Below are 144179 nucleotides of genomic sequence, written 5' to 3'. Positions count from 1 at the left end.
TCAGTTTGTCTCTGTGAATGGTTTGTCCTCTGACAAATCAACTGTACATTTCGGTGTTCCTCAAGGTTCTGTTTTAGGACCACTATTGTTTTCACTATATATTTTACCTCTTGGGGATGTTATTCGAAAACATAATGTAAACTTTCACTGCTATGCGGATGACACACAGCTGTACATTTCAATGAAACATGGTGAAGCCCCAAAATTGCCCTCGCTAGAAGCATGTGTTTCAGACATAAGGAAGTGGATGGCTGCAAACTTTCTACTATTAAACTCGGACAAAACAGAGATGCTTGTTCTAGGTCCCAAGAAACAAAGAGATCTTCTGTTGAATCTGACAATTAATCTTAATGGTTGTACAGTCGTCTCAAATAAAACTGTGAAGGACCTCGGCGTTACTCTGGACCCTGATCTCTCTTTTGAAGAACATATCAAGACCATTTCGAGGACAGCTTTTTTCCATCTACGTAACATTGCAAAAATCAGAAACTTTCTGTCCAAAAATGATGCAGAAAAATTAATCCATGCTTTTGTCACTTCTAGGTTAGACTACTGCAATGCTCTATTTTCCGGCTACCCGGATAAAGCACTAAATAAACTTCAGTTAGTGCTAAATACGGCTGCTAGAATCCTGACTAGAACCAAAAAATTTGATCATATTACTCCAGTGCTAGCCTCTCTACACTGGCTTCCTGTCAAAGAAAGGGCTGATTTCAAGGTTTTACTGCTAACCTACAAAGCATTCCATGGGCTTGCTCCTACCTACCTCTCTGATTTGGTCCTGCCGTACATACCTACACGTACGCTACGGTCACAAGACGCAGGCCTCCTAATTGTCCCTAGAATTTCTAAGCAAACAGCTGGAGGCAGGGCTTTCTCCTATAGAGCTCCATTTTTATGGAACGGTCTGCCTACCCATGTCAGAGACGCAAACTCTGTCTCAACCTTTAAGTCTTTACTGAAGACTCATCTCTTCAGTGGGTCATATGATTGAGTGTAGTCTGGCCCAGGAGTGGGAAGGTGAACGGAAAGGCTCTGGAGCAACGAACCGCCCTTGCTGTCTCTGCCTGGCCGGTTCCCCTCTTTTCACTGGGATTCTTTGCCTCTAACCCTGTTACGGGGCTGAGTCACTGGCTTGCTGGGGCTCTCTCGTGCCGTCCCTGGGGGGTGCGTCACCTGGGTGGGTTGATTCACTGTTGTGGTCGGCCTGTCTGGGTCCCCCCTTGGGTTGTACCGTGTCGGAGATCTTTGTGGGCTATACTCGGCCTTGTCTCAGGATGGTAAGTTGGTGGTTGAAGATTTCCCTCTAGTGGTGTGGGGGCTGTGCTTTGGCAAAGTGGGTGGGGTTATATCCTTCCTGTTTGGCCCTGTCCGGGGTGTCCTCGGATGGGGCCACAGTGTCTCCTGACCCCTCCTGTCTCAGCCTCCAGTATTTATGCTGCAGTAGTTTATGTGTCGGGGGGCTAGGGTCAGTTTGTTTATCTGGAGTACTTCTCCTGTCCTATTCAGGTGTCCTGTGTGAATCTAAGTGTGCGTTCTCTAATTCTCTCCTTCTCTCTTTCTCTCTCTCGGAGGACCTGAGCCCTAGGACCATGCCCCAGGACTACCTGACATGATGACTCCTTGCTGTCCCCAGTCCACCTGGCCATGCTGCTGCATCCATTTTAACTGGCCTGGGCCCTAGGACCATGTCCCAGGACTACCTGACATGAGGACTCCTTGCTGTCCCCAGTCCACCTGGCCATGCTCCTGCTCCAGTTTCAACTGACCTGAGCCCTAGGACCGTGCCCCAGGACTACCTGACATGATGGCTCCTTGCTGTCCCCAGTCCATCTGACTGTGCTGCTGCTCCAGTTTCAACTGTTCTGCCTTATTATTATTTGACCATGCTGGTCATTTATGAACATTCGAACATCTTGGTCATGTTCTGTTATAATCTCTACCCGGCACAGCCAGAAGAGGACTGGCCACCCCACATAGCCCGGTTCCTCTCTAGGTTTCTTCCTAGGTTTTGGCCTTTCTAGGGAGTTTTTCCTAGCCACCGTGCTTTTACACCTGCATTGTTTGCTGTTTGGGGTTTTAGGCTGGGTTTCTGTACAGCACTTTGAGATATCAGCTGATGTACGAAGGGCTATATAAATAAATTTGATTTGATTTGATTTGATTTGATAGTTTGACTATGATTGGTGTGAAAACAATTCTAATTCAATTATTAAATGAAATCATACTCTACCTTAACCACAATGTATTTAAAAATGCATTGGTTTGTTATGAAAAAGAATGCTATTAAAAATTTGCATTTAAAGTACAACTTTTTAATGTATATAAACAAAGTGTATATAAATCTAACAATTCAAAATGAATACAATCTGACTAACGTAATAATAGCATATTGCACCATATCAAATAAAAATAAATAACAATGTGCAAAACTGCAGCATCCCACTTAAAACATTAAACTGGTCCCTCTTTTCTTTCTCTTCTTTATTGTCATATTATAACCAGCAGCACACAGCAATGCTGACCATATCTTGCTTTTATGAGAGATTTGCATTCAGAAATGCAAGCGGCCTCACTTTCGAAGGGCTGATGCGGTTTCTTCTCTTAGTAATTATTTGTCCCGTTTTCGAGAAGACCCTTTCAGAGGGATCGGATGAGGCCACTATGTAGTCTCCCTGTTATGGCGTTAGTAATCTGTGGGTAGACAGAGGCCTTGTTCTTCCACCAGCTCAGAGGATCTGCAGAGGGGTTCCTCCAAATAGGATCGGACCTCCATTATGAAATCTGCTGAGGGATTCCTTCGTGCTGCATCCCCAGTTGCTCTCTCGTCAAACAGAATCCAAACAGCAGACGTTTGTGGCACAACTGCTGGTGCTTCTGCTCAATCTGCTCCTTCTTCTTTCTGTTGCCCTCGTGCCTGAGCTAGCTGACTGCTGGGGCTGTCCCTCCCTGCTGCTGAGGTTATTCTTTGAAGAGCCTCATCAATCGCTCAAACATCACTGAAGGCTAACTTCTTAAACCTGGGGTCAAGTGCGGCGGTTTCTGAGAGCACGTGATTATATTCCATTCTGTGGAACGTTCTGTCCATTGATGAACATAGGGTGTCCATCAAGTCTGTCACATGTCCTGTGGTTACATTGGCTTCTCTCTGGAGTCTGTCTGTGATTCGCTGCAGACCCTTACACAGGAGTATCATTTTTGAGGCTGTCACATAGCTGAAAAGAGAGAACAGTAACTTATTAGTTCAGGTTCATGTTTTGTCCACTGATACTACATTCTCAACTACTGCTTATATGCATATATAATACTGGATGAAATAATGATGTAGTAATAACTGCTTACTGTACCTCTCCCCACTGATTGCCACAGTAACCTGTTCAAAGGGTTCCAGGACTCTGCACACTTCCTCCACCACCTCCCATTCCTCTTGGGTCAGATGTGCATCAACAGGTGCATTTACAATGGCCAGGGTAGAGATGATGACATCATTTGACTCAAGAAACCGCAGGCATCCCCATGTGACGTTGTGTAGACTTTAATTTTATAGCACCTACTGTGCTCCTGTGGAAGTATTCCACAGCTGCTTTCACTTTGTCCACAGTGGCTTCATCAACTTCAGAGCATATCTTACAATCAAGTTGATTGTGTGGGCAAGAAATGGATGATGGGTCAATTTTAACATTTTCATGGCTTTGGTTATGTTAGCTGCATTGTCGCAACAGACCACTTCTCCATCTACTTGCCATTCTCTGGCCACTCTCAACAGTTCCTTTGCCAAGTTCTCTGAGGTGTGTCTGTCACTGAACTCAAAGCAGTCCAGAAGACAGCTAGACATGGAAAAATCTTCAGTGAAGTGACATGTAACCGACATGTAAGAAGTGGTTTCCCTTGATGTTCAGCAGTCAGTGGTAAGGCAAACTGCAGTAGCTTTTTAGACTCTTTCCCGCACTGAAGCCTGTGTGCTCTCCTACAGTTGTGGAACAAGTGATTTTGAAAGGGTTTTCCTGCTTGGAATTGTGTACATTGGATTTATACTATTGCTAGGATTTCTAAAACCTCTGTCCTCCACGATCGAAAATGGCTGGAAATCGGTGTCAATCATTTTAGCAAATTCAATATCAATTTGGCCTTGTTTTGCTACAGACATAGACTTTGGCATAAACTGGTACATAGAAGCCTCCGTTGCTGTGGGTCGCGGAGTAGGCCTACTTGACTGAGTGGCTACATCTCCACGTGTGGAGGTGCTGGCTCCACCACTATCACTAGCAGGCCCGCAAGTTTCTCGAAGCTCCGCTACAGCTAGCTTCACAGTTGGGTGCACAATTTGCATATGCCGTGTAGGTTGTGCGTAGGACCCGGCCTTATATGCGATTTTGTTTTGGCAAATTCTACACTGTGTTCTAACATTATCTACATTATTCAAATGCATCCAAATGCTACTGTGCTTCTGACTCATTTTCTAGCTGTTGTTTTCACAGCTGTCCTTCTATCTCCTTTGCTGCTAAGTGTGTGACTGTGAGTGAGTTGGCTCGGTCCTCCCTCACGCATCTTTGGTTCATTGATTGACACTGCATGTCTGATTGACAGGAACAACAGGTGAGGCTGTTAGTCTGAGCAGACAGTCAGAACAAATGTGTGTGCGCTTGAGGATTTAGGCCTATATTATTTTATTTCTCTTTTCGTTCTTTGAATTAGTTAATTCTATTAATTTAAATCTTTTGATGATTCATATCTAGATTTTTTTAATATTTAAGATTTGGCTCTTTTGATATGCGAGCCGGCTCCCAATGTTCACCTACAAGAGCCGGCACTTAGAGCGGACTCGTTCGCGAAACGACCCATCACTACTGTTTTGCACTGTAGTCATTGCTAGTTTGGAAGCCTTTGAACAAGGCCTCTAAAAATATGATATGATATTCATAAATATTTTATTTACACCACCGTTCAAAAGTTTGGGGTCACTTAGAAATGTCCTTGTTTTTGAAAGAAAAGCAAATTTGTTGTCCATTAAAATAACATCAAATTGTACAGAAATATAGTGTAGACATTGTTAATGTTGTAAATGACTATTGTAGCTGGAAACAGATTGTAAAGGTTTTCCTCTCTTCGTCTGAAGAGGAGGTGTAGCAAGGATCGGACCAAGATGCGGCGGGGTAAGTGTCCATGGTTGTTTATTTAAAAACATAAACTGAACACTCAATGAATACAAAACAATAAACGTGAACAAAACCGAAACAGGACAGTGTGGTAAACAAACACAGACACGGAAACAATCATCCACAAAACAACAGTGAAACCCAGGCTACCTAAGTATGATTCTCAATCAGAGACTACTAACGACACATGCCTCTGATTGATAACCATACTAGGCCGAACACAGAAAACCAACCTAGAAACACAAAACATAGAATGCCCACCCAACTCACATCCTGACCAACTAAAACAAACAAATAACACGAGAACTAGGGTCAGAACATGACAGTACCTGGCTGACGGCTCTGGCAGCTTCTGGCTGGCTGACGGCTCTGGCAGCTCCTGGCTGGTTGACGGTACTGAGAGCTCCTGGCTGGTTGACGACTCTGGCAGCTCCTGGCAGCTCCTGGCTGACTGGCGGCTCCTGGCTGACTGGCGGCTCTGGCGGCTCCAAGCTGATTGGCGGCTCTGGTGGCTCCATGCTGACTTGCGGCTCTGGCGGCTCCATGCTGACTGGCGGCTCTGGTGGCTCCATGCTGACTGGTGTCTCTGGCGGCTCATGACAGACTGGCGGCTCTGGCGGCTCAGGACAGACTGGCGGCTCTGGGGGCTCAGGACTGATAGGAGACCCTGGCTTGCTCAGGACAGACTGGTGGCTCTGGTGGCTCAGGACAGACGGGAGACTCTGGCAGCTCTGGACAGGCGGGAGACTCTAGCAGCTCTGGACAGGTGGGAGACTCTAGCAGGTCTGGACAGGCGGGAGACTCTAGCAGCTCTGGAGAGACGGGAGACTCTAGCAGCTCTGACAGACGCGAGACTCTAGCAGCTCTGTTAGGGTTAGGGTTAGGGTTTAGGGTTAGGGTTAGGGTTAGACAGGGTTGGGGTTAGACAGACAGGAGACTCTAGCAGCTCTGGACAGGCGGGAACCATACTAGGCCGAACACAGAAAACCAACCTAGAAACACAAAACATAGAATGCCCATCCAACTCACGTCCTGACCAACTAAAACAAACAAATATCACAAGAACTAGGGTCAGAACGTGACACAGATGATTTTCTATGGAATATCTACATAGACGTATGTAAATTCCTGAAGTTTGCTAAACAGCACTGGCACTTGGAATGGAACCTGTGCTATGGTCAGATGACATGCAAATAGAGCTCTTTGGCCATGAACACCAGTGGTAGGTTTGGCGTTGAAAGAAAGACGTTAAGGTCAACAACATCATGAACTTTACCAAGTACTATCACATTTTAGCTAAAACCTGGTTGCCTCTGCCAGGAGGCTGACACTTGGATCTTCCAGCAAGACAATAACCCCAAACACACATCAAATGCTACAAAGAAATGGTTAATTGACCACAAAATCAACATTTTGCAATGGCCATCTCAGTCTGCAGACTTGAACCCCATTGAAAACCTGTTGTTTGAATTGACGAGGGCATTCCATAAGAGCAGACGAAGGATATCAAGGATCTGGAAAGGTTCTGTATGGAGGAATGGTCTAAAGATATTTGTATTACTTGTTATACAAAATCTGTCTCTCTGAGCAATTGTATTGGTATAGTAAAACGTTTTTTTTTGCATTCAATAAAATGGAGTATTTGTATTATTTCTTTTATACAGCCTTTTTTGCTAATCTTTATCAAGGGATCCAAGAATTCCGTATATACTGTTCATTAGGAAAGTATTCAGACCCCTTGACTTTTTCCACATTTTGTTACGTTACAGCCTTATTCTAAAATGGATTAAGAAAAAAAAATCCTCATCAATCTACACACAATACCGCATAATGACAAAGCCCAAACAGGTTTTTATAAACATTTGCTAATTTATACAAAATGAAAACAGAAATACCTTATTTACACAAGTATTCAGAATATTTGCTATGACACACAAAACTGAGGTCAGGTGCATCCTGTTTCCATTGATCATCCTTGCGATGTTTCTACAACTTTACTGGAGTCCACCTGTAGTAAATTCAATGTATTGAATATGATTTGGAAAGGCACACATCTGTTTATATAAGGTCCCACAGTTGACAGTCCATGTCAAAGCGAAAACCAAGCCATGGAATTGTCTGTAGAGCTCCAAGACAGGATTGTGTCGAGGCACAGATCTGGGGAAGGGTATCAAAACAGCAATGAAGGTCCCCAAGAACACAGTGGCCTCCATCATTCTTAAATGGAAGAAGTTTGGAACCATCAAGACTCTTCCTAGAGCTGGCCTCCCTGCCAAACTGAGCAATTGGGGGAGAAGGGCCTTGAACCTGATGGTCACTCTGACAGAGCTCCAGAGTTCCACTGTGGAGATGGGAGAACCTTCCAGAAGGACAACCATCTCTGCAGCACTCTACAAATCAGGCCTTTATTGTAGAGTGGCCAGACGGAAGCCACTCCTCAGTAAAAATGCACATGACAGCCCACTTGGAGTTTGCCAAAAGGTACCTAAAGGACTCTCAGACCATGAGAAACAAGATTCTCTGGTCTGATGAAACCAATATTGAAATCTTTGGCCTTAAATGCCAAGCGTCACGTCTGGAGGAAACCTGGCACCATCCCTACAGTGAAGCAGGATGGTGACAGCATCATGCTGTGGGGATGTTTTTCAGCAGCAGGGACTCAGAGTCTAGTCATGATCGAGGGAAAAATGAACTGAGCAAAGTACAGAGAGATCCTTGATGAAAACCTGCTCCAGAGCACTCAGGACCTCGGACTAGAGCGTAGGTTCACCTTCCAACAGGACAACGACCCTAAGCACACAGCCAAGACAATACAGGAGTGGCTTCGGGACAAATCTCTGAATCTCCTTGAGTGGCCCAGCCAGAGCCAGGACTTGAACCCAATCTCTGGACAAACATGAAAATAGATGTGCAGTGTTGTTCCCCACACAACCTGACAGAGCTTGAAAGGATCTGCAGAGAAGAATGGGAGAAACTCCCCAAATACAGGTGTGTCAAGCTTGTAGCATTATACCCTACTTGAGGCAGTAATCACTGCCAAAGGTGTTTCAACAAAGTACTGAGTAAAGGGTCTGAATACTTATGTAAATGTGATATTATACATTTTTCTAATTTTGCACACAAAAATAAAAAACTATTTTTGCTTTGTCATTATGGGATTTTGTCTTTAAATTGATGAGGCGAAAAAACTATTTGATCAATTTTAGAATACGGCTGTAATCTAACAAAATGTGGAAAATGTCAAGGGGTCTGAATACTTTCCGAAGGCACTATATAGTATATACACTGAGTGCACAAAACATTAGGAACACCTGCTCTTTCCATGACATGGACTGACCAGGGGAATCCATGAAAGCTGTGATCCATTATTGATGTCACTTGTTAAATCCACTTCAATCAGTGTAGATGAACAGGGGGAAGACAGGTTAGAGAAGCTTTGCGACAATTGAGACATGGATTGTGTATGTGTGCCATTCAGATGGTGAATGGGCAAGGCTAAATATTTAACTGTCTTTGAACGGGGTATGGTAGTAGGTGCCAGGCACACCAGTTTGAGTGTTTCAAGAACTGAGATGCTGCTGGGTTTTTCACACTCAACAGTTTCCCGTGTGTATCAAGAATGGTCCGCCAGCCATTGGAATAAGAGCTCTGACGAAGGCCTTGAGGCCAAAATGTAAAGCTTAACAAAGAGCAGTGATACTAACAAGAGCAGTGTGCGGATTTCTTTTTTTAAAGCATTGGAGTTAACATGGGCCAGCATGGGCCAGGGGTGCAACTCAATATTAAGAAGGTGTTCCTAATGTTTTGTACAGTCAGTGTATAAGATAGTACTTTATTAATCCCCCAGAGGGGAAATTTGATTGCACCAGCTAATACATACAGGACATCAACAATGAACACACAATTAAAACACAAGGACACACAGACACTAAAAGCAGCACATCATCAATGAATATAAAAATGAAGTGTTCATGTTAAAAAGTCTCATAGTATGAGGTAAAAAAAGGAGCTGCGGAAATGATCTAGAGTATTTTGGACCTAGGTAAAATTAATCTGTCTGATATCGCACCTGCGATGCCCCAAGCAGATACTGTGGGGTGGGTGGCCAGTGTTGACCTCCATACTCAAATCAAATCAAATGTTATTTCTTATGTGCGCCGAATACAACAGGTGTAGAGCTATATACAGTGGGTACCGGTACAGAGTCAATGTGCAGGGGCACCGGTTAGTTGAGGTAATTGAGGTAATATATACATGTGGGTAGAGTAATTCATTAAGGTGACTTATGCATAGATAATAACAGAAAGTAGCAGCAGCGTAAAGGACAATGCAAATAGTCTGGGTGGCCATTTGATTAGATGTTCAGTAGTCTTATGGCTTTGGGGGTAGAAGCTGTTTAGAAGTCTCTTGGACCTAGACTTGGCGCTCCGGTACCGCTTGCCATGTGGTAGCAGAGAGAACAGTCTATGACTAGGGTGGCTGGAGTCTTTGACAATTTTTAGGGCCTTCCTCTGACACTGCCTGGTTTAGAGGTCCTGGATGGCAGGAAAATTGACCCCAGTGATGTACTGGGCCGTACGCACTACCCTCTGTAGTGCCTTGTGGTCAGAGGCCGAGCAGTTGCCATACCTGGCAGTGATGCAACCAGGCAGTGATGCAATGCTCTCAATGGTGCAGCTGTAGAACAATTTGAGGATCTGAGGACCCAAATCTTTTCAGTCTCTTGAGGGGGAATAGGTTTGGTCGTGCACTCTTCATGACAGTCTTAATACCTGACACCCTAGACCCACTCCAATTTGCTTACCGCCCAAATAGGTCCACAGACGATGCAATCTCAACCACACTGCACACTGCCCCAACCTCTCTCATCATCACCCAGTGCCTGGGCTCACCTCCGCTGTACCCGCACCCCACCATACCCCTGTCTGCGCATTATGCCCTGAATATATTCTACCATGCCCAGAAACCTGCTCCTCTTATCCTCTGCCCCCAACGCTCTAGGCAACCAGTTTTGATAGCCTTTAGCCGCACCCTCATACTACTCCTTCTCTGTTCCGCGGGTGATGTGGAGGTAAACCCAGGCCCCGCATGTCCCCAGGTACCCTCATTTGTTGACTTCTGTGATCGAAAAAGTCTTGGTTTTATGCATGTCAACATCAGAAGCCTCCTGGAGGTAAACCCAGGCCCCGCATGTCCCCAGGTACCCTCATTTGTTGACTTCTGTGATCGAAAAAGTCTTGGTTTTATGCATGTCAACATCAGAAGCCTCCTCCCTAAGTTTGTTTTACTCACTGCTTTAGCACACTCTGCTAACCCTGATGTCCTTGCCGTGTCTGAATCCTGGCTCAGGAAGGCCACCAAAAATTCAGAGATTTCCATACCCAACTATAACATCTTCCGTCAAGATAGAACTGCCAAAGGGGGCGGAGTCGCAGTCTACTGCAGAGATAGCCTGCAAAGTAATGTCATACTTTCCAGGTCCATACCCAAACAGTTTGAACTACTAATTTTGAAAATTACTCTCTCCAGAAACAAGTCTCTCACTGTTGCCGCCTGCTACCGACCCCCCTCAGCTCCCAGCTGTGCCCTGGACACCATTTGTGAATTGATCGCCCCCCATCTAGCTTCAGAGTTCGTTCTGTTAGGTGACCTAAACGGGGATATGCTTAACACCCCGGCAGTCCTACAATCTAAGCTAGATGCCCTCAATCTCACTCAAATCATCAAGGAACCCACCAGGTACAACCCTAACTCTGTAAACAAGGGCACCCTCATAGACGTCATCCTGACCAACTGGCCCTCCAAATATACCTCTGCTGTCTTCAACCAGGATCTCAGCGATCACTGCCTCATCGCCTGTATCCGCCACGGAGCCGCAGTCAAACGACCACCCCTCATCACTGTCAAACGCTCCCTAAAACACTTCTGTGAGCAGGCCTTTCTAATCGACCTGGCCTGGGTATCCTGGAAGGACATTGACCTCATCCCGTCAGTTGAGGATGCATGGTCATTCTTTAAAAGTAACTTCCTCACCATTTTAGATAAGCATGCTCCGTTCAAAAAATGCAGAACCAAGAACAGATACAGCCCTTTGTTCACTCCAGACCTGACTGCCCTCGACCAGCACAAAAACATCCTGTGGCGGACTACAATAGCATCGAATAGCCCCCGTGATATGCAACTGTTCTGGGAAGTCAGGAACCAATACACGCAGTCAGTCAGGAAAGCTAAGGCCAGCTTCTTCAGGCAGAAGTTTGCATCCTGTAGCTCCAACTCCAAAAAGTTCTGGGACACTGTGAAGTCCATGGAGAACAAGAGCACCTCCTCCCAGCTGCCCACTGCACTGAGGCTAGGAAACACGGTCTCCACCGATAAATCCATGATTATCGAAAACTTCAATAAGCACTTCTCAACGGCTGGCCATGCCTTCCGCCTGGCTACTCCAACCTCGGCCAACAGCTCCGCCCCCCCCGTAGCTCCTCACCCAAGCCTCTCCAGGTTCTCCTTTACCCAAATCTAGATAGCAGATGTTCTGAAAGAGCTGCAAAACCTGGACCCGTACAAATCATCTGGGCTTGACAATCTGGACCCGCTATTTCTGAAACTATCTGCCGCCATTGTCGCAACCGCTATTACCAGCCTGTTCAACCTCTCTTTCATATCGTCTGAGATCCCCAAGGATTGGAAAGCTGCCGCAGTCATCCCCCTCTTCAAAGGGGAGACACCCTGGACCCAAACTGTTACAGACCTATATACATCCTGCCCTGCCTATCTAAGGTCTTCGAAAGCCAAGTCAACAAACAGGTCACTGACCATCTCGAATCCCACCGTACCTTCTCCGCTGTGCAATCTGGTTTCCGAGCCGGTCACGGGTGCACCTCAGCCACACTCAAGGTACTAAACGATATCATAACCGCCATCGATAAAAGACAGTACTGTGCAGCCGTCTTCATCGACCTCGCCAAGGCTTTCGACTCTGTCAATCACAATATTCTTATCGGCAGACTCAACAGCCTCGGTTTTTCGGATGACTGCCTTGCCTGGTTCACCAATTACTTTGCAGACAGAGTTCAGTGTGTCAAATTGGAGGGCATGCTGTCCGGTCCTCTGGCAGTCTCTATGGGGGTGCCACAGGGTTCAATTCTCGGGCCGACTCTTTTCTCTGTATATATCAATGATGTTGCTCTTGCTGCGGGCGATTCCCTGATCCACCTCTACGCAGACGACACCATTCTATATACTTTCGGCCCGTCATTGGACACTGTGCTATCTAACCTCCAAACGAGCTTCAATGCCATACAGCACTCCTTCCGTGGCCTCCAACTGCTCTTAAACGCGAGTAAAACCAAATGCATGCTTTTCAACCGATCGCTGCCTGCACCCGCATGCCCGACTAGCATCACCACCCTGGATGGTTCCGACCTTGAATATGTGGACATCTATAAGTACCTAGGTGTCTGGCTAGACTGCAAACTCTCCTTCCAGACCCACATCAAACATCTCCAATCGAAAATCAAATCAAGAGTCGGCTTTCTATTCCGCAACAAAGCCTCCTTCACTCACGCTGCCAAGCTTACCCTAGTAAAACTGACTATCCTACCGATCCTCGACTTCGGCGATGTCATCTACAAAATGGCTTCCAACACTCTACTCAGCAAACTGGATGCAGTCTATCACAGTGCCATCCGTTTTGTCACTAAAGCACCTTATACCACCCACCACTGCGACTTGTATGCTCTAGTCAGCTGGCCCTCACTACATATTCGTCGCCAGACCCACTGGCTCCAGGTCATCTACAAGTCCATGCTAGGTAAAGCTCCGCCTTATCTCAGTTCACTGGTCACGATGGCAACACCTATCCGTAGCACGCGCTCCAGCAGGTGTATCTCACTGATCATCCCTAAAGCCAACACATCATTTGGCCGCCTTTCGTTCCAGTACTCTGCTGCCTGTGACTGGAACGAATTGCAAAAATCGCTGAAGTTGGAGACTTTTATCTCCCTCACCAACTTCAAACATCAGCTATCCGAGCAGCTAACCGATCGCTGCAGCTGTACATAGTCTATAGGAAAATAGCCCACCCATTTTCACCTACCTCATTCCCATACTGTTTTTATACTGTTTTTATTTATTTATTTATTTTTCTGCTCTTTTGCACACCAATATCTCTACCTGTACATGACCATCTGATCATTTATCACTCCAGTGTTAATCTGCAAAACTGTATTATTCGCCTACCTCCTCATGCCTTTTGCACACATTGTATATAGACTGCCCATTTTTTCTACTGTGTTATTGACTTGTTAATTGTTTATTCCATGTGTAACTCTGTGTTGTCTGTTCACACTGCTATGCTTTATCTTGGCCAGGTCGCAGTTGCAAATGAGAACTTGTTCTCAACTAGCCTACCTGATTAAATAAAGGTGAAATAAAAAAAATAAAAAACCCACCTGGACAAGAGGAATACCTATGTGAGAATGCTGTTCATCGACTACAGCTCGGCATTCAACACCATAGTACCCTCAAAGCTCGTCATCAAGCTCGAGACCCTGGGTCTCGACCCCACCCTGTGCAACTGGGTACTGGACTTCCTGACGGGCCGCCCCCAGGTGGTGAGGGTAGGCAACAACATCTCCTCCCTGCTGATCCTCAACACGGGGGCCCCACAAGGGTGCGTTCTGAGCCCTCTCCTGTACTCCCTGTTCACCCACGACTGCGTGGCCACGCACGCCTCCAACTCAATCATCAAGTTTGCGGACGACACAACAGTGGTAGGCTTGATTACCAACAACGACGAGACGGCCTACAGGGAGGAGGTGAGGGCCCTCGGAGTGTGGTGTCAGGAAAATAACCTCACACTCAACGTCAACAAAACTAAGGAGATGATTGTGGACTTCAGGAAACAGCAGAGGGAACACCCCCCTATCCACATCGATGGAACAGTAGTGGAGAGGGTAGCTAGTTAGTCTTGTCACCAAAAGCACTCACAAACTTCTACAGATGCACAATCGAGAGCATCCTGGCGGGCTGTATCACCGCCTGGTACGGCAACTGCTCCGCCCTCAACCGTAAGGCTCTCCAGAGGGTAGTGAGGACTGCACAACGCATCACCGGGGGCAAACTAACTACCTGCCCTCCAGGACACCTACACCACCCGTTGTTACAGGAAGGCCATAAAGATCATCAAGGACATCAACCACCCGAACCACTGCCTGTTCACCCCGCTATCATCCAGAAGGCGAGGTCAGTACAGGTGCATCAAAGCTGGGACCGAGAGACTGAAAAACAGCTTCTATCTCAAGGCCATCAGACTGTTAAACAGCCACCACTAACATTGAGTGGCTGCTGCCAACACACTGTCATTGACACTGACCCAACTCCAGCCATTTTAATAATGGGAATTGATGGGAAATGATGTAAATATATCACTAGCCACTTTAAACAATGCTACCTTATATAATGTTACTTACCCTACATTATTCATCTCATATGCATATGTATATACTGTACTCTACATCATCGACTGCATCCTTATGTAACACATGTATCACTAGCCACTTTAACTATGCCACTTTGTTTACTTTGTCTACACACTCATCTCATATGTATATACTGTACTCAATACCATCTACTGTATGCTGCTCTGTACCATCACTCATTCATATATCCTTATGTACATGTTCCTTATCCCCTTACACTGTGTATAAGACAGTAGTTTTGGAATTGTTAGTTAGATTACTTGTTGGTTATCACTGCATTGTCGGAACTAGAAGCACAAGCATTTCGCTACACTCGCATTTAACATCTGCTAACCATGTGTATGTGACAAATAAAATTTGATTTGATTTGATTTGATTTGAATGTGCTTTGACCTTGTTAGTTTGTTGGTGATATGGACACCAAGGAACTTGAAACACTCGACCTGCTCCAATACAGCCCCGTCGATGAGAATGGGGGCAGGCTCTATCCTCTTTTCCTGTAGTCTACAATCATCTCCTTATTCTTGATCAAGTTGAGGGAGAGGTTGTCTGACCTACGTGTCTGACCTCCTCCCTATATGCTATCTTGTCGTTGTTGGTGATCAGGCCTACCACTGTGTCATCAGCAAACTTAATGATGGTGTTGGAATCATGCCTGGCTGTGCAGTCATGAGTGAACAGGGAGTACAGGAGCATACAGGAGCATGCACCCCTGAGGGGCCCCCGTGTTGAGGATCAGCGTGGCGGATGTGTTGTTACCTACCCTTACCACATGGCAGATGCCCATCAGGAAGTCCAGGATCCAGTTGCAGAGGGAGGTGTTTAGTTCTAGGGTGCTTAGCTTAGTGATGAGCTTTGAGGGCACTATGATGTTGAACGCCGAGCTGTAGTCAATGAATTGCATTCTCACATAGGTGTTCCTTTTGTCTGGGTGTGAAAGGGCAGTGTGGAGTGCAATAAAGATTGCATCATCTGTGGATCTGTTGGAGTGGGTCTAGGGTTTCTGGTCTAATGGTGTTGATGTGACCAGCCTTTCAAAGCACTTCATAGCTACAGACGTGAGTGCTACGACTATGGTGGTCTGCTTGAAACATGTTGGTATTACAGACTCAGACTGGGAGAGGTTGAAAATGTCAGTGAAGACACTTGCCAGTTGGTCAGCGCATGCTCATAGAACTCGTCCTGGTAATCCGTCTGGCCCTGAGGCCTTGTGAATGTTGACCTGTTTAAAGGTCTTACTCACATCAGCTGCGGGGAGTGTGATCACACAGTTGTCCGGAACAACTGATGCTCTTATGCATGTTTCAGTGTTTCTTGCCTCGAAGCGAGCATAGAGGTAGTTTAGCTCTTCTGGTAGGCTCGTGTCACTGGGCAGCTCTCGGCTGTGCTTCCCTTTGTAGTCTGTAATAGTTTGCAAGCCCTGCCACATCCGATCTTAGTCCTTTATTGACGCTTTGCCTGAGCTTCTTGAGGATCCAATTATCCAGGATGGGCTCTAGATTTTCCTAGTGAATGGTGATGATAGATTCAGCCTTCTTGATGATTTTGTTCAGCCTGTTGGCATCATCACTTGGGATGTTGTGTCATTTTAGTGCACCTTTTAATGAATTGCGTTGTCTGAAATCGTTGAAAATACACTGAAAACATAATTAATCTACAATGCCAAGTAAAAACAAGGTTGAGGTTAAAGAAAGAATGCTTCCTCGATTTACAAACTGTTACTTCAGACAATTTTTTTTAAAGGCATCAATATTCTTCTCATGTTTTTTGTATAAAAAATCTTAAATTATAGCTCATTTTGAACAATTTCTGAATTTGCAATTAATCGCAGTTAATCACAGCAAATCCTGAGATTCACTTGATTACATGGTTTTATCATTTGCCAGCCCTAATTGTCACATTCGTCATAACGAGTAGACCAAGGCGCAGTGTGTGTAGAGTTCCACATATTTTAATAAATCGAAACTCACCAAACAAAACAATAAAGCACAAACGAAACGTGAAGCTACTGGTGTGCACACGGGCAACTAACTGTAGACAAGATCCCACAAAGCACAATAAGGAAATGGCCACCTAAATATGATCCCCAATCAGAGACAACGATAACCAGCTGACACTGATTGGGAACCATACCAGGCCAACATAAACCATTACTCACCTAGATGACCCACCCTAGTCACTATCATGCCCCAAACAACATAGAGAATAAGAATCTCTCTATGGTCAGGGCATGACACTAATATATATTTGTATGCTGTAATATGAAAACACATTAGCTAGCAGCCAACCTGCTTGCACCAATCCAAGTAATTACAGTAAAATAATGTAAAAAACAAGCATGACCTCCCCTCAATGAATTTAATTAATTCATCTATTCATTAATTTACAATTAATGTAGAATTTACATTTTTTACAGTATAATACAGTACATTGTACTGTATCTTTCTGGCACTTAAAGTAAAACAACGGTACCAAAGATTACCATAAGAGTATTAGTTACCGTAAAGCGACTACAATAGAATTATTGGTGCTGTAAATCAATTACAGAAATAGTAGGGATAGTGTAAAATATGTTATGGTAACATACAGTACCTTTTACGGTAACTTACAGGCTGGCTGCCAGTAAGTTACCGTAAAAAGAACAGGACATTTTTGTACAGTGCAGGTTGCAAAGGGAGGAAATATAACTTTCTTAACCTGACTTAGTCAACACTCTTATGTGTTCTTTTGCAAACAAAAGAGATATTGTTTTGTTTGTCATTATACTACAAGATTACAGTCACAGTGATATCCACTATTATTGTGGTGGTAATGCAAGGTCTTGCACAAACAGCATTTAAAACCCCCTTTGTCATCTTCACATTTCATATATACATTTGGGTTGTGAAGCTGTTGTTGACAAAGGGTTATTAAGTTTCTAGATTGAAATAGCAATGTAATAACATGTTTTCCTCCATAATCGTGCATGCCAATTGAAAAACACAGTGCTTGTCATTTGGCATAGCAATCACAATAAATATATTAAAAACGATATACAACCATAACATTAGTGTACTAAATGCTTATTCCTCCTGGACTGCAGCTATTGGGTTACTGTCTGAAGTAAGACATCACAGCCAATTAAATACAACATGAAAGGGAATTCTGGATATCTAAAGTAGTAGTTCCTCTAGGATAAACCTCTGTAGGATACCAGGTTTGAGTCCCAAATTGCACCCTATTGCCTATTTAGTGCACTGCTTTTGACCAGGACCCATAGGGCTCTGGTCAGAAGTAGTGCACTATATAGTGAATAGGGTGCCATTTGGGACACAAGCCAGCTAGGGATTGGATTCAGTCATTCATTCTCACTTCCTGAAATATTCAGGAGATATCTCTTCCCTCACATTCCATCACACAACTTTGCTACACTCCTACCTGTGTGAGTGTGGTGTGAAGGCATCCCTCTAGTGCACATTTTTGACAGCCACCCCCCACCCTTTTCGCTCTCTCTCTTGCTCTCTCCCTCTTCTCTCTCTCACAAACTCATCCTGAAGTGCACACACTCTGCTCCTGTCTCCTCTCACATCCGTTCACCTGTCATCCATACTCTCTTCAGTGCCTCTCACAGAGGCTTTTAACTCTCATCTCCTAACACACACACACACACACACACACACACACACACACACACACACACACACACACACACACACACACACACACACACACACACACACACACACACACACACACACACACACACACACACACACACACACACACACACACACACACACACACACACACACACACACACACACACACACACACACACACACACACACACACACACACACACAGAGAGACTCCATCCTCCATCCCGGCCATAACATTTCCCCTTGGTAGGCTTGGGGATGTCAGTGAACACATGTATCTATGGGGGCATGTAGAGGAGATGCACTCACTTTCAGGAGTGAGGAGTGAAAGGCCCTAGAGGTATGTCTGCAGAGAGAGTGATGTTATTCTGCTATAAGGAGCCTGTTAGAAGTTGGAGTTGAGTACTAGTTTCTGCCCTCCATCTTTAACTGAATTTCCTAGTAGATGTAAATAGCTCGATTTCTCTATAAGGTCTACTTCAAGTGGTAAGTATTTCTAGTGGCTCCATAGGAGTATACTTTTATATACTTTATGTTTCTCTATATATTCAACTACACGGCTGGCAAAAAGCGGCACTTCATTAAACTGCCCCCTCAGGTAGCTCCAGTGAGAGTCCCAAAAACTCACGTTAAAACATTTCCTCGCTTATTTCTCTCTGACTCAAGCAGAGGCAGACAGGGGGAGCTACAGAAAAAGAGAATTCCAATTGAATGTGTTATTTTGTTGCCCTAGTTTTCCCCTGCATCATTTCCCGCCCACTGACATGTAAAACTCTTGCCCTTTTACCGTTCCTCTCCCTCACTCATTCATCCCCAACCTACTGTAAAACACAGACCTACGTATCCACATGTAAATACTGTACTCTCTCTTTTGTTTATCCATCCAGGTCTTAAATATTGAATATCCTTGCTTTTTCAGCCCCCTGTTCTTATGGGATTATGTCGGTGGTCATGAATGAATGTGGGGGATATTTAAATCTCTCCGGGTTTTTTTTCTTCTTCAGTAGAATAACCCATTGACTTTCATCTCCAGCGACATCAGCCCTCGCTCGTTCCCGAAAAGAGAAGAGAGACTGTGCTTTTTTTTTCTCCGCCGAGCTTGAGACTGCTTTGTTCTCCACAAACAATGGTGATGGGGATGGGAATGTGCTTAAGCATCTCCTTTCCATGTGGGCCAGCGATTAGGAAGACACCATAATAACCATATTGCGCACGTTTTGCCGGGACATCATTCAACGACCATGTGCAAGCTTCAGAGTCACATGGAGAGCACGGTGGCCGTTCTGACACGCAGGTTGTCCACGTTAAGTCAGCACATCTTTTTTTTTTGATGTGAACATGTGCTAGCTTTATAGTCACTTCGGCTGCACATGTGTTGTCCATCTCGGGACATGATCATTCCGTTATTCCTCTGTTCAAATAGAACACCACACTCATCCCCTCATTCCTCTCCTCTTTTATCTCTCAAACCAAACCATAAGTCTTCATCTTCACACTGGCCATTAATCATTTGCTGATCAAAGTGTAAGGAAAAAGAGCCAGAGGGGACACTTGGACTTTGTCAAAGTTCCTTTCACTTGGTTAACTTGTTATAACGCAATATAGACTATATACTAATTAAGGGCCCTAATGTTCAAAACTATTCTGACCCTCGTTCTTTTGAGACTTTGCATAAAAAAATGTAAAGTCCTTTCAATATGTTTTATTACTTATTTTTCCATGTTATGTAAGTTCCATTACCGGTCAAGGAGTTGAACTTAACATTTTCACATGTTTGCCAGAGGGTTTCAGACACATACACCATTGAGAGATGAGGAAAGTAATGAAATCCCATTTGCCATTTAGACAGGATGGAAATCAACTGCAGTGTTATGTAAGCTAAGTACATTTTGAGTAACTGCCTTGTGACAAACCCTAAGGATGTGACATATCAACAAACAGGGTCTTTGAGTACAGCATGTCCATTGTCATGAACCAAGAGTTCATAGGGAAACATAAAAGGTTATACAGGTTTATAGAGGGTTCATAGAGGATGGTACAGGGTCATAGAGGTGAGCATTGCTGGATGAACAATAACTGAGACTTTCTCCTTCATAAATCAAATCAAATGAAATCAAATCAATTTATATAGCCCTTCGTACATCAGCTGATATCTCAAAGTGCTGTACAGAAACCCAGCCTAAAACCCCAAACAGCAAGCAATGCAGGTGTAGAAGCACGGTGGCTAGGAAAAACTCCCTAGAAAGGCCAAAGCCTAGGAAGAAACCTAGAGAGGAACCAGGCTATGTGGGGTGGCAAGTCCTCTTCTGGCTGTGCCGGGTGGAGATTATAACAGAACATGGCCAAGATGTTAAAATGTTCGTAAATGACCAGCATGGTCGAATAATAATAAGGCAGAACAGTTGAAACTGGAGCAGCAGCACGGCCAGGTGGACTGGGGACAGCAAGGAGTCCTCATTTCAGGTAGTCCTGGGGCATGGTCCTAGGGCTCAGGACCTCTGAGAGAGAGAAAGAAAGAGAGAATTAGAGAGAGCATATGTGGGGTGGCCAGTCCTCTTCTGGCTGTGCCGGGTGGAGATTATAACAGAACATGGCCAAGATGTTAAAATGTTCATAAATGACCAGCATGGTCGAATAATAATAAGGCAGGAGTCATCATGTCAGGTAGTCCTGGGGCATGGTCCTAGGGCTCAGGTCCTCCGAGAGAGGGAAAGAAAGAGAGAAGGAGAGAATTAGAGAACGCACACTTAGATTCACACAGGACACCGAATAGGACAGGAGAAGTACTCCAGATATAACAAACTGACCCTAGCCCCCCGACACAAACTACTGCAGCATAAATACTGGAGGCTGAGACAGGACATAATTGCATGATATAAGACAGCCATTTGATGAAGCTGTTTCGACGGGGGACAGAAGAATGCTATAATTATATTCCGAAACACTTTTACGAGTTTTAACATAATAAACAAGCTGTAACAACTAAAGTCTGAGAGAAGAATATGATCTATGGCCAGTTCTCTGTCGAATTCCCCACAACAGCTCAACAGATTATAGAGAGGAGAGGGAGAGAGGGACACACACACACACACTTAATGGCCTCTGTCTGTGGAGGCTCAGTCAGACTGAATCCAAACCCTGGCTGTCTCTCTCTGGAGCGCGGCTTAACACAAAGAGAAGAACAACCACTTTTATGTGGAGTTACTGTCTGCCTTGACAGCAACGGTAGGTTACATATGCAAGAAAAGGTGAGGAAAGACTGTTGAAGTGAGGAAGGACAAAGACTCTCACGGCTTTCTGATGAAGCCAGATCTTGCCCATGCACTTCAGAGCATACTATGGCATAACAGGGATCCACGTGCGGAAACAAACAATTCACGAAAGAGGTCACACTCATGTTTATTTATTTCATTTCTTATTTAACATTTATTTAACTAGGCAAGTCAGGTAAGAACAAATTCTAATTTTACCATGACGGCCTACCACGGCCAAACCCTTCCCTAGCCCGGAAGACGCTGGGCCAATTGTGTGCCACCGTATGGGACTCCCGATCACAGCCGGTTATGATACAGCCCGGGATCGAACCAGGGTCTGTTGAACATCACAGTAGGCTCTGGTGGTAATCACTCTGATTAATATTCTCATCTATAATTCTGTTGAAAGCTAGAAGAATCAGAGTTCAGACACAGGGTAACCCGCTGCTGGTGTATTTATCGTTTCTCTGTTGATCCTCTCTGAGAAGCAGCAGTTGTGAGGAGTTTGGTTTGCCAGGGAGACGGAGTGGCATCGTTTGAGTCAGAGAGAGAGAGACAGACAGACTGAGAGTGAGAGAGAGAAAGAGAGAGAGAGAGAGAGAGAGAGAGAGAGAGAGAGAGAGAGAGAGAGAGAGAGAGGGAGAGGGAGAGGGAGAGGGAGGGGAGAGACAGATAGAGATCGAGAGAGAGACAGAGACAGAGAGAGAGCATGAGACAGCCAGAGAGAGGGACAGAGAGACAGCCAGAGAGAGAGAGAGAGAGAGAGACAGGGCCTCATTTGCATGCTATCCGGAGCTATAAAAATGTCTCATTATAATTTGAATTATTGGCGTAGCAGAGACAGAGATGGGAATGGAGACGGAGACGATCCTTCACAGAGGCTTCAGTTAGGTGGTAGTTAGTGGTGAAGGCTGCAAATCCTCTTTTCAGAGGCAGCGATTAAAGACATGCGAGAAGGGAGAGCGAGAAAAACAAGCTAAAAAGTGTGACTGAAGAATCAGTGATGAAGTCCATGTGATTTCCAAGTCAATGTGTACTCTGCTCTGTTGTGACAGTTTTGTCTTGTGATGTATCAGATGTACAATTGCACGTGCTTTACAGACCCAACAAGTATCTTAGCATGAGTTCTATTGTCAGATGTATCGTCTAAGCCGCAGGGGTGTCAAAACTCAATTGAAGGAAGGCTGTGTGTATGCTGGTTTTTATTATTTGCAGTGCTTTGCAAAAGTATTCATCTCCCTTGGTATTTTTCCTAGTTTGTTGCATTGCAACCTGCAATTGAAATAGATTTTATTTGGATTTCATGTTATGGACATACACAAAATAGCCCAAATTGGTGAAGTGAAATGAAAAAAATACTGGTTTCAAAAAATGCAAATAAAATAAAAAAAGAAAAGTGGTGTGTGCGTATGTATTCACCCCCTTTGCTATGAAGCTCCTCAATAAGATCTGGTGCAACCAATTCTCCACCGGTATGCAATCCAAGTGCCACATGATCTCAGTTTTTATACACCTGTTCTGAAAGGCCCCAGAGTCTGCAACACCACTAAGCAAGGGGCACCACCAAGCAATCGGCACAATGAAGACCAAGGAGATCTCCAAACAGGTCAGGGACAAAGTTGTGGAGAAGTACATATCAGGGTTGGGTTCTAAAAAAATATCAGAAACTTTCAACATCCCACGGAGCACCATTAAATCCATTCGTAAAAAAATTGAAAGAATATGGCACCACAACAAACCTGCCAAGAGAGGGCCGCCCAACAAAACCCACGGACCAGGAAAGGATGGCATTAATCTGAGAGGCAACAAAGAGACCAAAGATAACCCTGAAGGAGCTGCAAAGCTCCACAGCGGAGATGGGAATATCTGCCCATAGGACCACTTTAAGCCGTACACTCCACAGAGCTGGGTTTTATGGAAAAGTGGCCAGAAAAAAAGCCATTGTTTAAATAAAAATAAGCAAACACGTTTGGTCTTCGCCAAAAGGCATGTGGGAGACTCCCCACGCATACGGAAGCAGGTACTCTGGTCAGATGAGACTAAAATGTAGCTTTTTGGCCATCAAGGAAAATGCTATGTCTGGCGCACACCCAACACCTCTCATCACCCCAAGAACACGATCCCCAAAGTGAAGCCCCAAAGTGAAGCATGGTGGTGGCAGCATCATTCTGTGGGTATGTTGTTCATCGGGACTGGGAAACTGGTCAGAATTGAAGGAATGATGGATGGCGCTAAATACAGGGAAATTATTGAGGGAAACCTGTTTCAGTCTTCCAGAGATTTGAAGATTTGAGGTTCACCTTCCAGCAGGGCAATGACCCTAAACATACTGCTAAAGTAGCACTCGAGTGGTTTAAGGGGAAACATTTCAATGTCTTGGAATGGCCTAGTCAAAGCCCAGATGTTCATCCAATTGAGAATCTGTGGTATGACTTAAAAATTGCTGTACACCAGCAGAACCCATCCAACTTGAAGGAGCTGGAACACTTATGCCTTGAAGAATGGGCAAAAATCCCAGTGGCTAGATGTGCTAACCTTATAGATACATACCCCAAGAGACTTTCAGCTGTAATTGCTGCAAAAGGTGGCTCTACAAAGTATTGACTTTGGGGGTTGAATAGTTATGCACGCTCAGGTTTTATTTTTTATTTTTGTCTTATTTCTTGTTTGTTTCACAAGAAAAATGATTTTGCATATTCAAAGTGGTAGGCATGTTGTGTAAATCAATTGATACAACCCCCCCCAAAAAATATATTTTAATTCCAGGTTGTAAGGCAACAAAAAAGGAAAAATGCCAAGGGGGGTGAATACTTTCACAAGCCCCTGTACTTTCAATTTGGGTCCAACTAAGACCTACACAACCAGGTGAGGGGAGTTCCTAATTAGTCAATGACCTTAAATGATCAGTCAAATACAAGGGAGGAGCGAAAACCCACAGACACACAGCCCTTGGGGACTGGAGTTTGACATGTGGTCTAGGCCAATGTCATCTGGTTGAAACGTGCTGATACCACACGTTGGTTACCTTAATTGTTTTGTAGTATGGCCCCGTTAGCTCTATGTGACTGGTGCAGGTTAGAGGTTTTAGTTCTGCAGGATCTGCCGTTTACAGAAAAAGGAAACAAGAGAGACCTCGTTTGAGTACCAAATGACACCCTATTCCCTATATAGTGCGACCATGCCCCATTGGGCTCTGGACAAAAGTGGTGCACTATATAGGGAATAGGGTGCCGGGAATCGGGTGCCATTTGGGACTCAGTCCTCCTCTTCAGCTGTTATTCTCTGACATCTAGGTATTCGCTGGTTAGTGCCAGTTCAGGTTATCATTTTCCCATGTTGCCACTACATTTATACAGTATCAGCAGCACCAAGGTCTAATAGCATAAGGCTACATTCATGAATCTGACTCAAACTGATGCCAGGCTGCCTCAAGACACTAATTTTGTGCATACTGTACATGTTGTATCGTGATATGCATAGCACTTTCTGATCTTTCAAATTCACCCATCAATCTTGCTGCATATGGGAGTGAATGCAGTACGAGTCCTAAGGAGAGAGGAGTGTCTCATAACTCTCCTTCACAAGATGCCATCAATCTTACTCACAACACATGCATTACTAAGTCATTTCAGGCCCCATTCTGTAAAGGCCAGGATGAGTTAAATAAGGTATTTCACCTTTTACCTTCCCCCACAAGAGCCCTGTCACGTCATGAGTGTATGATTGATCAGATGATTGTTTGGGATTGGGTAGATTTTTCTCAAACCTCCTAGTTTGTTTTATGCTTGATGAGTTACAGAAGACAGTAGTAGTGTATCATAATTGCTTTTGTGTACAAGATATATGGTTCAAATGGTCTCCAATATCTGTCTAGGTCAGCAGTTGGGTGAGCGTATTGTAAATGGAATGGGCCAGAGGAAAGCTTTCTCTCAGAACGTCTCCGGACATGAAAGTTCATATCCTAGATCCATGCCATTAGAATGCAGCTGAACTTGCAAAAGCCTTCTGCCCATTATGACAGAACACAGTGGCAAGTGACTCAGAATGAAGCTCTCTTTTTCTCCTCTTACAGATATCACGTTTAGAGGCAGGTGGATCAGACTTTGCAAGGAGAGCAGGAAGGCGTCAGTACAATGCCCCCTCTCTGTCTCAGTGCTCCCAGTATTAACTAGTCATTTGGCAGGAATGTGAGATGTGAGCGCAGAGCAGAGCTACCCCCTTGGCTCCCTGTCAACAGTAGGATAGACCAATCCCACCACACACACACACACACACACACACACACACACACACACACACACACACACACACACACACACACACACACACACACACACACACACACACACACACACACACACACACACACACACACACACACACACACACACACACACACACACACACACACACACACACACACACACACACACACACTCCAGGTGGAGCCTGATGAAAGCACTGGCTGTTCTGTAACCTCCAAAAGAGGAGGTTTTGGAGGTTACTGCATGGGTAAAAGAGATACTCAGAATCCTACAGTGGTTTACTGGGCTTTGCACTTCATCAAAGGGGTATACTACAAAGCAGGATCAATGAGGAATAATCAGGAATAACTATAGATTTTCTGGTTCATTAAGAAAGGTACATGTAGATATGTTTTTTTTTATGGGGGGGGGTTGTTGAGTCAATTAGACCATGCCCATTTCAAGCTTATCTTTCTAAAAAATAAAGTTATTTCAGAATATTTAGTTAGCTGGCTCATTCATTGATCCTGCTTTGGTGTATACCCCACCAGTTGTTTCACTCTATCCACCGCAGACATTTTGCAGTATTGCAAGGATCTGACCCTTGAGGTAGTTATCCCTCAGGTGTTTAAGCGTTCAACTCTTCCTAGTTTAGACAATACAGTGTTTTGAGCTGTTTTGGTTCTGCACATACTAAGGAATGTTAATCATGATTCATTTTTTATTTTTTATTTATTTTTTAATATATTTTTTTACATAATAATAGAGTAGTTCGTTCCTCTAGGTTTAGGTCAGCTGTTGGGTGAGTGCATTGTAAATGGAATGGGACGGAGGAAAGCTTGCTCTCAGAACGTCCCCGGACATGAAAGTTCATATCCTAGACCTAGATCCATGCCACCATAAAGCTCTCTACTGTCACAAGTGTAGTCAGGAGTAGGCAAGAGGCAGTTGGTTTAGAACTACTGAGTTTATTAAAGCACTATATATATATATATATATATATATATATATATATATATATTATATATAAGTGGGACGAAACCCAAAGTGCAAAATAATAAAGTACTCAGGAAATAGTAGGAGAGATTCCTCTCGGGAAAACAAGCAACTGTAACGTCTACGTCCAACAAGCAACTCCCAAACACTTAGATCCCCGGAACGCAGCCCAATTTCCAGCTCACTCTCCAGATCTCAATCACCGGAATTCTAATCACCTGTTCACACACCTGCATGTCATCATCCCACATTATTTAGTTCAGTTCCTTGTACTGTCATGTTTTGTCATTTATTATCTTGTCTTGTCCCTGTGCTTCCCATTCTATTCGTTTCCCTCTGCTGGTCTTATTAGGTTCTTTCCCTCTTTCTATCCCTCTCTCTCCCCCTCCCTCTCTCACTCTCTCGCTCTCTCTTCTCTCTATCGTTCCGTTCCTGCTCCCAGCTGTTCCTATTCCCCTAATCAATCATTTAGTCTTCCCACACCTGTTCCCGATCCTTTCCCCTGATTAGAGTCCCTATTTCTTCCTTTGTGTTCCGTTCCTGTCCTGTCGGTTCCTTGTCTAGAATTCACCGTGCTGTGTTTGTGTATCGCCCTGTCGTGTCGTGTTTTCCTCAGATACTGCGTGGTGAGCAGGTGTCTGAGTCTGTCTGGTTCAAGTGCCTTCCCGAGGCAACCTGCTGTTCACCTGCTGTTCAAGATCGAGTCTCCAGTTTGTCCTCGTCATTTCGAGTGAAAGTTGTGTTTTTTGTTTGTATTTACTTTACTGGATTAAAGACTCTGTTTTCGCCAAGTCGCTTTTGGGTCCTCTTTCACCTGCATGACATGTACCCCATCACTGTAAGGTATTGTTTGTTTTGAGACACACTTTTTCAGAGCTCTGTTTTTTTACCCATCCTTCTCTCCTCCCATGTATGATAGTTTTTGCCTGCCTCACTCACGACGCCCTTTGCCTATTCCCTGCCTGTACTTTTGCCATTTTTGGACCTACCGTGTATGACCTTCTGCCTGCCCCTGGACCCAGCTACCTGCCTCCTCCCATGGTCCCTTTCATTAATTAAACACCTGCTGCGCACTGTGCTAGAAACCAGCTCTCTGTCTCCCTCGTGTTGATTACAGCAACATTTACAATGACCGACAAATGACAGAGGGAGTGTATAAATAGAGTGGGGATTGGAACGAGGTGTGTGTGTAATGATGACGAGACAAGTCCGGGGTTGATGAGTGAAGGGTGCGGCAGCAGCTATAAGGCCGACGACGCCGAACGCCTGAGCTGGACAGGCTGGGGAGCCAAAGCGAAGGCTGGTGTGACATCTACCTTCGTGACCGAACACGGGGGCAAGTGACTCAGAATTATTAACCTCTCTTTTCTCTTCTTACAGATATCATGTTTAGAGGCAGGAGGATCAGACTTTGCAAGGAGAGGAGGAAGGTGTCAATACAATTCCCCCTCTCAGTCTCAGCATTAACTCGTCATTTGGCAGGAATGTGAGATGTGAGCGCAGAGCAGAGCTACCCCCTTGGCTCCCTGTCAACAGCAGGGATGATTGTTGAGCTTAAGTCAATCTTTTTAAATATACAGTGCCTTGCGAAAGTACGCCCAATTCTTCAGTTTTTGATTTGTTAAAAAAGTTTGAAATATCCAATAAATGTTGTTCCACTTCATGATTGTGTCTCACTTGTTGTTGATTCTTCACAAAGAAATACAGTTTTATATCTTTATGTTTGAAGCCTGAAATGTGGCAAAAGGTCACAAAGTTCAAGGGGGCCGAATACTTTCGCAAGGCACTGTATATTATTTTACATAATGAGAGCAGTTCGTTCCTCAATCAAGAGTTGCACCCCCTTTTGCCCTCTGATCAACCTGAATCCGTGGGGGCATGGGACTTCACAAAGTGTCAAAAGCATTCCACAGGGATGCTGGCCCATGTTGACCGCATTGCTTCCCACAGTTGTTCCAAGTTGACTGGATGTCCTTTGGGTGGTGGACAAGTCATGAAACACACTGGGAAACTGTTGAGCATGAAAAACCCAGTAGCGTTGCAGTTGTTGACACACTCAAACTGGTGCACCTACCACCATACCCGGTTCAAAGGAACTTTGTCTTGCCCATCCACTGCTTGGACAGTGACACAATTTGCATCATTTTGGCTCTGTGCGCTACCACAATGGATTTGAAAGGAAACAATCAAGATGTGCTTGAAAGTGTAGACTTTCATCTTTAATTTAAAAATTATTGTATGAACCCTGTAGGAATTACACCCATTGTTATACACAAGTCCCCCAATTTTTAAGGGCTCAAAAGTAATTGGACAAACTAACAATCATAAAATTGTGAGTTTTAATATTTGGTTGGAAATCCTTGACTGCCTGATGTATGGAACCCATAGACATCACCAGATTCTGTGTTCTTCCCTGGTGATGCTCTGCCAGGCCTTTACTGCAGCTGTCTTCAGTTCCTGCATGTTGTTGGGGCATTTTGCATTCAGTTTTGCCTTCAGCAAGTGAAATGAAATGCTCAATTGGATTCAGGTCAGGTGAATGACTTGGCCATTGCAGAACATTCCACTCATTTGCCTTAAAAAAATATTGGGTTACTTTCGCAGTATGCTTTGGGTCATTGTCCACCTGCACTGTGAAGCGCCATTCAAATCTGAGCAGATAATATAGCCGTTAACACTTCAGAATTCATCCTGCTGCTCTTGTCAGCAGTCACAGCATCAATAGATCCAAAGGAACCAGTTCCATCGGCAGCAGATGAATTCTGTTGTGACAATGACCCGAAGCATACTGCGAAAGTAACCCAATACTTTTTTACATGACCACGCCATAACCCTACCTCCACCATGTTTCACAGAGGAGGTGGTGTGCTTCGGATCATGAGCAGTTCCTCCCCTTCTCCATACTCATCTGTCCATAGGATGTTGTTCCAGAACTGTACAAGCTTTTTTAAAGATGTTTTTTTGGCTAACTCTAATCTGAACTTCCTGTTTTTGAGGCTTACCAATGGCTTACATCTTGTGGTAAACCCTCTGTATTTACTCTGGTGAAGTCTTCTCTTGCTTTGCTTTATCTTGGCCAGGTCGCAGTTGTAAATGAGAACTTGTTCTCAACTAGCCTATCTGGTTAATTAAATAAAGGTGAAATAAAAAAATGTTGTCTTTGATACAGATATGCCTACCTCCTGGGTGTTCTTGATCTGGACAACTGTTGTAAAGGTTTTTTTTTTCCTTTCATCATTCACCTCAGTTGTTTTCCGTGGTCTCACGGGCTTTTTGGTGTTCCTGGGTTCACCAGCGCGTTCTTTCTTTATAAGAATGTACCCAAATGTAATGTTTTTGCTATCTCTCTGATGAGTTTGTTTTGAGTTTAATGACGGCTTGCGTCACTGGCAGCGACAGCTCTTTGGACTTCATATTGAGGGTTAACAGCAACAGATTCCAAATGCAAATGCCACACTTGAAGCCAACTCTAGACCTTTAATCTGCTTACTTGTAAATGAACTAATGAGGGAATAACACACACCTGGCCATGGAACAGCTGAGCAGCCAATTGGCCAATTCATTTTGGTCCCTTAAAAAGGGGGGGGGTGGGCACATATACAAAGTGCTGTAATTTCTACACCATTCACCCAATTTGGATGCAAATACCCTCAAAGGAACGCTGAAAGTCTGCACTTTCTCATGGCCTAATTTCAATATGTTGTCCTTGCAAATGCTGTGGTAGACAGCTAAAATAATAATAACTTGGTCAATGTCCAAATATTTATGGACCTGATTGTATGCTATACTGTAGATGCATCTCTATCCTCCTCTCTCACATGAAAGGGAGAAAAGAAATCCATCAACAGGAAGAGCTTAAAGATGTGTTTATGACCACTGCTGCGTAGGTGGTAGTCTGTTTCTCTCCCTCTATCGCTTCCTGTCTTTGTCAATTATTTCTGATGTGACACTAAAGGAAGGCCAGGGATGAATAATGAGGAGCTTTGCATGCAGACGTATGCGGAACGGAAATCCGATTTGCAGGGATGGAATGTAATAGTCGCTCAAAAAAGGGCAGCCGTTCATAAGACGACACAGAAACATGAGAAATGTGGAAGTCGGGAGGGAGGCCCGTGATCCTTTTACATCATTGAAATCGAAGACAAGTGGATTGGAAGAGAATACACACACACACACACACACACACACACACACACACACACACACACACACACACACACACACACACACACACACACACACACACACACACACACACACACACACACACACACACACACACACACACACACACACACACACACACACACACACACACACACAGCAGTAGAAGGTCCCTGAGGGTGCAGCACGCCCACCTCTCTGCAGGAACATGCCGAGCCGTAAGTAAATGTAAACGGGGGATCTACAGCGTCAGATAAACAACAGCTGCTGGGCTTTGCTGCCCAAAGGTAAATTCAATTACAGGTATTCGGAAGGCAGAGCGCTGCAGGATAATGAGAGAGACTGGCATCCCTTCAGAAAATGAATGAGCCCCCTGGGTTAGACTACACACACACACGCACAGGCACGCACAGGCACACACAAACACACCCCTGTTTGCCGCCACCAAATGCCTTTACGTAGGCAGAGAGGAGTCTGGGATATGCTTCCCCTGCACACCAACACAGTGGGAATGATACTATTACAGCAACCAGCTCTGAGGGCTGAGGTAAGGGAACCGGGAAGGGGGTGTAACCACAGCAACCACCATAAACTCACCATATGCAGAGAGGTGTGATCCAATAATAACGGATTGACTGCAGATCCAGAGTGTATATGTTTGCATACGGGTGCAATGTGGTCTTCGGGTAGTAGGCCTATAAGCTTTTTTTTATAATCCTCAATGTTCTGTCTGTCTTTTCTGTTGGTCCCCTTCATCCTAATGCTGATCATTCCATTGAGTGACGTGAAACAAGTGAGCACACGGGAGCTTCTATTTATTCACCCTTTCCAATCTACATAGATTCAATGCTTCCTTTATTTCACGGTGGTTGTCATTTAACAGATGGTGTCTTAGGTACTTTTAATATCACTCTCGCCATTATTGCTTGTGGATTTTCATTCCCAGACAAGATGTTAAGGTATGTGTAAAATTCCATGTCTGGCATGCAATCACAACAACACAATGCCCTAAAAATTTCTTTGGCCAATTCCCTTTTCTGTCTGAAGGGCACAATTGTGTAAAAAAAAAAAACTGAGAGATAACAGAGCTATGTTAAGTAAACAAAGCAAAGTACCGTATCTTGAATGTAGTCGACTAGCGTCTGACATCAGGGCTGAGCTTTATGTAAATGAAAGACTTGAACGTGTTATCGTCTGTTATCGTGATGCCAACATTTTCGCTAAAGCTTCCCTCTCAGCGGCTTATTAACGACACCATGTTGCTGTGGAGGGGTGAAAGCATGTCATTTACATCCTACAAGCCTGAAGCCTCAACACTGCTGAATTTCCCCAGATGAAATTGTACAGCAGAGGACAGTAATTCAGAGGGCAGTGTGTCTAGATCTGGGTGCACTCACACTCAACACGAGTCCCAGAGGGGTTGGAGAGAGGCTTTGAGAGAGAGATGAAATAGTGACTGACTCTAGTAGTGTGAGACGAGACAGTACCCCATACCCCCGTGAACTATTATCATTAAGCATTACCTCTCTGGATGGATGGAGCACTGCACAATGAAGAATGGGGATGGTGGTTCGTGTTCCACAATCACAGAAGTGTTTATCAAAACCAACTAACCAACCAGCCAAGTAGCTTTCAGTGCTGCCCTGTCTTGACCATGTCTGATGCGGCTGAGCCTTAAAGCCTCCATCCAAAGCCCCTTTAATATGTGTAAACAGAAAGTTTGGGCTGTAACTCTGAGATGATGGAGAGTTGGAGTGCATTCATTAGGCATCAAAACCGACTGAAACGGTGAGGTACTATGTGAACTTGTTCAATAAGAAACGCTTGTTTTCGTTTTCAACGTGCCCTAATGAACATGACCCTGGATAGCTACTGTACCTACTGCAGCTGGAGCCACTCAGACCCTGCAGGCCAGCCCTACCCACAGCTCACAGGACCAGGCTGTGCAAACACCTGCAGTCCTACATCAAACAGCAACACTCATGGGACGGCCCATGAGAAGGACCTGAGAACTGGGAAAGCCTGAGGGCAAAGTCTGGACTAGATCACTCTGATCCTATAGGTCTAATGGGCTTTGCTACTGGTCCCCCCTGTTATTCACTTCACCCTCTGATCATGTAGCTTCCAGACTTTCCCAAGGTGAGATGTTACTTCTCGAGACCAAATGCTTGGGTTGGGCAGGTAGAACAAGAGCCGTAGCTCAGAGTAGAACTACAGTATGTAGCAGTATGATAGGCACTCCTTCGGTACACAAAAAGTATCCGCAAGAACTGTTGACGACTTTGCACATTCCAAACATGTTCCACGAACAGATTGTCAATGTGACATTTGGTATAAATACTGTATATCAAATGTGGTCTCACATGGAACCAACACTGTATGTACACCTATAGCAGCTAGGTTCTACCAGATACTCTGGACTGCCAGGTTTATGGAGTTTCTTTGTAGTTTTGATCTGTTCATAGTATATTAAATCTTCAAAGAAATATCCATGCCAATATCCCCAATGCCCATGCAGGCTTTCTTCTTATTTTTACATCATAAACTCTGAACTCTTTGAATAAATCTAGAAAAAAGCCTGTGATTAAGAAATATTTACCACTCGCTCTCCTTCTCTGTCTTGTCTGATCAGGGTCTTTAAAGCACTGGTACTGGTATCCATCCTCTCTCTCGCTCTCTCTCGCTCTTTCTCTTCTCTTCTCTTCTCTTCTCTTCTCTTCTCTATCTCAGACTGTGTAAGCGGTCTCTTGCCTGCATGTCAGATTACACTGTGTACAGTGCACATCCTCAGGGCACTTCAGTTATTATTTAACATGCTTATACACTGGCTGGCTGCTGCCATTAAGCTATTCTCCTCTGAGCTAAATTAATTACAAATGGTCCCTGGCAGTGACCGTTTTGCCTCTTGCTACTTTCTCTCACTTTACAGTATCTTCATTCCCTTTCTGACTCAATAAATCAGCCTTGTTTGCAGCCTTGAATCCTAGACTTCATAACTGAGAATATGAGGGACAGTTTGAGAGAAAGGGCAAGAGAGAGCGAGTAGTTGAGTACTGCGCAAAGACTCTGCGATTGTAAATGCCACGACTGAAGCCTCTGTTTTGCCTCACTGTTTGCACGCTTTGAAAAAAAAGTTAATTCTAACAGCCTTCGCCTCAGCTGAAGATTTATAAGTTAGATTTGAGTGAGGGCGGGGAAGGGAATGCTCTCTAGCTAGCCAAATGCAAGAGCTTTAATTAGTAAGTAATGCAGATCTGAGGTGCCTTCAGTTTGATTGAATGTTTGCTACATTGCGTAACAATTTGTACTGAATGACACGGTTCCCCAAAACACTCATGCACTTTCTTGAACAGACTTTGAGGTACATTTGCTCCATTTGGTGGGTGAGGCGGGTGTGGCTTGAAACAATGAGTGATGTATTTAACGGGCAGCAGTGAATTTTGAACCCCCTACCCAGCCCAACCCAACCCAACACAACACCTCCCAGTTTTTCAACTGGTCATTCAGTACAACACTGTTTCATTTTATTTGAACGTTCCACTAAGTGTTTGCGTACTGAACGCAGCCCAGATCTGTGTCTTGTTGGATTTGCAGCTGTTTCACCCTGGGAGAGAAGCTAAGACCATGCATACATAAATATGTGGTGGAATGGGAAGCAGATGGGATTTGGAAGGAGTGATGGGCTAATGGAAGGAGGAAACAACTATGCCAGGGTGATAGATTGTAACGTTTCAGTGACACTGGCCCATAGGGGCATGCCTACAATACAGGGACCTTGTTACGCTATGCCATACACTTGAACAACACTGCCAGCCTGAGAGAAACTGTATATATAGTTTTTCAGTTAGAAAAGTAGATGTTTGAACTGGGGTTGAGAGAGACACAACGGACACAGTGGGCGAGACACAACATGAGCAGTCGACTACTAATCTCAATATGCCCATGTGTGCTAGGCTAATCCCAGTATGCCTATGTGTGCTAGGCTAATCCCAGTATGCCCATGTATGCTAGGCTAATCCCAGTATGCCCATGTATGCTAGGCTAATCCCAGTATGCCTATGTGTGCTAGGCTAATCCCAGTCATCACAGAGGAGAGAAGCCTTCCGCAGCCTTACAGCACCATACATTAGCAGCACTGTGATGAGCGCTCCAGGAGGCACTCTGCCCATGATCATTCCCCAGCAGGGGGCCAGCAGGGAGCCAGTTGCAGTCTGGGGCTCATGCATAAACATTAAGCCTAGTCCCACTGGGCATCCATGGTGGTGGCCCACCACCACTTCTCACTCAGCACCCAAAAGTGTCTGCCCTGTCCTTCACCACTTAACATTGATTTAAGGGCTATTTTGATGTAAGTCTCCCCTTCATTTAAATCATGTTTCCCCTTCATTTCAATTACGGAGTTTGGCTGAGTAGTAACACCACTGGGTTAAATTCCCCAGTCTGGATTCCTGAGAGGTTTTGCTTCTTAAGTGAGGGAAAGAAATGAAGGAAAGAGGTTTTTCAAGTCAAATTCAGAGTCGTGTTCTCCACTCAACCCCTCGGTGAAGTCAGACTGAATTGGAAACAAAGCTGAGAACGTAAATCCGTCTGACTGTGCTCTCGTCGTCGTCGGAGCATTATGTAACTGTGCTCTGCAGTCCTGATCCTATCTTCAAAGTTGACTGTTGAAACAGCATGTAAGACACCACATTGGACACAGCAGCACGGCTGAAATCGCTCAGATCTCCTAGCTGAGTAACCGAAAACAGAAACGAGTCTGTACTGTATGTACACTGATGTTGTTTTAGGTAGGGTACACCCAGTATCAGATTAAAGGAATAATATCAATGTGAACCCCTTAGGGGAAAAAAGGAATAGAACATTGATGTGGTACCTAGCTTACCATAACATTTTTCTCTCTCCCTATTCACACAAATAACCTAGAAGAAGCTCATTTTCAGCTGACATGCTAATTGTATGTATGGTTTGGGGCTTATCTATAGCAACACCTGGTACACGAAGTCACGAACTCGATGGGGTCACTTTAACAAATGAATAGATTCATTCATTAAAACTTTTTTTTTGTGTCTTGTCATACAGAATTGTTAGACACAATTTTCTTGTGAAAGTGCTCTCAGTGCATTCCTCATTCTCAGTCCCCTGGGACAGACCTGTCCTACAGAGCAGCAGAGAAGAGAGGGACCTGGCAACGGAACAACAGCCCACAGACAGGAAGCACAGTCTAGGTCAGCCTGTCTGACTGGGAGACAATGTGCTGCTGAAGAGACACAGAGAGAGAGAGAGAGAGAGAGAGAGAGAGAGAGAGAGAGAGAGAGACACAGAGAGAGAGAGAGAGAGAGAGAGAGAGAGAGAGAGAGAGAGAGAGAGAGAGAGAGAGAGAGAGAGAGAGAGAGAGAGAGAGAGAGAGAGAGAGACATCGAGAACAAGGTGACCTGCCAACACCCAAAAACGATGTCTATCAGTTTTCTTCTGGGAGTGTGGAATTTAGTGCACATGGGCAGAACACATTTAACCTTAACCATGTATCTGTAACAGTATAGCTTCCATCCCTCTCCTCGAACCAGGGACCCTCTGCACACATCAACAACTGCCACCCTCGAAGCACCGTTACCCACCGCGTTACGAGGGGAACAACTACTTCAACGTCACAGATTGAAATGCTATTAGCTCGCACCACCGCTGACTAGCTAGCCATTTGACATCAGTTACATATCTGTGAAATCAAAACAACACTCCACAAACAACGTCACGATATTGGAAATGATTTATTCTACTTATTTTACTGCTCATCACATTATGATTTGGCACGGTCTCAGAAAGAAAATTGCTCAAAGGGCAATTGTTGTATATTATAAATGTAAGCTTTCTATATCAATCAATGTGCTCTCCTAACAAGTGATTGGCAATGATTTTGTTGAGAGGATTTAGGTAGGTAAGGTTATAGTGCCACCCTCTGGTTAGAAGTGCAGTTTCATTCTATTTGGTCAAAGTTATACAAACAAAATGACATTTAATAGGTTATTTTTCCATTTAGGGCACGATACGATACCAAGATGTTGTCATTCATCGAAATGTATTAATCCTTTATCGGCACTGTATCGGTTAGTGTTGATTGAATTAAGAGTGCAGTTGTTACACAACATTAACATTGGGAGGTGGAGTCAAGTTACAGTAGGCTATGCACCCCAAATGTACTCTCTCCTCTGACTATAGTATTGATTTAAAATCAGTAATTATCAACTGGTTTAGAGGACTGTTGTAGATCAACTACTAGGTGAAGAGTTCTACAAAACGTCAGGAACGCAGCTGAATTTGCTTTCGTTAAGGAAGCGCGTGAGGTCACTGGATGATTATTGAGTTGTTGCAGAAACAGTCAACACTGGACTTTAATGCGCAAATGAAAGGAAAATGAGTGAGAATAAAGAAACCGAATGCTTGTGTTTCTATGTCAACGGTAAAAAGGTAAATAATTGACTGTATTATTGTGTTGTGCATTAGCTGTACGTTGGTTTAAGTTGTAGCACTTTGCCTAACTTTAGCCTACTACCTACCGTTCCTCTACAAAACTGTCTGCTAATGTTATTGTTGACCAATGATTACTTCCCGTCGTCTGTGTTTGTACCAAATATACTGGATGTAGGCCTCAGGCCTGCTCTCTAAGAATGACCGAAAAACTGAAAACAATGCAGACCCAGAGAGGAGAGGGGTGTATGCTTTCCTTGCTGACAAAAATATAGATCAGACGTGAGGCACATAAATTAAATGAACTATTTACATTGATATTAATGATATAGTGTACCATTTATTTGAGTAATTATGATTATATTCTGATGAATATTTATCCTAAAGAAAAACAGATAGATGTTGTGTAGCCTATAGCCAACTGAATGTGCAGTCAGTAGCTTATAGAAATCCACACTTTATGGTTAGCCTAGAGTGAAGCTCTGATTTTGTAAGTGTTTTTTGTCCTCCCTCCCCCAAGCAGGTCCAGAGTTTGAGGTGTGACAATAATGTTATGGCCTATCAGAGAGTTCCATGGCATGTCACTGTGAGTGTGCACTTTCCTTTGATTAGGATTGGCTGCATAATAAATCCGTTAAAATCATTGGTTTGTGGAAAAATGGATACTGATAGATTGTCTAGCCTAAGCAGAGTGTCTCCTCAGTTGGTAACGTTGTAGGTTTAATTTCTGCATTGATCACATACTGAAAATGTATCCATCGATCACTCGCTGTACTTTAAATCACATTGGATAAAAAAAAATGTCTGCTAAGTGGCATATACTATTATATTCCTTGACGGTGCCTGACCCAGTAGGTCGGCCTATCATGCACCGCGCAGCCTTCTGCCAGGCTACTGGAGAGGCTGTTTACCGTGATGACATCCCCAAGACGGACAAAGAGCTCCACCTGGTCCTGGTCACCAGCACCAGACCACACTCTAACATCCTGTAAGTCCTGGGGAACATTGTAAAGGATTCATGGATAGGTTTCCTCACAAACAACTGTTTTAGTTGGTAACATACTGTTCTCTATTTTAACAAACCTAAAGAAATGGTAGATCTAAGCACTAGCGCTATAGGTTGGAGGGTGTCAGAAATATTAGTGCTATTTTCACAGCCGGAATTGTGAGCGCAATAGCTAGTGGTGGCACGATGAATAAACAAGTTGTAGGTGTGAAGAGGGCTTGGCCACTCACTGGCCAATCAAGGCATTCTATGGCTTAATACTGCATTTTATTGTCAAGTTCTGTAGGTTATGGCGGTCTGTGCGTTATCATCAACTCTAATTCGACTGGGGGAAATGTTATATTCTCGTCCTAGTCCCCCTTTATTAAAAACTAAAAACATTTGGAACTCATTCTGGTTCAAAACTTACTGTTTAGGGTTAGAACAATAGAATACACAAAGTGCAATTTAGAAATTGGGTTATGCATAAGCAGTCACACAATTTGTCCAATTAGGCCTAGTGTTAACTGTTGAGAAGGCTATTGAGAAACAGTCCTTCTTTCTGCCCCAGTGTATGACTTGATCTAATGATATATTACATATTTAACCCAAATGCAATGGTACTGTGTGAATCCAAACCATCATTGACGTGTTTGTTTGAATCCCGGCCTGTTCTGATCTCTCGACCCAGGACTGGTCGGGCCGTGCGTTGTGTTCGGGAGAGAGGAGAGGAAATACTGATCACTGGGGCCCGCCAACCTGTCCTGGGCAAACACCAGGTGCTCCCCCTCTTATGGCTTTGTGATGTGACTGACTGTCAGAGCATTTGAGGGATCTCTAAGTGGTACTGTAGATTTGACTGATAATGTGTTAATGTCTCCAGGTGGGCTTTATGAACGATGGGAGGCTAATGGCTGCTGACCTACAATATTATGCCAACTCTGGAAACACTGCAGATGAGTCTTTGTTGGTGAGTCACTCTTCCTCTGCCTTTCACCATTCAATTCTTAACCCCAAGTCCCAAGTCATCCTTGAAATCTATTTCCAGACGCTGTCTCTATGCTTGTCATAGGCAGTGTCTGAGCTCTTTGCCCCCTCCCTTTCTCCATGTAATAGAGAAGATTCTCCTTCACTTGGACTATGCGTACAACATGCCCAACCTTCGCGGTCGCTCGGTGGTGTGTAAAACCAACCTGCCCCCCAACACGGTGTTCCGAGCCTTCAGCGTGCTCCATAGCATGCTGGTCACTGAGAACATGATCAATGACACGGCAGGTAGTCTAGTGGTTAGAGCGTTGGACCAGTAACAGAAAGGTTGCAAGATCGAATCCCCCAGCTGACAAGGTAAAAATATGTCATTCTGCCCCTGAACATGGCAGTTAACCCACTGTTCCTAGGCCGTCATTGAAAATAAGAATTTGTTCTTAACTGACTTGACTAGTTAAATAAAGGTAAAAAAACAAACATTACGTGGCCATGAAGTTGGGCTGCAATGCTGAAGAGGTTAGGGGTCAGGGAGGATAATGGGGACAGGGAGGAAAGCCATATGAATAGGATCTAGTTAATTATATTTATATGATAATAGAATGGGTGGTACCAGTGCCTTATATTGAGGAATCTAATTGATATTAACAAAAATCTCTCAAAGTGGGTAGTCTCATGACAGACATACTTAAATTAAGCCTATTCAAAAACGGATGATGTCGGAGATTATTAAGATGGATGAATAGCTGAATATGCTATAAAATCAATGTGCTATAAATACCTTACAGATTTCATAAAGTACTGTATACACTTTATTACACACTTTATAACACAGTTCTCCTTAAATATTTTCTCCTTCTTGAGCAGATCCGTGAGATTTCGTAAAGTACTGTATACACTTTATTACACACTTTATAACACAGTTCTCCTTAAATATTTTCTCCTTCTTGAGCAGATCCATGAGATTTCATAAAGTACTGTATACACTTTATTACACACTTTATAACACAGTTCTCCTTAAATATTTTCTCCTTCTTGAGCAGATCCGTGAGATTTCGTAAAGTACTGTATACACTTTATTACACACTTTATAACACAGTTCTCCTTAAATATTTTCTCCTTCTTGAGCAGATCCATGAGATTTCATAAAGTACTGTATACACTTTATTACACACTTTATAACACAGTTCTCCTTAAATATTTTCTCCTTCTTGAGCAGATCCGTGAGATTTCATAAAGTACTGTATACACTTTATTACACACTTTATAACACAGTTCTCCTTAAATATTTTCTCCTTCTTGAGCAGATTCGTGAGATAAACATGTACAAGGAGGTGTCCCTGACACATTACAAGTTTGAGTTTGATCCTAAGAACCTCCTGCGTTGCTGGGGACGAATGTAGGGACAAGTCTGACTACTGCAGCAGACGGAAATCCATCGCCAGGTTTAACCAGCAGAACCGCTGGAAGAAGAGAGGCATGGCCACGATACCCATTAAGTATGGCATCGCATTCTCATTAAGTATGGCATCGCTAACCAGGTTAGCTTTGCCTTTGCACTGTCAAATCAGTAAAAATGCCCTGTCTTAGGTCAGTTAGGATCACCACTTTATTAAAATAATTTGAAATGTCAAAATAATAGCAGAGAGAATGATTTATTTCAGCTTTTATTTCTTTCATCACATTCCCAGTGGGTCAGAAGTTTACATACGCTCATTTAGTATTTGGTAGCATGGCCTTTAAATTGTTTAACTTAGGTCAAATGTTTTGGGTATCCTTCCACAAGCTTCCCACAATAAGTTGGGTGAATTTTGGCCCATTCCTCCTGGCAGAGCTGGTGTAACTGAGTCGGGTTTGTAGGCCTTCTTGCTCGCACACGCTTTTTCAGTTCTGCCCACACATTTTCTATAGGATTGAGGTCAGGGCTTTGTGATGGCCACTCTAATACCTTGACTTGGTTGTCCTTAAGCCATTTTGACACAACTTTGGAAGTATGCTTGGTGTCATTGTCCATTTGGAAGACCCATTTGTGACCAAGCTTGAACTTTCTGACTGATGTCTTGAGATGTTATATCGACATGATGCCATCTATTTTGTGAAGTGCACCAGTCCCTCCTGCAGCAAAGCACCCTCACAACATGAATGCTGCCACCCCCGTGCTTCACAGTTGGGATGGTGTTCATAGGCTTACAAGCCTCCCCCTTTTTCCTCCAAACATAACAATGGTCATCATGGCCAAACAGTTCTATCAGAGGACATTTTGGACGTTTCTTCCGATCAGAGGACATTTTTCCAAAAAGTACGATCTTTGTCCCCATGTGCAGTTGCAAACCGTAGTCTGGCTTTTTTATGCTGGTTTTGGAGCAGTGGCTTTTTCCTTGCTGAGTGGCCTTTCAGGTTATGTCAACTTAGTGTATGTAAACTTCTGACCCACTGGAAATGTGATACAGTGAAATAATCTGTCTTAACAATTGTTGGAAAAATGACTTGTGTCATGCACAAAGTAGATGTCCTAACCGACTTGCCAAAACTATAGTTTGTTAACAAGAAATGTGTGTGTGTGGTTGAAAAACGAGTTTTAATGACTCCAATCTAAGTGTATGTAAACTTTCGACTTCAACTGTACATAATTAATCAATAAAATAAAGGTTTTATATTTTCTGTGTGTCTGTGAGACAGGCTGCATCTCTGGTACACATCTACAAGGATGGTTCTGTTGTAGTCAGTCATGGTGGAACAGAGATGGGCCAGGGAATACACCCTAAAATGCAACAGGAAGGTACAATGCTTGACTAGTTGCAGTGAAATAATGATTGTAGTACACATTCTGTACTAACTATGTAACTATTCCATAAACGTGTATCGCTTCTACTTGGCTGTAGGTACTTTTTACATTCAATTAATTCATCAATACCTCCAGGTGGCGAGTACAGAGCTGCACATCCCCGCCTCTCTCATCCACATCACAGAGACCAACACCAGTGCTGTGCCCAACACCTGCCCCTCCGCCGCCTCCTTTGGCAAGGATGCCAATGGCATGGCCTGTGAAGGTACAGTATTGCCTGGGATCTCCCCAGCTAGCCTGATCCCAGATCAGTTGGTGCTGATGTGGATATTTTCCTGTTGGCCTGTTAGTATGGATATTCAACCAATCATTCAGTCATATTCAACCGGTATGTTTTTTTTTTTTCATTTTTCGTTTCGTCCCTAAGGATGCCTGTGAGACCTTGTTCCAAAGACTGGAACCTGTCAGGAAACTGAACCCAGAAGGCACATGGCAGACCTGGGTATTTCCTATTGATGTCCACTTCCCATGACAAAATGTATTTAAGTAGAACAGAGGGATATAAATCAGTTCATGAATATCGACATGGTCCTAAATGACCTGTTTGTGTTCTGAAAAATAGGTGAACTAAGCATTCATCCAAAAGATCAGTCTGTCAGCTACTGGATACCTCAGAGATTTCCATGCAGACATTACACATATGAGTTTATAGAAGCCTTACATACTGTCTTTTATTTCACTATTGCAGATACAAAACCATTGACTTTTAGGACTGTAGGGCCTATGTGTAACATATGGCTACTATTACCGAATGTGGAAGATACACAAATCTTTAATGTATATATTTACAGTAGATAGCATTGTGTGTATTTCTAACAACATAAACTGCTGATGTTAATGTTGGACTGGGAGAAGCAGGAGGGTCAGCCGTGTGCCTACTACACCTACGGTGCCCGCTGCAGTGAGGTGGAGGTCGACTGTCTCACTGGAGACTACTGGGTAACCTCACTTACACAACCAGTATCTCTTGCATGTATTTACTATTGTTACACACTTTACCTTTTATCTTCAGTACTAGTCAGATGGACATACAGTATTTACCATTTCATACTATTAAATATGCATAATTTGACGTTTTCTTCTGCCCATTTCTAGACTGTGAAGACAGACATTGTTATGGATATTGGAAGGAGCATCAACCCATCTGTAGACATTGGCCAGATTGAGGGCATGCAGGGTTTGGGTCTGTACACCATGGAGGAGCTGAAGTTCTCTCCCTCGGGGGTGTTGTATACACGTGGCCCGTCCCAGTACAAGATCCCCGCTGTCTGTGACATACCACTGCAGTTCAACGTCTACCTGCTTTCAGGCTCTGACAACCCACATGCCATCTACTCATCTAAGGTGAGAGGTGTGTGTGTGTGTGGGACCAGGAAAAACTATAGTCAAACTAGTTATAGCCTTTAACCAAGTCTAACCAAGACCTTTGGTGTCTACAGTAGTCCGTAAAGATTGTTCTGTCGAGTTCAATTGGCGGTAAAGTAAATCTTCTTCTCTACAGGGCATCGGAAAGCCAGTGCAGTTCCTGGGTAGAACTGTGATCTTCGCCATTAAAGAGGCGGTGGCAGCAGCCCGGGTAGAGGCTGGTATAGTGGGGCCCTTTACCCTGGACAGCCCTGCTACCCCAGAGAGGACCTGTCTGGCCTGTAACACCCCCTTTACTCAGAAGGTAAGGCGATACCACCAGCCGGTCTCAATTCGCTCCCTACCCCAACCCATAATACTTGACCCTAACCCATCAATATTTGCCAATTTGAATAAGGAGTTTTCATACTGCTTCCATAAAAGAGTTAGAGACAAGGAGAAGGGGTAGGGAGGGAAATGGAACCGGGAGGTCACCAGTTCAATGTACTGTATCTTATTTCACATGGGAGCCTTGACTGTTTGAAATCCAACTTACTACTGTAAGTAATGTCAACTATTGTTCTTTTCCAGATTCCAGCCAGCAAACCAGGATCATTCCAACCATAGCTTTTGAATATTCCCTGAATTAAAATAACATTATCATTTGTCAATCAATGAGGTATTGATCACTGCCATAAGGAATAATACCTAATCATAAAATGTTACTAAAATAGTAATTCTATATTTAGCTGAATAAGGATAAATAACACTGACTGCACTACTTTAAATATCAAATTACAGAATAAGCCTACACTTTTGCTGTCAACCTATACTTTGCTTAAAAAAAAACAAGTTTGTCTCAAATAAAATTGGATGTAAAAGGTAGGGTTGTCCAATTGTGTGTCCACCCTGTGAATCCGTCCAATGTCATGTATGCCTTATTTCACTTTCAATAAATTGCATGTGTCTCAACTTGAATATACGAAAATACATGCTTCAAAAATGCATCCTTTATTAGTCAGTTAGACATCAGAAGGCTTTAGGGCACAGAATTAAACCAACGCTCAAAGTTCAGTTCTCATTTTTAGGTTCATCTGAGTTCTGTATGTCGACTGCACTTGGCTGTAGGTCACAGATGCAGGTTGTTCAAGTTTTAACAAACAGCCCAAAACATACACGACCCAACACCAGATGGTGTATTTATCTTACCCTCGGACAAAAGTGAAATTTCAAGCGACAGCGTCAAGCACATACTCTAGACACATTTCCAAGTCATCCAGAAAGCACACAATCTGCAAAAGCAACCCACCAACACCGAGCAATACATTACGATGAGGTGAATGATTAATAGTTGGAGCCAAGTCCAGGTCTGACGAGGCCGCCAAGTCATATTCAGTTGGCTCATATGTTGATACTCCATGGTTTGAATGTTCCTTTCTTTGGAGATGGAGCCTTGAGGAAAAAATATGTATAATGACGTTAAACGAATGTTGTTGGAGAAAGGGTATTGGTGAGACCAAAACGGTAGACATGGGCCAGTTAGTGGACTCAGAATAAGCCTAGTCCTGAACTAAAAAAGCACTTTCAATGGAGCATTTTCATCAAACAACTTTTTAGTCTGGAACTAGGCTTGATCTGTGTCCTCTGGAAAAACAGTCCTTTTGATATGAAGAAATATTACCATCTCAGTGAACTGGTCCTCACAGGCCATGCGTATCCTCTCCGCAGTAGCAGGGGAACTAAGAGGGAAGCTGTCCCCTAGACCCCTCTCTCTACGGGCTGCAGCAACTGCCTCCTTTATAGCAAAGAAGATGGTGCTGGCCAAGAACACTGGAGGCTCACCTATACCCTGTAACAACATGGCCGACCATCAATTACCACTTAGGAAGTGAATCCTCAGGAACCTTGAGTGAAAGCATTTTATCATGTTTGATACGACAAATAAACTTGGAACTTGACAATTTGGCATGGTGCAAATTGTTCAGTCCAAAAAAATGCTCTGTATTTAGGCCTAATTGATGCCTTTATGGATGTGTCGCGTGATGTCATGTCGTTTGACTCGCCTTGGACCTGTAGATGGCATGTGGGTTCTGTGCGTTGGCCAGCAGGTGGACATTAAACTGAGGAGGGACGTCACAGAGGGCAGGAATCTTGTACTGGGACGGACCCCTGGTCATCAGAACCCCCTCGAGAGAGAACTGCAGCTCCTCTATGGTGTACAGACCTATGCCCTGGACGAAGCCGCCCTCGATCTGGAATATATAGCACCATGTTAACTTTGTCTCAAGTCATATTGGAATGTATGCTACCGACGGTGTCCTATATTGATCCATAATACTGTAGAAATATAGAGCCACTGGACCTGTGGGTGTTAGACAGTACTGTACCTGTCCTATATCTAGAGCTGGGTTGAGGCTCCTCCCGACATCCATCACAATATCTGTTCTGAGATTCTGCAACGAACACACAGCTAATTGTATAAAGCCAATGACGCCCTTAAGGCATAACATATAAAACAGAGGCTCATACACGCTCATTGCAAGTTCTAGGGGATGTGCCTGCAGGTACCGTATGAAGTAGTGTTAATGAACATTTCCCTGATTTAGACCAAGGGTAATACTACTGTACTTTGTGATCTCCAGTGAGACAGTCAATCTCCACTTCTGAGCAGCAGGCCCCAAAGGTGAAGTAATAGTAGGCTGGACCCTCGCTGTTCTCCCAGTCCATATCCGTGTGAGGTCCCCTGGAAATACCCATACGGTGACCGCATTAGGATAGCCTACTTGTGACCGAGACGTTCCCAATATGGGCGCCGTAAATCGCGCCATTGCAGTTATCACGGTCTTATAAACAGTCGGTGAGTGAGACGCCGCGTCGCTTCATTACACGCTACAGTCTACAGTATTGACAGGGTACGTACATGAAGAAGCCAGTTGCAGATAAGCTGACCTTCTGGCAATAAGCCTCAAAAATCTGTGGGAAAGAACACAAGTCGTTGCATGCTGTACCATTATGGAGATAGACACAATAACATCATTATGTTGGCTTTATTATAGCCTGGTGGATGTTGGTTGATTACCCATTGTTGCCATGTATATTTGGGATGATTTTCCATGAATGGCTTCAAGCGCCGCATCAGTTTCTCACAAGCATCCTAAAATCATACACAGTAACATTTGGTAACAGTACAATAAACACATCTATACCATATGTCTTTATAAGCCTATGAGAAGCCTGTGATAACAGAACATTGGAGCTAGCCTGGTCCCAGATCTGTTTGTGTAGTCTTGCCAACTCCTATGGTCATTGTCCAGGGCAGTTGGCGTGACAACACAAACAGATCGGAGGCCAGGCTTCGTTGAAATACCTTAACTGCCATGCCCACTGCGTCCGTGCCAAAGGAGGCTGCTGAGGGTGCAGCATTGGGAACGTTGCCCGTACAGGTCTCCTTGATGTGGATTGAGGACATGGGCACCTTCAGGATACGACTGGCAATCTGGAGGGCTTTTGTGTTGATTCCCTGGCCCATCTCTGTGCCTCCGTGTGCCACCAACACCGAGCCATCTTTGTAGATGTTCACCAGAGCTGCACCCTTGAGCAGAGTTGGAACCAGATAATGAACAACTGTTATATTGTGTCTCGATGGGGATGAACACAGTTTATACTGTGTGCTCCTGAGTGGCGCAGTGGTCGAAGGTATTGCATCTCAGTGCTAGAGGCGTCACTACAGACACCCTGGTTCGAATCCAGGCTGTATCACAACCGGCCGTCATTGGGAGTCCCATAGGGCAGCGCACAATTGGCCGTCATCGTAAATAAGAATTGGTACTTAACTGACTTGCCTAGTTTAAGTAAAGGTTACATTTAAATGTAAAAATATATTTCTCCACAGTAACTTACAAGTGCTTACAGCTATGCAAATAAGTATCTGAACACCCGAACCAGACACAAGTTACAGTGTTAAAATAGCTAACCTTTCAGTCAACAATGTCCTTTGTCACAGCATCTTCCTAGCACAGTGGAAAAATGAACATGGGGCATTCTAAATTGAACACGTGTTTAAAGGGAGTTCTTCATCCTCACCTGGTTGAAGAAGCCTTTGGAGAAGCCGACGCCAAACTTCATAGGCACAGCAGAGATGCCCCTCTTCTTCCAGCGGTTGGAGGTGTTGAACTGCTGGATGGCCTGGAGGCGATCGTGGTACCCAGCCTTGTCTAGACACTCGTCCCAGCAACGGAGCATGTCGCGGGGGGAGAAGAGCTGCTTGTGGTGGGTATAGCACTCCTCCTCCCGGTACATGTTGATCTCCCTCACCTGCAGAGACACACCAGGCCACATTCATCATCAGTAGGAAGATTGAATGGATGGATAAAAGGTGGGTAATTAACTAACTAAACATGACCCTGAATCCTCCAGAACCTCTCATTAACCTTCTGTGGAGGGAGGCCACATTTGACAGCCACCTCGTGCAGCACGCTCTCCATCACCATGAGTCCCTGGGGTCCTCCGAAGCCTCGGAACGCTGTGTAGGAGGGCAGGTAGGTCTTACACACCAAGCCACGCCCACGCAGGTTAGGGATCTTGTAGCCATTGTCCATGTGAAGCAGGGCTTTCTCCATGATCTGAATCACAGCACAGTACAGGGAAATGATAATGTGTCTTATGCTAGGGTGTTTCTGCTGTCCATTTTTAAACGTGGTGAGAATCCTCAGTCCCTGTTGTCGAGGACTTTTCAACTGATATCAGGCAATATATTGGACAATCGCAGATAACCATTGAGTCATACACAGTATTGAATTCAAAGTTCTTAACAAGCTTACAGCTAATGATTCATTCAGGGTGCACCCCCCGTTACTGTAGTAGGTGATGTCCGCTGCCATGATGGTTCCATCGTTGTTGTATCCCACCTGAGAAAAAAAAACGGGTCGTTAGAAATGCTGAGGTAAAAATTCCCCTGATCACACAGTTGTTGTTGATGATGCTCATCTGAGAGGGCTACTCTACAATACCTTGTATTTTCCTAGGAAGGGGTGTCTGCCACTGGTGATCAGCATGTCATCTCCACGTTCCAGGACACAGCGTACTGGTCGCCCTGTCCTACAATGAAAACATAGGCATATTTACTCTAAGTATTCAAGTTATTATATGTATTCAAGGTATTATATGTATTACATGTATTCAAGGTATTACATGTATTCAATGTATTACATGTATTCAAGGTATTACATGTATTCAAGGTATTACATGTATTCAAGGTATTACATGTATTCAAGGTATTATATGTATTACATGTATTCCAGGTATTAGATGTATTCAAGGTATTACATGTATTCAATGTATTACATGTATTCAATGTATTACATGTATTCAAGGTATTATATGTATTACATGTATTCAAGGTATTACATGTATTCAAGGTATTACATGTATTCAAGGTATTACATGTATTCAAGGTATTACATGTATTCAAGGTATTATATGTATTACATGTATTCAAGGTATTATATGTATTCAAGGTATTACATGTATTCAAGTTATTACATGTATTCAAGGTATTACATGTATTCAAGGTATTATACTGTATGTACTCAATGTACTATATGTATTCAAGGTATTACATGTATTCAAGGTATTACATGTATTCAAGGTATTACATGTATTCAAGGTATTATTCAATGTATTATATGTATTCAAGGTATTATACTGTATGTATTCAATGTACTATATCTATTCAAGGTATTATATGTATTCAAGGTATTATTAAATGTATTATATTCCACTAATGTGTGTTATCAACACTCTGTTGAAAGCTCTTACTTGACTGCAGCTGTGGCAGTGATAGCAGAGAGGGAGGCAATCTTCATGACTTTGCCACCGAACGCTCCCCCCAACCTCCTCACGTGACATGTGATCTTGTTGGAGTCGATGCCCAGAGTGATTCCTACCACTTCCTGGGGTTGCAGGGACAAAACAAAAGGACATTCAAGTAACAAATTGGAATAACCTTTCGATTGGAATACTTTTTTTCTGATCATATCAATCAACCAGCATTGGGGGACTGATGGTTGTCGTGTGTCAAAAATCAAAGATTCTGATTGGCGGGAAAGGGTTAACAATAGTCCAATATATAATGTATGTAGCAACATAACAGAGGAGAAAACTAAAACATAGATAGACACAAATAAACTAACCTGAGTGTATGCTGAATGCTGGCTGGCCACAAACAGTTCCAGTTCTCCATTCTCTCCTTTGGGCACTGCAATAAGGCCCTGAGTCTCCATGTAGAAATGCTCCTGACCTCCCAAGTAGATCTCATCTGCTCACAACACAATCACATATCATCAAGACATTTGATGACATGAACTTGCATTAGAAGAAGGAGATGCACAGATGTAAACCATTGCGTTTTACCCTCCAGAATCTGATCCACTGTCTCAAAGGCTTTGTCCACGTCTCCTCTCTCCAGCTTCCTCTTTGGGTCAAAGAAGGACTGATGCTGGATGGCCTCTTCTATTGTGAAGAAGACAGGAAGTAGATCCTGGTAGGTGACCTTTACCATTTGAGCTGCTCTCCTGGCCTGCTCTCTGCTCTCTGCTACCACAGCCCCAATGATCTGCCCCACACAAGACACCTGCACAGGAACAACCAATCAACAAACCAATCATTCAATCAATCAAAAACCACCATGGTAAGCCAATATACAATATAATAGACTTCTCATAATTAGAAATGCCATTCGAACAGTGGTTCTCTATTCTCCTCAATTATCATCCTCGGTCATTGCCATGGTCATACTTTCTGTCTATGGTACGGTGCAACAGACTGGGAATGGTAGTGTGAGGGGACAGTACGGTAGCCTACCTCCTCCTCAGCAAAGAGTTCCTCTGGGTTATTGAACAACATCCGTCGGTTCTGACCAGGGACGTCCCCAGCTGATAGGAACGTGACTAGCCCAGTCATGCCAAGTGCTTCAGATGGGTCAATGTTGCTGGTTTTGAAGTGGAATAAAGACACATGATCAGAAGACCTACATGCGGCCTCTTGAGTGGCACAGCGGTCTAAGGCACTGCATCACAGTGCTTGAGGCATCACTACAGACCCAGATTCGATCCCGGGCTGTGTCGCAGCTGGCCGCGACCGGGCGATCCATGAGGCGGCACACAATTGTCGCAGCGTCGTCCAGGTTAGGGGAGAGTTTGGTCGGACGGGATGTCCTTGTCCTATCGCGCTCTAGCAACTCCTGTGGAGGGCTGGGCTCATGCACGTTGACACGGTTCCCAGTTGTAAGGTGTTTTCTCCAACACATTGGTGCGGCTGGCTTCCTGGTTAAGTGTGTTTCGGAGGACGCATGGCTCTCGACCTAAGCCTCTCCTGAGTCCATACGGGAGATTCAGCGATGGGACAAGACTGTAACTACCAATTGGATATCACGAATTTGGGGAGAAAAAAAATATTAGAAGAAGAAAACCTACATGCAATTTCAAAAAGACGAGTCTGGATTTAGGTGATTGTCTTATCATACAGATCCAACTGAAGAAGTTTGTATGGCCAATCCAAAAACAGTCAAATAATGACTCACTAACATAGACTCACATGATCTTGGCGTGCGCTCTGGTGCTGGTCACCATGTAGACAAAGAGTTCCCCCTGGACCGCTGGTATGTCATCGTAATACTGGGCCTCTCCTGTAGCCTGATGGAAGGCTGCTTGATGCATCATGGGATGGCCCACAGGGTCCTGGGAGGACTGGGCATTGGACACAAGCTGCAGAGGAAAGAGACAGACACTATGGGGATACAACCATCATCCATCGGAGTAAGTTGTAACCTTTTACATATAAGCCATTGTTGATCGCAAACCTGGAAAGAGTGATGTCCCTGGGGCACTTCGTTTTTGAAAGGCTTGAGAGCACTGAGGTACTCAAGGGGTAGAAGACACACGTTCACATCCTGCACAATTGGGTAGAAATCAAGAAACATGAAGCATAATAAAAATGATTGTAAAACACCTTTTAGAGAGCCAATGTAATATTGCTACACACAAATATTGTCACATCCCTCAGATTCAGCAAAACAAGTGGCAGATTTGATGTTTCGCTGAAAAATAATTCAGGATTGTGCCTGTCCTGTATATGTACCCTCTCTCTGAGCTCCTGGAGGACCTGCATGTAGAATTTGAAGAAGAAGCTGGTGGTAAGGGTCTTGCGATACTCCACCTTCCCTCCGTGGGCAGAGTCAGATAGCTCCACCTCCTCCTCCAAAAGCCTGCAGGCATCAGCCAGAAGATCCTCCCCCCAGGACCTGAGCCAATCAACCAACACTTCAATTGCAATGCACAAGTTCACCAGATCACCGGTTAAGTTCACCAGTTCAGTTCAGTTTGGTTCATTTAATTCTGTTTGATGTGATGTGTGTGTGATGATAGGAAAGGAGAGATCACTATTACCGAATATGTTGTATGAATAGAACACTAGTGTGACGGAAGAGTTTGTGAAGAATGAATATCTCAACTCCTGTATTATAAAGAAACAACCAGAATTATAAAGGAGTAATATTGTGAGGAAGTGTTTGTAGAGTAAAATAAACAATTGCAATTGTAGAGTTATAAAAAAAGCACCAGCATTGGGGTTACCAAACCTACAATTACCTTTAAAATTGTTCAAAAGTAGATCTGTCTCCATTTAGTGCATATTCATCTTAGAATAGTAGACAATGACTATGAAGCAAGTCATGAATATCCAACAGAGATTGGTAATAGGATATTACCAGTAAACATTGTGGTGGATTAAAACACAAATGATTAAAGAGTGGAGGGAGGACAGTGGCCAGAAGTTATCATGTTTTGTTTTGCCTGTAATTAAAACCTTTTTGTTGCTAATTTAAGATTTGGCAGAGTGAAAACTAACTAAATGTTTATTTTCTCTTTTAGGAGAGGATGGGGTGTCCCTATCTCATCATTTGAAATGTTTCCGGAGGCCGGGTTGCCTTGGGAGAGCAGTTAGTGAAATTCTGCTGTTCTATTAAGTATAAAAGGTACCCAGCTCCCAATTAAGTAAGGCATGGCAAAAACACAACCCACCTGTTAACCCACATATTTGTTAGTGGTGTTAATACTGTGTCTGATTCATTGTGTGGGGTCTTTTTATTTGGGTTTTATGGGTTCTTCACGGGTTGGAAAGGATGCACCTTAAAGGGCACACAAATACAACTTTCTGAAGCATCTATTGTTCAAATTTTGGTTGCACAGGTGTAAGTTCACCTGATGAGAAATTTACTGAAAAACTCAATGTAAACCTGGTACACAGAATGTTAGAAATGTCTTTAAATAATGAGTCTGAAGTACAGGGAAAGCAAAGGGAAAAGAACACTCACTTCATGACCTCTGTCCTGACTTTCTGGTGAGACCTAATCGCCCTCGCTAGAAAGGCTAGAGACATTGGGTGGGATTTAAGTGTAGTATGTAAATGCTGGTAAATATGAGGAAGTGTTGTTGTTTTGTATGTTTTGTTTTTGTCTTGTATCAAAACAAATCTCACCAAATTGGGTCTGCTCTATGGTCAGGATTTCTCCCTAAGCATTAGCCCTCTAACTCCCTGACATTGTAACTCTTGGTGAGGTCTTTCTTTCTCTCTCTCGGAGGACCTGAGCCCTACGACCATGCCCCGGGACTCCCTGGCCTGATGACTCCTTGCTGTCCCCAGTCCATCTGGTCGTGCTGCTGCTTCAGTTTCAACTGTTCTGCCTGCGGCTATGGAACCCTGACCTGTTCACCGGACGTGCTACCTGTCCCAGACCTGCTGTTTTCAACTCTCTAGAGACAGCAGGAGTGGTAGAGATACTCTGAATGATCGGCTATGAAAAGCCAACTGACATTTACTCCTGAGGTGCTGACCGGTTGCACCCTGTACAACCACTGTGATTATTATTATTTGACCCTGCTGGTCATCTATGAACATTTGAACATCTTGGCCATGTTCTGTTATAATCTCCACCCGGCACAGCCAGAAGAGGACTGGCCACCCCTCATAGCCTGGTTCCTCTCTAGGTTTCATCCTAGGTTTTGGCCTTTCAAGGGAGTTTTTCCTAGCCACCGTGCTTCTACACCTGCATTGCTTGCTGTTTGGGGTTTTAGGCTAGGTTTCTGTACAGCACTTTGTGACAACAGCTGATGTAAGAAGGGATTTATAAATAAATTGGATTGATTGATTGATTGATTGATGATAAAGGAGTATAAGCCAATTTGAAAAATGGTTTCAACAGTGTGTTTTTATTCTCTTTGACATTTGTCTTATTAAGAATATTAAGAATATTGGGAATATTGGGAATGTAATAATTTGTCATACAGTGAACATGCCCTTTTGTTCTGGTCTATCCTCTTTCAAGCTTATGGTGAAGGGGACCACAGATGGTATCTAGATGCATGGAAGGGATAATTAGACCGAGAACAGTGTGAGCCCCTTCCCCTCTAACTGGCTGAAGTAATGGCAACAATGGCGTTCACTATGACCTTTTCTCTCAGGAGTACATCATGAGTCCGGAGACCGTCCATGTGGAGTGAGCATGGAGAGAGATCACGTCTAAACTTCTCTCATTCTGCTGGTGTACTAGTTTGAAAATGGACAAGACAGAATTGACCGTAAAGGATGGTGGTGCCAACTCAAGTAAGACATTCGTCTGTTTGGGAAAATCAGATTATTCCACATATATTGAAATCGGGACATTATCAAGGGCCATTCACCTCGACATGCATGAGTTACATGTGTGCCATTGGGAGGATGAACTGTAAAGCTATCTGAAGAAGCAAATGAGGAAACACCAGAAGAATGAGTGCAGAGTGATAGGAGCAACGCAAAGCATTATGGACTGTCATTCTAAATTCGTTTTGGACAATTTACCAATAGTTCTACTCAACCAGCTTCATGAGGAATGCTTTTCCAACAGTCTTGAAGGAGTTCCCACATACGCTGAGAACTTGTTGGCTGCATTTCTTTAACTCTGTGGTACAACTCATCCCAAACCATCTCAATTGGGTTGAGGTCGGATGATTGTGGATGACAGGTCATCTGATGCAGCACTCCATCCCTCTCCTTGGTCAAATGGCCCTTACACAGACTGGAGGTGTGTTAAAGGTCATTATCCGTTTGAAAAACAAATGATAGTCCCACTAAGCGCAAACCATATGGGATGATGTATCGCTGCAGAATGCTATAGTAGCCATGCTGGTTAAGTGTGCCTTTAATTCTAAATAAATTACCAACAGTGTCACCAGCAAAGCACCATCACACCTCCTCCTCCATGCTTCACGATGGGAACCACACATGCGGAGACCATTTGTTCCTACCTACTCTGCATCTCACAAAGACAGCGGTTGGAACCAAAAATCAAAATTTGGACTCATTTTCACCTGTCTAATATCCATTTCTCTTGTTTCTTGGCTCAAGCTAGTCTCTTCTTATTATAGATGACCTTTAGTAGTGGTTTCTTCGCAGCAATTTGGCGATGAAGGCCTGATTCATGCAGTCTCATCTGAGCAGTTGATGTTGAGATGTGCCTGTTACTTGAACTCTGTGAAGCATTTATTTGGGCTGCAATTTCTGAGGTGCAGTTAACTCTAATGAACGTATCCTCTGCAGCAGATGTAACTCTGGGTCTTCCTTTCCTGTGGCGGTCCTCATGAGAGCCAGTTCCATCAAATCGCTTGATGGTTTTTGCGACTGCAGTTGAGTTCTTGAAATGTAACATTTGTAGAATTTTGTAGATTTGATGTAGATGGTGGTGGGGTGGCTGGAATGACGCGGGGAGCTGGGAAGGTGCTGGTGTAGCCTGCAGTTGGTGTACGGCCCGGAGCACCTCGTCCAATGCAGTCCCAAGACGCTCCAGGCACGAGTAGTGGTGGCGGAGCTTCGCTGTTTTCTTGGGTTTGTCATTCTGTCACTGGTGTATAAAGGAGTAGGCAGGAGGCAGTCGCAGGTTTACAACTACTGAATTTATTTAAGCACCATAGATCAAAGCGAGACGTAACCCAAACGCTGTTGTGCTCTTCATAAACAAAATGGCACAGGGCGAACCCAAAGTGCAAAATATAAAGTACTCAAGAAAATGTCAGAGAGATTCCTCTCAGGAAAACAAAAAACAAAGACAAATGGCAAAGTGAGTATATATACAGTGATAAAGTGGGGATTGGAACCAGGTGTGTGTAATGATGTCGACACAAGTCCGGGGTTGATGATTGAAGGGTGTTTCCCAACAGTAGGTTTGGCAGCAGTTGGAAGGCTGGCGACGCCGAATGCCTGAGCTGGACAAGAGGAGCCAAAGCGAAGGCTGGTGTGACAACTGATTGGCTCAAACGCATTAAAAGGAAAGAAATTCCACAAATGAACTTTTAACAAGGCACACCTGTTAATTGAAAGCGATTCCAAGTGACTACCTCATGAAGCCAGGTTGAGAGAATGCCAAGGGTGTGCAAAGCTGTCATCAAGGCAAAGGGTGGCTACTTTTAAGAATCTCAAATATATTTAGACTTGTTTAACACTTTTATGGTTACTACATGATTCTATATGTGCTATTTCATTTTCGTTTTAATGTATTCAATATTATTCTACAATGTAGAAAAGTACAAATAAATAAAAAACCTTGAATGAGTAGGTGTGTCCAAACTTGACTGGTACTGTAAGTATTCAGACTCTTTACTTAATACTTTGTTGAACCACATTTGGCAGCGATTACAGCCTCAAGTCTTCTTGCGTATGACGCTACAAGCTTGGCACACCTGTATATAGGGAGTTTCTCCCATTCTTCTCTGCAGATCCTCTTAAGCTCTGTCAGGTTGGATGGGGAGCATCGCTGCACAGTTATTTTCAGGTCTCTCGAGATGTTTGATCGGTTTAAAGTCCAGGCTGTGACTGAGCCACTCAAAGACATTCAGAGACTTGTCCCGAAGCCACTCCTGCACTGTCTTGACTGTGTGCTTAGGTTCATTGTCCTGTCATAAGGTGAACTATCTCCCCAGTCTGAGGTCCTGAGTGCTCTGGAGTAGGTTTTCATCAAGGATATCTCTGTACTTTGCTCCGTTCTGCCACCACCATGCTTCATCGTAGGTGTCACGCTGGTATGAAGAGATTCGGGAGACAGACGCAGGAATGCGTAATAGTTTTTTTATTAAGACCAAATTACGGAGTGCCGTGAAAATGCACGGGGACGAAGACCAAACAAACGCGTAACAAAAACACAGGGTTGAATCCCAAACAAAAGCACGAGGAGTACCTTGACTAAATAACCCGTAATCAGACCCGTAATCATCTGCGAAATCCCCAAGGGTACGAAAGCATAAAACACACAGCACAGGTAATCACACACACCAACAGACATTGTAACAATAATCGACAGCCCGATTGAAATCAAAGGGCACACTTATACAAGTACCAATCAGTGGGAAATAGGGGTTAGGTGTGCGTAATGAATGTTCCGAAGGGATCCGTGACTGTAGGGGTAGTGCCTGGTTTCCTCCAGAAGTGACGCTTGTTATTCAGGCCAAGAGTTCAATCTTGATTTCATCAGACCAGAGAATCTCCATTCTCATGGTCTGAGAGTCCTTAGGTGCTTTTTGGCAAACTCCAAGCAGGCTGTCATGTGCCTGTTACTGAGTGGGAAATAGGGGTTAGGTGTGCGTAATGAATGTTCCGAAGGGATCCGTGACTGTAGGGATAGTGCCTGGTTTCCTCCAGAAGTGACGCTTGTTATTCAGGCCAAGAGTTCAATCTTGATTTCATTAGACCAGAGAATCTCCATTCTCATGGTCTGAGAGTCCTTAGGTGCTTTTTGGCAAACTCCAAGCAGGCTGTCATGTGCCTGTTACTGAGTAGTGGCTTCCGTCTGGCCACTCTACCATAAAGGCCTGATTGGTGGTTGTCCTTCCGGAAGGTTCTCCCATCTCCAAAGAGGAAATCTAGAGCTCTGTCAGAGTGACCTCCCTGACAAAGGCCATTCTCCCCTGATTGCTCAGCTTGGCCGGGCTGCCAGCTCTAGGACGATTCTTGGTGGTTCCAAACTTTTTCCATTTAAGAATGATGGAGGACACTTTGTTCTTGGGACCTTCAATGCTGTAGACATGTTTTGGTACCCATCCCCAGATCTGTACCCCAACACAATCCTGTCTTAGCGCTATAAGCACAATTCCTTCAACATCATGGCTTGGGTTTTGCTCTGACATGCAATATCAACTGTGGGACCTTATATGGACAGGTGTGTGCCTTTCCAAATAATTTCCAATCCATTGAATTTACCACAGGTAGATTCCAATCAAGTTGTAGAAACATCGTAAGGATGATCAATGAGATGCACCTGAGCTCAATTTCGAGTCTCATAGCAAAGGGTCTGAATACTTATGTTAATAAAGTATTTCTGTTTTTTGCAAGCATTTATAAAAAATTGTTTTTGTTTTGCCCTTATAGGGTATTGTGTGTAGTTTTATGAGGAAAAACATATATTTAATCCATTTTACAATAAGGCTGTAACGGAACAAAAGTTGGAAAAAGTCCAGGGGTCTGATTACTTTCCAAATGCACTGTAAGTGACCTAGCAGTAGTGTTTAGCATGTTATGGGTTAGATGGAATGATATTTGTGCAATTATATTTGTCGCAGGAAACAAAGTACAAAGGGGTCCAGCCTGAATTTAGTTGACTGCGGTAGGCTGCATGACTGTACACTTCCTAATCCCAAGGCTCTTCCTGACTGATAAAAAGACTGGGAGTACTGAACTTGGGCTGGGAAGATAACAACACCTGCATAGCCACAGAGATTCATTGTAGATCCTAGACTCAGGAGGGAGGGCTTGTTTGGTAGAACAATAATTATACTAGTTGACCGCCATAGCATGCAAAAAAAGGGCGAAGTGAGCGTGATATGGTGTCGGAATACCGCTTGTAAAACATGCTGCCTAACTGGTATTCTTGGGTAAAAAAGCATGAGTTGATGTTTTTTTACAGACTCCATTTTGTTTGGACCCCAGCAGTACAGTATTCCTGAAGGTATAGAGTCAGGCTAAGGGAGAGTGGGAATCATCATGTCATCATCATCAAACTTCGTTTCCTGCCATATATGATTATGCAGGGCATAATGCATTACTAATACTTGTCATATTTTGTGATTTCTTTTGCTTTTCAAGTCTTTTGCTATCACTCTCTTAGGAACCCGGAGGGAGAGAATTGCAAAAACTCTCACTGAAATGTCATTATCAGAAACCGCTAGAAGCTACTCTGACAATAAAGATAATAAGTTGGAGGTGACAGCTTGGCTGCCAAATATGTTTGAATCATAGTCTGTGAACTTTGCAAAATGGGCCATGTTGGGAGTATGTCCTTGTATGTGATAACACTGATTTCATGTTGTAAGGCTCTGTGCTCTTCTTTTGTCTCACAGGTCTCAGCAACTATTTTGATCAATTCTGCAACTGCAGGAGAGACTGTTAGTTTGATTGGGCTATAATAAATGCCGTTTTCTGATGAGAATGATGAAGATAATGTGGACTATAAGGAACTCACTGAAGGTCATGAAGAGTATAACCATGTTCACCCCTCTGCTCAATAGTGTTTCCATAAATTAAATTGTGTAATAAAGCATGTGTGTATGAAATGAAGGTATTAATAAACCATTCTACTGCAATGATTTTACAAGTGTAAGGGCTATGGAATACCTATGTAAGAATGCTGTTCACTGACTATAGCTCAGCATTCAACACCATAGTACCCTCCAAGCTCATCATTAAGCTTGAGGCCCTGGGTCTCAACCCCGCCCTGGGCAATTGGGTCCAGGACTTCCTAATGGGCTGCCCCCAGGTGGTGAAGGTAGGAAACAACATCTCCACTTCGCTGATCCTCAACACTGGGGCCCCAGAAGGGTGCGTGATCAGCCCTCTCCTGTACTCCCTGTTCACCTATGACTGCGTGGCCATGCATGCCTCCAGCTCAGTCATCAGGGTTGCAGACAACACAACACTAGTAGGCCTGATTACCAACAGGGAGGAGGTGAGGGCACTCGGAGTGTGGTGTCAGGAAAACAACCTTTCACTCAACGTTACCAAAACAAAGGAGATGATTGTAGACTACAGGAAACAGCAGAGGGAGCACCCCTTATCCACATCAACGGGAAAGCAATGGGGAAGATGGAACATTTTAAGTTCCTCTGTGTACACATCACTGACAAACTGAAATGGTCCACCCACACAGACAGTGTGGTGAAGAAGGCGCAACAGCACCTCTTCAACCTCAGGAGGCTGAAGAAATTTGGCTTGTAAACCAAAACCCTCACAAACTTTTACAGATGCACAATTGAGAGCAGGGCTCTCCAGTGGGTGGTGCGGTCTGCACAATGCATTACAGGAGGCAAACTACCTGCCCTCCAGGACATCTACAGCACACAATGTCACAGAAAGACCAAAAAGATCATCAAGGACAAAAACCACCCGAGCCACTGCCTGTTCAACCTGCTACCATCCGGAAGGTGAGGACAGTACACGTGCATCAAAGCTGGGACCGGGAGACTGAAAAACAGCCTCTATCACAAGGAAATCAGACTGTTAAACAGCCATCACTAGCACAGAGATGCTGCTGCCTACATACAGACTTGAAATCATTGGCCACTTTAATAAATGGAACACTAGTCACTTTAATAATGTTTGCATTTCTTGCATTACTCATCTATTGCATCTTAGCCTATGTGCTCCGTCATTGCTCATCCATATATATTCTTATTCGATTCCTATACCAAGAGATTAGTATGTATTAGGTATTTGTTGTGGAATTGTTAGATATTACTTGTTAGATATTGCTGCACTTTCGCTACACTCACAGAAACATCTGCTAACCATGTGTATGTAACCAATACAATTTGATTTGATTTATGGAATAAGGATCAGTTACTAGTTAGATTGTACAACCCAGAGTGAAGGGTTTGAAAGTGTCTGGTTTTACTTTTTATGGAAGTGTTTTGATATAACCTTTGATATTGTAAGCCATAATCTAATGCTTACTGTAAAATGTAGCAATAATTATCACAGAGTAATAAAAGGAGGGAGTGTGATAGAAATTTGCTCTGTGTATCAGATCGTATGTTTAGCGTAATGCTGCTTTTCTAATAACCTGTCTTGGTTCATGAGAGTGACTGATTGATTGTACATGGGAGGGATTTCTTCTATCACTGATAAATCTTCTTAGGGCTGAGATCCCGCTAATGGGTTCGATATGACAACAGCCAGTGAAAGTGCAGGGTGCCAAATTCAAAACAACAGAAATTGCATAATTAAAATTCCTCAAACATAGAAGTATATCACACCATTTTAAAGATACACTTCTTGTTAATCCCACCACAGTGTCCGATTTCAAATAGGCTTTACGGAGAAAGCACCACAAATAATTATGTTAGGTCAGAGCCAAGTCACAGAAAAACACAGCCATTTTTCCAGCCAAAGAGAGGAGTCACAAAAATCAGAAATAGAGATAAAATGAATCACTAACCTTTGATGATCTTCATCAGATGACACTCATAGGACTTCATGTTACACAATACACATTTTTTGTTCCATAAAGTTCATATTTATATAAAAAAATCTCAGTATACATTGGTGCGTTATGTTCAGTAGTTCCAAAAACATCCGGTGATTTTGCAGAGAGCCACATCAATTTACAGAAATACTCATTATAAATGGTGATGAAAATGCAAGTGTTATGCATGGAACTTTAGATACTCTTCTCCTTGATGCAACCGCTGTGTCAGATTCCAAAAAAGCTTTACGGAAAAAGCTAACCATGCTATAATCTGAGTACGGCGCTCAGAGACCAAACAAGCCAAAAAGATATCCACCATATTGTGCAGTCAACATCAGTAAGAAATAGCATTATAAATATTCACTTACCTTTAATGATCTTCATCAAAATGCACTCCCAGGAATCCCAGTTCCACATTAAATGTTTGTTTTGTTCGATAATGTCCATCATTTATGTCCAAATAGCTACTTTTGTTAGCGCGTTTTGTAAACAAATCCAAAGTCATGAAGCGCGTTCACTAGGAGCAGACGAAATGTCAAAAAGTTCCATTACAGTCCGTAGAAACATGTCAAACAATGCATAGAATCAATCTTTAGGATGTTTTTAACATAAATCTTCAATAATGTTCCAACCGGAGAATTCCTTTGTCTGTAGAATTGCGATGGAACAGAGCTTGTTCTCATGTGAACGAGCGTCACGAGCTCAAAGCATTCTACCAGACCTCTGACTCATTCCCCTCTTATTCGCCCCCACTTTACAGTAGAAGCATCAAACTAGGCTCTAAAGACTGTTGACATCCAGTGGAAGCCTCAGGGAGTGCAACATGACCAATATCCCACTGTATATTCAATAGGGAATGAGTTGAAAAATGACTAGCCTCAGATTTCCCACTTCCTGGTTGGATTTTTTCTCGGGTTTTTTCCTTCCATATGAGTTCTGTTATACTCACAGACATCATTCAAACAGTTTTAGAAACGTTAGAGTGGTTTCTATCCAAATATACTAATAATATGCATATATTAGCAACTGGGACTGAGTAGCAGGCAGTTTACTCTGGGAACCTCTGGGCACCTTATTCAGCCAAGCTACTCAATACTGCCCCCAGCCATTAGAAGATAAGCAATTTGGCAGTACACCCAGAACATTGCTCTGGGACCCAAAAGGAGTATCTCAATTTCAAGGTCTCATCTTTGAGAGAAGAAGCTTCGTGAGGTATCAGTCAGTCAAATTCAGGAACCAAGTTTAATAATAAATAATGTAAATCATGCTTATATGATTTGTTTGTGTAGCAATTTATAAGGACTGAAAGGGAACACCGTTTTCAGAGTTTTTATCAAGCTTGTATTGAGTTTATGAAACTCTCCGGCAGTGATAATTAAGATTACTTAATTTACTTTGAATTTGAGTCCTTAGTGATGAATGTCCACAACAGCAGGGTGCTGGGTCAGGCGTATAAAGCAAAGTCTAGCAACCTGAAGGTTGCATGTTCAAATCTCATCACGGACAACTTTAGCATTTTAGCAGCTTTGCAATTACTTAGCATGTTGGGCTAGTAACCGAAAGGTTGCTGGATCGAATCCCCACGCGAAACCCCTGAAAAAGGCAATTAACCTATTGTTAATTAGGTTAGGCCATTATTGTAAATAATAATTTGTTCTTAACTGACTTGCCTAAAGGTTGTATAAAAAAACATTTTATATATATATAAAATAACCCCCTTAACCTAGCGTTAGCCATAACAAATAGGAATTCGTAACATATCATACATTTGCACATTTGTAACATGTTGTACGAATTGCAATCTGTAATATATTGTACTGTTGGATTCGAGGTAAACTTTGAACATTGATGTATATTGACTAATTGATTTGATAATGTTTTAGTATGTTTATAACTGTAGAAATGCATTGCAATGCACTTGCGTGTTATGCGTTAGATGGGATGATAGAGGAGTATCATGCCTAGAGACTGTATATTGTTACAGGAGATAGCTCATAGGAGAGGGAGGACAGTTAACAGTACACAACATGGGGATTTAATTGAACATTACACATACCCAGATCATGGCGAGAGTAGAAGAGATAGTGGTGGCATTTCAGACACTATGGTAAACTTTCAGGAAACCTGTGACTCCGTGTTTTGTTAGGTTGGATATTATTCCCAACTCGTTCATCTTTTTCCCAATCCTCTTGCCATAAGAGGATTGTTAATGTTGTCAGGAAATGACCCATGTGTTGCAGTGTGTATATCCTCAGGTGAAAGCAGAGATAACCAAGGGCACGTGCTGAATTCTGGAGATTGAATGTGCATCAAGACACACCAGGCGGAGGTGTTGGGGACAGTGTTGGTTTGGTCCACACACACTACTCCTTACAGCACCTGCAGCGGTAAAGATTGTCATGTCTCTCCTTGGGGGTGGTGCATAGTTCTCACATGAAGTGAGGTCCAGCTGCATCATGGGTGAGCTTGAAGACACCATGACAGAGGAAGCTTTGCGAGAGAGAGAGAGAGAGAGAGAGAGAGAGAGAGAGAGAGAGAGAGAGAGAGAGAGAGAGAGAGAGAGAGAGAGAGAGAGAGAGAGAGAGACTAGATTCCACTGTAAGACATGCAGATGGGTTGGGTCTGGGAGCTACTTTAAACATCATATAGTTGGGTTGGGGTTTAGCTGCTTTATTGGTTCATGTATCACATGAAAGAGGATAGATGTTGGGGTAATTGTACTCTGAACAACATTTTGAAGGAATTGATGTGAAAGCATATACAGCGCTGAGTTACCTTAAGAGGATGTAGGGTTGTGGAAATGGAGGAGATGGGGGAAAAAGTGACAATGACATGACTTGGGAACATCTCTCGGAACCTGGGGCCTAAAAGGGAAGTCTAAAAGGGAAGCATGAGGAGATTTTTTTAGGGCTTTGGTTTTTGTGGAATCCAGCATAAAAGTATCCTGGAGGCATAGAGAAAGGGGGAATCGTCATGGTCTCAGACTTTGGTTTCCATGCATATGCACTGCTCAAAAAAATATAGGGAACACTAAAATAACACATCCTAGATCTGAATGACTGAAATATTCTTATTAAATACTTTTTTCTTTACATAGTTGAATGTGCTGACAACAAAATCACACAAAAATGATCAATGGAAATCAAATGTATCAACCCATGGAGGTCTGGATTTGGAGTCACACTCAAAATTAAAGTGGAAAACCACACAACAGGCTGATCCAATTTTGATGTAATGTCCTTAAAACAAGTCAAAATGAGGCTCAGTTGTGTGTGTGGCCTCCACGTGCCTGTATTACCTCCCTACAACGCCTGGGCATGCTCCTGATGAGGTGGAGGATGGTCTCCTGAGGGATCTCCTCCCAGACCTGGACTAAAGCATCCGCCAACTGGACAGTCTGTGGTGCAACGTGGCGTTGGTGGATGGAGCGAGACATGATGTACCAGATGTGCTCAATTGGATTCAGGTCTGGGGAACGGGCGGGCCAGTCCATAGCATCAATGCCTTCCTCTTGCAGGAACTGCTGACACACTCCAGCCACATGAGGTATAGCATTGTCTTGAATTAGGAGGAACCCAGGGCCAACCGCACCAGCATATGGTCTCAAGGGGTCTGAGGATCTCATCTCGGTACCTAATGGCAGTCAGGCTACCTCTGGCGAGCACATGGAGGGCTGTGCGGCCCCCCAAAGAAATGCCACACCATGACTGACACACCGCCAAACCGGTCATGCTGGAGGATGTTTCAGGCAGCAGAACGTTCTCCACGGCGTCTCCAGACTCTGTCACGTCTGTCACATGTGCTCAGTGTGAACCTGCTTTCATCTGTGAAGAGCACTTTGCGCCAGTGGCAAATTTGCCAATCTTGGTGTTCTCTGGCAAATGCCAAACGTCCTGCACGGTGTTGGGCTGTAGAAAGCACAACCCCCACCTGTGGAGGTCGGGCCCTCATACCACCCTCATGGAGTCTGTTTCTGACCGTTTGAGCAGACACATGCACATTTGTGGCCTGCTGGAGGTCATTTGGCAGGGCTCTGGCAGTGCTCCTCCTGCTCCTCCTTGCACAAAGGCGGAGGTAGCAGTCCTGCTGCTGGGTTGTTGCCCTCCTACAGCCTCCTCCACGTCTCCTGATGTACTGGCCTGTATCCTGGTAGCACCTCCATGCTCTGGACACTACGCTGACAGACACAGCAAACTTTCTTGCCACAGCTCGCATTGATGTGTCATCCTGGATGAGCTGCACTACCTGAGCCACATGTGTGGGTTGTAGACTCCGACCTCATGCTACCACTAGAGTGAAAGCACCGCCAGTTCAAAAGTGACCAAAACATCAGCCAGGAAGCATATGAACTGAGAAGTGGTCTATGGTCACCACCTGCAGAACCACTCCTTTATTGGGGGTGTCTTGCTAATTGCCTATAATTTCCACCTGTTGTCTATTCCATTTGCACAACAGCATGTGAAACGTATTGTCAATCAGTGTTGCTTCCTAAGTGGACAGTTTGATTTCACAGAAGTGTGATTGACTTGGAGTTCCATTGTGTTGTTTAAGTGTTCCCTTAATTTTTTTGAGCAGTGTATAATTATGCATAGGTTATCACATTGTTAATACTGTTACGTTGTGTGTCTTTTTTTGTTGCTTTCCAAGTCTTATGCTATCACTTTCTTAGGAACCAGATGGAGAGAGTGGATAAACAAAAAGCGTTCCAGCTGACATGGAACAAGACAAGACAGATTGAGTTGGAATTGCATTTTGTTGTGTGATGAGAGATGTATAAAATAAAATTGTGTATGGTGTGATCACAGAACGGAGGCCATAAGTCTCTGAGTTTGTAAACCTCACGGCGAATGTTTTGTTATCATTGTTTGTTCATTTATAATTATTTGTTTGTTTTTTATCATTGTGCGTTAATTTATAATCTTAAAAAAAAAAAAATCATGTTTTATTATCATCGTTTGTCCATTTATAAGTAATTTCCAAGTTTATGTAAATTGAACATTAGGAAGCTATTGTTCAAGAGGAGGGACTGTTGGATTCGGGGTAAACTTTGAACATTGATATACTAAAGTCATGATAGATCAGAAGCATGGAATATAAAGGAGTGAAAGAGACTGGTTTTTATGTTAGAAGTTAATGGTTCTCTGAAGAAAGACAGAGTGGCTGTGGAATGTGCTGGGTGGATGGGAGGGAGTCATGGAAGTGCAATAGGTGATACGGGTGGAGAGCATTGGATTAGACATCAAGGGGGTTGAGGTCAGTTCAGGTCACCTTAAGAGAGACCGAACTGTTTATTACTCTATCACTTTGTCTTCCTGTCGAACCATAAGATGTAAGGATTGGAGAGAAGGAGGGGTGCCTAAAGTGGAGTATATATACTTGTAGTGGTGGAAACATGTCTTTATCTGAATACAGCTGCGTCGACTCTTTGGAAAGAATTAAACTTGGTTAAGCTTTTCTAGTGTGTGTGAGTTATTTACTCTGAAAAATTAGAACCTAACAGTACGAATTAAAATTTGTTACACATCATAAAAATTGTAAAATATCATACAAAATGGATTATGCAATTCCAAAATGTAATAACTACCATACGAAACATAACATATCATACTAATTGGCAGAGGTGTGGACTCGAGTCACATGACTTGGACTCGAGTCAGACTCGAGTCACAAAAATGATGACTTGCAACTCGACTTTAACACCAATGACTCGTGACATGACTTGGACCTTATGACTCGACCTGATTTGATACCCTCCCCAAGCCTAAATATTAAAAAATTATGCTATTAAACAGCGCATCAACTCTTCATTTAACGGATTACAGTTTGAATCAGACAGCAGCCAATCAAATTGCGCCAGCTGAGAAAAAGTTGTGCGTGGCAGTGCAGAGGAACGTCGGCGGGTGAATTCAGATGGAGCCCTTGGAAAGATGATACCCAAAATAATGTATTTTTAGATATAAAGACGACTCTGTATTAAAAAAAATGGATTGCAACTTGCAAAACATGTGGAAAATTACAGACGGAGACGCAACAATTTCCAACTTTGTTCGACATTTGAAGCTGCACAAAGAAGGGTAAGTAATGGCGAATATAGCAGACAGCCATATATTTTATTATTTTACTAGTGTATCATGTAGGCTAACGCAACATTAAATCAATGAGTCTCCACACAGTCAGTCAGTGCGGGAACTTGATCATTGCACCCAAGATTGAGCTATAAATGGCTAGGCAGTTGGTAGCCTAAATCCTGCCTGATGTTACTGCTGTTCCTAAAAAACCATTGACATACGTTAGCCTACTGGAACCACACAGAGAGAGCGTGTGTGTGTGTTAAGGTTGGGTGATTGTGTACAAGTCTACATTGTCCGATTGCGCCCCATAGCCATCCTCAATAGTCGATCACTGTTGGGGGGGGGGTCTTTCTCATGGCTACCCATGTATTTCCTTGGAAATATAACGTTTATTTGGAAAATAATAAATATATAGATATTTTTAAAAGAATTAATGATTTGCGTAAATGTAATATATTAACTATTACTCTTGTTAAAAATATGAAACGGTATTACATGACTTGTTTAGGACTCGAACCTCAAAGTTTAGGACTTGAGACTTGACTTGATGGTCTTGACATGAGATTTGACTCGAACTTGCCTGTCTTGACTTGGGACTTGACTTGGGACTTGAGTGTTAAGACTTGAGACTTAGTTGTGACTTGTAAAACAATGCCATGGGGCGGCAGGGTAGCCTAGTGGTTAGAGCGTTGGACTAGTAACCGAAAGGTTGCAAGTTCAAATCCCCGAGCTGACAAGGTACAAATCTGTCGTTCTGCCCCTGAACAGGCAGTTAACCCACTGTTCCTAGGCCGTCATTGAAAATAAGAATTTGTTCTTAACTGACATGCCTAGTAAAATAAAGGTAAAACGTTTTTTTTTTTTTTACTCTGCTAATTGGAGTATCCAGGATTTACTATGTTACGTCTACCCCGGATTCCAGTTTGAAACTATTGGCATGTATTTGAAAATACTCAAATACACTGACTGAAATACACTCCCCCCATGCATTTAACCCCGGCATTTGGAAAATTGTATTTTAAATAAGTATTTGAAAAAAACTTTAAAATAGTAGGCTATTTATAGGAAATTGCAGATCATTTGGGCCACATTATTTGAAAATACTCAAATACACAGAAAATAAGCATTTACATAATCAAATATTTGAACCCAGGTCTGCAATGTCTGTAAAGTATGTTGTTGTCAGTCTACATACCGTCCAACAAGCTTCTGGCATGTGCGTCCAACCTTGACCAGTGTGGGTCCCACTCCCCCGTAGTAGATGTTGAGAGACTCCACTATGTTAGTGCCCTCCCTGAAGAGCACCTTCATCCCAGCGTTGACAATGGAGAAGGCAAACTCCCTCCTCTGGGCCTGACGGAAGGCGGACACAAACTCCCACTGCAGAGATCAAAGTAAAAATAAATACTGTACTACAATCAACAAACATAATACAGTCAGTCAACAGACATAATACAGTCAATAATCAACAGTCATCCTCAATTACAGTCAACAGACATAATACAGTCAATAATCAACAGTCATCCTCAATTACAGCCAACAGACATAATACAGTCAATAATCAACAGTCATCCTCAATTACAGTCAACAGACATAATACAGTCAATAATCAACAGTCATCCTCAATTACAGTCAACAGACATAATACAGTCAATAATCAACAGTCATCCTCAATTACAGTCAACAGACATAATACAGTCAATAATCAACAGTCATCCTCAATTACAGTCAACAGACATAATACAGTCAATAATCAACAGTCATCCACAATTACAGTCAACAGACATAATACAGTCAATAATCAACAGTCATCCTCAATTACAGCCAACAGACATAATACAGTCAATAATCAACAGTCATCCTCAATTACAGTCAACAGACATAATACAGTCAATAATCAACAGTCATCCTCAATTACAGCCAACAGACATAATACAGTCAATAATCAGTCATCCTCAATACAGTCAACAGACATAATACAGTCAATAATCAGTCATCCTCAATACAGTCAACAGACCATTTCTCCAACCTGAAAACCTCGCAACAGATTATTCATGTTCAGTTACCAATTAACCAAATCCTCAGCACCCAAAGCTTGAAAGAGGTTGGAGTTATGAGTTAAACTAAGGTCATCATCAATATCCAGAGAGGTATTTGTATGAGAGATTAAAACAGTTATTCCTCACTGGTTTGGAGTAGGGGATGTCAATGGACAGGAGGACTTCATCTGGTCTAAGCGCTGTCTTGCCAAAGCCAGTGAAGAGTTCTTCATTCAGAGTGAGCGTCCTTGTCCCATTTTCTACAACAAAAAGACAGTTTCATACTACGAATCTAGGCATCACTCAATCAACCATGTCCTTCCCATTTAGGTCATGTGATATTGCATGATCACGAACTGAAAGAAAAGGATCGAATCAAGAAGAATCAATGCTTTGGCCAACAGTACCTTTAGACATGACCTGCAGTGTGCAGTCCAAGGCAGCTAGAACACTATTGAGATCATACTTTGGGTTGGCACTGAGGATATTGCCTCCAATGGTCTGTAGACATGGGACATCATAAAGCCGATCAAATAAAACACATCAATAAGGCTTTCAGGCAAGAGTAATGCAGTAGTCAACAATAACGACAATGGCCCAGCGACACCCTTTTCACACTACATAGCCAAGCCAAGCTGTACTGTCTGTGTGCTTGCCTGGTTACGCATTGACCATAGTTTCTGGAACCATGCTGAAAAGGACAACGTGAGGAGAAACTATCTGAGCCAACACAGTTAAGTATGTTGGGTACATACAGGTGCTATCATAATTTGATAATTCTGTTGTCACAGAGAATGTGCAGGAGGAAATGCAGGAGGTTCCTCTTGTGCAGGAGGAAATGCAAATTCTAGTGTATTCAAGGTTTAAAATGGCTTCTAAAGTTGGTCATTTAAAAAGTCAGACTTGATTTATCCTAACTTAAAATGTATCAGCCGATACAAAAATGTCCATTAATTATAATCCACATAATGATTAAAGTGTACTGTTGCTGCAGGATTACTTTCCTGCTGTGAGATACGGGTCAAATTATGATAGAACATCTGTATCTGTGGGTAATAGTTATAGGGCTTACAGCCATGTTGCGGATCTGTTTCCCTGCTAGACACCGTAGGGTCTGTAGCAGGGCCTGGTACCCCCTGGTTCTCTCTGCCTCCATCTCCCTCACAGCCCTCTCCATCTCCTCCTTCAGACTGGACAGGGTGCAGACTGCCCCCATACTCACACCTGCATGGACATGAACACACAGCAAGTAGGTGACGAAAAGCTGAAAAGTTCTTTCAACGAACGGACAATGAATACACTTCTAAACCTACCATCCTTCCCCCACGTCACAGTATGTAAATCTGAAACTCTCCCGGCGTAGATGGTGAGAGGATGATGGACTCCTTTCACTTGCATATTTGGTCCTGCTCAAAATAAATAAACACATAATAGATGCAATGTGGCTGAGCAGTCGTCAGGATGAATATTCTTTTGTACCGTGTACAACGTATGGGTCTATTTTTTAATGGGGGAAATGATTTTGGGTTTGAGTGAAAGCAGTTCTGACACACAAAAGCAAGATGGCAAAGCAAAAGGTTAATACCTATAGTTGTGTTGCCAACCACCACAGGGGCTTCAGGATATTCTGTTTTCAACTCAAGCAGATTGGTCAGATCTACTGGAGATATCAACTTCAGCCTATCGCCTTGGAAACACAGACTGCCACAGGCACGTTTCTTTCCCATAATCTGGTATAGAGAAGAGTGAAATCAAATTTCTCTGCAAGTTAGTTCTGTTTGAGTTGACAATAGACAAGTCTCTTTAGAGTGAAGACTGAATCTAACGTACCATGAGTTCTGGAGGGAAAATGAGGTCCTGGGATGGGTCAAGCGGAAGAACATTGTCCACATGGAACAGCTCCTCTGAGATCTGACAAGGTATCAAATATTTATTTAGAACACAATCCTTCTTTCCTGGTGTCATCATTTCAACTACCCCTCAATTGAAAAAGCTACTTTGCCTCTTGGGCCGTAGTTATGTGCTGTGATTACATTTACATGAAGTACTGTTACGGTATTCTTTGGACTTTCATTTATCTGCATGTCAAGCACTCATATTTAGCATGACAATAAAATGTTTTACCATTTCATTTTCACGACAACCAGGGCTACAAGTAGTGTACCACAAAAAACAATTAGATATAAACAGTTGCATTCATGACTTTTATTGACATAAAACAAGGCCTGGACAAAGCAAAAACGTATTTATATGAATGCTGTTAGTAAAGAAATAGTTTGCTTAATGGTAAATGAATAACCTACTAGTCAATGACACCTTTGTGGAGTTTGTGACAGCAACTATGTGAGCGTATTATAGAAACCATGTCACAATAGACACAAAACGTGCATATCTGTGAGTCTCAGCTTTTCATTGACAGCTTTTAATAGTTTGTAGCTGAAACCATTCGAACTCTAAAGACATTTTTGTAAAAGACCCTGCCCCGTGCCCCGTGCCCCGTCGGGATCCGCCCTTGTCTCACAAACACCACTCTAGCTCAGCCCCATTAATAACACAGGCTCATGGACGCAGAAGAAATATAAAAGCCAATGGTTCACCCCAGAAGTCTGTAGCTAAAAAACACAATGTTTAAAAGGTATTAAAAGTCCAAAACAGGCCGGCATTACGGTGGGACTCGTTGGGTTAAAGGGACTATACCGTTCCCTAACGCGCATGTACAAGGTTGGAATTCATTCGGTGAAAATGTAAAATATTTAACTCACATCACTATCCTTGTGTTGCTTAGTTCCATTCTCTATACAGCACTTTCCCCCAGATTCTCCATTCTGGCAACATCCCTCTCCATTCTCTGATGCCTAGTGATATGTAACACATGCATTTTACAGAACATGTTTCGAAGTAATCAAAAGAGAAAACATGTGCATTTTGGTTAAGAGACATGTGCTTTGAATCAAACAACTAGCTTGTGGAAATAGGTTAAAGGCATTACTCACATCACAGAACGTTTTGAACCCGTCAATGATCGGCCTGTAGCCAGTACAGCGGCAGAGGTTTCCTTTGAGAATGGGGTCAAAAAAAACTGTCAATGACGTTTGAAAAAAAGCTAGCGATGAACCTACAGCCAATGTTTTTGTGGAGACCTTTGGACTACTAAAGATGATTAAAAAATAATAATAAGAAGAAGAAATAGAGTATGTTTCATTTTTTTTAATCTATAAAATATAAATGAATGACCTCCTAGAGCCTCTCTGATGTCTTCCATGGTAGGATGTGGTTTGTTCCTCAGTAAAGTGTACATGGACATCACCATGCCTGGAGTACAGAAACCACATTGAGAGCCATGGGCCTTGGCTATACGCTCCTGCAAGAACGTAGACATATCAGTTTTCCTTACAAAAAAATATAATCCAGCCACAATGAATGGTGAGCTCCACTTGTATGATTTAGGATCACAAAACCCTATATAACCGTATAGTAGGACCTACCTGAACCGGATGCAGTTTGGTCTTGGTGCTGCCAATACCCTCCACTGTTACCACAGCAGCTCCATGCAGTGTGCAGATGGGCTGCAGACAGGCGTTAACAGTGTAGTGGCTAGGATCAGAGGTCAAGGATATAACAAGCAGTGCCGTGTCGAATAGAATAGTGTGATGCAAACTGAAGAAGATTCCAGTCATTTTACTCCAAAACTATATTTCTCAGTCATTATATTTTGTGACGGTGTTATTTAGTAAAATATTAAATTAAATGGTTTGCTTCCCACATATGGTTGTGAGGGCACTATTAGAAAGAAAGGATACAGAACTCTGTTGTTGAGTTGGTCATATTTGGACACCATGACCGTGCAGGCCCCACATCCACCCCCTCCACAACCATACTTAGTCCCAGTTAGAAGCACTATATAGAGAAGAGACACATGTAGACGATTTTGGCTAAGCATTTTGAAATGATCTTCACTGCTACTCAACCCTGCACCTTAGAGGCTGCTGCCCTGTATATATAGACATGGAATCACTGGCCACTTTAATAATGGAACACTAGTTACTTTAATAATGTTTACATACTGCTTACTCATCTCATACGTACAGTATATACTTTATTCTATTCTACTGTATTTAGTCAATGACACTACTTCATTGCTCGTCCAAAACTGCACTGTTGGCATTTCGCTACAACATCTGCTTAATATGTGTATGTGACCAATGAAATTTGATTTGAAGAACATAGACATTATGTGCTGTTATTTACATACAAAAAGGTGTTATAATTTTGTTGAGGAAAAGTACCTTTCCTTCTGAGGAATTTGAGGAGCACCTCCTCTGGATCGGCATTCCTCTCTAAGATCTGAAACACACACACACGCACACAGACAGAGGTCACAATCTATTCTAAGACAACCAAGCCTCTGTCTGTGAAAAAAACAGTAACAAGGCATATCTACATCAGGCAACAGCAAACACTCTGGAGAGTCAAAATTATATCACGGGTGGCTTGAGAATGCCATATGCTCTGCATCTAATCTATAGTGTTATCTGTGACTATAATCAGGACATTGGTGTGTCAGTCTGCTGACAATCATGTGCTTTACATAAAAGTCAACATTTTGAGGTGGGAGGACTGGAGGAATCTGTATCAATATATTGAATAATGTATAAGAAAATATTTCAGATGCAGAAAAACTGTAGATTATACATTTTAGAAAGCAGCCTTTTGTTTAATATTTTCTTACAGTGTTGAAGTGATATGACTTCCTCATACTAACCATAGAAATAATAGAAAGTATCAGAAACACAATAGACATTTACCAGACAACTTCATTGCGTAAATTACAATTATTATTCAAATGCATTTGGAACTAATGTCAATTGAGCTGCTCAGCAAAAGGAAAATATACTCTCCTCTGCAGTTTGAAAATGTGGCCTAATGTTATTCCAAAAGACCAGTACAGTATAAATGGTCAAACCAACATCTAATAGAGACTAAATAATGTGTTGATCCAATATGATTAAGCATAGTCTGGATCTTTTGCTCCATTACTGGCAAAATATCTGATAAAAAATAATAATTTAACTAGGCAAGTCAGTTAAGAACAAATTCTTATTTACAGTGAAGGCCTACACCAGCCGACGCTGGGCCAATTGCGTGCCGCCCAATGGGACTCCCAATCACGGCTGGTTGTGATACAGCCTGGATTCGAACCAGGGTGTCTGTAGTGATGCCTCAAGCAAGATGCAGGGGTCTTAGACTGCTGCACTACTCGGGAGCCAATTTGGTTGGTCAAAATACCAATAATAGGGCAAAAGATCAAAATTGGGCTACCTGTGTGAACACAGCCATAGTCACATATTAGAAATAAAAATATTTCTTACCTTTTGTCCATTTACATAGAAAATCAATTCACTGCAACTGTTGGGAGAGGACATTATTGATGTTTACTCAAAAGCAGCAATCTGAAACTCTGTCTCTGAATTATAATTTGTGGCAGTTTAAATACCTTTGGGATTGACCAACATCACATGGCTTGAGCTTGACAATTATTTACACACATTATCAACAAAGTTATATCATGGCAAAGAAACATTACATATATCCCCCCCCCCCCTCCCTATACCCCCCCCCACGCAAAGTCACCCCCCCTGACCAGATAAAGTGACACCATAGAGCCATATTTAAATACGCATGCGTACTTGCGAAAACCGGTCACTTGTTGGTTCTGGAAAGGATATTTTTGTTAGGTCGATAGGACTGAATTCGGGTGTTTTGAATTTGTTCTTTCTCTAACCGTTTTTTTATCTGCATACATTTCGGTAGGTGGCCTGCATACTTTGCACATTCGGTTGACAATGTAATCTACACGTGTCTGTTTAAACGAACATTGGCTAGCTAGTAAAGTATTGTATATAGAGTTATTTTCCTGCATTGTTAGCTAGCAAGCACAACTTCGCTACCTAACAAACTAAATGGCTAACATAACGTTGGCTATCATGTCGGAAGAACTTACTTTGTAGATATGGCACGTTGAAACAGGCTTTATCTGCCCACTGTAGAGCCACTTAGTTGCCCATGATATTTGATAATCAGGCGTGAATCTCGACGTCCTTTGTTCCAAGTTTTGTTAGCATTACAGGAAATTGTGGCTTGTTAGCTAAAGTTAGCTGCTATGGGAGTTTCGCAGGTGCCACACGAACAAGCAAGGCCTGTCTGAACGGGCATATTGCCGGAAGGTCCCCGTGCTCATACTAAAGCCTACTATCTTGGAGGGCAACTAAGCAGGCTAGCTAACTAACTTCACCTAACTACATTTTTATTGTATTTTATATTCATAATGACAAAGCCAGGTTACAATGTCAACTTTGAAAATTATCCAAATGACCAGGTGTGGCTTGCTAATTAGCTAGCTAAAATATAGCCAGAACAAGGCATAGCATAGCTCTCGCATGGGCCTAAGGTTACAGAAATCCTGTTGGGCAGAGCACGTTCCCAACTAGCTATACATAGCCTGCTAATGTTGACTAATTATATTGACGGTGCGCAATCAGACGTTAATGTTCAACTTTTCTCATCCAGAGTGTCTTTTATGAATAATCAAAAGCAGCAAAAGCCAACGCTAACCGGCCAGCGTTTCAAAACGAGGAAAAGAGGTAAGTTGGGCATCTTCATTGTCGACCAATTTGCCTCTACTTGTTTGGTTCACCTAGTTGTGTCAACATGGTACCGGCGGTGAAATTATGACATGTTTTTCAACAGATGAAAAGGAGAGATTTGACCCTACTCAGTTTCAAGAAAGTATCGTACAAGGCTTGAATCAAACTGGATCTGATTTGGAAGCTGTTGCAAAATTCCTTGATGCCTCTGGCGCCAAGCTTGACTACCGCCGGTATGCAGAGACACTCTTTGACATCCTGGTGGCTGGCGGAATGCTTGGTGAGTTCAGATCTTTAAGTAGTGTTGAAAGTCAGTAGCTTTCAGGGATCCCTTGCCTCCTTCCAAAGTCCCACCCATCTGACCTTCTTCTACAATGTGCTTTGAGGAGGAAAGAGGATTCTGGGGAAGTTTTAGAGGAAGTGTAGTGTTGGATGTCAGTTTCCATTCCATTTGGAAAGCTGCTGTTGTCCAGATTAGCACACTGACACTCTCTTTCTCCCCCTTCACCTGTCTGCAGCCCCAGGAGGGAGTATATCTGATGACCTGACCCGCACAGAGTTCTGCCTCTTCACTGCACAAGAGGACCTTGAGACAATGCAAGCATATGCTCAGGTAAGAGGATGTGGAATTAATTTATTACTGCAAAGTATCTATATCAATGCTGTATAATAACACATTTACCACAGTGTCATATCTTACTTTGTTTTGAACCTGTAGGTTTTTAACAAGCTGATCCGGCGTTACAAGTACCTGGAGAAAGGGTTTGAGGAGGAGATCAAGAAGGTGAGACAGTTGGTTTGAACTCCTGCTTGGCAGTTGGCACTAATGAATGTTACACACAATGGAACCTGCATGGATTATTTGAATGGGATATTTTATTTTCACAACAAAGAACTAAAACATTTACCCTGCAGGCTCATTATTTTATCTACTCCGCAGTTGCTGCTGTTTTTAAAAGGGTTCAACGAATCAGAGCGCAACAAGCTGGCCATGCTCACTGGCATTCTGTTGGCCAATGGAAACATATCAGCTGCCGCCATTGGAAGTCTCTTCAATGAGAACGTGGTCAAAGAGGGTGAGTGTCTGCCAGCCCACCACTATCTTTACTTGGACCTGTCCAATAAGAGCTGCTTGTTTTCATTAGAATTTTTCCCAAATGTTTGGTTACGGTGGCCCCAAATGAACATGGCCCTCTTCACTGGAAACTTTTTGTTAAATGGTCTCTGAAATGGACACAGTATTCGGGCACATTGTATGAACCCAATGTCTCTGAAATGAACATGTTTTTAGTTCATACAAAATAGTGATTTGAGTGCTGTCCATTGCAAGGTACCTGCTGCTTTGACTGTTGCTTTATGACTGTTTGCAGGAGTATCTGCAGCCTTTGCTGTCAAACTGTTCAAGTCCTGGATCTACGAAAGGGACATCAATGCGGTTGCTGTCGCTCTCCGCAAAGTCAGCATGGACAACAGGCTGATGGTAAAGCTACAATTCCTTACTTTATATACCCCCCCCCCCCCCTTTCCAAGCATACCAATACATATAGAAGAGTAAGGGGCGGTTTCCTCAACACAGATGAAAGGGATAGTTCTCCAAAATGATATACATTTCCTTCCAACATTTATTGGCACTGGAGAGGCTGGCTGACGTTTTATTGGCTCTTAATCAACTGTGCTATTGTTTTTCCCCCACATTGTTTGTAACTTATTTTGTACATAATGTTGTTGCTGCTACTGTCTCTTATGACCGAAAGGAGCTTCTGGACATTAGAACAGCGATTACTCCCTTTGAATTGGACTAAGAATTTTTCTTTAATGAGTCGGATGGGAGAGATTTACTCAAGTCACCGAACAGGCCCTCATCCCCGTCATTCACAGGAGAAAGAGGTTTTGCGGAAGGAGATCGAGGTGCCTTGTGAAGATCTGGCGACGAGTGACTAATCTGCCTTTGCCATCCGTACTATTAGCCAATGTACAATCACTGGAAAATAAATGGGATGAACTAAAAGCATGTATATTTTACCAACGGGACATTAATCTGTAATATCTTCTGTTTCACAGAGTCGTGGCTGAATGACGACATGAGTAACATAAAGCTGGCGGTTATACAAGCTATTGGCAGGATAGAACGGCAGCCTCTCTTAAAACCTCTTAAGGATAAGCGGGACGCAAATGTCTCAACTGGCCAATTGCCAGGAGAAATGCAGAGCGCCAGATTCAAATAAAATTCAAACTTTCATTAAATCACACGTGTAAGATACTCAATTAGAGCTATACTCGTTGTGAATCCAGCCAACATGTCAGATTTTTAAAATGCTTTTTGGTGAAAGCATAAGCTATAATCTGCACCAGCAGTGAACAAAGGAGCTAGCATATTACTACCCTGCAGGCGCTACACAAAACTCTGAAATAAAATGTATAACATGCATTACCTTTGACAAGCTTCTTTTGTTGGCACTCCAATATGTCCCATAAACATCACAATTGGTCCTTTTGTTCGATAATTCCGTCCATATATATCCAAAATGTCCATTTATAAAGAGCGTTTGATCCAGAAAAAAACCGCATACAAAAACACAGCGTCACTACAAAATATTTCAAAAGTTGCCTATAAACTTTGCTAAAATATTTCAAACTACTTTTGTAATACAACGTTAGGTATTTTAAACGTTAATAATCAATCAAATTGTAGACAGGACAATCTGTATTCAATACAGGAAAGAAAAGAAACCAGCGCTGCTTTTCACGATTTGCGCAACTCACAAAAGTGTCCCCAGTTCTGAGTTGGCCTACTTCTTCATTGCACAAAGGAATAACCTCAACCAAATTCCAAAGACTGGTGGAAGCGGTAGGAACTGAAAATAGGTTCCTATGAAATATCCCAATGCAAAGACAATACAGGAAAGAGAGGGGAGAAGAAAAAAAACCTGAACAGTTAGTCCTTGGGGTTTTGCCTGCTACATAAGTTCTGTTTTACTCAGACATGATTCAGTTTTAGAAACTTCAGTGTTTTCTATCCAAATATATGAATAATATGCATATCTTATATTCTTGACATGAGTAACAGGAAGTTGAAATTGGACACGCTATTTATCCAGAAGTGAAAATTCTGCCCCCTAGCTTTAAGAGGTAGTGGTCTATGTATATTTGTAAACAACAGCTGGTGCACGATATCTAAGGAAGTCTCAAGGTTTTGCTTGCCTGAGGTAGAGTATCTCATGATAAGCTGTAAACCACACGATCTACCTAGAGTTTTCATTTGTATTTTTCGTAGCCTGCATACCACCACAGACCGATGCTGGCACTAGGACAGCACTCAATGAACTGTATACTCCATAAGCAAACAGAAAAACGCTCATCTAGAGGCGGTGCTCCTACTGCCGGGGACTTTAATGCAGGGAAACAAATCAGTTTTGCCTAATTTCTTTCATCATGCTAAATGTGCAACCAGAGAGAGAATTCTATCCTCCTGATTCCTGCTTACAAGCAAAAATTTAAACCGTAACCACCAGTTACCCGGTCAATAAAGAAAGTGGTCAGATGAAGCAGATGCTAAACTTCAGGACTGTTTTGCTTGCACAGACTGGAATATGTTCTGTGATTCTTCCAATTGCATTGACGAGTACACCATATCGGTCACTGGCTTCATCAATAAGTGCATCTACGACACAGTGACTACGTACATACCCCAACCAGAAGCCATGGATTACAGGCAACATCATCACTGAGGTAAACGGTAGAGCTGCTGCATTCAAGGAGTGGGACTAACCTTGAAGCTTATAAGAAATCCCACTATGCCCTCCAACGAACCATCAAACAGGCAAAGCATCGATACAGGACTAAGATCGAATCGTACTGCAACAACGCTCGTCGGATGTGGCAGGGCTTGAAAACTATTATACTACAAAGTGAAGCACAACCGAGAGCTGCCCAGTCACACAAGCCTACCAGACGAGCTAAATAACTTCTATGCTCGCTTTGAGGAAAGTGACACTGAAACATGCATGAGAGCATCATCTGTTCAGGATGACTGATCACTCTCTCCTCAGTCGATGTAAGACCTTTAAACAGGTCAACATTCACAAGGCCGCAGGGCCAAACGGATTACCAGGATGTGTTCTCCGAGCATGCGCTGACCAACTGGCAAGTGTCTTCACTGACATTTTCAACCTCTCCCTGTCTGAGTCTGTAATACCAACATGTTTCAAGCAGACCACCATAGCCCAAGAACACTAAGATAACCTGCCTAAATGACTACTGACCCATAGCACTCACATTAGTATCCATGAAGTGCTTTGAAAAGCTGGTCATGGCTCACATCACCATTATCCTAGAAACCCTAGACCCACTCCAATTTGCATACCGGATCAACAGATCCACAGATGATGCAATCTCTATTGCACTCCACACTGCCCTTTTCCACCTGGACAAAATGAACACCTATGTGAGAATGCTATTCATTGACTACAGTTCATTGTTCAACACCATAGTGCCATCAATGCTCATCACTAAGCTAAGGACCCTGGGACTAAACACCTCCTTCTGCAACTGGATCCTGGACTTCCTGATGGGCCACCCCCAAGTGGTAAGGGTAGGTAACAACACATCCTCAGTCCCCTCCTGTACTCCCTGTTCACTCATGACTGCATGTCCAGGCAAGACTCCCAACACCATTAAGTTTTCCGATGACACAACTGTGGTAGGCCAGATCACTGATAACGACGAGACGGCCTATAGGGAGGAGGTCAGAGACGTGACCTTGTGGTGCAAGGATAACAACCTCTCCTTCAATGTGATCAAGACAAAGGAGATGATTGTGGACTATAGGAAAAGGAGGACTAGACACGCCCTCATTGACAGGGCTGTAGTGGAGCAGGTTGAGCGCTTCAAGTTCCTTGGCATCCACATCACCAACATCTAACATGATCCAAGCACACCAAGTGAAGAGGCCACGACAAACTCTATTCCCCCTCAGGAGACTGAAAAGATTTGGCATGGGTCCTCAGATTCTCAAAAGGTTCTACAGCTGCACCATAAAGAGCATTCTGACTGGTTGTGTCACTGCCTGGTATGGCAACTGTTCGGCCTCCAACCGCAAGGCACTACGGAGGGTAGTGCGTATGGCCCAGGCTTCTAAACCGCTTCTACCCCCCCCCCCCCCAAAACCATAAGACTCATGAACATCTAATCAAATGACCACCCAGACTATTTGCCCCCCCCACGCTGCTGCTACAGATTATCTATGCATAGTCACTTTAACTCTACCTACATGTACATATTATCTCGACTAACCGGTGCCAATGCACATTGACTCTGTACCGGTACCCCCTGTATATAACCTCACTATTGTTATTTTACTGCTGCTCTTCAAATTATTTCTTTTATTTGTTATTTTCTTAACTGCATTGTTGGTTAAGGGTTTGTAAGTAAGCGTTTCACTGTAATGTCTCTCTATACCTGTTGTATTTGCCGCATGTGACAAAATGTTATTTGTAAGCCACGTGTCATACTAATTCCACGGACACTCGCAGACACTCAGCCTTTCGCCCCTCCGTTGTACTTGATTGATTTTAAGGTCACTAATTAGTAAGGCACTCCCCTCGCCTGCTTGTCTAGGTCTTAATTTAAAGGAAAAAACAGCAGGCACTAGGCCCTCCATGGAATGAGTTTGACACCTGCTGTATGCAGTCTATGCTTTGGTATCCCTGGCACTGTTTCCATACGATAACATTTTAGCATTTGTGGCGAATCCCATTAGTCATGGGACCGATATTAACATTTCAAACCATTTTCAAATGATCTATAAGTGACTGTGCTTCACAATCAATTTGAGATACTTTTGGATGATTTGGACATGTTCGACGAATTCTAATCGGTCCCATGACTTTTTAATGCTGAAACGTTAGCATGGTGCGAGGGATACTTCACCAAAGCATGGATTTCTGTCATACCTTATCCGTAGACTGCTTACAGGGTAAGGAAGCAAGTATACTTTTGTAATTTGGGTGAACTATCCCTTCAAGACTAGTCATAGTCTAAAAAACATTGTCTGTTAAACCAGCTTAAGTTTTTATATAGGCCTTTTAGATTTAAAACAAAATAAATATTGAATGGGAACTAATTACTTGTATCAATATCTGTCACAGGAACTCTTTCCTGCCAACAAGCGGAGCTGTGAGCATTTTTCAAAGTACTTCACTGACGCGGGACTGAAAGAGCTGTCAGACTTTGCCAGGAACCAGGAGGCCATCGGGTCCCGTAAGGAGCTGCAGAAAGAGCTCCAAGAGATGATGGCCCGTGGGGACAACTTCAAAGATGTGAGACTTATTCTTATACAGTGGGTTAAAAATATTGGGACAGTGACACATTTGTGTTATTTTGACTCTGTACTGCATGCAGCACTTGGTTATTTGAATTGCAATGACAGGTTCAAGTGCAGACTGTCCGCTTTCATTTGATGGTGTTTTCATAGATCGGATGAACCATTTGAGAAATTACAGCACTTTTTGTACATGGTCCCCATGTTTTTTTTTATGGGACAAAGTATTGAAACAAATTCACTTGTGTATTAAAGTAGTCAACAATTTAGTATTTGGTCCCATATTCCCAGCATGCAATGATTGTAGTGTAATATCCAAGAAGACTAGAGGCTGTAATCGCTACTGAAGGTGCTTCAACAAAGTACTGAGTAAATGGTCTAGTAACCAGTTTTACACTGTACAGTTCATGTAAGGAAATCAGTCAATTGAAATACATTTTAGGCTAATCTATGGATTTCGCATGACTAGGTGCAAAGCCATGGGTGGCCCTGGGGGGGCATCAGCCCACCCACTTGGGAGTCAGGCACACCCATGGGGAGCCAGACCCAGCCAATCACAATGAGTGTTTCTCCACAAAACTACTTTATTATAGACAGAGAAACTCCTCAGTTTCATCAACGTACTGGGTGGCTGGTCTCTACCGATCCCGTAGGCGAAGAAGCCGGTTGTGGAGGTTCTGGGCTCACATGGTCTGTGTTAGTGAGGCTGGAAGTACTGCAAAATTCTTTAAAATGACTTATGGTAGGGGAATACATTTTCAATTCTCTGGCAACAGCTCTGGTGGACCTTCCTCAAGTCTGCATGTGAATTGCACGCTCCCTCAACTTGAGACAACTGGGACGTTGTGTGACACAACTGCACATCTTAGTGGCCTTTTGTCCTCAGCACATGGTGCACCTGTCTAATGTTTTAATCAGCTTCTTGATATGCCCACACCTGTCAGGTAGATGGATTACATTGGCAAAGGAGAAATGCTCACTAACTGGGAAGTAAACAAATGAATGTTTTTTGGTGCGTTTGGAGAATATCTGGGATTTTTTATTTCTGGCTCATGAAACATGGGACCAACCCTTTACATGTTGCGTTTTATATTTTTGTTCGGTGTATATATGCTTGATAGCTGGGCATTGTTCATTGACGTGTTCCCTGCTGTGTTTAGATAATTGCCTACGTCAGGGAGGAGATGAAGAAGACCAACATCTCTGAACAACTGATGATCGGCATCGTGTGGTCTAGTGTCATGAGCTGTGTGGAATGGAACAAGAAGGAAGAGCTGGTCTGCGAACAATCTATCAAACACTTGAAGGTAAATGTCTTCTGCGGTCTTGAACCGGTCTCTTGCCAAAAAGATTTATCAATGAGACAAACCTAGATGAAGGTTAAATTAGTTGCTGCTAAATTAACTTCAGATTAGCGTTTTTTTTGGAACTGTATGGTATTGGAAGAGGAGGGTGGAGCGGTACTAATATAGGCCAGATTGGAGCATGATTAGGTTTTAGTTGGCTGGTTTTAGTCCAGTCAACCACCTTGTGCCCCCCCCCCCCTCCCTGTATAGCAATTTAAGAGTGTTGGGCCAATAACTGGAAGTTTGCTGGTTCAAATCCGCAAGACGACTAGGTGAAAATACTGTCGATGTGCCCTTAAGCAAGGCACTTAACCCTAATTGCTCCTGTAAATTGCTCTGGATAAGAGCATCTGCTAAATGACTCAAATGTAGGTGCTTATATTGCTGCTTTGCTTGCCCCTGACATTGTGTCATTGCAACTAAGAATCTGTTCTTAATTGACTTGCCTATTAATAAAAACAGATTGGATGAATGGGAACTAATTGGTCCTCTCTCCACCACAGCAATAGTCCTCTCCTGATGGTGTTCACCTCTCAAGGAGCCTCTGAGATCATCTAGTCCCTAACCCCCCATCTTTCTCTCTTCTCCACAGCAATACAGTCCTCTCCTGAAGGCATTCACCTCCCAGGGAGCCTCTGAGATCATCCTGCTGGTGAAAATCCAGGAGTACTGCTATGACAACATCCACTTCATGAAGGCCTTCCAGAAGATTGTGGTGCTCCTCTACAAAGGTGTGGGCCCTGGTTGAAAGTAGTGCACTATAAAGGGAATAGGGTGCCATTTGGGATACAACCTGTGTGTGGGGGGCACAATGGCTCTCATGTGACATGTTGTTTAGGTACCATGGTGTGCCCTATATGGTGTGCACTCATTACCTTTGATCTGAACATTCTAATGTTCCGTGTTTCGCCTTCTCCCAACACAGCGGATGTTTTGAGTGAAGAGGCCATTCTTAAATGGTACGCAGAGGCCCACGTTGCTAAAGGAAAGAGTGTTTTCCTCGAGCAGATGAAGAAATTCGTTGAGTGGCTGAAGAATGCAGAGGAAGGTAAAAAGAAACAGTGTTTAATAGTTACCTTTTTGAAAATGATCTTAATATAAATGTTGCTGTAAATTGTAATGTTCTGATTTGACTCGACTCTTTTCTGTCTTCCAGAGTCTGAGTCCGAGGACGAGGAAGAGAACTGAGAACTCAACCCTCCACATGTGCATTTTAAACAGCACAGTAGGAGCAGTAGAATGTTTTTGTTACTGAAGTGCTAGTCTCTCCCAGTCCTGTTTTCTTATTTTACCTTCTGTTTTCTTTCACCCCTCTCCAACTTCAACATTTACGTTTTAACTCGAGGGCTGTGGCGTGAATGGGACACTCCTTATTACATTTTGTTTTAAACTTACCCTTAATGGTTCACACGTATTGTGAATTAAAACCTCAATCATAAGATTAACAAATTAAGTGTTGATTTGTTTGGAAAGAAGCAGAAATGACCCCCTTTTATTAGTATTACTATTATGCCTTCTGTGTTTTGGAAATGGAACATTCCACTTGATTAAGATACTCTATTGATGTTGCTGCATCCAGTCTGATATCCCTGATACTGCTGTAACTGTTAATATTGCAGCAGTGCGCCTTCTTGCTATGTGACTTAAAGGCACCCTAAAATGACAGGTCATTGCCTTCTCGCCAAAGGTTTTACCCGGTAGCCCTATCCTCATGTTAGCTCCTTTCCTGACCTTTGCCTTTTGGACAAACCTGTAATGAACAGTTGAATTGGTGATCGGATGAACGTTGTGCAGTGACTCATCTTGGTAGAACCACCTCTTGACCTGACTGACATCCTCTCTGGAAGATGCAATGCCAGCTAAGTAATATTGGTTAATTTCTTTAATCTGATTAAACCAATTATTTTTTAAAGAAATAAAGATGACTAAAATTCTTATTCTGATTATTTATGGTATACATTTCTTGTATGTTTGGTGTGTAGCATTGCGATCAATTACTAAACTTTGGTGCCTGCTGTACTAATACAACTCCACCTGAGGTCCCAAATGCACACACAGCTTCATGTTATTACTGGGTAAACCTGATTTTAATGAACTACACAATCCACAGTAAATGGTCGTGACTGATTTTCTACGGCTGTGTTTACACAGGCAGCACAATTCTGATCTTTTGCCCAATTATTGACTAAAGATCTGATTGGTCAAGTTAGTGGGGAAAGTTCAGAATTGGACTCTGTAAACTTGGCCTAAGAAGGTATTTTACATACACATTCAACTCATCAGTCAAATAATATTTATTTTGAAAGTAGTTTAATGATTGTGTTTACAAGTCAAATATTTTTTTTTACTTCTTGTACAAAAATGCATTTTTCTCCTTCAAACAGCTTCTCATTGGTTGCTATGTGAAGAGGACAATTGTCTTACATAAGTTAGGAGAAATTCAAGTATGTTTACAACAATGTTACACATTACAATAGACTTGGAGGTAGGCCTATAATTCTATTAATTTAATACATTGAGGTAAAAGTGTATTGCAGTCAGTGTGCAACATCGTTATTTGTTTTGGATAATTCATCCAAATATGATTGTATTTTTATTTTGCATGATTTTGAAGTAATTTATTATATACCCAAATCGGTGCAGTCAATTCTGTTCCTGCCTTTTAAATTATATTGTGAAATGGCTGAAACCAACACTGTAAAAGTGTGAAAACATTTGATTCGTGTTATTTCCTGATAGTTGCTGGTTGAAAATACAATCTACACAGGCCCTTCTGATCAGCAGGTTTCCATGGGTGTGAGTTTTGGCTTTCCATGGTGACATCACCATGTGATTAATTGGTTAATAGACCATGACCAATAAGAGTTCCAAACCCCTCTTCCAATAATGGCTAGTTGTCAGTTTACCCTTCCCACTCAGACCACTCCCAGACAGTCCTAGCAAAAATTGCTTGAAAAAGTTGTGCTAAAAAGCTTCTTAAATGTTTTTTTTGTGTGGAATATATTACAGAAAGGTATTTTGTTAACTATAAATTATTTGATTATATAAAAACAGTTGCATTGGGCCTTCAAAGGTGCAACCAATACTGCACAAACATATGCAGAACTATTGTGTTTGTGGATTGTGAAAAGGCGTATGCAAGTAAACATTTCTCAATGTATAGCATTGAGCTCCCAAAATGAGTGTTTAATGTGTATGTTACGTTTTCTTTTGATCTACACCATGTTACATTTGACATAGAATATGACTTGATGTTGTGGTAAAGTTTCTAAACACCAAGTCTGGTTGCTTCTGCTCTGCTAGCAGGTGGGGCCTACATATAACACCTCATATTTGGATTCAAGCACATTTTGTATATTGTTTTGCCTCCCCCATTTAAATTAAGTGTACTATCCTGGTTAAGATGAATTTAAATATTACTGCTACCAAAGTCTATTTGGAACTATTGAATTGAGTTTGAATGGCAGTTAGAATTCATAATTGTCAAGCACGTCACCCTCTCTTCAGTTGGCAAAAGATGAATCAGCCAGGAGAGCTAACCAGTCCGCTACTCCACCGACGAACCGCTGCACTGCCTAGGCTTGGGTTACAACCATGTGACTGGCTGCATGGGGGAGACGAGACTGTTTTTTAGGAGCGCGACACTAGGGCTTACTATTTCTGATACCGAAATAGCCCACTGTCAGGTGGAGCCTTACACATTGCGCTCGATTTCCAATTTGACCAAAACACGGTGGAAAAGACGCACATGTAGTGAACGGAAAGTGCATTTCAGTGGGGGGTTTTTGTCCTAAGATTTTGCAAAAATATGTACAAAGTTAAATAGTTTTTTTCCCACTCTTAGGTACATGTAAACATCCGTGTGACTTGGTATGCATCCTTGTTGCATCCTTGTTTTGACAGTAGTGCGTGACCATGTCAGATGGCTGTGTGCTTTCCTCCATCTCTGAGCTGTGAGAGTAGAGAAATTGTAGTAGTTTACATTGAAATAAAACCATTGGAATACTATTGATTGGGATGGCTGTTATGGAATTGCTCCAATCTTAAAGTACTGACCCATTATCTAAATGTAGCCAAATCCCATCCATTTTATTTTATGAGATTACATGCAGCCTTCTATGATAGCCCACAGCCTGTCAACCAATATATACTGATTTATTTTGAGGACTCACCATTTTCCTCTGGTTACTGAGACAGAAAGTGCATATGGGCCTGAGTGGGGGGCTGCTGCTGTTGATGTTGGTGCTGCTCTGCAGGATGCTGTGGTACCCGAGACAGGGCAGTCCGTCCAAACACTCGTCCCCCAGCAGCAGCACGTTGGCAAGGTGGGAGATGTAGCTGGACGCCAGGCGCAGCGTCTCGATCTTGGACAGTTTCCTGTCGGCTGGTTCTGTGGGAATGAGGGTGCGCAGCGCGGTGAAGGCCGTGTTCACGCTGTGGGTCCGGTCCCGCTCCCGCGCGTTGGCTGCTTGCCTCTGTTTGCTGACGCCCTGCAGACGCCTGCTGCACCCCCTCTCCCTCTGCCTGGCCCCCTCCCGGCCCCCTCCCTGGGGGCTACAGCCGCTGCCTGTCGACTTGTTGTCGGAGCTCTCCTCGCTTCCGCTATCCAGTTCGTCCAAGTCGGAGAGGAAACCGTCCGGTGCGGCACCCTGTTCGCTCCCTGTGGACTTCATGGTGGACCTGGCTGGGTGTCTAAGGCGGGGGAATGAGTTGGGATCTGGGACTGGCTCTGCTCCTGTGTCTGTTTCATGGCGACTGCTTTATAAATGCAGAGTGAAAATAGCACCTGGGACCAGCTGCCGGCCGTGTGATCCGGTGACTGGGGGTGCGGGGATCCTGCGCTAACTGGGCTCACGCCATCCCCTTGGCAGAGCATCATGCCATTTCTTGAATAACGGATCCTTTCTGGGCCCGGTCACCATGCATGTGGCCTCTGGAAACGGAAAGACAGGTGGAGGCTGGAGAGGAGAATCCACTGGTCGTGGTTCTTTGGGTGCTTGAGGTTTATATATATATATATATAAAACCCCCCACAGAGAGCCAGCACACTCCCACTTTGCTCCTAACCCCTGTCCCTTGACCCCTAACCCCTCCATGTTTGCAGATCTTTGGGAGGTGGAAGCAATATGGTGGAAGCTTGACCATCACACTGCTTATACTTATCCAGCCCCTTCAGCTCTGCAAGCATTGAGGGGTCGGGGTGTGACAGTGTGACTGCAGATGCACGACATTAACCTTCTCCCACTCTCAGCCCATGTAAACACAGTCGTGATGTGACTCTCTACTCCCTCCATCACGAACCTTCATTGTCTTATCTCCTGCTTCCTGGAAGTCTTTCATCTTCTCCCGCTGATTCAAATGCCGGTCTAACTTACCTGAAGCCTCAACAACATACACCCAATCGCACAAACGTCTATTGCAGGCTGTGCAAAGGTCACGAAAAGATGATAAGGCTAATCTTGACACAGTGAAACCATTCCTCCGGTTTACGCGAGGCCACTGTGTCAGGCAAATGGCTGATGTTTAGAACACGTTGCATCGTGTCACATTAGGATGTGTGTTCCTAGAAATCCTGTCACTATTATTTGGTGAAGTGTTTCGGGGGAAGTGGTACTTCGTTACAGCGTGTCAACAATTCTCAGAACTCAAATTCAAACTCTGTTCAAACCCCAGTGAAGGAATCACTCCTTGGTCTTAGAGTCATGACACCAGCTTCAGTGCTCTCCGACCAGGACCGTGAGTGAGTGGTCCAGGTGTATCAGTCACACTCCAGCTGTTCCTCCACCCCATGGCAGTCTCCCCATTAACTTGTGCCATCTTTAGCCTTGATATAAATATCTGTGAATGTACAAGTCACTTATATAGTGTTACTTCTGTCAAATTTCAGATCATCATACCAAGATTTTCATCATGATACCAACAATAGTTTTAGTGTTCCTGAGAGCAATGTAAGTTGTGTGAAAAGAGAATATATAACCACAGCAATTGCATATCAATAGGTTGGAATGATTTCCAAGGGCCAACTGAGCTAATCAACGCAACCATATATTGTGGAAATGAAGATATTAAACATTAGGGGAGTTGATTTGTATGTCCGTTGTCAAGTTGTTGTTTTGGTATTTCAGGTCTACACTACGGGTTATATAGCAATAGACTGCATGTCATCACTAGATGGCAATATAGCACTGGTGTGGAATTACTACGAGCCATTTGGACAGAAGTACTTTTGACAGCCTTTCTTTGTGTAGGTGGGCCTGGGCATACATCCACAGGAACGGAGCTGTGTCAGCCGTGTGTGGGCTGTGTGACAGCACATTGGAGACTTACTAGTGACAAGTGCGTGACATGTTTGACGTAGCAGCTCTGTCACTAACACTGCTGACAGAGGGAGAAGAGCGAGAGGAGAGGGAACGATTGGTGGGAGAGAGAGGAGAGCGAGAGAGGAGGAACAAGGAGAAAGAGAAGGAGAGGAGAGGAGGGGGCTGAGAGATTCAAGGAACAAGGTGCAGGTCTACATGCTTGTCTGTCTGTGCTAAGAGAGTGGTGTAGTTAGGTGTAGCTCAGCTTCTTCTTTCATTTAGTAGGGTAACATTAGCAGCTGCTTCTCCCCTTCGCTTCTGGACCATTATGCAACATTGGGAAACTTTGCACTTCCCAAATCACTTTGATTACCACCCATAGATGTGTACAGGCACATTTGATTGGTAACTAGGGAGGGTTTAGAAAGATCAGACAATGAGCCTGAGGACTAACGAAGGACAGGGTGAAAATAGAGAGAGAGACATACAGAGAGAGAGAGAGAGAGAGAGAGAGAGAGAATAAAATAAAATGCATTTGTATTTGTCACATGCATCGTAAACAACATGTGTAGACTAACAGTGAAATGCTAATTTACGTGTCATTTTCCAACAATGCAGAGTTAAACATAAAAAAAATAGAAATTGTGGCACAAGGAATATATACACAGTGAATAACGAATAACAATAACGAGTAAAAATAACATGGCTATTTACAGGCAGTGCCAGCACAGAGTCGATGTGCAGGGGTAAGAGGTCATTGAGGTAGCTATGTATATATAGGTAGGGGTAAAGTGACAAGGCAACAGGATAGATAACAGACAGTAGCAGCAGCATATGTGTTGAGTGTGAAAGTGTGTCTGTGTGTGTGTGAGTGAGTGTGGCGTCAGTATGCATGTTATGTGTGTTTGGGCATATGTAGTGTGTGTGTGTATGTGTGTGTTGGGGTTTCAGTGTAAATATGTGTGAGTGTGTGGGTAGAGTCCAGTATGTGTACATAGGGTCAATGCAGAAAGTCCAGGCACCGATTTGATTAGCTATTTAGCAGTCTTGTTTAGCAGTCTTATGGCTTGGGGGTAGAAGCTGTTCACGGTCCTGTAGGTTCCAAACTTGTTGCACTAGTGTTGCTTGCCGTGCGGTTGCAGAGAGAACAGTCTATGGCTTGGGTGGCTGGAGTCTTTGACTATTTTTTTGGGCCTTCCTCTGACAGCACCTGGTATGGATGGCAGGGAGCTCAGCCCCAGTGTTGTACTGGCCCGTACTCACCACCCTCTGTAGCGCCTGCAGCCAGTCAATATGCTTTCAATGGTGCTGCTTCTGAGGATCTGACAGACATTCAGACAGACACAGAAAAGGTAAATGGCGGTTGTAACTGAATTTGCCGGAAAGGAAGATACATTGTCATTGCCGTGACAAAATGAACAGCGTTTTTATTTAACGTGAGCGATTGCGTTTATTCCAAAAATAAACACATTACCATAAACTAATGTCTTTCAGCATCCTGTGAGGGATGAACAAGCAGAGAACACAACAGTAATTTCCCTAACAAAGTTTGTTTCGCTCGTCAAAGTTTTGACCGTGAGAGACAATCACTGAGGGTGGATCGCAGGCCTTCCCGTGATATTTACCATCCAGGAGTTAGTGAGGGGTTGCCACAGAATTATTCGGAACACTATTTCAAAAGCAGAGGCTGCTTGCTTGGGTTGAACGAGAATTAGCTGCCAGTATGTAGAGTACGGGGGATTAGAACAAAGCTACACAAACATCAACTGACTTGCAAAAAGACTAATCCTACTGAGCTCAAACAGGGCAACTAAGACTGATTTTAATGAGATTTGAAAACCGAAGACAAAAGGCTGCTAGAGCAGAATAGCCTGTCAAAATTGGCTCAGAGGTGATGCAGTTTGGTGATGGTTTTATCTGTTAATCCCCATTTCCTCCTCATCCTCCACCTCCAGTGACTCACACAGTGAACATCTGTGGCCCCTGGGCTAGGTAGGCATCCCTCTAACCCCTATCCCCCTAACTCCTTCACTGCATAATTACCAGGGGGCTCATTTATAAATGGTTTGGTATGCACATATTTGATCATAAATTGTTCATGGATATTACAAAAGGTGTACCACAGGGGTCAGTACTGGGACCTGTACTCTTTACTATTTACATAAATAATAATGGTATATCTGTTAAAACTTGTAATATTAATCTGTATGTAAACAACACTGTTATAAACAAAAAATGAAACGTCTTCAAAGGTCCTCCAAAGTAACAGTCAGTATCTGGTGTGGCCACCAGCTGCATTAAGTACTGCAGTGCATCTCCTCCTCATGGACTGCACCAGATTTGCCCGTTCTTGCTGTGAGATGTTATCTCACTCTTCCAGCAAGGCAAGACAGAGTCCTGAAAAAGGGACGTTTCTTTTTTTGCTGAGTTTATACGTCATTGCCCCAACTGTTGACCAGGCTTTGATAGAGCTGCACAAAGCAAAATGGGACCATCACGCTCTCCCAGAAGCTTGGCTGGTGAGTAAAACCTGTGAATTCAGACAAGCAAAAGATATGATGGTACGCACTCAAAAAGATGTTGCATAAAGCTTACTTAATTCCTTTAATTATTTTCACTGAATCAGGGATATTCTACACAGACATTATGGCTTTGCAGCCTGCTTCAGTGTGTAAGTACAAGGCTGCAAAGTGCGGACCCATCACACCTTTTCTATGTTAGAGCTGCAATCTGACCTTGTTCCCTTAGAGCTGCAATCTGACCTTGTTACCTTACAGAAACTGGTTGTCTTAAAATTTGTACTTATTGCTGGCAAGACTAAATATATGTTATTCTCTAGTTCTCACAGGGGGTTGAGGGGAGGGGGGATGCATAGGTCACATCAGGGTTAATATCAGAGGTCAAACATAAGACACATGTTTCAGATGGACTACATATTTATTAATTGGACGGTTCTCTCGTTGATCGGGTTCCCGCCTACAAATTCCTGGACATTTGGATTGACCAAGTGTTATTGCTTATGAAAAAAACAGACGGACGAGCTTGTGAAAAAGCTAAGATTTAAAGTGGGCTCCTTTTTTATAAAATAGATCTCGCCTCTCCCTAAATAGCAGGAAGCAGGTTGTACAGTCAACCTTCTTGCCAGTTCTTGATTATGATGACACCATTTATCAGATTGCAGAAGCCACTACTCTTAGACCTTTGGATGTCGTCTACCACAGCGCCGTTTGTTTTTATCAATGGTGACAGGTTTAATACTCACCACTGTATCCTGTATCAAAAGGTTGGCTAGTCCTCATTTAAAGTCCCGTAGATCAATTTATTACTCCCTATTTGTTCAAATCCCTACTACACAAGCTTCCAACTTACCTAACTTTGTTGTTAATGTATATGTATATATATTTATTTATTTGTAAACATGAGATACATAACCCGGTCACATGGTTAGTTAACCCTTGAGATTCCTCGGGGCTCCACCGAATTAGGTTTTTAGCTTTAATTAGGTTTTTAGCTTTAATTAGGTTTTTAGTTTTAATGCACCTCATTACTGGAACCAACTGCAAAATAGACTGCAATTGGACACTCTGATGCCGCTTGGGAAAATGTAAATATTGATTGGGGAACTATTTACTAAGTAATGTGGCTGTTTTCCTGATTGTTTGTTGTGCTGAGTTTGTTTTCTGATTTTCATTTGATTTGGTCTATGAATTGTATATGCAGGGCTCCTTTGCAAAAGAGACTCTGATCTCAATGGTGACTCTCTGTTTAAATAATAGAAACATTACACAATCCACATTTCTTCTCACATTTGAAGAAATCATTGCATGCAGAATGAGGATCGAGACTATGTATTGTACATAACAAATGGACTTTAATATCATACATTGCCTGGGTTTTATTTGTGAGTATTGAAAAACCCTATTTGATGATATTTACAACAGTATGAAATTATAAAACATCAGATAACCAAATAAATAACAATTCCAAGTGAGTTTTTAGTTTGATCGTAAACTGCCAACTTGATGAGTTTGTTCCACAGTAAAAAGGACTGTGTTGTGCTTTGTTTTAATCTTTAAAAAAAAAGCCAGACTTTAATAGATAAAATACAGTATTACTGGTTCTAAGAAAAAAAATTATACAAATATTATACATACATTGGTCATGTACAGATCCTAATGTTTGGAATTGTGCCGTATATTACAATTTTGTTTTTGAAGAAACAAAAGCCGTGGGCATTGAGCATCCTAATAGTCAGTGTGGTGGTTCCATTAGGAGTTTCATTGTCTTGTTTCAGCCCAGCTTCTTCAGTACATAGCTCCCAGTCCTCCATTAGCCTCGTGGAATTGGGAGCTGAAAAACACCACACATATTTTGGCCACACTTATTCCACCGTGCATCCACACAGTCTTGAAATGGACCAGCAAATGCAAAAAGCTGGAAAAGCCCCCCCACCAATAAGAGATTACTGACTGTCAGGTGTAAGCCTAGTGCTCAGCTTTCAAATTATATTCCCAATTCCTCTCTTGATTCCAGTCACAGTAAGTGCTGGGGGATGTATCTACTTACCTTATGGGAACACAGGACCCCTGAATACCCTTTCCTGCAGGCACATACATTAGGGCGGATACACCGGCTCCCATAAAGACACTTCTGTTCACAGAATGCTGTAGAAAGGATAGAGAAAATCACAATGCAGAGAAGAGAGAACGTGTGTGTGAGAGAGAGAGAGAGAGAGAGAGAGAGAGAGAGAGAGAGAGAGAGAGAGAGAGAGAGAGAGAGAGAGAGAGAGAGAGAGAGAGAGAGAGAGAGAGAGAGAGAGAGAGAGAGAGAGAGAGAGGCAGCAGGTGAGGGACAAGTCCTAAATCAGCCTCGCATCCTAATAACGACACTGTCATAACGACAGAGCTGACACTAATCTCTCTCTGCTCATATTACCACCCTGAGGATTCTGGGTAAGTCCCAGAGAGGGGTCCAAAATGGAGCCATGGCAACACAGTTACCATAATCATCCCATCAAACCTCTGAATCATTGCCATGCATAGCTAAATGTGTACACTGTGACGGAGTCTGCCTTTGAATTTATGACAGAAATGATTTTATTATGCACTTGGATACCCCTGTGTGGACTGAATTCTCTCTGCTTCTTGTTCTGAGTTTATAGATTTTACTGCGCTGTATATTTGGGAGAGTTACTTACAGCTATTAGTGGTTTGATAGAAATAAATAAATAGGGCGGAGGCAGAGTAAACAGAAATGATGAATCATCTTTACGGAGGGCGACTTCACTTTAAAGGGAGTTAAGTACTTTTCTCATGACTCCCGAGTCATTCTTCAAAGTCGCGTATTGGCTGGTTAATGCTGGGATGCTGAACGAGCTTTATGCAGGAACTATTAGTGACACTCTGATGAGATGTAGCTGTTAGTGTTTGTGTGTGTGTAACAAACACACAGCTGATTTGTAACGTGGTTAACGTGGACCAGGTGATAAAAGTTGTTAACGAGGAGAGCTTCTTCAGCATGGTGGTGGTGAGAGTGGGCTGACGAGGGACGTTTTAGAAACATATGAAACTGGCAATAAACGTCAATGAAAGAGAACTATTGCAAAATATACTGTGTCCATAAAATGTATATAGTATGTAAAAGCTGGAAGTAGAAGCCTAAGTGTTATTGTTTATTAGTTTACTCCAATTAGGGGAGGGGTGGTAGGGTTTGTGGGAAATAATAAAGGATAATATTTTTGAAAAAAATATATACATACATTCATATATATATTTCCCCAAAAAATATATGGGGATTGGAAATGATGCAGACAATTACATTTATGAAAGCCACAATCTATCTGCATTATTAAAGCTGATCTTCCCCCTTAGAAAATAAATACATTAATAAAATAAACGTCAATAAAGATTTTTATCAGTTTAAATCAGTCTAAATCAGTTTCTCATTGGTAAGCGTGTGTGTGTGTGTGTGTGTGTGTGTGTGTGTGTGTGTGTGTGTGTGTGTGTGTGTGTGTGTGTGTGTGTGTGTGTGTGTGTGTGTGTGTGTGTGTGTGTGTGTGTGTGTGTGTGTGTGCGTGTGTGTACAAGCAGGCTCGTGTATGTAGGCGTACTTACGGGCTTGGCATAGCATGCCCTGCCAGCCTGGAGGACAGTGGCAAGTGTTATGGCCAACACACTCTCCTCCATTCAGACACTTCTGTAGACAAGTGGCTGGGGAGAGACAAACACAACACCAGTCAACTCACAAACCACTGCTTATGAATGAGTTATGTATGACTTATGAATGAGTTATGTATGGCTTATGAATGAGTTATGTATGGCTTATGAATGAGTTATGTATGGCTTATGAATGAGTTATGTATGGCTTATGAACGAGGTATGTATGGCTTATGAATGAGGTATGTATGGCTTATGAATGAGTTATGTATGGCTTATGAACGAGTTATGTATGGCTTATGAACGAGTTATGTATGGCTTATGAACGAGGTATGTATGGCTTATGAACGAGGTATGTATGGCTTATGAACGAGTTATGTATGGCTTATGAACGAGTTATGTATGGCTTATGAATGAGTTATGTATGGCTTATGAATGAGTTATGTATGGCTTATGAATGAGTTATGTATGGCTTATGAACGAGTTATGTATGGCTTATGAACGAGTTATGTATGGCTCATGAATGTTCTAAATGTATTGCGTAGGTACCATTTAAATAAACAGAGTGTTACCTGAACATCTTTTGGTATGTTGTAATTGTGTTCATATTGTGTTATTAATAGGCTAATACGCTTGTAATAATGCGGCTTACAATCTGTTTACATTCTACGCGACTACCTGCTGCCATGAAATGCTTGTTTGTGAGGGCATGACACAAGCCTGCCATCGGTGAACCGCCACACATCCCAAGCACCATGATGAATTGTTTCCGTATGCACATGCCTCCACAGCTAGCAATGGAAGCATCTGTATACAGGTGGCGGTGCAACTGTTGAACTCCTACGTGAGCCCACTTACGTTTATCGCACCGCGTTCCTCTCCATCCAGATGGACAGTCACACACATCTGGACCCACGCACCGCCCGCCGTTCATACACATGGGCTCACACACACCTGCACCGGGGATGGAGGGAGAGACTCAAACTTACCACCTCAGCTCATACATATTCACCAGAATAATTATCCACAGTATCTTTCATGGCAGAGAGATTTTCAACTGACCCATGCATTTACTGTACCTGATAGGCGCAATCAATGCCGTGGAGAGGACAGACAGTTCGACAATGAGCACATTGCTGAAGCTGTCACGGCACTAATAACCCATTCGTAGCAAGTTGGTAATGTATAGCTAAATTAAAACCTTGACGTCAAACCCCCCTGCATGCAGAACTATTCTTAGTCAATAGCACTCCATTAGCGTCAATCTGACTACTCCCAGTCTCCACATGAGGCTCTGAAATGTTGGTTCCTGCTCCCTCGGGCGGAGCCTCTTACTGGGTGCATCCGTCAAATGCTTCCCTCATCCATATGGCTCAATTTACCCGCCAATATGCTGTACATTAACAAGGCTCTTGAGGGCACTTTGTCAGGCTGACACACATATGGAGGTGGGTAATAGATGATGATGATGATAATGAGGAGGAGGAGGGGTGAAGGGGTAGAGGAGGAAGAGAGGAGGCGGAGGAAGAGAAGGCGGAAGAGGAGCAGGTGGAAGGGGCGGGCCATGGATGAGGAGGTGGCGTGGCTTCACTCACTTTTTTCACAGCGCCATCCGGTGTATCCCTCGGCGCAGGAGCAGACGCTGTTTCTCATGCATACGCCCCCGTTCTTACAGGCAGGGCTGCAGACAGCTGGGAAACAGCAAGGGATTGAGAGAGAGGGGAGAGATGGAGAGGTGGGGAGAAATGGGGGTGAGAGAGAGCGAGAGAGAGAGACAGAGAGACAGAGAGACAGAGAGACAGAGAGACAGAGAGACAGAGAGACAGAGAGACAGAGAGAGAGAGAGAGAGAGAGAGAGAGAGAGAGAGAGAGAGAGAGAGAGAGAGAGAGAGAGAGAGAAAGAGATGCACCATTTCAAAAAGGCGGAGACATCACTCCATTGATCGACACAGTAGTCCGTCCAAACCCGAGGCTTCACGATATATGAGGGACAAAAACAGTCCCCAGTAAACAGTTACTTAGAGAAATCCCTTGATAATTGGACACAGTGGAACTCTGCCAGAGCCCTTGATGGGCTCCCTCAATTCAAACCTAAACCCCTGTCAATCTATTGGATTAGTTTTCCTTTCATTCACCAAGTAAATACACAAGTTAAAACTCCCACAGCGGGCCCATGACTCTGTGTGTTGTCAGGATAGTATGTGGACAAGGACATGGGCGGACTGAATTGTATGTGTGTGTGTGCGGCTCAGCTGGTAAGAGTGTGATGGCTAGCAATACCAAGGTTGTGGATTCAATTCCCGCAGGGACCACACACTAAAACTGTATGCAGCCACTTTACTGTAAAGCACTTTGGATAAAAGTGCCTCCTAAGTGCAACAATTAAATGAAGAATGTGTTTTACCGTTTTGACACTGGGCGCCGTAGAAGCCCCGGGGACAGCCACATGTGTTCGGACGAAGACAAGTCCCTCCGTTCCGACACATAGGGAAGCACACAGCTAGACAGACAGACACGTCAACCAATCAATCAAATCAACCAACACATCAACTGACCAATCAATAAAGCCCTTCGTACGTCTGCAGCTGTCACACAGCGCGTTACAGCAAACAGAGCAAGCGGAAGGACAGGAAGGACAGAAGACACCAGGAAGAGTAGCTGCTGCACGAGCAACAGCGTACTGGGGATCCTAATCAACTAATCAAAAACCCTGTTCAGGACCAGAGCTGTACCTGTCTCACAGGAGGGTCCGGTCCAGCCAGGCAGACAGGAACACTCATCAGGAGACACACACTCTCCTCCGTTGTGACAGTGGCGGTTACACACCACTACGGAACAGATAGATGGGAGAGAGTGAGCAACACAGAGATACAATATAAACTGAGTTATTGACATAGCATTGTTCTGTAAAGTTCTCTACCTATAGTATATAGTATACCCCAATTGATGTTAAGTTAAAAAGAATACAAGATGAAAAATATAAAAACATTCAAACCAATGAGGGTTCGGAAACGCAAATTATCTCAGAATCATATTTTGGCAGATAAAACCATATAATTCCAAAGTCACAATATTACTAATGTGGCTTATGTCATAAACCTTTCTATCTCTAGCAATACAGTTCTATTTAATTCTGCGATGAGGAGACACAGCATTGGTATGAACTCCATTGGTTTGCCATTCAAATCCAATCCAATTTCAACGTGAGTAACCTGACAAAGATAAATAAAAGCCTAGTTAAAGGTATCAAATCATATCAAATGTTTTTTGTCACATGCGCCGAACACAACAGGTGTAGACCTTACTGTGAAATGATAACTTACAAGCCCTTTAACCAACAAAGTAAAAAACATTTTTTTTTAAATAAAATGAACACAATAAAATAACAATAATGAGGCTATGTACAGGGGGTACCAGTACCGAGTCAATGTGTGGGGGTACAGGTTAGTTGAGGTAATTTGTACATGTAGGTAGAGGTAAAGTGACTATGCATAGATAATAAATAGCGAGTAGCAGCAGTGTAAAAACAAAGGGGGGCTGTCAATGTAAATAGTCCGGGTGGCCATTTGATTAATGGTAAAATCTGATTAAGGTAAAAACTGTTAAGGAGCCTTTTGGACCTCGACTTGGCGCTCTGGTACCGCTGGTACCGCTTGTCGTGAGGTAGCAGAGAGAACAGTCTATGACTTGGGTGACTGGGGTCTTGGACCATTTTTTGGGCCTTCCTCTGACACCGACTAGTATGTAAAAACTCAGCAAAAAAAGAAACGCCCCTTTTTCAGGACCCTGTCTTTCAAAGATAATTTGTAAAAATCCAAATAACTAAACCGATCTTCATTGTAAAGGGTTTAAACACTGTTTCCGATGCTTGTTTAATGAACCATAAACTATTAATGAACATGCACCTGTGGAACGGTTGTTAAGACAACAGCTGTCACGACTTCCGCCGAAGTCGGTTCCTCTCCTTGTTCGGGCGGCGTTCGGTGGTCGACGTCGCCGGTCTTATAGCCATCGCCGATCCACCTTTAATTTTCCATTTGTTTTGTCTCGTCTTTCTGCACACCTAGTCTACATCTCCTACTAATTAACATGTGTATTTAACCCTCTGTTCCCTCCATGTCTGTGTGGGGTGTTGTTTATTGTCAAGGTTGGCACACTTCCGGCTGGTTTGCGCCGGGTTTTGTTTTATTTTACCCGTGCTTTGTGCCTCACTTGTTCTTTCGGCATTTTGTGTTGTGTTGCGCGGTTGCGTTCTGTTTTATGATTGCCTAAGTAAAGTGCTTTGTCCTTTCATCTCTGCTCTCCTGCGCCTGACTTCCATGCACCAGCTACACCCACCATTGACAACAGCTTACAGACGGTAGGCAATTAAGGTCACAATTATGAAAACGTAGGACACTAAAGAGGCCTTTCTACTGACTGTGAAAAACACCAAAAGAAAGATGCCCAGGGTCCCTGCTCATCTGCGTGAACGTGCCTTAGGGATGCTGCAAGGAGGCATGATTACTGCAGATGTGACCAGGGCAATAAATTGCTATGTCCGTACTGTGAGAAGCCTAATAGAGTGCTATAGGGAGACAGGATGGACAGCTGATTGTCCTCGCAGTGGCAGACCACGTGTAACAACACCTGCACAGGATCAGTACACCTGAACATCACACCTGCGGGACAGGTACAGGATGGCAACAACAACTGCACGAATTACACCAGGAATGCACAATTCCTCCATCAGTGCTCAGACTGTCCTCAATAGGCTGATAGAGGCTGGACTGAGGGCTTGTAGGCCTGTTGTAAGGCAGGTCCTCACCAGACATCACCGGCAACAACGTCGCCTATGAGCACAAACCCACCGTCACTGGACCAGACAGGACTGGCAAAAAGTGCCCTTCACTGACGAGTCCCGGTTTTGTCTCACCAGGGGTGACGGTCGGATTCGTGTTTATCGTCAAAGGAATGAGCGTTACACCGGGGCCTGTACTCTGGAGCGGGATTCATTTGGAGGTGGAGGGTACGTCATGGTCTGGGGTCGTGTGTCACAGCATCATCGGACTGAGCTTGTTGTTATTGCAGGCAATCTCAACGCTGTGCGTTGCAGGGAAGACAATCTCCTCCCTCATGTGGTACCCTTCCTGCAGGCTCATCCTGACATGACCCTCCAGCATGACAATGCCACCAGCAATACTGCTCGTTCTGTGAGTGATTTCCTTCAAGACAGGAATGTCAGTGTTTTGACCCCCCTTTTATCCAGGGACATATTATTCAATTTCTGTTAGTCACATGTCTGAACTTGTTCAGTTTATGTCTTAGTTGTTGTATCTTGTTATGGTCATACAAATATTTACACATGTTAAGTTTGCTGAAAATAAACGCAGCTGACAGTGAGAGGACGTTTCTTTTTTTGCTGAGTTCAGGTCCTGGATGGCAGGAACTTGGCCCTAGTGATGTATTGGGCTGTACATGCTACCCTCTGTACGTGGAGAAGCAGTCCATGTGCGTGGGTCCTACATCATTTGAACAATATGTGAGTGATGGCATATTCAATTTGCATGATGAATGATTTGTGATGATGTGTGCTGAACTCACTGGTCTCACATCTGGGGCCCACAAAGCCGTAGGGACAGGAGCAGGTTCTGGGTCCCACGCATGTTCCTCCATGCTCACAGGGCAGACTGCACAGAGCTGTGGGTGGAGATGATATGAATGTGTTATGCATGGGTCATGAATGTGTTATGCATGGGTTATGAATGTGTTATGCATTGGTTATGAATGTGTTATGCATGGGTAATGAATGTGTTATGCATTGGTTATGAATGTGTTATGAAGTTCTTCTGTAGGTAGCCTTCAAATAAAGTGTTAACGGGAAAATAGTCACGGCGATAAGCAGCAAGGCTTTGCCCTCACATTTCCACGTCAGTCAGCTAGGACTAGGAACCAGTGTCTCACTACAGCTTTGAGCTGTAGGTGGCAGTAGTGTTTCAAGCCTCTGTCAGTAATGTGTCAGACCAGCTCAAGGAGGGAGGGCTTATCAAATGCTCACAACTGCTTCCTTAGATCTGCACTCACTCGCACGCACGCACGCACGCACGCACCCAACTGTACAGTACCGGACATGGACCGGCCTTCTCTCAGCAGTGCCTTTCTGTTTTTTACTGATGAGCTTGCTTTCGCTGTGCGACAACAAGCTCCTGTCTGTAGTCTGAAACAGCACACAGAGACAGTTCTGATTGGCCCTAACGAGAACAGATAGGCCGCGTCCGATATGGCACCCTATTCCCTACATAACGCACTACTTTTGACCAGATCCCAATGGGCAAATGTGCCATTTGGGAGGCAGAGGTATAATTACCTGTCTCACACGTCTCCCCGTGGTTGCCTTTCAGGCACTCACACGCCCCCGGGGCGACGCACTGGCCTCCGTTCCTACACTCAGGTTTACAGATCGCTGAGGAGAAGATTGTAAAGACATCAAACGATGCAAAAGGTTGGGCAATGCATGGGAATGAAAAACAACATCAGAATGATGATGTGGTATTTTGAGAGGCTAAGAGAGAGCTAGAGAGTGAGAGGGGAGAAGAGGGAGGGAGAGAGAGCGAGAGAGAGAGAGAAAGAGTGAGAGGGGCGAAGAGGGAGAAAGAAGGGAGAGAGAGAGAGCAAGAGAGAGAGAGAGAAAGAGTGAGAGGGGAGAAGAGGGAGAGAGAGCGAAAGGAGAGAAAGGAGAGAAAGATAGAGAGAGAAGAGAGAGAGAGAGAGAGAGAGTGAGAGAGCGAAAGACAGTGTTTTACCTGTTTGACAGTTGGTCCCGGTGTAGCCTGGTTTACAGCGGCATGTGTTGGGAGCGGCACACTCCATGTTCCTGCCACACGCATGCCTGCACACAGCTATAAATAACAGGCAGGCAGGCGACACACACACACACACACACACACACACACACACACACACACACACACACACACACACACACACACACACACACACACACACACACACACACACACACACACACACACACACACACACACACACACACACACACACACACACACACACACACAGGCCAATTACAAGCTGCTTCCATCTATTCCAAATCCAACCTCACTTACAGCATCTGTACAGAAACATCTGTCAACTCAACCCAACCCACGCTGCTCTGGTACAGGGAGCACTCAGCTAGTCATCTTGAAAAACGACCATCATTAGGATGCCTTTTGGAGAGGCTAGAGAAAGGCATCACTTTCAGTCATTGAAAAGGATTGATGCACAGGTGGTATTCAATACAGCCGTTAAATAGCAAGGGTAAGGGTCCTCTATAATGGGCCAGTGATAATAGATAGCATTTCTCAAAGCAGTAGCTCTTTCTCAAGCAGTATTACAGTGATAATAGATGGGGTTTCTCAAAGCAGTAGCTCTTCAGCAGTAGCTCTTCCTCAAGAAGAGGGATCAACCTTATAGGCCGACTTCACAAGCCTCTTCATTTTTTGCACCTCTCATGTTCCTTGTTCTCATGTTCCTGTAAATCTTTTGTTTTTAAATAAATAAATTCAATAAAAATACCTCTGCATGTTTGTCTGTCTCCGGTGTATCCCAGGGGACACCTTCCACAGTGGAAGCCCCCGTCCCTGGTGGGTTCACAGGGGACCCCTGGGAAACAGGGCATGTCAGCGCAGGTCAGAGGCCGCTCCCGCTCCACTGCCACAGTATTACTGATCCTGGTCCCACGATGGAGGTGGGGAGACGTGGCCCTGTGGAGGGGGGGAGTGTAGTGGTGCTTCCGGGCAGGGGTGGTGAGGGCGAGGGAGACCAGGGGTCCCTGTGGGTGGTCAGGTAGGTCAGAGGGGTTCGAGCCAGGCCCCGTCAGTGCTCCGTCGGCGGAGAACTCGGACTCAGAGAGGGAGTAGGTAATGGAGGAGAGGGCTGCGGTCAGTGGGGCCACGGCTTTAGGGAGGGTCCAGGGCTTGGTCATGGTGGGCACAACTACTACATTTATGAGCTTCCCTTGGGTTGTCTGCCCGGACTCTGCGTTGGCTGAGGAATGGGGTGGAGTTACCTTGGATTGGGGTGGAGTAACCTTGGATTGGGGTGGAGTAACCTTGGATTGGGGTGGAGTAACCTTGGGGTAGGTGGAGTATGGAGGAGTAACCTTGGAAGAGGTGGCACTCTGCATGACAGCTACAGACTCTCTGGTTGTCACCTTGAGTGAGGTAGCGCTGGCATTGGCACCTGTTTTGGCATGAGTCCTAGTGAGGGCACTGATGGCATGATGCCTGCCCATGGTGAGGCTGTTGGAACCTTCAGGTGACATAGGGGTGTGTCTAGGAAATAGGGGTGTGGCCGCCTCTCTCCACCCAGTGATTGGCCCTCGGGCGGGCGAGAAGGGAAGGTGCGGGGGGCTCTGATAGGCTCCCCTGGAGACTGGCGAGGAGAGGGAGGAGAGATGTTTGACTGCGTGCCTGGGGGGCAAGGTGGGAAGGTGGAGTTGGGACACTTTACTGTTGCTGTGGTGGTAGAGTTTGCTGCTCTTGGCTATTGTCAGCTGCTGCTGGGTCAGGTGAGGGTTACCTGAGGGGAGATGGGGAGATAATGATGTGACACAAAAAAACTCTATACCTACAGCTGTATAAGGTTACTGTCTTAGAAAAAAGGATTCCTAAAGGGTTCTTCGCCTGTCCCCATAGGAGAACCCCTTTTAGTTCCAGGCAGAACCCTTTTGGGTCCAGGTAGAACGCCTTTGGGTTCCATGTAGAGCCCTCTGCAGAAAGGAACCAAAAGGGTTCTACCTGGAACCAAAAAGGGTCCTTCAATGGTTTCTCCTATGGGGAAAGCTGAAGAACCCATTTTCGATTCGAGATAGCACCTTTTTTCTAAGGGTGTAGGGTTATGGTTGTGGTTGAGGGTTAGGATTGAACTGGAATGTAGACACGCTGGACTCTCCAAATGAATGTATAACAGCAGTATAAAATGTCATTGCGTCATCAGACACAGTGCAAGAGAAAACAAAGATGTGTTAAGTATCTGTTCTAATCTAATTAACATCTGCTATAAACACTGATGTTGACACAGAACATGGTTGGAACAGAATCAAGACCATTGGACGACTCAAATTCGAATTGAAATTAAATTAAAGTGTTACCCGACAAATATTACCCGACACCAGCTTTAATGACATATTGAGAGACGCCACCCAACGCTTCATTGATTTATTGTCCCAAACTGAGACTGACTGGAAACATCAACTGTATTGAAACCTCACAAAAGATGCCCAAAATCACTTCATAGAGGAATCTGATACACAGTGAGGGAATTATAAACCACACACACACACACACACACACACACACACACACACACACACACACACACACACACACACACACACACACACACACACACACACACACACACACACACACACACACACACACACACACACACACACACACACACACACACACTGAAAGGGGACTGACTGTGTAGAAACTCATGCCAACAGGGTTGGGTATTAAACACTTATGTGATTTAGAAAGGTGGCTGCACAAATTATGAGATGCACTAAAATGATCTATTTAGTACAATTAAGAAAAATGCCATCACACTGGCTGGGTAAAGAAACAAAAGACATAAACACTGCCCAAAAATATTGAAACACTGTAAACTCGTCTGTGCTCTTCCAAACAACCCGGCATGGGTCCTAGCCACTCAATAGTAAATCAAATCAAATTGATTTATTTAGCCTTTCGTACATCAGCTGATATCTCAAAGTGCTGTACAGAAACCCAGCCTAAAACCCCAAACAGCAAGCAATGCAGGTGTAGAAGCACGGTGGCTAGGAAAAACTCCCTAGAAAGGCCAGAACCTAGGAAGAAACCTAGAGAGGAACCAGGGGTGGCCAGTCCTCTTCTGGCTGTGCTGGGTGGAGATTATAACAGAACATGGCCAAGATGTTCAAATGTTCATAAATGACCAGCATGGTCAAATAATAATAATCACAGTAGTGGTCGAGGGTGCAGCAAGTCAGCACCTCAGGAGTGGAGGACTAGTAGGACTGACTAATGATGGAAAATACTTGAACTCTCACTCTAAATAAATGTGTTGAAATGTTTCACATCCTCATGAAAGACGAATGGATGAGAAAAGCAAATTCCACTGAGATTAATTTATCATCTGGAAGTGCCTGCGGTTGACGTGGACAGTAGACACACAGGGACAGAGTCCAGAGAAGGAAGGGACAAATACGGAGGATATAAAACAGAACTAAGCTGAGAGGAGAAGAGAGAGTGCAAAGCTTTCCACATTTCACTGATCTACAAAACAAAGTGATGATGATTAGCATATTGAGCTCATTAATAGGGCATCTTGGCCTCAGAGCCATATGGAGCAGGCTATATGTATTTTTATAGACCTCTTTTTATGGACCTCCAAGACATATGATATGTTCTAATGGTCTAGTTCAGCGTTCCTCAACTGGCTACCCGAGTTTGGCCAGTGGGGTTTTTTATTTGGACTCCAAAGTTTTTTGAGAATTTTTTTTTTCAGTTTAATTTCATTTATATTTTTATTGCTGGACATAATAGACTTTAAAAACAGCTCCAAGTGATTTTGATTGAAGAAACATGTTCCCAAGTATTCCCATGCATCGTAAACAAATATAAGCAAGGCTTGAAATTAAATATCTGTTTGGACTTCTTGTGGTCAATTTGCAGCATACGTTCTGGCCCCCCGGCCATCCGCTCAAGAAAAAGTCGTCCTGCAGCCTAGATCCCTGGTCTAGTTACCTTAGACAGAAACTAAAGTAGGGATGTTTGTGGGGAAGGATTGGTGGGCATATTCCGCGACCATCTAGCATTCCAAAGGTTGCGTGTTTGAGTCGTGTCGGGGACAACTGTTTAGCTAACCCTTCCCTTAACTTTTTCCTAACCTTAGTTCTCCTAACCTGTTTTTGTTCACATTTGACATAAATTACCCTAACCCTTGTCGTTTGTTCTCCTAACCAACAACGTAAATATGTATATGTAAAGTGTGATACGTAAAATGGCTACCACAAAAAAGCTGTAAAAATACAAATATATTTTTGTGTCCTCTGAAGTGCGGGATGGGTTAAAACAAATTAAGTCATTCTCCTTGGTTGTTAGGACTAAACAGGCAACCTGGTCTCAGAAAAAGACGTATAATACTATATGTTCTTCAAGATGTATGATAACTCATCCAATTCATATGCTTTTGTACGACTGGATAAGATGTTTGACGCTATACGTCCCCTAAATCGTACGATATTGTACAACCACTATTCTATTCATAATGTAACCTAATATAATTAAATATACAACACTAAAGGGAGGAAACATGTTTCCATACCAAATCTTACAAATTGCCCTGAGACCAGGTTTAATAGGGATGGTAACAGCACAGAGGCACTTGAGGACCATTCACACTACATCAGATTGTTTTCAAATAGTTTTCCAACAGTGACAGTAGAATAAATACTAAAAGCCAATGCGTGGCGGTGCATGTACTTTTTATTTACATATTTTTGAAAGTACTAACGTATTTAGATAGCCTGGTGCCAGATCTGTTTTTGTCTTGCCGATTCCTATGGTCCTTGGCATAGGCAACAACAGGTGTTGGCTATACAGCACCAACGGATCTGGGACCAGGCTAGTAACTACGGCCAGGGAGGTGGTGTAACACTTCAAGACGAAGTCTTACCTCGAGCGGTTTTGGTGCAGGTGCGTCCGTTGCCATTGAGGGGCGGTGGGCAGCGCCCGCAGACATAGCCCGTGTAGGGTGGACGTCGGTCGATGCACTGGACCCCCAGGAAGCACGGTCGGCTGGCACACGTACCTGTCACATTGTTGTTGTTCACTGCATGGGATGATAGCCCCAAGCCTGGAACACATAATCACTGTCATCATCCCCAGGACATGTACATATTTATCCAATGAATTCCCTTCCCCCTAGCCATCACCTGAACAGCAATGTTCACCATTTGTTTATGCTCAGTGGGATGCTGTAATCAGCTGTCAATGCCTCTGCATCGGCCACACCATGCTGTCTTCGTTTGCACATTTCATGATTAGTCATAATTCAATTCAGTGCAGCCCCATAGATGTAAACAGCTCACAAATACCACTGACATACAGTTGCCAACCGGGGTGATATATTCAACACTGCCTGGCAGATTTTATGTGGCAGAACTCGCAGTTAAATCCAAAGCTGCTACAGTTGCTAATTGCTCAAATGTCTTTGATTAAAATGCAAAGTCTGGGAAGACCAATTATATAAAGGTACTTTATAACTGAAATTAGGACTGTGGAGAAAGTCTTAGTTGGCACTTTGTGTTTTGATGGCAGGAGGCTCATTAAGGTGCTTCGGGATGAAAGTCTCGGAGTAATTGATTGATACGCGATGAAGGTCAGAAACCCGTTGGAGCACACATGACTGTAAGTCGCTTTGAGAGATATTATTTATTATATTATAAGAGATGTGTGTGTGTGTGTGTGAGACCCCGACTGTGTCCCCTGTCTTCACCTCCAGACCTGCCCTCACCCCCAATCCAGCTGCATCATCTTCCCTCTACCCAGAGGCCTTCACTCCCCTCCTGGGCTCCCCTCTCACCCCCACCCACAAAGAAGAGTGATGAGAATGCCAATCGCCCTATTCGTCTTAAACGAAGCTATGTACTTCAGAACTGAAACTGCTGGTATCATTGGCACTTTTAGATGGATCCTGTCAAGTTTGACCCATAACTTCGTCCTTGTCCTTTGTTTCGCACACTTGCACAGGCACCACATCAAACCACCACATCATCAAAAGTGTATTATGGCTCTGCTGTGTTACGTTGGTATTGCACGTTTCTCAGCATATCTCTATTCTGTGACGGATCTATGGAAGAGAGCAGACTGAGACCGAATGACTGTCATTGCATTGCGGTGAGAAGCTTTGAAACGTGACATGGGCAACCCTTCTCTTTTTCCCATTTGCGTGCCGCACAGCGTTTCGTCTCCCTCTCAGTCTAACAAAGCGTTCAATCTTCACGGTGACAAAATAGGAAAAAGAATGGACCATCTGTCTTTTATTAGGAAGTGATTTATCAGCGTTATGACTCCACATATTAAGGCTTATCGCCTGTGAATTGTGTCTCGTTTTTTGACTAGGGCAGCAGAATCCACTCAGACAATGGGTGGTTTTATCGGAACGACGGGGTCGACAGGAGATGGCATATTTCGCTGGGTGCCTTTCAATCCCATCTCTAGCCCTTTAGTGTGATGATGATGACAGGCAATTTTGCAAGGCCGCTAACTGGGCTGGTTATAGCTGCCAATGCCAACGAGGTACTCAGTCGCGGAGCAATGTGACACCCCTGATGAACTATTATATGAGCCCAGGTGTTAAACAGCCTTTTGCAGGCGATCTGAAGAGTATCAGCCAGGGGCTTTTGGGAAATACGGGGGTATGGTAGTAGGTGCCAGACGCACCGGTTTGTGTCGAGAACTGCAATGCTGCTGGATTGTTCACGCTCAACAGTTTCCCGTGCGTGTCAAGAATGGTCCACCACCCCAAAAAAACGTCCAGACAACTTGACAAATGTCGGAAGAATTGGAGTCGACATTGGCCAGCATCCCTGTGGAACGCTTTCAGCACCTTGTAGAGTCCATGTCCCGTCGAATTGAGACTGTTCTGTGGGCAAAAGGGAAGGGGGGGGGGTATGCAACTCAATATTAGAAAAGTGTTCCTAATGTTTGGTTTACTCAGGGTACTTGCCAGTTTTTTGTCCATTCTTCAACGGTGTATGTCCAGCTGGGGCCTTGACAGGTGCCCTGTTGGCCTCTGGAACTCCAGGCATGTTGGTTTGTGGGAGTCCAGGCTGATTGGTCGGTGGGATTCCAGGTCGGCCAGTGTCCATCCTGGGTGGATTGTGTTGGTCCGGTCTGTTGTTGGGTGAGGACTTAGAGGTAGTGGTGGTGGTGGTAGGGACAGTGGTGGGTCCAATGCTGGGGACAATGGGGATTGACCGTACAGCTGCTGTTGTGTTAGAGACAGATGTGGACACATGGAGAAAGTAAGAGGTGGACTTCGTAACACCTCAGTGCTTTTATGATGCTGGGAGAGAGATAGATAGAGGACACTTCAGGTTCAGAGCCAAATGTTTGTCTTATGCTGTCACACAACCAATACTGTTTTTATTAAAAACATTTCATAGAAACTTCTCACACTCTATTCAAGAATGTTGGTCCACAGTTTATCAGCTCTTTTTTTTACAACACTTTTCATCTCACACCTACACCGCTAGAAATCACAGCTCCACAATAGATCTGCGAGCAGCAGATTTGTGAAAGAAAATATGTTTTAAAAAAAGAAAGAAAAGCAGAGCAGGAGGAGAGAGAGAGAGACTGTGTGATTGATGATGGCAGAGTGGAGCGATGGCAAGAGAAATAAACCTGGCAGTGTAACTCCTGTCGAGGCAGCATGGCACTGTAATAAACAAAGCAGAGGACCACTCAGTCGAAACTCATCGCTCAGAGGGAGAAAAAGATCAAGGAGAGAGAAAGACTAAGATGCTTGGGAAATAAAAGAGGGATGTTGGTGGAAACATGGGATGGCTTTTCGGTAACAAAATGGTAACTAAGTGTGTGTGTGTGTGTGTGTGTGTGTGTGTGTGTGTGTGTGTGTGTGTGTGTGTGTGTGTGTGTGTGTGTGTGTGTGTGTGTGTGTGTGTGTGTGTGTGCGCGCAAGTGCGTGTGCGTACGTGTGTGTCTGCACTCCTGCAGAATTCAAGTGGTTTACCCTGGTCCACAGAAACAAACATCTGCTGAATGAGAATTGGATTTCCCTCTAGGTGCTTATGTGTGTCTTATGGATGGTTCCCCAGCTTTGCCCCTGCTCCCCCTAGCCCTGTTCTCCTCGCCCCTGCTCACCTAGCCATGTTCCCCTCGCCCCTGCTCCCCCTAGCCCAGTCCCCTCGCCCCTGCTCCCCTCGCCCTGTTCCCCTTAGCCCTGTACCCCTCGCCCTGTTCCCCTTAGCCCTGTACCCCTCGCCCTGTTCCCCTTAGCCCTGTACCCCTCGCCCTGTTCCCCTTAGCCCTGTACCCCTCGCCCTGTTCCCCTTAGCCCAGAAACCCCTTGCCCTGTTCCCCTTAGCCCTGTTCCCCTCACCCTGTTCCCCTTAGCCCTGCTCCCCTTAGCCCTGTTCCCCTTAGCCCTGTTCCCCTTAGCCCTGTTCCCCTTAGCCCTGTTCCCCTTAGCCCTGCTCCCCTCGCCCTGCTCCCCTAGCCCTGTTCCCTTAGCTCTGTTCCCCTAGCCCTGTTCCCCTTAGCCCTGTTCCCCTAGCCCTGTTCCCCTAGCCCTGTTCCCCTAGCCCTGCTCCCCTAGCCCTGCTCCCCTAGCCCTGTTACCCTCGCCCTGCTCCCCTAGCCCTGTTCCCCTCGCCCTGTTCCCCTCGCCCTGTTCCCCTCGCCCTGTTCCCCTCGCCCTGCTCCCCTAGCCCTGTTCCCCTAGCCCTGTTCCCCTAGCCCTGTTCCCCTAGCCCTGTTCCCCTAGCCCTGTTCCCCTTAGCCCTGTCCCCCGAGCCCTGTTCCCCTTAGCCCTGTTCCCCTAGCCCTGCTCCCCTCGCCCTGCGGCCAGGCGGTAGATCACTTTGTATTCAACTAGGCCATGCTCCTTCCATGCTCTCCCCCCTCACCGCACCTCACTTCTCCTCACCTCAGCTTTAGGCTCAGGCAGTACTGTTGATCACTCTGTATTCAACCAGGCCCCACACCTCACCTCACCTTACATTACCTTGTCTCGCCTCAGCTCTGTGCTCCCTGCTCACCCAGGCCCCACACCTCACCTCACCTTACATTACCTTGCCTCGTCTCAGCTCTGTGGCCCAGGCGGTAGATCACTCTCCATGCTCCTTCCATGCTCTCCCCCCTGACCGCACCTAGCCCTGTTCTCCTCACCCTGTTCCCCTCGCCCTGTTCCCCTCGCCCTGTTCCCCTCGCCCTGTTCCCCTCGCCCTGTTCCCCTCGCCCTGTTCCCCTCGCCCTGTTCCCCTCGCCCTGCGGATAGGCGGTAGATCACTCTGTATTCAACTAGGCCATGCTCCTTCCATGCTCTCCCCCTCACCGCACCTCACTTCTCCTCACCTAAGCTTTAGGCTCAGGCAGTACTGTTGATCACTCTGTATTCAACCAGGCCCCACACCTCACCTTACATTACCTTGCCTCGTCTCAGCTCTGTGGCCCAGGCGGTAGATCACTCTCCATTCCACCAGGTCATGCTCCTCTTCCATCTCCCTGCTGCTAGCCAGGCCCCTTACCTCATCACTGCCTTCTGCCATGCTCCTTCCTCCCAGCCCTACTCTCTGCTCCCTCCTCTGCACCCTTCCAGGTTCCCACACTTCACCTCTAATGGCCTTCGTCAGTTAGCCGTCACACCTGAGGTGCTGCCTGGGGCCAGGTGTCAGGATACACTCTGCTCTGCTCTCCCTCCGGGAAGAAGTGCTTCACCAATTAACTCAGCTAAACACCAAAAAATAATATATGGGGGGGGGGATTTTTTCTGGTTTCCATTGGACATGCATCCCTGTTGGTTATCATGTGAGCGGCTCAAAGTGCGGTGGCAATTATTATTCCCATTGTTGTTGCGTGAGTAATGTTATCCAGATATGGGAATTGTGGAATGCTGAGCTGGAATGTCGTATTGTTTCCGTTTGTCCTGTCAAAGATAACAGTGACGGTCGGGTCTTCCCACAGTTACCGGTCCATGCAGCTTTACGTTTCCATCCACTTCCATATTACAGGTGGGAGAAAGTTGCAAGTACCTCTGGAACGTCTTTGTGACATGTCTTATATTCATATCAAATCAATCCCTTTTCCACATTGACAAACAAGGCCCAATCTGTTTCTATGGGAGTGAATTGGCTAACTGATACAGTAGTGTGGTAGCACCAGTGATTTGATTGGCCATGCCTACCTACCTAAGTGTTGATAAATACATTTGATTGATTGACCATGCCTACTTGTGCAGGTGGTCCCATCTCTCAGCATGCCGTGGGGACAGCCTCCACACCTGTAGGAGCCGAAGCTGTTGAAGCACTGGACTCCAGGCAAGCAGGGGGTCCTCTCACACTCATTCACATCTTCCTGACAGGTAGCGCCTACACAGAGTCCCAGAGACGGACAGACATTATTACAACAGACAACACAAAGCCAGACAGCCAGAAGTCCATTACTACAACAGGTAGCCCTTATACCCACAAAGACAGAACGACAAGGTCTGAGCCAAGCTCACAGACAAAGAGACAAAAAAGCCAAGGTCTGAATCAAGCTCACAGACATAGAGCCAAGGAAGCCCAAATACAACAACAGAGAGTTCATGTATTTTCAGCCGGTGACGTGCGGTCAGGGCAGGCACAATGAATGAAAGAAGAACTGCAATGAAAAATAAATGAACATACATTTTTATCAATAATCATTTTGTCGTCATTCATTTTTTTTCTGCATGATAAAATCCATTTCTGAACAAGCGCTTTCCAAACTTGCGGTGATCTGCTGCAAAAGACACAAGTAGGCCAAACTCCAAACTCAAAGCAAGGCACTGACATGACTTGTGCGTACATGTTTCTACCTCATGCTGCCAGCTTAACGGGCGCCAAAAGGCAGGCAGAGAGCTTCGCTGCCTTTCAAGTGTCAATATGTCCCATCCATCTTCACTGCTCTCCAATAATAAATACCCATAATGGCATAATGGCGTGACAAGGAGTTGTGGGACAGGCAGGGGGACAGCCAGCTCCCGGCTGTGGACGTCACACGTCATCTGCCAGCTGCGTTCGTTTTACAGCGAGATGAAGTAAGCTGATCGGGATGGCTAAACATATTGCATCTGAAACCGTTTTCTAGCGAAACAGCGGGTGATAAGGGATCGACGACCAACACAGAAAACAACACAATAACTTCAATATGAGTGGTATCAACGGAAAGACGGACTCTGTGGTTGCCCTGCTAACAGCCGACTCGACTACTTCTCCTGCCTGCTTCTTCACCAGCGACAGCGTGTAGACAAGAGCCGGTTACGGCGACTTGAACAAAACGTGCACATAGCACATCAACAAGCATGAGAAGTCTCATATCCAAAGCCAGGTAGTTCTTCAAACATGTGGCAATGAATGAACATCGGAGATGTTCAGGGTGCACGAAAAGAGAACCCGAGAGATTTCGAAAGACCTACGTAAACAATGCTACGTCACGCTACCTCGGAGTGGGCATTCCGTGCCGACGATGAGAGCGCCAGCTCATCAAACAGGCCCAGGGGCCCCTATGTGGAACTATTAAACAGTTAGCAACCCATGTAGAGACCGCCAAATTGTTCGTTTTTTTACTCATATGATGGAATTTTCTATGTAACATGGCTTCATCCGTGTTCTGCAGAACAAAGTGATGGATATTGGTATATGCTTTATCAGTATCAGAATCACAACGAAAGCACTGGGAGGGCAGCGACAAGACTTTGATCGTTTCTATGAGCTGTTCAAGCAGAGATGCAATGAACTGGGCCTGGCGGTATGCGAGAACTCATAGTAAACAGTCGATCAGAGTAGAGAGGGAGCTAATCTACTATAACATAATGGACAATATCAATGTTCAGACGAGAGCTAGTCTAACCTACGGGATACAAACCCAGTTCCCCCACGGGTGCCACCAACGTCTTGAGACCATTGCCATCATCAGACCGACTTTTAAAACCGAGGGCCAACTGGGACGAGTGTTACAGTTCAGTCACTGATGTCTTAACCCAGAAGTACAGACGGATGGGCTTTGTTTACACGTGCAAGTGTTTATTTACAGTAGTGCCGTCTACTATTATTACATTGCATGTCTATTGTGTGAGGACAGAATGTCCCTCTCAATCGGTAGTGCTGACTACCATGTTGCGTTTGCAGCGCTGTCACAAGTAGGCCTTTTCGCTGGCATTTGGGTTGCTGTCCGTGGTGCTGAAAGTCGCCTGTTTGTGCAGGGCAGTAGTTGAGAGGGGCACAGCCTATTAGGGCCTGTGAGGGCGGTGTGTCCAAGGGTTAAGCTGCCTACCTGATGCTGTTTGATGGATGGTTGTGGTTGTTTGATGGTTATCTTTGTGATCGTGTCATACCGATAATCCACTTTATGAGTGAGTGAGTGACGGGGACCAGGGGGGGCCTCAATAGAAAGTGCCTGCACGCCGTCAGACCTCAACGCACGTCACTGTTTTCAGCTCTTAGCTACTCCCGACGCCCACTTCACCTCACCCCAGACCTTTCAACACTTACTAGTTACACACACAGCCTAGAGGGAGTGATCAGGATGCTTGGAACTAGCCTGCAGCTGTTTGTTAACCCACGGCAGCACAGATCTGTGTTTTCACCAGGGGTTATGACTACATCGCAAACACCACTAAGACTCGGGGCTCTTTGTTGCTGGTAGTGGTGAACGGGGAGGGGGGAAAATATATCAGATCTCTGACAGTGTCAATACACAGTTCTGGGTTTCTCTGCCTTTGTGTGTGTGCACCTGCGTGTGTGTTCCTGTAGCCTTACCTCTCAGGCCTGCAGGGCATTCACATAGGAAGCCATCAACGGTATCAACACACCCCCCGGCACCGCATGGAGCCGAAAGACACGCGTCAAAGTCCTCCTGACACAGGACCCCTCCTATCCCCTGGGGACACGCACACAGGTATTCTCCGCTGCCCGCCGGGAAGGCCACGTTGGTCACGCACGTCCCGCCGTTCAAACACTCACAAGGTTTCACAGCCACCTGAAGAGAAGAGACAGACGGACGGATAGACGGAAGGACAGACAAACAGCGGTTGCCTACATAGCTTTCAACATAGCCAATTAAATGGCATCATACTCAGCCTGTTATAGGAGCGGAATAGCTTCATATGGTCTGCTTAATCACAGCGTATGGCTATTTTCACTTTCCCTAGATCCTCAAGTCTTCTCACTGCTAATAAAGAGATGAATACCCACTCTGACTCTACAATACCCTCAGACAGGAAACCACCATCTGCTTCCAGCTCTCTAATGATCACGGAAAGAGATCCTCGCATTACTGTTTTACACCATGGGAGTTGAGGGTGATTATCAGCATCATACCAATGTCTTCTTTATTGCTGTCCATGCCAAGCCGGACCTGGGCTCACAGGCTAAGGTGCAGATACTGTAGCTGTCTCACAGCTCTGGGGTTTTATAACCACATGACCAACTATGGGCAATGAACCTGGGAATGACAAAACCCCTGGGTTGTCAACTTGTTGTCACACGCATCCCATGGTAACCAGTGTCCTCTCCAGCTCTAAGCAGACGGACATCACGGCAACAGAGGATAAGCACGTACGGAGGAGCTACGGTATGGAGAGAAACACATCGGTGATGAATGCATGTGTTGACTGAGGTCTGTTTTCAGGCTTTGGGGGCTACACGGTGGTGCACCACCCACCAAGAGGGGGAGGGAATGAGGGAGGTTAGGAATGAACTGTTTACAAGTCACTCCCTCCCCCTTTTCTCACCTCGACGGTGTAGCTGCTCTGGGCATTGCACTCGTCGGACAGCGTGAACTCGAAGCTCTGCCGAGACTTCCCCTGTGTCTCCACTGGATGGACTTTCCAGATGAGGAGGCCGGCGGGGGAGAGGCTGGCGTCGGGAGGGCCCTGCTCCAGGAGGAAGAGGAGCGCCGAGCCCTCGGGGTCCGCCGCCGTGAACTGGAACACAAAGTTCTCCCCCGCGAAGGTGCGGAGGCCCCCCTGAGGCTGGTGCAGGATGGGGGGCTGGTTGACTGGGGGTAGGGGAGAGAGAGAGAGAGAGAGAGAGAGAGAGAGAGAGAGAGAGAGAGAGAGAGAGAGAGAGAGAGAGAGAGAGAGAGAGAGAGAGAGAGAGAGAGAGGTACAGACAAAAGATAAAACAGTCAAAAGTATTCTCTTTTTATCCACTGTGGTTGACAGACAGTATTCATTATTGTACTCCAGCTGTTTGAGAGGTTAGTTCAGAGCACACAGGGAAATTGAGGGGGAACTGGTGTACTGTAGTCTACTACAGAGAGCATCACTGACACTGTGAAGCCCCAAAGGGCTGTCACAACATGTTAGTGTCCAGGGTGGGATGGAGGGATGGAGGAAGGGAGGGAAGGAGGAAGGGAGAGAGATAGAGGGAGAGAGAGAGGGTTGGGGATGGCGGGAGGGAGAGTAGAGGAAGGGGGAGGGGGTGAAGGGTGAGAGGGAGGGGTACAGTCTCTCTACAGGGACACAGAGACATGTGAAGACAGGCTCCTCTGTTGCAGAGTGCATTTAGACAGGTCCTGACAGGTAAAGAAACAGAGCCCCTGCAGATGGCCTGCTCTCCTTTGATCTAACACTGGGACAGAGACTGATGACACAGCTAATGGGACCAGACATCTTCCTCAGAGCTGAGACCTAATGACATAGACAGTAACACAGGGACAGGCTGCTTCAGAAACACACAGCCCCCGAGAAGACAGGAAGGCAGGGCCTGTTCGAGGCCTATTAAGATACTATTTTCTCATTTGTGTGTGTGTTACTGCGCGCGCGTGTGTGTGTGCATGTGTGTGTGTGTGTGTGTGTGTGTGCGTGTGTGTGTGTGTGTGCGTGCGTGTGCAGGTGTGTGTGTGTGTATGTGTGTGCGTGTGTGTGTGTGTGCATGTGTGTGTGTGTGTGCGCGTGTGTGCGTGTGCGTGTGCGTGCGTGTGCGTGCGTGTGTGTGCGTGTGCGTGTGCGCGTGTGCGTGTGTGTGTGTGCGCGTGTGTGTGTGTGCGTGTGTGTGTGTGCGTGTGCGTGTGTGCGTGTGCGTGCGTGTGTGTGTGCGTGTGTGCGTGTGTGTGTGTGCGTGTGTGTGTTTGCAAGTATAATCCAACAATATAACCTTCAAAGGGAAATCTGTTCAAAGCCCATAAATGAAACTTCCTGACCTCTAACTCAACTAAAAGAGAATCATGTCATCTGAGTCATAAAAGTCATAAAACTCCAAAGTTCTCCACTCCATCAAATGTACCCTGTGCCAATCATGATCAATCTTGTCTGACTGTCTATTATTAATCCCTATTAGACGGTGTTAATGAAGTGAACCATGCTGCGCAAAGATATAGGAAGCATCTGTAGCCCTGGGCGGGTGGGTGTGTTGCAGGCCGGCAGGCAGACTGTAAATATACCTGAGGAGGGGTAGAAAGAGGGGGGGGGGGGGAGAGTGAGAGAGAGGGAAGGAAGGAGAGAAAAGGGAGAGAGAGAAGGAGAGAAAATTGAGAAAGAGAGAGATTGTCTCTCCTCTCTATATCAGTGTGACAGATCCCCCTCCAAGTGAAAATGAATGACCGTGGCAAGAGCACCGCTATCTATCGTTTCCTTCTATCATTCCTCAAGACGGTCACCTACCACTTTAGTCTTTGCCGACAATTTGAATTGCATTTCTTTGATCCTTCGCGTCCTCTCTCCTTGCCTCCTTCTCAAAACCCATTGGATGAGATCAAAGGGGAGGGAGATCTGACCTTCTCATCGAATGGTTTTTGAAAAGGAGGAGAGAGGACGCAAGGAATCAAGGATATGCAATTGATATTCTCCGATTGACAACATGTTGATCCTTTTTCAAACCTTACATGCCGATCACGGTCACCATAGCTGTTTGCAGTCTGTTGTATCAGTGTGTAGTTTGAGACTTTTCAAGCATATTTTGTTCCACAATATTCAGCAGTAATTTCCATTTGACGGATTTGATTTACCTTCATTTACGGACCACGTGAATTTGGATGTGTTTGGATTACAGAGGAGGCAGGGGCTGGCAGGATTGGAGTCTCCTTTAGCAAAACACATTCCATCTATATTGCATGTCCTCTCCTGACAGAGACAGAGAGGGAGAGAAAGAGAGAAAGGTGAGAGAGAGAGAGAAAAGTGAAAGAGAGAGAGAGAGAGAGAGAGAGAGAGAGAGAGAGAGAGAGAGAGAGAGAGAGAGAGAGAGAGAGAGAGAGAGAGAAAGGTGAGAGAGAGAAAGGTGAGAGAGAGAAAGGTGAGACAGACAGACAGAGACAGAGACAGAGACAGGAAGGAAGGAAGACATTCACTGTTACTACATTTACTGAGATGATAAATAGGAATAAAAAGGTTCAAGGAAGAGTGTGTGAGAGATGAACTTGTACAAATTTATGAAGCAACAATTTTTTAATAAAGTGTCATGCAATATGATCTTCTCAATGTTTAGCACTAGGACATGTCTGAGCCTCCCTCTGGAGACCATAGAAGAAAATCACAGCAGGAAATGAACAGAAAACAAACACTAACAAATCCATATCTTCCAAATGTAACTCAATTTGATTAAAACATAATTGGCAGGAACAGCTACAGTAGTCCCCTGTGTGTGTGTGTGTGTGTGTGTGTGTTTTGCGCTTGCGTTCCAATGTGTGTGTGTGTGTGGGGGGGGGCGTGGTGTGTGTGTGTGCGTACTGTATGGTGTGTGGGGAGGTCATTCATAACATCTGTGGTGTAGAACAAACATCCTTGGACGTAGGGAGCTCTGAAAGTGATGTTGTGAGTGTCTGTTTTAGTCATCCTAGAGACAACCGGTATTCCAGAGCCTGGTTTCCACTGTACAGTAAACCCAAGAGTAAAGATGTACAACAACACTTCACTAAACATGTTGCACAGCATGTTCAACAACAGCTACCCTGCAGACATTACGAGACAGCCTGGTTTTCACTTCTTCTCGTTATACGAATAGCTTACGCCTTTCTCAGTGGTGAAGAGTTGTCCTAATACTGCATGGTTCTTGAGGAGATACACTGCGTCTTTTAGGGGAAATATGAATGTGTGTGTGTATGCGTATGTGTGTGTGGTCGTGCATGCATGTGTGCGCGGGTTTGTGTGGTGTATATTAGTTACCTTTAACTTACAGAGTCCGGAGTGGGTTGGTTCACACACCTGGCACACACCATCGTAGATTGTTAGCAACTTAGGCTCACTGTACTGAGAGCCGTCATTGGTCACCTGAGACAGGAAGGAACAACACTGTAACCAACCAATACTCAACACACTCTAGTGCTAACCAGTTTCAGACATTCATATCAATTAGGAGGGCTTCTGTGTCTTGAGCTTGGTATGGATGGAGAAATGGTTTGGTGGTTTAGCTAAGTAAATCATTTAATATGATTACAGAAGGTTGAAGCTCACATACTGTAAAAAAACAACAACAACATAAAAACAATTTGATATAGGATTTGAAATTCATGCTTATGCACACTTAGACATTTTCACAGCATCCAATACAAATGTACCTCACACTCCTATGGGATGGGTGACTCAAGCTCCCCTAAACCTTGCAGATTAATGGCAGAGCCAGGGCTAAGGTAGGTAATATTGGGCTCATCTTCTAAGCCCACTTACCCAGGCTCACATAATCCACTTCAGCAGACAGACCTGACTTTGGGCTAACCTTGAGGGTGAGGAGAGAGGCCCCACGGCTCTGTCTCCTACATTGAGATTTATGCTAATGTCTTCTAATACGGCAGTAAACAAACAGCGATCCCAAACCACTCAGGGACATGCTGGAACATGATATATAGGCTATAGAGCAGGCAAGGAGAAGGTCAGGAACAGGGCAAAGCAGAAGACTTCAAGTTGACTTTAAAAACAAGTGAGCCATAATCACAGTTTCTTGCAAGGAAACGAGGTGACTTTCCATGCGCTTTAGTAAAATGAACGACGCAACGAATGAACTTGATTGATATATAACTGTATAATACTGTAAATAACTTTACCTTGACTTCCCAGCGAGCATAGGGTTTGTCATCCACCATAAAGTCGACAGAGTTGAGAGTCATCATGCTGTTCAGCGAGGGGACAGAACAGTCTAAAGCCTTGGAGCTCAGGAAGGTAGCTCTGGTCCTCTGCTTCTCTCGCGGAACCCGCTCGCCATTCAGGTACTAGAGGAGATAGATCGATAGATCACCATCAGAGCATGTGAATATTGTGTGTCTAATGTGTAATTACAACGTTGATCATGGCTGAACCCCAGTCCTGCAGAGCAGTAGTTTGTTAAGAACTACACAATATCACAGCCTAATTGTGAAATAGACACAAATGACTTATTCGAAATTCGTGACAGGCACACGGAAAAAAGAAAAGAGTATTGCACAATTTTCATCACAAGGCATTTTGTGTGTATTACATGATTTTCTTTCTTCATAACGCATTGGTGTACATTACACAAATTCTATTTTTTTGTGGCTAATGTTAGGTAGTCTAACTAGGTGGCTAATGTTAGCTAGGCTAGGGGTTTAGGGGTTAAGGTTAGTTAGCATGCTAGCTAAGTAGTTAACAGGTTCAATTTAGGAGTTAGGATAAAGGGTTCAGGTTAGGGGAAGGGTTAGCTAACATGCTAAGTAATTGAAAAGTAGCTAGAAAGTAGTAAGTAGTTGCAAAGTAGCTAATTAGCAAAAATGGTAAAGTTATCTGTGATCAGATTTGAACACACAACCTTTGGGTTGAAAGACATTCACATTACATGCCAACCCATCCTCCCTAACCAACCTCCCTCCTATCATTTCTGTCTTAAGTAACCCACTGTCCTCATCTGTGATTGAAATGCACTATATACAAAACCGTAAACTGCACGCACAAAATTATACAGTCCAATAAGCAATTTATGTCTATTTCACAATAATCTGTGATACTGGGTTGGTTAGACAGACCCATTCTCCCAACACCTTCTGCCTATTCACATAGCTGACGTTGGAGTCCTGTTGTAAACTAGCAGTTTACCAGTCTGTCTGAGGGATGATTATAAGGCCTACTGAAATGAGCCCCCCTCCTATGATAGAAAAGGGGAATCTAGAGCACCATAGTTTTGCTGAACTCTTTCAATGAAAAAATACTGATTTGGAGAGATTTCAGCATCCTGTCTTCTTTTTCTGTGTTCCCCACTCTGTTTAATACAAGCAACACTTTGTAGGTATGTCCTTGTATGACCGTGACGATTGTCTGAGGTATTTCTCTCACCATCAGTCGTGTGAGGTGGCAGCCCAGGTTGGGAGAGTCGATGAAGCCGAGGCCGAAGACCCGGACGCTGCGACAGTCGAACGCTCTGATGTCACACAGACCACTGTTCTCCAGGTCTGTCAACTCCACGGGCTGACCTGAGGAGAGAGGAGAAAGGGATGAGAGGGGAGAGGAGAAGAGAGATAGATCATCAGAGTTGAGGAAAGACGGAGTGAAATATGTGTAAGTGAGGAAGCGCCAAAACAGAAAGACTCAATATGCAAGTCTAGTGCAATTACAAGCCCACTCGCTGACAAACCAAAATGGAAGATTCACCAATTCAAGGGCACTCAGGTATACATTACGTATGATGTGACAAAATGGCACGTTGTCCATGACTACAACACAGTTAGTAAATTCGCAGAGACCGTCGCAATAAATACATCACCAGCCAGACACAAAGTCGTAGAATTGGGAGGTCATGTTCAAGTACATTGTCATGAAGCAGCACACTGTTTTATAATACCTGCCAGAATGAGTTTAACAAAGAGTCCCTTTGACTCTGTCTGCGTAAAGTACAGTACTAGTATGTCTGCCTCCTTTGATTCTAGTTTGATTCTACTTTCTACAGAAAACAAGGTCATAAGTGATATTCAACTCTTGAAGTCGATGGCATTTGCTTGAATAAGAATGACAACAAACAATCAACACAAAAGAGGAGACAATTCCCCTTCAATGTCCCCTCCTCCCCCTGTGCTCTGGCCCAGGGGGAGACCTGATGCTCGCCTGTGATCAGTTGAGCTATTAGCTGGATTTATTGGCGCGCCCTGCCATATTCCCCTAGGACCCTGATCCCAGATCAGCTACTATAAATCACACAACACACAGAGAGAGGTCACGGATGGATGCCCGGACCGCTACCTGGTGATAAACAGCATCCTACTATCTCCCATCTCTCAATCAGGATCTATGTTCACAAAGCATACCAGAATAGGAGTACTGATCTCGGGTCAGTTTTGTCTTTTACATTATAATTATATGGACCTTTGTGGATGTGGATTAGGATTACTCACTGTATCCAATATTAAAAATAACTTTAGACTGCAGTAGTCTAATGTTGCAGACTTAACAACAAAATGACCAATGAGCTGGTGAAATCCAATTTTAAGATAAGATGTTTTGATTCAAATTATGCCCAATCTCTGAGCAGTTTGCAAGTGAATACTCACTGATAGCCAGGCTGCAGTCGTAGAAGCTGTGGCCAGGATAGCATTGACAACCCCACTCAGTGCACTGGCCGTTCCCGTTGCAGAAGTTGGGGCAGCGCAGTGCGGTGAGTACTGTCCCAATGATCCCCTCAACCCCCTCCAGCCCAGCCCTGGACTCCCCCAGCTCCAGGACCCTCTGGGTCCGGTTCTCCAATAGCCTCCTCTCACACTCGTTCTCCAGGTAGTGCACCAGAGCCTCCTCCCAGGCCAGGTCATCCTACAACATCAAGTTCAGTAAGTTCAAGTTGAACTGCACTCACATTGCAGTCAATATGGAAACTGAAATCCATGAGCATACTGTACAATTGGCTTAACAAAAGGGCAGACAAGACCTATACTAACAAGTTACAAAATCAACAATGGTAGTGTCCAAAATGACACAAGATTTCCTCTCCCTTATTGGCTCTGGTCAAAAGTAGTGAACTATATAAGGAATAGAAGGTCATTTCAGACACAGACACAAACAGAAATACCTTGAGCTGCAGATCCAGGATGCACAGGTCCACTGCCTCATCCAGCCTCCGACCTAGCAGCCCTCTACACACTGTTCCCACCGTGGAGTTCCCCAGGGCTAGCTGGCACACCTCCAGGGCCTTGACCGAGGTAAGCCCACTCGGGGTGGGCCACACAGGCTGAGCCACTGGTCGCTCTGCAGACAGGTGGTGGTCCTCAGGGAAGAAATAGGCTAAGCTCTCCAGGTCCGCTTGGCTCAGGGACTGAGAGGTGAAGATGGGCTGGAACTCGTACAGCGCCTGATAATGACAAGAGTAATAAGAGCAATAATGACAATAACAACAACAAAGGGCCATTCAAATAAACTCAAGGACAAAATAGAAGACAAAAAAGTCAAAGGATGAGCACCTGTCTCTTTGTCTTGGGCCTGTTGTCATCTACGGCAACCAGGAAGTCTCTTCTGAGCTCCCTGTCAACCTCTCTCTCACTCTTATCACCGTGGTCCCCAAACCCACCATAGTCCACCATCTGGGAACTCGGCTGTTTGTATATCTCCATAGGCAGAGCTGGGCCGTTCAGGATGGACACTCCCTGGTGGTCACTTTGTTCTGGCTCAGAGCTACTAATGTACTCAGTGGTAGTGTCCACCCAGGGGAAGACAGAGGTGTAATCCACGTTGTCATGAGACTGGCACTGGGCCTGGTGCTGGGGTGACGAGGGGTTAAAGTTGTAGTGGCTATCGCCAGTGTGGCCCGTGGTGAAATGCAGAGACATGCTGTAGCCCTCCTGACACCGACAGAAAGGCCGTAGTTCCTCCACCTCCATTACAGGGGGCATGGTATCAAATAAGCTCTCCCCCGCGGCTAGCCTGACACGAAGAAGAAACAGAGGGATATGGATCAGACAACGAGCTATCTCATCAGACTCTGAATTAGAGTAAGCCTTGGGGATAACACAGGATTTGATAAAGGATTTCTTTTCTCATGCCAGCTAAAATAGAAAAGGTAACCCAAGGTTATTATGGAACAACAATTCACTTACAAACTAAATGACAAAAAAGGAAAGGGGTGGGGGATTGTACACTGAACAGTTACCAGCTCAGGGGACCACTCTCAGATCTATATAGAATCATTAATAGTTACCTCCATTCCTCCACAAAGCGTTCTTGTTCAGTGCTCCCATAGGTGGTCCCATCAGGTCCATGGAAGTCGTTGTGACCGTTCCGGTCGAACGTCCCACAGAGTCCCGTGGTACTGCTGTAGTCCACACTGGGAGCTCTGATTGACAGGCTCATCCCCCAATCACTGATGTCCGCCCTTACAAAGGCCCCAGATGGAAAGATCAACTACAAAAGGAATAAGAAGGGATAAAAACGTCTGCTAAATGGCATATATTATTATATATTATAAAAGTAAGAGTTCACTTTTATTACGCCCAGACGCCAATTCTAACAGATCTTAATGCAAACTGCATATTATAGAAAGAGTTCACACATTGTTTTCTTGTGTGGATCAGTGTGGTATGTACTGGGACTCACCAAAACAACAACATCTAACTCCAAATCTTTCTATCTGGTGAACTAGTGTTTGACATTACATTAATCGTACAGTGTTGCAGATTGCCCCGAGCAGAAATGTGTTTTCCCATGACTTGTAAAAGTCGTTTCATTCAATATTGGGCTCATTGGGCTCACAAACTCACACATCCCCAAAACCTGTCTAGACAGTGAGGGAGGAAACAGCCCATAAAAGTGGTTTTAATGACTTTAGTAAAAAAGCATGAGCTGACGCATAAACAAAAATGCTTGTAGAGGTGCTGACTACCTGAGAATTTATTTTACAAAAAGATAGAAAGTCGCCTCCTGGGTGGCGCAATGGTCTAAGTCACTGCATCGCAGCGCCGGCTGTACCACCAGAGACCCTGGGTTCGCGCCCAGGCTCTGTCGCAGCCGGCTGCGACCGGGAGGTCCGTGGGGCGACGCAGAATTGGCCTAGCGTCGTCCGGGTTAGGGACGGTTTTGGCCGGTAGAGATATCCTTGTCTCATCGCACACCAGCGACTCCTGTGGCGGGCCGGGCGCAGTGCGCGCCAACCAAGGTCGCCAGGTGCACGGTGTTTCCTCTGACACATTGGTGCGGCTGGCTTCCGGGTTGGATGCGCGCTGTGTTAAGAAGCAGTGCGGCTTGGTTGGGTTGTGTATCGGAGGACGCATGGCTTTTGACCTTCGTCTCTCCCGAGCCGTACAGGAGTTGTAGCGATGAGACAAGATAGTAAATACTAACAATTGGATACAATGAAAAGGGAAGAAAAGGAAAGTCGCACAAGCAATATATTCTCCCAACAATTTAATAAACCTACTTGGTAAAAGTAATCCCGTTAAATGAACCTACTGTAATTTTCTTCCCCTGGTGAGATTCATGGATCTTGATCCGATACTGACTGGAGCCTCTGTTATATCCTCCCAGGGTCTTCAGAGAGAGCTCGGGCCTGGTCTCCTGAAGCTGACCATTACACATGTCCAGCATGACCACCTTAAGGACCACAAAATAAAAGAAGTAATTGACTGTATTGTGTTATCCTTATAGTTCTCTACTGTATTTACAAGCTGTATATACTGTATATATACATTTCTTTAACCATAAAAGCGGCAACATATTTTTTAGCTTAAAAGCGCCAATTGTGGTGTCTTTTTTTTTACCCCAAATTGGTATGATTACAAAGAGACACTGTCTGTCAGCAAGTACCGCTTTTTGTTTTATTAACCGATGAAACACAAGTAAACAGTTTAAATTCCCCAAAATAAGCATATATATAAAAAAGTCATACATTTTCAATCAAAATGTGATATTAAGTTTTGAATGTTTTCCATGTTTTAAGAGATACTTTGATCAATTTTATTCATAGCCACTTGCTATGAACATTTGTCTGTTATTCATTCAAAGTGTTTCTGTGGTACTCAGAGGCTGACAAATTGGCGATTGAGCCACCAAAATGGGTGATATGGGCGCCATCAGACATTTAGCTCTAACTCTGGAATGCTATGGGCTATCAACTCAGTTCAATTTGCATATCAAAGATGAGACTCTCCAATTGGTATCGAGATATTGAATGAAAGCGCATTTATGTTTTTTTTTATACTGGCTGCCACACCCTCCCGGGGTCCAAATCTGGGTTGGCTCCATAGCAAATCAAATCAAATTTTATTAGTCACATGCGCAGAATACAAAGTAGACCTTACAGTGAAATGCTTACTTACGAGCCCCTAACGAACAGTGCAGTTTCAAAAAATACGGATTAAAAAAAGATACAAGTAAGAAGTAATTAAAGAGCAGCAGTAAAAAATAACAATATATATATAGGGGGGATGTCGGTACAGAGTCAATGTGCGGGGACACCGGTTAGTTGAGGTAGTATGTACATGTACAGTAGGTAGAGTTAATTAAAGTGACTACGCATAGATGACAACAGAGATTGGCAGTGGTGTGGAGAGGGAGGGGGGGGAGGGGGGCAATGCAAATAGTCTGGGTAGCCATTTGACTAGATGTTCAGGAGTCTTATGGCTTGGGGGTAGAAGCTGTTAAGAAGCCTTTTGAACCTAGACTTGGCCCTCCAGTACTGCTTGATGTGTGATAGCAGAGAGAACAGTCCATAACTAGAGTGGCTGGAGTCTTTGACACATTTTAGGGTCTTCCTCTGACACCACCTAGTAGAGATGTCCTAGATGGCAGGAAGCTTGGCCCCAGTGATGCACTGGGCCATTCGCTCTAACCTCTGTAGTGCCTTGCGGTCGGAGGCTGAGCAGTTGCCATACCAGGCAGTGATGCAAACAGTCAGGATGATCTCGATGGTGCAGCTGTAGAACCTTTTGAGGATCTGAGGACCCATGCCAGATCTTTTCAGTCTCCTGAGGGGGAATAGGTTTTGTCCTGCCCGCTTCACAGCTGTCATGGTGTGCTTGGACCATGTTAGTTTGTTGTTGATGTGGACACCAAGGAACGTGAAGCTCTCAACCTGCTCCACTGCAGCCCCGTCGATGAGAATGGGAATATCTATATCTGTTCAGGGTACATGCATCTACCTCTGTGCCAAATTTGGTGCTTTTGTCACAAAGTTTAATCTTGAGACATTTAAAGCTTAGCCACGCACCACTAGTATAGAAAAGAGTGATTTACGTTTCATTCCTCCATTTGACCTCCATTTGACGACTTCTAGGGTTAATTTTCAAATAAATTCAATTAATCTATGAATCATTCGTTCAATCAATAAATGATTTCCTCAAACCATCTTGCCTGATCAATGTGTAAATGGGCGTGTTAAACTATAGTGCTTTGTGTTTTATGTTGTAAATGTGTCTTTGTATTCAACTTCTCGTGCTGCCGTTTTGCCCAGGTCTCTCTTGTAAAATAGATATTTAATCTCAACGAGACAAACTTGGTCAAATAATGGTACAAAAATGACAATTGAATCAATCAACCTCGTTTCCCTCCCTGGCCGCCACTCCACAGTTGCAGGACACAGCGTAATGGCGGCTGCCACAGTCCCACTGACGAGAATGGACCTCGAACGCTCGGTGGAGGCTCTTGTAGAGGAGGAAGGTACCCGTCTGTTGGTTCTCATAGCGTCTGGTGGGGAGAAACAGGTCTTAAAACAGGGGTGATAAATTGGACTGATATCATAGCTGTGATGTTCTTACTTGAAAATACCAAAACAACATTTATGTATTGTGCATCTTGCTCGTGAAAATGTCTGTGGCAATTTGTTAGAATTGAACATGTGCATCAAATAAGTTGAACTTAAAGTTATTTTACTGGCAAGTTCAAATAAATGGTAAGACCTAGTTTCCAATAATTATCATCGGAGAAAAAAAACACTTTTCAATCTAATCAAGCAAAAAGGGTATTTTGATTATGGGATCTAGAGATTGCATAAGCATGATGAAGGTGAAGCAATTATTTAAAAATAATTAGGATTTAAAATGTTCTATCTATTTAGAAGGTTATGGACTGGTCCCCTTTGGACCTGTTCGGTCTGAAAAACATTTTAAAACATATTTATCTCTGATTAGTGGGTGTTGTTTGCAATGTTTTCAAGTACCAGCTTTGAGAGGATAGTTAATAATAATAATTACAGGAAAGAACTTAATCAGTTAGCAGGAGGTGGAGTGGTGATTTAAATAGCTCTTCTTGATCATTAAAATCGGCCAAAACAAGGTAATGTGGGGGAAAGTGCATAGAAAATGAGAAAATTTCTGAAACACACTGCATTTCAATGTACAAGAAGGTCTATGGGGGGGGGGTGTGAAGTCTCCAAGTCTGTATGTAAACACACGAATATATAATAATAATATATGCCATTTATCAGATGCTTTTATCCAAAGTGACATAAATCGTAAATCTAAAGTGATTTACAAAATGGGTGGTCCTGGGAATCTAACAAGCGACATGCTCTGCCAACTGAGCAACAGAGGACACAGCATGCTAACCACCAATGCCCCAGTTACCTACCTGCCATCCAACGTAATGATGTGTGGATCAGTCAGAGAGTAGCAGCTTGCAGTGGGAACATCTTGAACTGTGACCTGCAGAGGTATGAGGAACAAAGCTTAGCGTGACCCACTCTGGTCGTGCTGATTAAAGTGTCTGCAACAGCACAGGGCTTTCATGTGCGTGTGCGTGTGCGTGTGCGTTAGTGTCTGAAAAACAGGCCGAAATGCTTTCATGTCTCACTGGCTTAAAACACTAAACACAGATGTGGCTAGCCTGACTGCATGACTGAATGATGACAAAACAAAGGGGAAGTCGAGAGGTTTAGCAGGACACAACGGGTTTTGCGACATGAGTAATGCTAAGACTTAGTTTAAAGGAAAGAGTGGAAGCCCACGTAGAAAAGCAGTGTGAGTGATTTGTCGTTGGTTCATAACAGTCTTCTCTTTAACCATGTAAACACTGTGGCGCTATGTCATGCAGACATTTACTGCAGTTCTGTTAGTGTTATAAGCAGCTGTTCCGAGGCTTACAGCTACATTATCTCTCTCTCGGACCTTGAGTGGAGTGGGGCTATAGTATTCCAAAGTTCTAATTCCATTGTAGTGTTGTAATGTGTTCTAATTATATTTCTATGGGTCTCCCGGTCGGACCTTGAGAGGTGTGGGGCTGTATCCCCTCCAGAGGCGCGGTGCGTCAGAGCGTGGCGTGGCGCTGAGTAGGCTGGGGCGGTTGCCGTCGCGGGTGAAGTCTGTGACGGCGGTGAGGGTGAGGCTGGCCCAGGCACACCCCTGTCTCCGGCTGCAGGCTGCAGTAGGCTGCAGCTCCACCTGGCAGGTAGACAGGGCCATGTTGGGGGCCTCCACGCTGGGATCCAGGCTGTCTGGGAGGGCAACAGGACACATAACAGTGTCTGGTTAGTAAATACCCCCACAGAGCTGCAAGACAGATAGCCTGAATATGAAATCAACCCCTAGCCCCTAGATCTGAGAAAGGATTGGATGGGTGTAAACAAACAGGAATTAATCACATGTTGAGTCTTTTGGTTTTAAACCCCTCTGGCACTAGTACAGTAAGCACTGGCTCACACAGTGGGGCTCCCGAGTGGTCGAAAGGCACTGCATCTCAGTGCTAGAGGCGTCACTACAGACCCTGGTTTGATTCCAGGCTATATAACAACAGGCCGTGATTGGGAGTCCCATAGGGCAGAGCACAAGTGGCCCCAGCGTCGTCCGGGTTAGGATTTGGCCAGGCTTGGCTGTCATTGTAAATAAGAACTTGTTCTTAACTGAATTGCCTAGTTAAATAAAGGTGAAATAAAAGAAAGAAAGTAAAACAAACACAGAGACGGCATGGTCATGTAAATTAGGCTATTCTAATTCTCACCTGAGTCACGGACACTCAGAGTGAGAGTGACTCCACATGGTCGGCCATGCTCTGTCCCGTAACAAGGGATAGGCACTGTACTGTGGATGGTTACAGCATGCTCTCTTCCGTCCTCCGCAATGTGCAGCACATCTGGAACAAACTGCAGGCAAAGAGAGAGAGAGAGGGAGCGAGAGTACAGACACAGATTCCTGGACAGACTGGGCTCAATGTTAATTTATTTTACAGCACGCGATGCAGTTCAGGAGGAGTTTAATGCTCAACAATGGATTATACACAATTTAGAGGTCAACCAACAACCATCCCAGCTTCAAACACATTCAGAACGATGAGGGTTTTAGTAAATTGCATCAGTCATGACGGTTTACCTTAATTCCAGCGTAGAAGCTCTCACTCTCTTTGGCCAGAGATTGTGTCCGGCTGGCGTTACCCAGTAACGTGGAAACACTGCAGGAGAACTGTAAAAAATAATCCTACGTTAAGAATGACACAAGTAGCTACTATCAAGTGTTCACCTGGCAAGTCAGTGACAAAGCTATCTATGACACAAATGAAACACCAATATTTTCCCTTCAAAAAAGCACAAGGCCATAAAAATGGTCTTTCTAATTTGTGTTGGCTTGCCTGTGTAATTCATCCAAACATTTCACTGAGCCATGTGGCTTGTAGGCTACATGAGCAGTGTGCTAGGGCTGGAGCCGTTGTGTGTTTAACTCCATCCTCAGTAAAGTAGTCACCCCTGATCTAGCCCAGCTGTGACATCAGCATGTGTGGAACAGAGCCTGATGAGTGAGGCCAGGCCTGCTTTGTACTGCACAGCTTGTCATGGATACACACAACGAGCATCGCACGTTGTATCCATCCACACGTGGCTTCCAATGGCTAATACAGTCATTGCTATCTGAAGTTTCAAGTTGTATTAGTCGTATACAGGATACACATGGTATTACACTGTCCAATGAAATGCTTACTTGCAGGTTCCTTCTTGACAATGCAACAACAATAAGAAATAAGAAAATATAAGAATACGAACATAAAGTAAATGGAATAAACATTTAAGCATAAGTATAATACAGGAAGGCACAATTTATAGTCCAATATTTACACGTTTATTGGGGAGGGGTGGATTTGGGGGCAACTGTTTAAATAGTGCAGTATTAACAATAGTCAATAACTATTGGTAGCAGCAGTTGTGATGTGTGTGTAGGATAACAGTTGGAGGTCAGGAGTCTGAACCCTTTGGAGTTGGCACCAGTGTGAGGCAAAGGTGTGTGCTTGCGGTGGTCCTATTCAATGTCTTCCTCCTGTGCGACACAACACTCCTGCACGGGCCAAATTTCTTAAGCCGCCTTAGGAAGTAGAGGCGCTGTTGCACCCTCTTGACAACAGTGGTGATGTTGTTGGTCCATGTGAATTCATCTGTGGTGTGGACACTGAGGAACTTAAAAATGCTGACTCTCTCTACTGCAGTCCCGTTGATGTGGATAGGGCATGTTCCCTCTGCTTTCTAAAGTAAACAATCAACTACTTTTTTGCTGCCGTTGAGGTTTTGCTGCCGTTGAGGGAGAGGTTGTTTTCCTGGCACCACAATGCCAGGTCACTTACCTCCTATCTAGAGGTTGACTCGTCGTTGTTGGTTTTCAGGCCTACAACCGTGGTGTCATCAGCAAACTTAATGATGGAATTGGGATCATGCAAAGCCATGGCGTCATGGGTGAACAGGGAGTGTAGCAGAGGGCTGAGGACACACCCTTGGGGGGCCCCAGTGTTAGAGTCAGTGTGGTGGAGGTGTTGTTGCCAATCCTCACAGCCTGTGGACTGCCTTTCAGGAAGTCCAGGACCCAGTTGCAGAGGGTAGTGTCCAGACCAAGGGCTCTGAGCTTGGTGATGAACTTGGAGGGAACAATAGTGGTGAATGCTGAACTGTAGTCACTGAACAGCATTCTTACATACTTTAGGTGTTCCTCAAGTGCAGATACCTTGGGGCTGCATGAATAGTGATGGAAATGGCATCTTCCGTGTATCTGTTGGAGCGGTAGGCAAATTGGAGTGGGTCCAGTGTGCCTGGCATGCTGGCCTTGACGTGGGCCATGACCAGCCTTTCGAAGCACTTTACGATTACAGGGGTGACTGTGACAGGGCGATAACCAAGATGACATGCCAAATGACTTTCTTGGGAAATGGGACTATGCTGGTCTCCTTGAAGCAAGTGGTGACTACAGCCTGTGACAGGGACAGGTTGAAGATATCTAATATCTGCGTTAGAAGAAGAGCCTCAATGCCACACACCAATTGCAAAGAAAGCATTTGATGGGAATCATGTGAAAGAGTCCTCGCAACAATTAAAAGACCAACCCTAATCTGAGTCTGATGTATTCCTCTACCCTTCCTGACCTCCTTTCTCTTCCCTGACAATCTGACACACCTTCTTCTATTCTTTTTTTTCTACATGTTGAACCCCAGTCATAAAGGTCAAGAGGTCAACAGGATCCATCCATTGGTTAAGCCACCAAAGATGGTCAACCCCCATCACACAAACGCATGCATGTAAGCTCAAACACACGCACGCACGTAACACACACACATCCACATACACACGTCTGGTAGGCATTATTACCGTCTCCCCCAGTCTGAAGTGGACTCCGTCCATCTCCACCAATGAGAAGGTCTCCATGATAGAATCTTTCCTGATCTCCACCTTCATATTGGATGCCAGGTGTCGGGCCCAGACCACCAGATAGCCCAAGGGGAGTCCCGAGGTCTTCACCCCACTGAAGGTGCATCGCAGGTGCACACTGCTGCCCACCAGCTCTGGGATGATCACAGGCTTGTAGGATAATGCAGGGAGACTTGCTGAGGGATGAACAAGACGCTGATATCATGGACCACCCAGACATGATTTAAATAAAGAATAAATGTGAATAATATTTATTTGAGCTTGTTGTGGTTGTTTACCTTTGCATTGCCCATTGACTTCCACCTCACCCGGGGCACATAATTTAGGTCCAAATTCTGATATGACTAAAAACAAGAAAAATACCGTTATTTTTTTTTATTTCGTCAGTTCCACTATGTACTTAAAGGCTTTAGACCAGAGTGAACAAATAGAGCAGCAGACATATCTTAAGGCTAATAACAAATTCCAAATTCCAGCGAAGCAGTCACCCATACATCCATTCACACCAAACTGACAGTGATTCTGTCATTCTAATTCACCTTTGGCACAATATCCCATACACCCCTGGGTGGGCTGCAGGTAGTACAGGAGAAACTCCCCACAGTTGCGTACTGAGATGGGGATGCGGAAGAGGCAGCAGTCCTTGGTGCTCCCGTGGAAGAACTGCCAGGTGGCACAGGCCGAGAGCTGGCGGACCTCCCCTGGGCGGGGCAAGGAGCTATCAGTGAGAGACAGCCACACAGGCGCCTGGGTGCCACATCTGTTCATCTGGAGAGAAGACAATGACAATGACAAAGCATCTCAGAGTAAGTGCTGATCGAGGATCAGTTTGGCCTTTTAAATTGTAATGGGTATGAGGGGGGACCTGATCCTAGATCAGCATTCCTACTTTGAGATGCTTTGTGAAAAAGCTTCCACCTGTTCTGTAGCTACTCATTATACAGTTTACACTCAACTTTTCACTGTAAAAAAAAACTGCAAAAAGCAAAAACCAAACACAGCTGTATTGAATGAGATCAGTTGTATGAACTCATTAACATGGGAATGAACCGTGTAATTCATGCCTTGCATTGGTAACTACAGTTGGGATGTTTATAAAGAATAATCTTTATAATTCTCATAATACACCACGCTTTAAATATTGGATGCACAACATGTTCCATCAAGAAAACCACTTGATTAAGTACATTATCTCCTGTACTGGACAACGTAATTAATGAAAATCCCTTGCACTGTGAAGAGTTAATCATAGTTTTTCCTGTATCATTTATGTGAATGGTAAATAAAAGAGGCCCTAAAATGGAGCCTGGTGGAACCACTTTACACACTAGGGGCAAGACGGCATGGTTTAACAGCTTTAGCTTACTTCCACACAGCTGGTAGGCATCTCTGCAGGCTTGTTGTTAATGCTGAAGCGGTACCATCCTGGGGAGAGGGAGTGATCACAGATCAGGTCCTGTATAGCAGTGTTCTGCAGGTCACTGGAGTCAAAGTCCACGCTGCGATACGGGTTTCTCAACATGCGGTAGCCTCCCGGGTAGCACTCTGGAGCTGGGGGAGGCAGAAGGGCAAAGTTAGTAAGAAAAGACGTTACATTCACAGGATACATTTTTTTTTAAAAGATGAACGTATTTGGAATATAGGAGTCTTTCTGGGTAGTTACTGTGATGTCAACCTGGACTGTGGAGGGAGGAAGGGAGGGAGGGATGGAGGAAGGGAGGGTTGGAGGGAGTGAGCAGGGCATGGTACCAAAAAAAGGTAGCAAAATATGTCATCCCAGTGGCTCTATAACTTCAGTCAGTTCCTTAAAGGGTTGAACTAGAGTTAATTTACTGTAACGTTTAGAGGGAGAGATGAGGAGGGTATATTCAAACAGGTAAAAATAACACACATTCATTTACCTAATTCCCCTCCTTTCTAAACTCAGCCCTGGAGGGTTAGACAATAAAGCCAGCGATCCATGACAGGTTCTGAACATAGCTCTCAGCTGAAGGCTAAAAATGGAGAGAAAATGACTTTAAAGTCAGACCTCTCACATCCTATGTCCATTCAAGTGTCAAAGAACCTGCACCAATATCACACTTCCCTGTCTGTAAATTGAAAATGGGTCAAAACGACTAGGACTTCAGTCAGAGCTATGACAGAGGAATAGGAAGGCCTTACTGCGTTTCTACCTAATGAAGAGCATACTTTGGAAATCCTACCTAGGTGACCATATTATGACATTTATGTTGAATGATCAATCACAAAACATGGCATGTAGCACATTTCTTACAGTACCCCCAAATGACGTTACATATTTCGCATCAGTTGGATCCGGCAACAGTCTGCCCCCCTGGGCTAATGATGAAGGTTTGTCCTGGGGTGAGAGTTCCCTAGAGACTATTTATGAGGTTACCTCCCTACCGCGCTGTAAACTCTGTTAAAGGCCAATTTGACTAGGTTTACCCAACAGCAACAGCCTCTCCTTTCCTCTCCTCTGGAAAACATGGCTGTTTGGAAAACCTTTGACCTTAGTGCTTGGAGAGAATTAGTTCCTAGACACAGACACAGACGAGGTGTAAAGCTTCCAGACAAGGTGTGTGTATGCAGAGAGATAGAGGATTTGTAAATACAACACATTTGGACGGCAAAGAAATATAAATACACATTTTCAGTGCGGCCCTCCGGACCTTTGTTGAAGACTGAATGTGGCAAAATGAGTTAGACACCCCTGCTGTATGGAGTAACTTGGTTGGATGGAATTTGGTATTTTATTAGGATCCCCATTAGATATTGCAAAAGTAGCAGCTACTCTTCCTGGGGTCCACACAAAACATGACATGAAACATGACATAATACAGGACATCAATAGACAGCTCAAGGATAGAACCACATATATCTTTTTTAAAGGCACATGTACTGCAGCCTACATATCAATACATACACACAAACTATCTAGGTCAAATATGGGAGAGGCGTTGTGTCATGAGGTGTTGCTTTATCTGTTTTTTTAAACCAGGTTTGCTGTTTATTTGAGCAATATGAGATGGAAGGAAGTTCCATGCAATAAGGGCTCTATATAATACTGTACTTGAATTTGTTTGGGGACTGGGAAAAGACCTAGTGGCATGTCTGGTAGAGTAAGTGTATGTGTCAGAGCTGTGTGTAAGTTGACTGTGCAAAAAGTTTGGGATTTCCAACACATTAACGTTTCTTATGAAATGAAGTAATGCAGTCAGTCTCTTCTCAACTCTTAGCTAAGAGAGACTGGCATGCATAGTATTTATATCAGCCCTCTGATCACAATGAAGAGAAAAACGTGCCGCTCTCTTCTGTGCCAGTTGCAGCTTAACTAGGTCTTTCCTTGAAGCACTGGACCACATGACTGGACAATAATCAAGATTAGACAAAACTAGAGGCTGCAGAACTTGCTTTTTGGAGTGTGTTGTCAAAAATTGGATCACCTCTTTATTACGGACAGACATCTCCCCATCTTTGTAACCATTAAATCTATATGTTTTGACCATGACACTTTACAATCTACGATAATGCCAACTAATTTGGTCTCCTCAACTTGTTCAAAAGCCACAGTATTCATTACCAGATTAAGCTGAGGTCTAGAACTTAAGGAATAATTTGTACCAAATACAATGCTCTTAGTTTTAGAGATGTTCAGGACCAGTTTATTACTGGCCACCCATTCCAAAACAGACTGCAACTCTTTGTTAAGGGTTTCCGTGACTTCATTAGCTGTGGTTGGTGATGTATATATGGTTGAATCATCATCATACATGGATACACATGCTTTGTTTAATACCAGTGGCAGGTCATTGGCAAAAATAGAAAAGAGGGCCTAGAGAGCTGCCCTGCGGTACACCACACTTTACATGTTTGACAATAGAGAAGCTTCCATTAAAGAATACCCTTTGAGTTCTATTAGATAAATAGCTCTGAATCTACAATATGGCAGAGGTTGAAAAGCTATAACACAAAAGCTAAGACTTCATCTAAAATGGCACCCTTTTCCCTACATAGTGCAATACTTTTGACCAGAGCCCTACAGACAAGTGCATTATATAGAGAATAGGGTGCCATTTTAGACACAGAGTGGGTGACACACAACAACAGGCTCCCCATCATGATCTGACCTATGACCCCAACCATGGTGCTGCTAGTGAAAGAATGCTTTGTTGTCTCATGAAGAGATGGCCATCAGAGTCCATTCTCAGGGCAGTTGTTTAGTGGTTTAACATTCTGGCTACACACACACATGCACAAATGCACACACACATACAGGCAAACGCACACATGTGCGCACTCACCAACACACACGCCGTGCTGTGGTGAACTGAAGGGTCAGGGCCCATTCTTTGATTTATTTGTTGTGACAACTCTGCTGAAGGAGCAAATTGGATGTGGGAGAGGAGAAACACCAAGGAACTAGTGCTTACTTTCCCTAATGGTATAACTACTAGTCTCCTGCACTGTATAACCCAATTACTCAAAACCTTTGAGTAAACCCGTTGCACTTAAAAGGATACTTCAGAATTTTGGCAATGAGGCCCTTTATTAACTTCCCCAGAGTAAGATGAACTTGTGGATACCATTTCTTATGTCTCTGCGTACAGGCAGTTTGAAGGAAGTTGCTGACTTGCGGTAGTGCAATTGCTAACTAGCGTTAGCATAATTACTGGAAGTCTATGGTATCTGCTAGCAGATACACATAAGTCTATGGTATCTGCTAGCAGATACACATAGACATCCAGTCATTGCACTCATGCTAGTTAGCTTTGGCTTGCGAAACTATATCTAATTTCCTTCGTACTTGACACAGAGACAATTTAATGGTATTTACAAGTTCATCTAACTCTAAGGAAGTATATAAAGGGCCTCATTGCCAAAATCCCAAAGTATCCCTTTAATATACAGTGGGGCAAAAAAGTATTTAGTCAGGCACCAATTGTGCAAGTTCTCCCACTTAAAAAGATGAGAGAGGCCTGTAACTTTCATCATAGGTACACTTTTTAACTATGACAGACAAAACGAGAAAATAAATCCAGAAAATCACATTGTAGGATTTTTAATGAATTTATTTGCAAATTATGGTGGAAAATGAGTATTTGGTCAATAACAAAAGTTTATCTCAATAATTTGTTATATACCCTTTGTTGGCAATGACAGAGGTCAAACGTTTTCTGTAAGTCTTCACAAGGTTTTCACACACTGTTGCTGGTATTTTGGCCCATTCCTCCATGCAGATCTCCTCTAGAGCAGTGATGTTTTGGGGCTGTTGCTGGGCAACACAGACTTTCAACTCCCTCCAAAGATTTTCTATTGGGTTGAGATCTGGAGACTGGCTAGGCCACTCCAGCACCTTGAAATGCTTCTTACGAAGCCACTCCTTCGTTGCCCGGGAGGTGTGTTTGGGATCATTGTCATGCTGAAAGACCCAGCCACGTTTCATCTCCAATGCCCTTGCTGATGGAAGGAGGTTTTCACTCAAAATCTCACGATACATGGTCCCATTCATTCTTTCCTTTACACGGATCAGTCGTCCTGGTACCTTTGCAGAAAAACAGCCCCAAAGCATGATGTTTCCACCCTCATGCTTCACGGTAGGTATGGTGTTCTTTGGATGCAACTCAGCATTCTTTGTCCTCCAAACACGACGAGTTGAGTTTTTACCAAAATGTTCTATTTTGGTTTCATCTGACCATATGACATTCTCCCAATCTTCTTCTGGATCATCCAAATGCTCTCTAGCAAACTTCAGACGGGCCTGGACATGTACTGGCTTAAGCAGAGGGACACATCTGGCACTGCAGGATTAGAGTCCCTTGCGGCGTAGTGTGTTACTGATGGTAGGCTTTGTTTGTTTGGTCCCAGCTCTCTGCAGGTCATTCACTAGGTCCCTCCGTGTGGTTTGGGATTTTTGCTCACTGTTCTTGTGATCATTTTGACCCCACGGGGTGAGATCTTGCGTGGAGCCCCAGATCGAGGGAGATTATTAGTGGTCTTGTATGTCTTCCATTTCCTAATAATTGCTCCCACAGTTGATTTCTTCAAACCAAGCTGCTTACCTATTGCAGATTCAGTCTTCCAAGCCTGGTGCAGGTCTACAATTTTGTTTCTGGTGTCCTTTGACAGCTCTTTGGTCTTGGCCACAGTGGAGTTTGGAGTGTGACTGTTTGAGGTTGTGGACAGGTGTCTTTTATACTGATAACAAGTTCAAACAGGTGCCATTAATACAGGTAACGAGTGGAGGACAGAGGTGCCTCTTAATAAAGAAGAAGTTACAGGTCTGTGAGAGCCAGAAATCCTGCTTGTTTGTAGGTGACCAAATACTTATTTTCCACAATAATTTGCAAATAAATTAATTTTAAAATCCTACAATGTAATTTTCTGGATTTTTTTCTAATTTTGTCTGTCATTGAAGTGTACCTATGATGAAAATTACAGGCCTCTCTCATCTTTTTAAGTGGGAGAACTTACACAATTGGTGGCTGACTAAATACTTTTTTGCCACACTATATTGAACTTCAGTCGTCTCAGGCCAGTGGCACAATACGTTAATTTATGGTTAGATCAGAACTTCCGTTATAATAATTGGCCTGTACAGAGAATTAAGTCAAAACCACAAGTCCAAATGAGTGTGAAACCAAATCCAAACTGGCCTCCCTTGGGGGCATTTTGCTGCAGCAGGACAATCCACAGTTGAGGTCAGCTCAATGCTGATTGGCCAATTTTTTATATCTTTTTTATATCAGCTTGAACATTTTCAGTAATGACCCCACAAAGCCACTTCTCTAGTATAATTTCTCAGTGTGGCTTGCCTTTTTGAGTGAATTGTAGAGTTACCACCCACGACTGTATTTGTTAGTGACAGAGACATAGCCAAGTGAGTTCCTAGGCAAATGTTATCATTATAATTAAACTCTACTCAGTATAAATCTCATATGGCCTTATTCTTTACCCTAATACAGTGGCCTGAAACTCATGGTTTATAGTTCACATCAGGCCTGCAAGTAGGGTTGCAAAATTCCAGTAACTTTCCCAAAATTCCCAGATTTTCAAAACATCCTGGATGAAGGATTTCCAGGAATCTCCCAACCCAGAGTTCTGGAAAACCTCTGAAATTTACCAGAGTTTCGCAACCCTACCTGCAAGCCAGAGTTAAGATATCCAACAGTTAAAATATTTATTCACCCACAAACTGCATTCGTTATGACTGCCAGGGTTAGGAACAGTGTGAGGAGACGACTTAAGCCATTTAAACTGAAACAATCATTTCAGTAACGGGTGTAAAAAAAATCTAACTAAATAGCATGTGTGGCATACGATTGTTTCATCAATCACTTAATCTCCATGATATTAAATACAATTCACAAAACTCTACCTCTGTAATAGCCCGTGCTAGGGGAAAAAAAGTACATTTGTTGTCAAAAAATATAATATCAGTACCGCACAAACAATTTTAACAATAATGATTTTTTAATTTACTTTGGGTTCAATTTACTAGACGTTTTTGAGTAAAAAATGCCTTGGTGCTTACAGTGTTGGGGAGAAAACGTCCAACTCCAAGTCTACAATTGTATATGTTTAAAATGAAATTCATTACATGTACTGTATGTGCTGTCTGTTCTGTACTGTCCCACATAGGCTATATTTACAACTCTGTATTGACATTGTTTTAAGGTTGTATTACTGGTAACATGGTTACAATCCTGTAAAGCTGCCCACGACAAAACTCCTTATGCATATCTACTTATCTACTTGTTGGCTGGTGGTGAGTGACAGGTATGCACGGCTTTAGAACTAGACACCAAATGACACAGCCACACAACCTCTAATTGTGTCCTCCTCAGCAACTGGCCACAGTGCCAAGTTCTCCAGCAGCTTGCATTTCTAAAACACTTAGGCCTACAGTATTATGCATTATATACAACTTACATTATAGGCCTACTGTAAGGTGTTGAGAAAGAGACCGAAGCAACACAGTGCCAAGTTCTCCAGTTGGTTGTATTTCTAGATCACTTATAATAATAGAGAGAGAGAGAGTCCAGTGCATCATTAAGTAAGGTGTCAAAGCACAACACTTGCCATAGACCTATACAGAGCTATGCCATACTATACTATGATTGTTTAACAGTATTTCATTTATAAGTAGAACAACAAAAAGGCTGGTTTAGGTACCAAGGGAGACATTTGTTCCACCTCCCCCAAAAGCAATCCAGACTGTAACTGTATGTGAGGCTATAATGATTCTCAGCCCTGCTATATTGTCTACGGATGTGTCCAATAAACTGCTGCTTTTTTACCATATGGTCCATACCGCCATACCACACTGCCTTAAATCTGATGCAGCTGTCTGACAATGGAAAAGTTTGGGGAAAATGTTCTGATCCTCTCAAGCCTTGTCTGTGCATTTTTGTTATTAAAAAGTATCTGGAGGAGTGAAAAAACACTGACAATACACTTTGTTATATTCCCTGGATCATACAAAATAATCAAACTGCAAAGCTCTCATCAGTCAACAATTGTGCGCTAAACTAAATTGTGATATCTTCCTTTTTTTATTAAGGGCAATAGTCGAGGCCTTCACGTCTTACTGTACTTTTTTAAAAACGTTCTGATTTATTCGACTTACCTAACTGGGCAAGCGCTCTCAACTGCATCAAACAGAGAAACACAATGCGCAGATATCCCGGGACTGACGCCTGTGAGAGGCTGCAAACTACGCAATCCATAGTAGCGGTTCACAATTTCACCGAAGGAAAATATGCCACAAATTTTCCCAGATGTTAGATCCCATTTGAGAATCTTCGAAAGTTTTCCAAATGTTCTTGAGTGACGAAATATTTATCGTTTAGTTGTTTCGGAGCATCGGTTCAGAACCGTGGCTCCTCAGATTGTATTAAAGGTTGAATCAGTGGGTAGTTTTAGAGCGTTCTTTTCTTTTCAACCAACTTTTCCAATCAAGACACAACAAGTTGCTCAGTCTTACAAGGAGGGAGGGAGGACAGCACATCCCGCCTTCAAGTCTCCATACTACCCCCTGGGGTGTAGGTGGACCCTCTTGAAGAATCCATACTGTAACAATAGTCTTTGGCAAATTCAACTCCTCCTTGACCAACAGGGACAAAAGCCTCACATATGTTTGTGGGATATCTACACTTTTTTTTTCGTGAATAGAAAAGTTATTACGGTTATACTATAATATACAAAATTATAATTTACAAATTTATGATGTTAGCTCAATGATCATTCAAATCATGTAAATTGAATCCAGCTTGTTGGTGTGATCTCAAAATGGATTTAGCCCACTGAGCTAAAGCCTAGACATTCGTTCTGGGAACTAACATAAGTCCTGGGAACTATTCCCACATGCTCCTTTTTCCATCTGATTTAGAATGCTACTGCTATGTTGTTTATTCTTACCCTGACTGACCAGCCAATAACACTGTAATCCCCTAAACGTATGTGAGCAGAATAAGCCCTCTGCCACCTGGAGAGAGAGATAGTGTCATCCCACTGTCAACGCTGTGCCACAGAATGTGGCTCTGTCCCAATTTAAAGTTATTGCTTTGTCCAGATGCCATCTATTAGACTTGGCTTGCCCTCATTCTAAGCCTGCTCTGGAAGTAGAGCTGGGGCTCTGCTGAATGGCATGGCCCTGCTACGGTCCTGCAGTGCCTCTGTATTCTCCCAGCCTCCCCCAGACAGATGCCCTGGATTAATGGTTGGAGACAGTGTCCTGGGGTGGTCTAGGAGTCACTGCGCAGCCAACGAAGCACTCGTATGCCGGTGCCAGGATGGGTTCTGCTGTCCCACACGGTCTCTGTCCAGTAAACGTAGAACAAATACAGTATGGAGGGAAAGGGGTTGGAGACATACTGAAGGGCAGGTGCCTCTCTCTTCTTCCATCTGCCTCAAATCCGATTCCACAGACAGACTACCATGAGTCTGAAGTTGTGTCCTGGCGGTCTCCCTTAGCCAGATGCTACATGCCCTGTCTTAAGGGTGACGAGCTGGAAGGCAGGTGCCAACTTCCCCTCCTGTCTGCCTCTGGATGACCCAGGCCTGGATGGAAACAGGACGAAAACATGGTTGGACTACCTGAATCAGAATGTATTTTTTTGTTGAAAATTGGTTTGTTGGCACAGTCGTTTAAGGCGTTGTATTGCAGTGCTAGGGACGTCACTACAGACCCGGTTCGATCCCAGGCTGTGTCACATCCGTCCGCGACCGGGAGACACATGAGGCGGCGCACAGTTTTTGGCCGACCAGGATGTCCTTGTCCAATCGCGCTTGAGTGACTCCTTTTTTGGTCGCCAGCTGTACTGTGTTTCTTCCGACATATTGGTGTGGCATACAGGCTCAGCGATCAGTGTGTCAAGAACCAGTGTGGCTTGGAGGGGGACAAATGGCTCTCGAGCTTCGCCTCTCCCGAGTCCACACGGGAGTTGCAAGATTGTAACTACCAATTGGAAATTGGGGAGAAAAATGATTGTTTGTTAAGAAATGCGACCCAGGAGCCACCCTCCCATCCGTCTCACCCAGGCTTGAATTCTACAGCTCTACCATGGGTCGTCCCAAATGGCACCCTATTCCCTACATAGTGCACTACTTTTGACCAGGGCACATAGGGCACTGGTCAAAAGTAGTACACTATATAGGAAATAAGAGGCCATTTGAGACACAAGCCTTGAGTCAGACGTTGTGTATGTGACGCTGATGTGAGCAGGTCATTGGGTCAAAGACGAGATGAAGGCTAATAGAAAGTTTACTGTCCTGGAGCAGGCTTTACTGGGATTGCTGCTAATCTTTACTACTCTTGCTGTATGTGAACTTCACAAGTCTGGTAATACTCACTGCTGCTGTTGTGGAATTGAGTCCCCCAGTGAGGATGGAATAAATGGATTACAAACTTATGTTCTGAATAATGGGTTAATTATAGCAGTGTTCAACATGGTCTGATACAG

At 43.9% G+C, this 144179-nt stretch overlaps 5 protein-coding genes across 9 annotated transcripts; 2 read left to right on the top strand and 3 right to left on the bottom strand.

The window, feature by feature from the left end:
- The first annotated feature begins 37224 nt into the window (after window positions 1-37224).
- Window positions 37225-44496, top strand: LOC124010598 (aldehyde oxidase-like). Its single transcript, XM_046323249.1, has 11 exons — window positions 37225-38381; window positions 39070-39157; window positions 39262-39348; window positions 40670-40861; window positions 42042-42141; window positions 42283-42412; window positions 42575-42649; window positions 43063-43146; window positions 43303-43551; window positions 43709-43876; window positions 44143-44496. Exons 6-11 carry the CDS (start codon window positions 42389-42391, stop codon window positions 44176-44178), a joined length of 636 nt encoding a protein of 211 aa, XP_046179205.1. The 5' UTR covers window positions 37225-38381; window positions 39070-39157; window positions 39262-39348; window positions 40670-40861; window positions 42042-42141; window positions 42283-42388; the 3' UTR covers window positions 44179-44496.
- Window positions 44497-44546: 50 nt separating this feature from the next.
- On the bottom strand, window positions 44547-75444 carry aox5 (aldehyde oxidase 5). 2 transcript variants are annotated; one of them, XM_046323246.1, is made up of 34 exons: window positions 75202-75444; window positions 74570-74606; window positions 73487-73544; window positions 73001-73097; window positions 72686-72794; window positions 72435-72561; window positions 72194-72255; window positions 71963-72055; window positions 71031-71111; window positions 70786-70930; window positions 70514-70606; window positions 70273-70424; window positions 69608-69701; window positions 69348-69460; window positions 68357-68541; window positions 51688-51850; window positions 51410-51499; window positions 51145-51314; window positions 50413-50539; window positions 49963-50182; window positions 49743-49867; window positions 49369-49502; window positions 48561-48648; window positions 48372-48458; window positions 47982-48173; window positions 47635-47865; window positions 46919-47143; window positions 46631-46705; window positions 46472-46524; window positions 46180-46294; window positions 45939-46004; window positions 45615-45803; window positions 45233-45400; window positions 44547-45003 (listed from the first exon to the last, which is right to left on the bottom strand). In XM_046323246.1, exons 4-34 carry the CDS (start codon window positions 73036-73038, stop codon window positions 44953-44955), a joined length of 3861 nt encoding a protein of 1286 aa, XP_046179202.1. In that variant the 5' UTR covers window positions 73039-73097; window positions 73487-73544; window positions 74570-74606; window positions 75202-75444; the 3' UTR covers window positions 44547-44952. The 2 variants fall into 2 exon arrangements, with proteins under 2 accessions (XP_046179202.1, XP_046179200.1); XM_046323244.1 differs by lacking the exon at window positions 75202-75444 and having other exon boundaries at window positions 74570-74623.
- On the top strand, window positions 74864-85446 carry LOC124010597 (basic leucine zipper and W2 domain-containing protein 1-A-like). 2 transcript variants are annotated; one of them, XM_046323247.1, is made up of 12 exons: window positions 74864-75007; window positions 75768-75841; window positions 75948-76124; window positions 76363-76457; window positions 76563-76628; window positions 76785-76920; window positions 77215-77324; window positions 81991-82161; window positions 83324-83470; window positions 84102-84240; window positions 84435-84557; window positions 84666-85446. In XM_046323247.1, the coding sequence occupies exons 2-12, from the start codon at window positions 75778-75780 to the stop codon at window positions 84695-84697; spliced, it is 1260 nt and encodes a 419-aa protein (XP_046179203.1). In that variant the 5' UTR covers window positions 74864-75007; window positions 75768-75777; the 3' UTR covers window positions 84698-85446. The 2 variants fall into 2 exon arrangements, with proteins under 2 accessions (XP_046179203.1, XP_046179204.1); XM_046323248.1 differs by lacking the exons at window positions 74864-75007; window positions 75768-75841; window positions 76363-76457 and having other exon boundaries at window positions 76047-76124.
- Window positions 85447-85706: 260 nt separating this feature from the next.
- Window positions 85707-88270, bottom strand: LOC124010599 (basic helix-loop-helix transcription factor scleraxis-like). The gene is made up of 2 exons (XM_046323250.1): window positions 87682-88270; window positions 85707-87460 (listed from the first exon to the last, which is right to left on the bottom strand). Exons 1-2 carry the CDS (start codon window positions 88180-88182, stop codon window positions 87428-87430), a joined length of 534 nt encoding a protein of 177 aa, XP_046179206.1. The 5' UTR covers window positions 88183-88270; the 3' UTR covers window positions 85707-87427.
- A 5389-nt stretch (window positions 88271-93659) lies between these two features.
- On the bottom strand, window positions 93660-142257 carry si:ch211-246m6.5 (von Willebrand factor D and EGF domain-containing protein). 3 transcript variants are annotated; one of them, XM_046324886.1, is made up of 35 exons: window positions 141845-142256; window positions 134582-134766; window positions 133755-133983; window positions 133494-133559; window positions 133156-133391; window positions 130907-130996; window positions 130539-130680; window positions 129806-130035; window positions 129174-129247; window positions 128144-128291; window positions 126060-126200; window positions 124813-125015; window positions 124079-124538; window positions 123691-123969; window positions 123179-123434; window positions 121971-122107; window positions 120731-120895; window positions 119856-119960; window positions 118703-118817; window positions 116487-116752; window positions 115513-115732; window positions 112963-113100; window positions 109722-109979; window positions 107667-107846; window positions 103518-104522; window positions 102746-102841; window positions 102310-102405; window positions 101547-101642; window positions 98696-98791; window positions 98368-98463; window positions 97559-97654; window positions 96822-96917; window positions 95922-96017; window positions 94375-94472; window positions 93660-94158 (listed from the first exon to the last, which is right to left on the bottom strand). In XM_046324886.1, exons 1-35 carry the CDS (start codon window positions 141942-141944, stop codon window positions 94138-94140), a joined length of 6315 nt encoding a protein of 2104 aa, XP_046180842.1. In that variant the 5' UTR covers window positions 141945-142256; the 3' UTR covers window positions 93660-94137. The 3 variants fall into 3 exon arrangements, with proteins under 3 accessions (XP_046180842.1, XP_046180841.1, XP_046180843.1); XM_046324885.1 differs by having other exon boundaries at window positions 109722-109982; window positions 141845-142255; XM_046324887.1 differs by lacking the exon at window positions 112963-113100 and having other exon boundaries at window positions 109722-109982; window positions 141845-142257.
- Window positions 142258-144179: the final 1922 nt, after the last annotated feature.

The sequence above is a fragment of the Oncorhynchus gorbuscha genome, linkage group LG23, assembly GCF_021184085.1.
Source record: "Oncorhynchus gorbuscha isolate QuinsamMale2020 ecotype Even-year linkage group LG23, OgorEven_v1.0, whole genome shotgun sequence".
Taxonomy (NCBI): domain Eukaryota; kingdom Metazoa; phylum Chordata; class Actinopteri; order Salmoniformes; family Salmonidae; genus Oncorhynchus; species Oncorhynchus gorbuscha.
This window is presented reverse-complemented; position numbering and strand designations above follow the sequence as displayed.

Bases quoted from the DNA above. Each gene is read 5' to 3' on its own strand.
- LOC124010599 (XM_046323250.1), bottom strand. From the start codon at position 88,182: ATGAAGTCCACAGGGAGCGAACAGGGTGCCGCACCGGACGGTTTCCTC. The intron at 87,461-87,681 runs GTGAGTCCTCAA...CTACTCTCACAG, and splicing joins TCAGTAACCAGAGGAAAATG to CTCAGAGATGGAGGAAAGCA.
- aox5 (XM_046323244.1), bottom strand. From the start codon at position 74,623: ATGTCCTCTCCCAACAGTTGCAGTGAATTGATTTTCTATGTAAATGGA. The intron at 72,562-72,685 runs GTAGGTCCTACT...ACGTTCTTGCAG, and splicing joins CCAAACTGCATCCGGTTCAG to GAGCGTATAGCCAAGGCCCA. The intron at 70,607-70,785 runs GTATTAACCTTT...TATTTTGAGCAG, and splicing joins GGTTGGCAACACAACTATAG to GACCAAATATGCAAGTGAAA.
- LOC124010597 (XM_046323247.1), top strand. From the start codon at position 75,778: ATGAATAATCAAAAGCAGCAAAAGCCAACGCTAACCGGCCAGCGTTTC. The intron at 83,471-84,101 runs GTAAATGTCTTC...TCTTCTCCACAG, and splicing joins AATCTATCAAACACTTGAAG to CAATACAGTCCTCTCCTGAA. The intron at 84,558-84,665 runs GTAAAAAGAAAC...TCTGTCTTCCAG, and splicing joins GCTGAAGAATGCAGAGGAAG to AGTCTGAGTCCGAGGACGAG.
- si:ch211-246m6.5 (XM_046324885.1), bottom strand. From the start codon at position 141,944: ATGGATTGCGTAGTTTGCAGCCTCTCACAGGCGTCAGTCCCGGGATAT. The intron at 109,983-112,962 runs GTAGGCATGGTC...CTAACACAACAG, and splicing joins AGATGGGACCACCTGCACAA to CAGCTGTACGGTCAATCCCC. The intron at 107,847-109,721 runs GCAAGTACCCTG...TATGTGTTCCAG, and splicing joins GAAGAATGGACAAAAAACTG to GCTTGGGGCTATCATCCCAT.
- LOC124010598 (XM_046323249.1), top strand. From the start codon at position 42,389: ATGCCAATGGCATGGCCTGTGAAG. The intron at 42,413-42,574 runs GTACAGTATTGC...TTCGTCCCTAAG, and splicing joins CAATGGCATGGCCTGTGAAG to GATGCCTGTGAGACCTTGTT. The intron at 43,552-43,708 runs GTGAGAGGTGTG...TCTTCTCTACAG, and splicing joins ATGCCATCTACTCATCTAAG to GGCATCGGAAAGCCAGTGCA.